The 139,859-nt window shown below is 40.9% G+C and overlaps 9 protein-coding genes across 20 annotated transcripts; 3 read left to right on the top strand and 6 right to left on the bottom strand.

The window, feature by feature from the left end:
- Positions 1 to 6,151: 6,151 nt before the first annotated feature.
- On the bottom strand, positions 6,152 to 24,419 carry LOC149751609 (UDP-glucuronate:xylan alpha-glucuronosyltransferase 1-like). Of its 2 annotated transcripts, none has more exons than XM_089926147.1 (4): positions 24,130 to 24,419; positions 8,898 to 9,147; positions 7,839 to 8,482; positions 6,152 to 7,383 (listed from the first exon to the last, which is right to left on the bottom strand). In XM_089926147.1, the coding sequence occupies exons 2-4, from the start codon at positions 8,984 to 8,986 to the stop codon at positions 6,437 to 6,439; spliced, it is 1,680 nt and encodes a 559-aa protein (XP_089782273.1). In that variant the 5' UTR covers positions 8,987 to 9,147; positions 24,130 to 24,419; the 3' UTR covers positions 6,152 to 6,436. The 2 variants fall into 2 exon arrangements, with proteins under 2 accessions (XP_089782273.1, XP_089782272.1); XM_089926146.1 differs by having other exon boundaries at positions 8,898 to 9,098.
- Positions 24,420 to 29,788: 5,369 nt separating this feature from the next.
- LOC149751608 (cell wall / vacuolar inhibitor of fructosidase 2-like) lies at positions 29,789 to 30,904 on the top strand. The gene has a single exon (XM_089926374.1). The coding sequence runs from the start codon at positions 29,952 to 29,954 to the stop codon at positions 30,474 to 30,476; it is 525 nt and encodes a 174-aa protein (XP_089782500.1). The 5' UTR covers positions 29,789 to 29,951; the 3' UTR covers positions 30,477 to 30,904.
- A 12,163-nt stretch (positions 30,905 to 43,067) lies between these two features.
- Positions 43,068 to 44,300, bottom strand: LOC103717184 (uncharacterized). The gene has a single exon (XM_008805473.6). It carries the CDS (start codon positions 44,221 to 44,223, stop codon positions 43,414 to 43,416), a length of 810 nt encoding a protein of 269 aa, XP_008803695.2. The 5' UTR covers positions 44,224 to 44,300; the 3' UTR covers positions 43,068 to 43,413.
- LOC149751607 (uncharacterized) lies at positions 44,268 to 49,837 on the top strand. Its single transcript, XM_089926218.1, has 2 exons — positions 44,268 to 44,291; positions 48,926 to 49,837. The coding sequence occupies exons 1-2, from the start codon at positions 44,268 to 44,270 to the stop codon at positions 49,835 to 49,837; spliced, it is 936 nt and encodes a 311-aa protein (XP_089782344.1).
- Positions 49,838 to 50,979: 1,142 nt separating this feature from the next.
- Positions 50,980 to 51,934, bottom strand: LOC103717183 (uncharacterized). The gene has a single exon (XM_008805470.4). The coding sequence runs from the start codon at positions 51,854 to 51,856 to the stop codon at positions 51,194 to 51,196; it is 663 nt and encodes a 220-aa protein (XP_008803692.2). The 5' UTR covers positions 51,857 to 51,934; the 3' UTR covers positions 50,980 to 51,193.
- An 11,898-nt stretch (positions 51,935 to 63,832) lies between these two features.
- Positions 63,833 to 81,825, top strand: LOC103717182 (putative pectinesterase/pectinesterase inhibitor 51). Its single transcript, XM_039128471.3, has 2 exons — positions 63,833 to 64,793; positions 80,706 to 81,825. Exons 1-2 carry the CDS (start codon positions 63,833 to 63,835, stop codon positions 81,413 to 81,415), a joined length of 1,671 nt encoding a protein of 556 aa, XP_038984399.2. The 3' UTR covers positions 81,416 to 81,825.
- Positions 81,826 to 88,591: 6,766 nt separating this feature from the next.
- Positions 88,592 to 111,237, bottom strand: LOC103717181 (UDP-glucuronate:xylan alpha-glucuronosyltransferase 1-like). Of its 11 annotated transcripts, none has more exons than XM_088706669.2 (7): positions 110,984 to 111,237; positions 110,758 to 110,866; positions 110,185 to 110,273; positions 104,506 to 104,609; positions 91,338 to 91,538; positions 90,279 to 90,922; positions 88,592 to 89,823 (listed from the first exon to the last, which is right to left on the bottom strand). In XM_088706669.2, the coding sequence occupies exons 4-7, from the start codon at positions 104,556 to 104,558 to the stop codon at positions 88,877 to 88,879; spliced, it is 1,845 nt and encodes a 614-aa protein (XP_088562795.2). In that variant the 5' UTR covers positions 104,559 to 104,609; positions 110,185 to 110,273; positions 110,758 to 110,866; positions 110,984 to 111,237; the 3' UTR covers positions 88,592 to 88,876. The 11 variants fall into 11 exon arrangements, with proteins under 11 accessions (XP_088562795.2, XP_088562796.2, XP_026664278.3 ...); XM_088706670.2 differs by lacking the exon at positions 110,984 to 111,237 and adding an exon at positions 110,428 to 110,482 and having other exon boundaries at positions 110,758 to 110,857; XM_026808477.4 differs by lacking the exon at positions 110,984 to 111,237 and having other exon boundaries at positions 91,338 to 91,587; positions 110,758 to 110,892.
- A 15,559-nt stretch (positions 111,238 to 126,796) lies between these two features.
- On the bottom strand, positions 126,797 to 128,765 carry LOC108511650 (uncharacterized). The gene is made up of 3 exons (XM_039128324.3): positions 128,409 to 128,765; positions 128,009 to 128,198; positions 126,797 to 127,625 (listed from the first exon to the last, which is right to left on the bottom strand). Exons 1-3 carry the CDS (start codon positions 128,544 to 128,546, stop codon positions 127,171 to 127,173), a joined length of 783 nt encoding a protein of 260 aa, XP_038984252.2. The 5' UTR covers positions 128,547 to 128,765; the 3' UTR covers positions 126,797 to 127,170.
- Positions 128,766 to 134,944: 6,179 nt separating this feature from the next.
- Positions 134,945 to 139,582, bottom strand: LOC103717169 (pentatricopeptide repeat-containing protein At3g13880-like). The gene is made up of 2 exons (XM_008805457.6): positions 137,704 to 139,582; positions 134,945 to 136,504 (listed from the first exon to the last, which is right to left on the bottom strand). The coding sequence occupies exons 1-2, from the start codon at positions 139,461 to 139,463 to the stop codon at positions 135,748 to 135,750; spliced, it is 2,517 nt and encodes an 838-aa protein (XP_008803679.3). The 5' UTR covers positions 139,464 to 139,582; the 3' UTR covers positions 134,945 to 135,747.
- Positions 139,583 to 139,859: the final 277 nt, after the last annotated feature.

The raw sequence follows: 139,859 nt of genomic DNA, 5'->3' as shown, positions 1-139,859 counted from the left end.
TTATTTGTTGGTGTTAACTATCACTTGCAATTCATTTTATTTCGTTGTGCACTAGTACGAGATGAGAGGATAGAATCATCGGTTTAGATCTTCCAAACTTTTTTAGAGGCAATGTTTGGCAAGCACGCAAAATGCATCTTAACCAATCAAGACCTGTCCATGAAAAAGGTAATTGAGCAAACATTCCCTAATATCATCCACCGATTTTGTAAGTGGAATGTCATAAAGAATATCAAGGAACTATTCTATTTAATACAAAGGATGAACTAAAGGATGATCTTCACCACTGCATCAATACTTCCATTTCTCTAGAGAAGTATGAGCATTCTATCAAAAAGTGCTACTTGGAGTCCAACACTTACCTTACATATTTAGTATATGAGACAAATGGTATCTGCATATTTTAGGCATATATTCTTCACTTCCATGTCTATAACATAATGTAGTAGAAGTATACGTCCGTTGTACAAAAATTTTGTTGACCATCATATGAATGCTTTCAAGTTTGTAACTTAATATGAGGTAGTCTTGGAAAGCTGATATGACTGAGAGGATGAGGAAAACTTCCACACAATGCATTCACAACCAACTTTATGGTCAAGTGCCAACTGAGAAGCATGCTCTCGAATTATATACTAGAAATATATCTAAGGTGTTCAGGGAGCTACTCAAAATGATACCATAATGCGTAACATCTGGAGGCCAAAGTTCCTCCATGTGGGATCTCCATGCCATTTGTGTGAATTACTTGAATGGATTTACTTGTAGTACAGCCGTGCTCTAGCGGCCAAGGACTGAAATGTTCCTCCAGGCTTGGAAGAAGGCACCACAAATTCCATCAAAAACTCCAATAGAAACCAAGAAATTATAGCAAAAGAAGATAAGCTAAAAGTATCCAAATGAATTGGAAAATTGAATTTTTGTAAGTTGTAACTGGCTTATCGAGTAGAAAAACTCTATTTCAATTAACAGTACGTAAGAAAACAACTTCTGTTCCCTATTGTCCCTCCCTACCTGTGAAAAACTCCACATTTCCTTCTTTGATTAACATCATCATTTAAAAGCATCAAGAATGGTGTACTTTAAAACATATAAAGATGGAATGGCCATTTTACCAAGAGAGTCTCTGCAATAGTGAGAGGGATACTTAGTTTTGACATACCTACCACATTAAGCGACATCCTGGTCCTCTCACCAATAGAACAGTCAAAGACCCAAGCTCTGAACTAGATATCAACTCGTTGCATTACTTTGATAATGACTCCAAAATGTTAAACCCATAGGATAATCCTATCAGTAAATTCTTTTCAGAGATAAATGAGATCTACTTCTGTATACAGTTATTGCATTTTATTTATTTGCCCCGTGAGTAACCTTAATTAACCTGATGATCAAGCTGAAACCATCTTCTCCTTTACGCCTACTCTGAAGATGCTCTGAAAGTGAAATCTTTAACATATGATATTTTTCCCATTGGATTTGGATTTATTTGTACATCCTTAGCATTCTCATCAATTTGTAATTTACAAAAATGCTATGAAGATATGTCAGATAAACACCAAGTTCTAAACACTTTCATGATGCAACTTTCTGGTATGAAACACATCCGGAACGGTTAGCTTCCCGGTAGTAGAAAGCAACTGAGAAGTAACACTGTAGAATCGGAAACTTAATAGAAAGTTCCTGACATGCATAGCTTACGATGTGATCTTAGTATGGCCCAAAACAAATCAGATCAGATACTGGAATATTCATATTTGTATCCAGATATAAATACGAATAAGGATATAAATTTAATATTAATTATGTTCATATTTTTCTATTCAAATATGCACATAAGTAAAATATTACTCTAATATAAATTAGATTTTGAATAGAATCCAATAATAAAGACTAACATAAATAACATTACCATAAAAGATGGGAATAATTGTAAGACTCGGACCTTTAAACAAAGTGGGCCTAGTCCATTTGACCGGCCCAATTGAATTTGGGCTGAAATAACAAGGAGAAAAAGAGGAAAGAAATTGGCAAGTGCTACGCACGAGGAGGACTCTCGATGGGAGCCTTCTTCCTCCCGATCTCACCGGAGGAAATCCGACTTTGAGTCGGATTCCGATCGCAGCCGCCTCTATTTAGAGGCTTCATGAGTCCTCCTTCTCCCTCCAAAGCCTCTACCAGAGCGATATCCCTTCTTTCTCTCTCGTTCTTCTTCTTCTTCCCGTCGAGCTCGCGGTTGCCATTATTGTGTTTGGCAGAAATCGAGACCACCGAACGCCGCTGGGGCCGAGGTATCACCCTAGCCTTCTTCCCCTTTCCTTGGCCTTCTTCCTCAAGCCGGAATCACGACCGCTGGCCGAGGAATCGGCCGGAAATCGGCCGAAAAAGAGATCCCCTGTTTGCCCTGTTTCCACTCTCCTTTCCTTTGGGTTTCGCCGCCGCCGGCCGCCGGGTTTTTCCGCCATCTAGGAGTGCTGAACATGTGGCTGTTGATGGGTAGAATCGGGCATGACCCAGGCCAAGATTGACATCCCTTGCTCTTTGTTTTCTTCCTCTCTTCTTCTCCCTTGGTTCGCCGGTCACCACATCGTCGCTACCATTATCGGAGACTGTTGTAGGCCGCGGTCCGCCGACTCTTCCATGGCTTGGTTTGAGAAAGAGAGGGAGAGAGAGAGTCTCCCCTATTTCGAGAAGGGGAAGAAGGCTTCTCTCTTCTCTCTCTACCCTCCTCTCTCTCTTGATTTCTCCCTATCTGAATTGTTTCTCTCTTATTTTTCTCCAGTGTTCTCATTGTATAACCGAGTTAACCCCGGCAAAAGCTTTTGATCTAGTGTCACTGGGACTACCCATTACGCTAGCCTGATTATTGTCGAATAGTGTCGGACTCTATCATCATGAATCTCTATTGTGTTATCAGTACCATGGACTGATTCTTGTTTCATGAGTTGACTAGCTTGATTGACTAGAGCGGACTGACTGTCAAACGTTGTTACCTAGTCGACCCTGTTCGTCTTGCACCCAACTGTTGTTAGCCACCATTGGACCCATAATTGATAACCTCTAATCTATTTCTTTGATTTAATATATGTTTCGTGATCAGATAAATTGGATTATATTGTACTGACTGATTCAAATAATTGGACATTGTTATCTAGTTAGCCTCGTGTTGTCCTATATGAATCTATTTTCATCGTCTAGCGCCGATTTGTCTGAAGCTATAGTCATCCGTGCATGAAGAACCCAAACGAGATCTTATACTCTAGTTTGTCTCTTTCTGTTAGTACTTTATCTCTCTAGCTCGATTCAGAGAGATCATTGGTTGTGAGGGCTGCTGGATAGTCCTAAATTACTATGTGTGGACCTTTTAGTGGACCAGTAGAGAGTTCTGGGTTATCGGATATCTCAGATAATTTTTAATATTGATTTGGTTTTGTAGGAGAACAATCTTTTAGACAAAAGGACATTGAGCAGGGTTCTACGCACTCGGTTCGTAGATCACAATAGTCTGTCTGGTTGTTAGAAAAAAGATAAGAATCCTTGTATACTGACCTGCATAATATAAATATTTTTGTACCTATATATGTATGATATGCTATGATCTAGATAAGTAAGAAGCAAGAATTATTTTTTGATGTCTTTGGTATTAAATCGTATTTTGATCGTGTTTGCTTGTGATGGATAGTATGATGGGTACATATATGAGCATAACTTACATTTGCATAATTGAACTAATGGATATGGTGCTCTGGACTAACCATATTATTATTGGTTGTCCCATCACGGACTGGAAATGTGACTATGGTTAGTCTAAAGCTGAAAATAGATAAAAAGGAATTGATGTATGGATGTGAATTGGATTGAATAAATAAGGACATTGGGCTTATCTTGTTATTATGGCAAGCCCAGTCACTAGCGAGAAATGTGGTACTTTTGCAGGCCCTATCATAGGCTGAAAATATGAAACTATAATTGGCAGGCCCTATCAGAGGATGGAAATGTGATGCTTTGGCAGGCCCAAAATCGATAAGATAATTGATTCGAATCAAGTTAAAAAAAGAAAAAGAAAAGCATTGAAATCATTAATGAAGCTTTATGAAATATCATATGCTATATCACTCTTAAGTGGCTGGATTTTTTTTTGATATTTGATATACATATTTTATACTGATTATTCGAGCATTATTGATAGCCGATTTGTAATTTCATGATGTGTACAACGATTTCTTATGATTTTTAAATTTATATTAATATTGAGTTGGTTTGGATGTATGAAAATTCTTATAGGGTTGTAAAGCTCACAACCCCTTCCTCTTTCTCTTTTTTAGAGTTGCAGGTTCTATAGTATATGGCTATGGTTGAAATTGCAGGTGGAGGGGATGATTAGATAGAGTATTACAGATTTTAGTTAGATGATCAAATTTTGTAATTGGATCAACTTTGTTGTCTGATATTAATTGAGATCATTGTTGATTACGGATATTAAGGTTGTATTATATTTTTAGGCCTAGGGAATATGTAGTCATGTCGCGTGTCGAACCCAGGTACTGGTTCGGGGCGTGACATAAATCTGCTACCCAAATTGCAACAATGCACTAGTAAATAGTCAAAGGTTTAAACCCCCAAGGGAATTGACCTGATCAATGATTTGCACCACCGATCCGATCAAGTTAGTATTAAATATTGAATTTAAAAATTATAAAATAAAATAAAATATAATATAAAGATATTAACAAAATTTCTATGTCAAATACCACTATTATTCTTTAATTGCAGTGTAAATAAAAATAATATTTTTTATATAATTAAAATAAAGGATTAGCTTGCGCCGAGCTCTCCTCTCTCTCTATATATAGACATTAATTATATAAATGATAGTATTTAAAGCCTTCTCACATTCCATGCTGTCATTATGGTAAAAGCTATGTATTAATTAAGTCAATGAGACAAAATAGTTAATACTAAAAATATAAACAAATAATTGTAGGATATAAAATAATGATTTTTAATCACTCTCCACATGGACACTAATATTAATAATGAGATTTAAATCTTTTCAATTATTAATAAGGTTAAAGCAATGTATTAATTAAATAGTAGGATAAGAGAGCTGTTATTGAAAATGTAAACAAATAATTGCTGCCAATAAAATAATGGTTTTTAATTTGTTATATAACTATTATAACGGTTACAATGGAATTTATATAACAGTTGAAATAAATTTATCCAGCATAAATAATTTATTTAATAAATATAGAAAAATAAAAAAATATATAAAATAAATATATCTTGAATTTTTTACAAAAATATATTTATTATCATATATAATAATTATATATTCATAATTTAATTTTATCTCAAACTCACACCAGTGGAAACATCTTTGATCTTGAAATTTAGTATAAGTTGTACTCTAGCCCGAACGCATGAATTTTATTGCATGACTTCAAGTAACAGTTATTGCAATCGCATAAAGGCACCATGACGTTTTTGATAAACCTACATAATGGTTTAAATATAATTTACTACACTGCTCTATCAGATTTTGAGAACAATTCAAAAAAATATAAACAAATTGTACTCACATATCTGCACAGGTTATATGCTAGTGAATTATCTATTTTCAAGAGAGTTTGTAAGAATAATTATACATAAATATAGAAATACATAGGTTATTGATATTTTAAATGTTTCTACTAACAAAACTATGAAATGAAGTATATCTATTTTTTATTTTTTATGAAAGGAAAAGGATCAATTTTTTTAAAAAAGAATTAATTATTAGAATATGAAATATCACAACATACATCAAATGAAAATATTTAATGATATGAATAAGGTTTCAATGAAAGTAATAAACCACCATTTAAGATTAGAAGTGACTACTTGGTTAAATACTTTGTCGCTCTAGTAGAAAGTCCCTGGTTCAATCCCAAAGATAAGGGTTGTTAGGCATGTTCAATCAGATATCAACATTTCCATCCTGATCTAATCCGAATCAGACGCAAAAGCAGTCACATTTCGATAATATCTGACCCATATTCTGTGAGAACTTAACATCTCTAGAGATAGAATTATTTGCTCCAGCAGAATTATGATTATAGCCAATGAACAAGCAATCTTGCCACGACAACTTGCAAACAATGGAGAAAGATTGCTGAAAGAATCAGTAAAGCATATGTATTATCAAGTGGAAAAAATCAAGCCATTGATAACAATGGAACAATATGAAACCTATGACTCCAGAAACAAGGCATGCGCATAAGACCAAACATTGCCACCTTTACACTTAGCAAGGGGAAAGATATGTATGAAGGGTGTCGTTAGGTGAAGCTCTAAAGACAGGTTGGGATCAGATGAATGCCATTTTTTCTACAAAACTAAAGAATGTGAAAAGCGAGAAAGAAAACAGAGAGCATGAGCGAAGAGAGGGTAGAGATTATAAACTAGATAGAATGCTCTCCCAAGAGCAGAACTCCTCAAAGCAGATCTTTAGTCTTGGATCACTTATATTCCGCTTCCAGTGTCCATCAGGATTGCTTGCCTTCTCAGCCTGCCTCCGATCCTGTTCCAAGACTGCTTTCCGCATAGAGCTAAGAAGACAGAAGGATTGCAGGTTCTCTGGCATCATGTCATGCACTTTCCACCACCTTGCATGCGCTACATCACTTGCAAACATCGGAAGTCCGACATAATTCCAGTTGCAATCATAGTCACGGAAGCATAGCCATGGTTTCAGCCCCAAGTAGTGAAGAACATAGATAACCGGTGGGTCGGCCCCAATCAACTGAGTCTTTTTAACTCTCATGCTCTTATCCCCCCAAAAGTACTTCAAGAAGTTCAGGTGCTTCGGCATACGGTGCCACCATGTAAATATCTCATTCAAGTAACCCTGGTCTCCACCATTATAGGATTCTATCTCATTGATGTGTTCCATTAACAACTGGAACGTGCAATTTGAAGGCTCGATGACCATCACGCCAGAGTTGAAGAGAGTTGCATTGTTTTCAGTGGCAGTTATTTCTGGCATCGTGAATAGGAAATCAATGTTTCTTAGGATGATCATGTCAGCATCAATGAATATAATCTTGTCGTAGTCTGTAAGCTGCCAGAGCCGGAACTTGCTGTAGTTCCATTCATTGTAGGCATCACGCTGGGCCTTTGGGTTGCGGATCCTTTGGATCGTTCTGACCTTCCACCCTGCAGCTTCAAGGCCACTTCGGTGATGGTTGCTTATTGTTTCATCAACTAGTATTACGAGGTCCCTTGTGGATCCTGTTAGACGTATGCTTTGAGCTGCAGTTATTGCACCACATACATATACATCTGCAGAGTGAAGTACTGTGGCATAGGCTTCTCGGAGTCCGGTCTTCGAGTATGGCTGTTCTGTGGGCACAACAAGCAGCTAGTGAATCATACTGTAAATTCAGCATGAAAGCAAAATATACAAATCTAGAAGGATAAAAATTATAAAAAAAAAGAAGCATGCGCAAATGAACATTACATGGGAAGTCATTTTCATATATTCAGAAAATTTTAAATTTTGATCGCTGAAATCCTTGTCCGGTGCAATAGTTAAAAGATATCAGAAGAAAAAAAAAAAGATCAACGCATATATATAACTTGCATCCTGACTAGGAAGGGAAAGACATATAATGATCGAGTCCTAATAACTTCCAAAGATCAATGAAATGAGACAATTCAAGAATTTGACATATATATACATATATAAAGGGATCAAAATCCAGGTCTCATCTTTCAAGATGGAAAACCAACGGTTCGTTTCCATTTTCACACAGAATCTGCAGAGCAGGAAGGCAAAAGAAGATAATCCAACTGACCTTTTGCTTTGAGCGGCACAGCAAGTTCACATGATCCAACCGGAAGCCGAAGCTTTTCCTTCAGTGTTTTTAAGTTAGGCCTATACAGCCAAACATTTTCTTCCCGTTTGACAAGGTCTTTGCAAGTGAAGAGATTTGGAATTGGGAAGCAATCAGTTACCAAAAGAACATGAACCCGATCCTGGCTTTCCACAGAAGCCGAAGCAAGTTTCGCTGCAGCGAGCTGCAAATGCAACCTTGCAACGTCTCTTGACCAGCTCCCTGACTTGTTACAAGGAAGCTTGACTGCAACAAGGTCAAACTGTGACCCTTGAGGAACTTCCGGTGCAGGAAGAGATGGACAAACAGGCACTTCAAATTCTTCTTCCTCATCAATCCATTCAGGGTAAAGAACCTCCCAAGTAAGATTGCTGTTGGCATAATCTAGATGTACAACAGAAGTGTTTTCCCATGGTAAAATATGCTGCCAGTAGCTGACCTCAGTAGTGTTGAAATTCAGTAAGCCGACTTTGAGATTTCCTCTCATGCCAGCCACTTGTTCTATAATTTTTGATATTTGTGACCAGTTGACATCCAAATGTGATACGTATCTGGAATCCAAAGTCACTCTGTCCCATATCCACCCAAGATCTAGAAGTCCAGGCCTGCATTCCCATCATACATCACTTAGGAATGAGATGCTTCTTCGCAAGTTCCACATAAATGTATTATTAAAACAAAATTAGCATTTTACAGTTGATTTCAGCACATAAGCATAGGTTTTTTACCCTCCTGATAGTATGACAGTATATACTTCCAAAATTGATTAAAGTTTGTTTATGATGTGTTTTCTCAAAAATTTTGTTACCATATGAACAATTCTTGTCCAGGTTTCAAAAACAGCCAAAACTGGCACCTGTACACAGTGTGTGGGGATGGGATGGGCTCCCGTACCATGGTGCCATTACTCGGTACCATAACAGTTTTTTGGAAAAACTGATACACCCTCCAGTGCCGGTTTTGCCATCTCCTAAACGTATCTAAACCATGTACAGTCTATTCGAGAAAAAGAAGACATACCGGGAAATAGACTGCAGGAGACGCTCATTATGCACTGCTGAAGAGTGCAGAAGTGTTAAGATTGTGCCACAAATAACCATAACCAACATAAGTTTCAAAGAATGAAACTTGCAGCTTGAACTCCTTTCTGAAATAAGGAAGTTGAACTTGTCTACTACTTTAAAAGCTCTGCTTCGTCGGGCTCTTTTGCTTGCATTATCACTGGCTCAAGAAGGCATCCGTAAATCAATTTAGTCATTCCAACATGCATCTACAAAGAATCAGATGTACTAAGGGAAGTGAAGGCAGGTGAAATCTGAGAAGCAGTAAAACTGCAGAACATGCAAATATAGCATTACCATGGATAGGATAAATCTTAGAACTATCTTCCACATCAGGCCAAACTGGTCAGAAACGAGATTTATAATCATGCATGCAGAATTAGCAAATGGCAGAATACTGGACTGTGCAATATAGAATTCTTAAGCAATACTCAAGCAAATGTTTGACTACCACATAACACGAGTTTTAAACACTCTTGTGGACTTCTTTTTAGGATATCAGATTTGTGCTAAATTTTTGTAAATTGTATTTTTGGGCCAACTCATGTTAATAATTAGTTTATTTTTATTTAAATTTTCATATACTATGTAATAGGGCTAATCTCATTACGGACATTTTTGGCTCACTGATGTCTATATAAGTCCACTTCCCTCCATTCTCCATCACCTATGAGACCACATTTGAATCTTGAACCTGCTCATTAGATACCACTTCAACCATCCGACTCTTTTGTAGGCCATCATTCTCCATTACCTATCTACCTCACAAATGACTGCACCTTGCATTCCACACCACCTTGCACAACTATGTCAACACCCTATCGATTATTCTAGGTCCATTGCTCCTAGACACTTCATGACATCTCCACAGCTTGTCCATTAATAACCACTGAAGCTCCATGTGTATGAACCAGCATTAGTATGTCAAATTGAAAGAAGCCCCATTTCTGTATGAAACTTGTCTTGTGAAGCTGTACTTGTTAAGCATGTCTCTAAATCTTTTATGTCAGAGAATTCTTTAATGAAATAGTGAAGCTATCCACTTTGCCTCAAGAGTTTGATTGTTCCTCTTCTATGTTGACCTTGTGTACTGTTGCTGGAAATTGGACCCGGGGGCTACCGCGAAGCCGGAGAAGGAGGAGCTTCGCTGCAGGGACGGTGGTCGGCGGCGCGCCGACTGGTGACGTCCTCCTGGAGGGGTGTAAGTCCTGCAAGAAGCCGGTGGCCGGGCTCCCCGGCGCCGGCCCTCCGATGCTTAAGTCAGAGGGGGCAGATATGTGGAGAGAGCAAGGAAGAGAGTATATGGAGAAGACAGCAGGAATATTTGGATAAGATGAAGAAGATGAAGAGGATGATATCCTCCATTGTGTCTGTGCTGTTTGCTTCTTTTCACCCGGTCCAGGAGGGTTCTGTCCGGGGGGCCCCCCTTCCCTTCTCCCAGGTTTCCTTTTATAGAAGGGGATTACGTTACCTGGGAGGTGGCAGGGGAATTTGTCTCTTTTCGTCATAATTGGGCACGATTTGGCCCATTGATGGCGTAGTGGAGAACGGGACCAAATCAGACCGGAACCAGGGAGTTGTCACGGTCGATCGGACCTGTTGGAGTGGTTGAACCGCCGGCCGTGATGGGCCTGGGGTCCGTGGATGGTAAGTGCATTTATTACCGAATGAACCGACGGTCAGGGAGAGCCATACGCTTTGATGGTTCAGTGATCCGGAGATCGTCTTGAGCCGTGTTCATTAAATGACTGAGTGCATTGGAGACTTGAGGGAGTCTCATGCATTAATGGCAGGTCGTGCCGAATACCTGCGGAGATCTTATGCCTTGATGGCTTGGAGATAGTGGCAGATTGTAGTAGAGTCGCGTGTATAGCCGCCGGACCTTTCGAGAAAGCTTGGCGGGGAGGAGTATTAGTTAAGGCATCGGCTCGGCAAGAGTGCCGAGCCGAGCTGGTCGCCCAGAGGGGCGCCCTGTGGCGGGGTTGCTTCTAGTACTTCTGGTCGACGCCCTTTGGGCGAGCACCTTCTAGCCGAGCGCCTCTATTTGGCGCTGTCTCTGGTCGGCGCTTCCTAGTTCGAGCGCTTCTCTGGTCGGCGTTCTTCTGGTCGGCTCTTTCTAGCCGAGCATCCCTACTTGGGACGTGTTGGTTGGTCCGAGCGCCTCTTGGCGCTCCGGTCGGCACTCTTGGGCCGAGCATCTTTTCTGGTTGGTGCTCTCTAGCCGAGCACCCCTCTGGTTGGTGCTCTCTGGTCGGCACTCTTTGGCCGAGCACCTTTCCGGTCGGCGCTTTTTGGCCGAGCGCCTCCGTGGTGGTATGACTTGGGATTTTTCCCCCAACACTACCCCCCGACTTCCGAGTTCCAGTTGGCTACCAGCTGGAGCGCGGGAAGTAGCTTCAGTTGGGCCGTACGAATTCCGAAAATTTTTAATTTATTGCGCATTTTGAATTATCGGAGGCTTCGAGGTGCCTTTAATAGGCGGCGTCTCTTCTTTCCCGAAAAGCCTCATTATTGGGGCACTTTTTGCGAAGCGTCCTCGCGTCGTGGGCTCATGATGGGGCCGCACGATCCGATGGGGCGCTTCGGCGTCCGAAGCGCTAGCCCTAATTAAATGCGTCGTTCTGTCTTTTGGACCGACACGCGTCGCCATCTAAACAGGATACAGCGTTTTTCTCGCTGATCCGGGCCGTTGGGGAGGTCTATTTAAACTCTCCCCTGGCCCTCTGTCCTCTTTCTATTGCCTTCTGCTTCTAGCTTTCTTCCTCTCAGCCTCTCTCAGTCCGAAGTTCTATTCTCCGGCGTTTTCCCCAGGTCGTCCTTCTTTTTTGATTTTTTTTCTTTTTTGCAATGGGTTCTCTTCCCAGTGAGGTCGAGTCCACCATGAGCATCCTAGAGGTCGAAATGACCGAAGAGTGGTTTTTTCCTCTTCAGGGGTTCCGTTTGGAGCCCGCCAGGCGAAGGGATCGGATAACCGATCCTCCGGTAGGCCGGATTGGAGTGCACCTGGAATCACTCTGGGCCGGCCTCCGATTTCCTCTTCACGGCTTCGTGAATGAGTTGCTGACGGTATGCCAGTTGGTTCCGGCGCAACTCACTCCGAATGCCTGGAGGACAGTGATGGGCTTCCTGTCACTGTGTTTACTGCAGGAGATTCCGACCTCTGTCAATGTTTTCCGGCGACTTTTTATCTTTAAGTCGAATCCGGGAGACGGGGAGTGGCTTTACATCGCCCTTCGGGCGGGTCGGCCACTCTTTCATGGTGCCCCCTCGTCCATTCATGGCTGGAAGGAGAAATTCTTCTTTCTTGGTTCTGCACAGTTCTGGGGGTTTGACCCCCGGTGGGGACCGGCTCAGCTCAAGTCCATCAACAAACCCCCCAGACTTTCTCCACGTGAGCAGGGGATCCTCGACGCCATCCGCAGCCTCGAGGACGGCATCTTACTGAACGGCCTCATATGAGGACGCTTTGGTGAACGTGGGCTTGAGCTCGGCACGTCCCCACGGTAAGGGTAGTTACAGTGTCTCTTTTTATTTCCTTACTGTTCTAATGTTCTAATCCTGTTCGCCTTTGCAGATATCGCAAAGATGGTGACGAAAAGCGAAGTCCTCTACGCCCGCTTCCAGAAGAGGGCAGCCGAGCTCTCGGGCGAGCCCACCGAGCCGAGGAAGAAACAGAAGGACTCGGCGACCCCAGCGCCCCCGGCGCCAGCAGTGACCGAGGCGGGTCCTTCTCGCCCCGCGCACTCCGAGGCGGGGCCTTCTCGCCCCGCGCACTCCGAGGCGGGGCCTTCTCGCCCCGCGCACCCCGGTGCTGGTCAGAGGGAGGGCACGGATTCCAGGGGCTCGGGCTCCCGGGGAGCTTCAGCAGTGCTCCCATGCCCGGTGCCCCTGGCACAAGTTCCTGGTCGGCAGGACGCTCCAGTTGCCGACCAGGGGAGGAGTCCTGCGGGTCCCGCGCCTGCGCACCCCGCCTCCGTCGTGCGGCAGTCAGATCGGCCGCTTGTCCGACCCCAGCCCCCTAGCTCCGAGCCGGGGAGCAGTCACGGAGCCTCGGGGTCGGCTCCGCCTAGGCCAGCCGATGCTGGCCTTCCGGGCCCATCGGGCTCGGAGGAGCGAGTGCCTCTGGCACTCAACTGGTCGGTGTTCGAGGGCGATTCAGCCCTCGAAAACCCTCGAGTGGCGCGCGAAGTTTTTCGGGTCGCGCTGCTCCCGGCCGACCGGGCCCTGATACAGTCCATGAGCTATAATGCTTTCATGGACTCTACCCGCTGCAGCGCCGTCCGGGTATGTAGAATTCATCTGTGTAATCTGTAAAATTTTTACTTGCAGCGCCTTATGTTTTTCTTTTCGTCCTTTTACAGCATTTGCACGAGACGGAGATGCTGATGCACATCACCCACGACTACCGGGAGCGGGCCCGGAGGTATCAGCGTGGGTATGACGAGGTCCAGGCGAGGTACCTGGCCGCCGAGGCGAGGTACCAGGCTTCCGAGGCCGAACGTCAGGTGCTCCAGGAAAAAGTAGGAGCATCCGAGGAAAGGGTTCGAGCTCTCACCGCCGAGTTCGACGAAGAAAAAGGCGCGCATACGTTGACGAGGTCCGAACTGCGCGCCGCGGAAGCTCGTCTGGCTGCCGCCGAGCTGGCGCTGGCCTCCCGTGAGCAGGAGGTGGAGAACGCCCGCCTTCGCCACTTAGAGCTCGAGCGGGGATTGAATAACCTCGAGCGGAAGGCCGCATATCATGAGGCTCGGGAGCTCGAGGCCCGGGAGCAAGCTCAGAACGCGGTGAGGCTCTTCCGCGAGTCGGAGGAGTTTCACGACCTCCTAGCAGAGGAGGGCGTGAATGGGCTAATCCAAGGCTTCCGGGATTTCCGCAACCAATTGCGGCGGCTCCTCCCGGATTTTGACGTGAACCTGCTTCAACCGGGAGCAGGGGTCGAGAGGGGTGATGCGGCCGAGGCGATCCCCGAGGTCACCAAGGTCGCCTCCGAGGTCGCTCCTGCTGCTGCCGAGGCCGCCGAAGAGTCCCCGACTGGTGAGCCAGCTACTCCTGGTGCTGCTGGAGCCGAAGTAGTCGAGCTCGAACCTTAATGTAATTTTTGTCATTTTGTAAAGTCGGGATGGCCCCCCATACTTGTAAGGGCCGAACCCGAATTTTTGTACTCGGCCTACGGGCTTTTTGAAATGAATATACTTTTTTGGAAACTCGTCTGTTAATAGTCCAAGTTTCTCTGCTCGGATCCATTTTAGGTTCCCAGGATATGGGCTCTAGGGCCTCAGCTTTACCCGCCACCGGGTTTGGTTTTAGGTTCGGCTTGCCGAGCTCCATTACTCGGTCCTTCGACCAGTGGTAAAGCAATGCTTGTGCTCAAAGGATTTGGGCTCGGAGAGTCCTTCCGAGCCTAGCCCAGATTTCGACCAAGCCCTAAAGCGGTCACTGGGACTTAACTTTTTAGCAAAGTTAGTAAACTTTGGGTCCGAGCCCCACATTGCCGGGGCGGGTCGGATTCTTTTCCAATGAACGGGTTGAATACTCGTCAGCTCGTGACGGGGATTCACCGGGCTTAGTATAATTGTGCTGGTGTCGTGAGTGTTTTCACGCCGAGGCGACTAAAACATTCTGCTCGGAGTCCACTCTTTGAGGACGTCGGCAGAGAAATCCAAAACATAATGTAGAAACATTAAATGAATGGGTACCTTGTACCGTGTGCGTCCTTGCGCCAAGGCGACTGAAGACGCTCCTCTGCTCGGGGTCTGTTCTTTGGGGACATCGGCAGAATCCAAGAATGGATAAGATAATGTAAAAATATTAAATAAATGGGTACCTTGTACCGTGTGCGTCCTTGCGCCGAGGCGACTGGAGACGCTCCTCTGCTCGGAGTCCGTTCTTTGGGGACGTCGGTAGAGAAATCCGAAAGCAGATAAGATAATGTAAAAATATTAAATAAATGTGTACCTTGTACCGTGTGCGTCCTTGCGCCGAGGCGACTGGAGACGCTCCTCTGCTCGGGGTCCGTTCTTTGGGGACGTCGGCAGAGAAATCCGAAAGCAGATAAGGTAATGTAAAAATATTAAATAAATGGGTAGTGTTGATGACGCCGGCGATGGGCCTGTTGGCATTTGAACCTTCAGGCTGTGCTGCTCCTTCGGCTGGCTTCTTTCCTTCACGCCGGCCTTGCACAAACCGATCGAGCACCCCTCGGCGAATGAGTGCTTCGATCTCATTTCGGAGCTGATAACAATCCTCGGTATCATGGCCGTGATCCCGGTGGAAACGGCAATACTTCCGGACATCATGCCGGATTCTGGTGTCTGGCTTCGGAGGTGGGAGCCGGATGCAATCCCGACTCTCAATCTCCATGAGGATTTCAGCCCGAGGAGCATTGAGGGGAGTATACTTTTCATACCTCCCTTCAGGTGCACGGGCCTGCAGTGGGAACCTCGGGCGGAGTGGTGACCACTGCTGTGGCGGTCCTCTCAACCGGGGTGGACTCTTCGGGCGGGGCAGATTCTTAGCTCGTCGCGGAGACGGGCTTCTGGGCCGGCCGCGCTCCTCGCGGCGTCTTTTCTTGGGGTTCTGCTCGGTCCCACCCCGCCTAACCGCCACGGCCTCTTCTGCCTTGGCATACTTCCGCGCCCGAGCGAACATTTCGGTGAGGTCCGTGGGGAAATTCTTCTCGATCGAGAAGAGGAATCTGTAGGACCGGGCTCCAGTCTTCAATGCCGACATGGCGATTGACTGGTCAAGCTCCCGGACCTCCCATGTTGCGGCGGTGAACCGGTCCAAGTACTCCTTGAAGGATTCTCCCTCCGTTTGTTTGATATCAAGGAGGGAGTCGGATGTCCGCCGCTGGGGCTGGCTGGCGGCAAAGTTGCCAGCAAATTGTCTGCCGAGCTGCTCAAAGGAAGAGACAGTACTCGGCTTCAGCCCGGTGAACCAAAGCCGGGCTGGTCCTCGGAGTGTCGCCGGGAAAGCTTTGCACATCATGGCCTCCGAGGCTCCTTGTAGGGCCATTAAGACCCGGTAACTCTCCAGGTGGTCAAGGGGATCAGCCTTGCCGTTGTAGGGCTCCACCTAGGGCATCTTGAACCGTAGTGGGACCGGTTCATCTTCGATCTCCGGGTAGAAGGGTGACTTCGTAGTGAACTCGAAGTCGTTATCACGTCCTGATTTTCTTCCGTGGAGTGCCTGGATTTGGCGCTCCAGCTTCTCGACCTTCTTGTCGAGTTCATCATTCTAGAGGATCGCTGCAGCGGTTCGTTCGAGCGCAGGTTGCCCTGGAACCGACTCAGCTTCTGAAGGTTGTGGCCAGCCTCCGTAGCCTCTGGCTGGGTGCTCTCTCCAGAGGGAGGCCTGGACTTGGAAGTCCTGACCTCGAAGGGAAAGTCCGCTTGCAGGAGGCTCCGGTTGGACTGGAGCCGGAGGAGGCGGTGCCGTTGGGATGCCCCTGGGTTGCAGGCTTTGGACAGCGGTGGCCAAGGCCTGCACCTGTTGCACCAGGGCATCGAATTGCTCCGGCCGAACTTGATGAACTGACTCAGCCGGAGGTGGTGAGTTCCGGACGGAATGCTCAGGACTGGGTGGAGGACGTCGAGAGGCGTTGGAAGCCCCTTTGCTTCTTAGCTTCATGGCAGCGAACTCGGTCCCTTCCTCTAGCGCCAACTGTTGCTGGAAATTGGACCCGGGGGCTACCGCGAAGCCGGGGAAGGAGGAGCTTCGCTGCAGGGACGGTGGTCGGCGGCGCGCCGACTGGTGACGTCCTCCTGGAGGGGTGTAAGTCCTGCAAGAAGCCGGTGGCCGGGCTCCCCGGCGCCGGCCCTCCGATGCTTAAGTCAGAGGGGGCAGATATGTGGAGAGAGCAAGGAAGAGAGTATATGGAGAAGACAGCAGGAATATTTGGATAAGATGAAGAAGATGAAGAGGATGATATCCTCCATTGTGTCTGTGCTGTTTGCTTCTTTTCACCCGGTCCAGGAGGGTTCTGTCCGGGGGGCCCCCCTTCCCTTCTCCCAGGTTTTCTTTTATAGAAGGGGATTACGTTACCTGGGAGGTGGCAGGAAAATTTGTCTCTTTTCGTCATAATTGGGCACGATTTGGCCCATTGATGGCGTAGTGGAGAACGGGACCAAATCAGACCGGAACCAGGGAGTTGTCACGGTCGATCGGACCTGTTGGAGTGGTTGAACCGCCGGCCGTGATGGGCCTGGGGTCCGTGGATGGTAAGTGCATTTATTACCGAATGAACCGACGGTCAGGGAGAGCCATACGCTTTGATGGTTCAGTGATCCGGAGATCGTCTTGAGCCGTGTTCATTAAATGACTGAGTGCATTGGAGACTTGAGGGAGTCTCATGCATTAATGGCAGGTCGTGCCGAATACCTGCGGAGATCTTATGCCTTGATGGCTTGGAGATAGTGGCAGGTTGTAGTAGAGTCGCGTGTATAGCCGCCGGACCTTTCGAGAAAGCTTGGCGGGGAGGAGTATTAGTTAAGGCATCGGCTCGGCAAGAGTGCCGAGCCGAGCTGGTCGCCCAGAGGGGCGCCCTGTGGCGGGGTTGCTTCTAGTACTTCTGGTCGACGCCCTTTGGGCGAGCACCTTCTAGCCGAGCGCCTCTATTTGGCGCTGTCTCTGGTCGGCGCTTCCTAGTTCGAGCGCTTCTCTGGTCGGCGTTCTTCTGGTCGGCTCTTTCTAGCCGAGCATCCCTACTTGGGACGTGTTGGTTGGTCCGAGCGCCTCTTGGCGCTCCGGTCGGCACTCTTGGGCCGAGCATCTTTTCGGATTGGCGCTCTCTAGCCGAGCACCCCTCTGGTTGGTGCTCTCTGGTCGGCACTCTTTGGCCGAGCACCTTTCCGGTCGGCGCTTTTTGGCCGAGCGCCTCCGTGGTCGTATGACTTGGAGTTTTTCCCCCAACATGTACCACTACTTCAGAAGGGGATACTTGGACTTTAGGGATCCGCCCTTCGCAACAAGAATTTTCCATAAAGGGTGCAAAATCTGTTTCAGAATCTTCTTCAAAACTCATTCCTGCACCCACTTTCTAAGCATTTCTTATTAAATTGTCTTCATGAGAGTCTCTTCCCTTACTCCCGCTACCTCACATGAAAGGCCATATCCTTGGTCAGCACAAGTTAATTACCCCTCTATCCTTCCATCTGAATTCAAGTACATCTCCTTTTAGGAGTCATCTTTGGCCTTTGTTGCAAATGACCTAACCATCTCATTCCCTTCCCAATTGGTTTTATCCAAGATTCGCCATACTGGTACCGGAGCCTGTACTGGTCGGCCGGGGCACAGTTCGGTACGCCCCATGCTATTCCGTGCCGAGCCCGTACTAACATAACAGAGAGATCAAGAGAGAGGGAGAACGGGAGAGAGGAAAAGAGACAGAGAGGGGGGGGGAGAGAGAAGAAGGGCCTTGGAGGCCGCCGGAGAGACCTAGAGGGCCGGAGGAAAGGCCCACCCTCCAGACCCCTATTTCGTTCAAAAAGAGGTCCGTCGGATCTCCTTTTATATTTTGAAAATTTTAAGTGAAGTCGGCAAAATTTTAAAATAAAAAAAAAGCCCCAACGAACACTGTTTTGAAACTCTGGCTCTCTACGTCCCTCCGATGGCCCTTCCTACCCCTCTCTTCCTCCCCCTCTCTCCCTTTTCCTCTCTTTCCTCCTCCCTCTCTTCCTCCTACCGATTTCTTGCTTTGAATGCTGGAACTATCTTGGTTCGCCGCCGGCATGGCTACATACGCCTCGAACCAAGCAGTTCGGGATGATTCCATATTTCTTGGTTTTATCCACTGCTAATACTGGTTGAAGCATTCATCTTTGAACCTTGAGATTGTTCGTTGTGCCATTCATCCACATCGACATCATGACTTTCATACAATGTAATGTTTTACATTCATATGCTGACCATAGTACATTGCAGATATTGTTACTAGCTTACCATAACAGCACAGTTTTCCTGTAGGACCTGGTTAATTAGTGGCATCTGAGTACTTAGAGGGAAAAAGTGTAGCATATTTACAGGTTTGGAATTTTTTTTAGAAAAACATGAGTTCAGAATGATGACACTGCTTCCTCGAATATCTTTTCTGGTTCACCATATCAAAAGTTTCGCAAAGTCAAGACACAAAAACTGCCATAAGGATATCCATGCAACTATACTGCACTACTTGGATATGCATACATCACTTTTTCGGTCCTAGACTCCTAGTTTAACTAACAGGTCCGCTACATAGGTTGAGATGAAGGGACTGGTGCAATCTGGCAGAGTGCCTGATTCAATCTTTTGCAACTTTTTATAGTTTATATATCCACTTTCAGTTGGAGTTCATTCATAGGTCCACAAACATGTATTGAATATGATCTGACAAGCATCCAGCTCGTGTATTATAGAAAGCCAGCTTAGTCCAAACTGTAATTTGAATCAACTAAATTCTCTTGTTTTCTAGCTGAAACAAGTGCTCCAGACTTGTCAATGCTCTCTCTCTCTCTCTCTCTCTCTCTCTCTCTCTCTCTCTCTCTCTCTCTTTCTGTGTGTGTGTGTGTGTACATATATACATACATGTGCATGCAAGCAAGCATACATGATATGCACCCTCTTATAACCTTCTGCCTCACAATTGTCTCACATAGTTACAAGGAGACCAGTCAATTTGCTGACTGGAGTAACTATAAGCAAAGCGTGGAATGAAGACCTAGTTATGAACTAGTTAGTCCATTGCTAGAGAGTGAAGGCTGATTTCCGGGGGCTGTCCATTGCCTTCATGTGGTTAACTGGGCCTTTTCTTTCCAAAAGAAAAACAAAGAGAAAAACTAGAGGAAGAAAAAGTAGATAAGACTCTACAATTTCTTTTTGCACTTCACAAAAAAAATATGTTTGGAATCATAGCACCCTCCTACCTAACTTTGTTTTAATTTAATGAAATGTCTGAATCTAACAAAACAACTTTATTGATCACATTCTAGAGCAGTTGGAGGAATTACTTTAGGATAAAGTTGGCTTCCAGCAAGAGAGAATCTGCACCTTAAAAAACAAAATCTATACTTCATTAAAGAAAACTACCAAAAATTTTGAAGGTAACAAGGTAGATCACCAAATGGCATCTTTGTCTAGAGTCCAATTAGCTCCAGACTAAAAATAATGGTTAGCAGCTTCTATATTTTTACTGTTTATTGACCATGAAAAACAATACAAGGAACTGTACAATATAAGCAGAACCTAGAATTTAGAACTGAGTAATTTCAAGCATCATGAGCTACTTGCTGGAATTTGGGTGCCTATAGGACAAGTTTATATTAGGCTTTTTCATTTCTTGTAATATAAATTGATTTTATTGTAAAGATTACAGAAGCCGGAAAAGGTATAACAACCCAAAACCTCACCCAAAAAGACTAGCCAAAAATATAATTTTGGTTCCTTGATTCTGTATAAGTACTCAAGATCTACTCAGCGAATAACAGATGTGGAACTAAACATACGCCCACATGGGTCCTCGCATACTCTCTCCATTTAAGTCTTGACGTCCTCGTCAAGCTAAAGGGTTCAGATGCATTCAAATCTAATCACAAGCACCACAATCGGCCCGTGGTCAGCCCCAATGGATCCGTGCTACAGTGTCTCCTAGTCTACATAGATTATGGGCTGGGTCCACTCTAATACTATTTGTAACAATCCAGAACCTTACCCACAAAGACTAGCCGAAAAGTATTATTTGGGTTCTTTGATCCTATTTAAGTATTCGAGATCTATCCAGCAAATAACCGATGTAGGACTAAACACATGCCCGCACGGGTCCTCACAAAAGGAGAAAAACAATCTGGTTCTTTTCCCTATTAAGGATGCCTCAAGCTTATGTTGAGGAGAGTGATGAGATTGCAAGTCCAATCTCTCAGTCATTTTCTGTTCATAAGTAACTTATGGGCTAATTTGTAGTTTTCTTTAGGTTTGGGTTCAAAAATTGAGCTCATAAAAATTATAATTAGCATGCTAGGTGGCTAGGCACATATAAATTAACTAGAAGAGGAGCAGGTGGTTGTAGAGGGTGGGATGTGTGATTTGGCCAATTGTGCCTTCTAACTGAGATTCCAAGAAGTGACACCCTGCAGATGAGCACATAGCCTTATAGATGATCATTTGTGCCAACCTTCTCCTGTCTTCTTTCTCTCTTGTAACAATGCTTTTTATACATTCTTCTGAATATTCTTCCATCCTAGTACTTTTAATTTTTTCTATAGCTCGAGCATTTGAAAGAGCCTTTGATGAACTTATCTCTTCAGGCAGAAAGAATTTGGTTATATTGTTTTCTGGTTTAAAGGATCACAGTGTATGATCTAGTAACATTGTATGATACCTTAAGTCCCCGTACTCAAGGTGGCTTTCTCAAGAGCAATGAGAAGGGTAATTTGAACAACAAATGCACCAAATTCAATTGTCTGAACTCTGACTAATAAAGCATCAAAAGCAATATAATCAAAAACCAAGCAGCAAGGTATACTTAAGCTCAACATACAAATTACTAACAAAAAAAGTATTAGGCTCTGCTTGGATGTGTTAATCTCAAAATGATGATTTTATCCATTTTCTGATTCCAAAAGTTAAAAATTGTGATTTTTAGTGGGCCTTTGGTTGTTCAAAAGAGGAGCTTCAGAGTTACAAGATGATAGGGAAATATCAAGAACGAGGAATTCATACTCCCAGCAGAAATTTACAAAGGAATTTGGTGAAATTTCATTGTGCAACCAAATACCAAGTTGGCCAAAATCATCTTTTTAATTTCGAAAAAAGTACCAGGAACTTCACACATTCTCTCTCCAGATTCTGGAGAGTAAAAGAACGAGGTGAATGGGCTATAGCTACAGGCTTCCCTATTCATCGAGGGTTTAAGCAAGTTCCTCCGAGGCGACGCTTCATCTAGCCTTGGACGCGTGTCTCTTGGGCGTTCGCCCCAAGATGGCCCATTCGGATCGTCGTCGAGACCCAGACGCCTATTAAATTCACGAACACCTCACCCATGATGACGCCGCTTCGGGAAGGACAGCAATGCCACACCCTTCATAAATATGAGACTTAGAAAATCTTCGTTTTTTCAATGAAAAGGCTCCTCGGCGATCTTCATCAAAGCGACCTTTCTAGAAAAACTACTTCCGCGGCCAGACTAGGATAGCTCAGCTTGGTTGCAGAAGTGGAAAAAAATGATACACCTCCAAACCAGCTACAACTCACCAGAAAGTTTGGCCAATTAAAACACACCACAACGCCAATATGTGGTAGATCGGGAGTGGCCATTGGGCGGGCCGAGCGCCATACCGCCGAGCTTGCATATCAGAAGCTCTCCATAGTTGTCCACATCTTAACCAGAGGACCTAGTAATCATCGAGATCCCACTGATGTGACAAGCAGGACGTCATCCGCACGTGAAGCATCGCCCAATGTTCAGATCGTACTCGAGCCAATCACTTCTGGTCGATCCATATGTGCTAATTCTTTGGTGATAGGTAGGCTCCTCCACCAGATATACATAAAACAGGGGGGCAGAGAAGGTAAGCAAGGAGAAGAATGCCCTAAAAGATTAAAAATAACATCTTCCTATTTTCTAATTACCACACTGACTTAGACATCAAAGGGTCCCCCACCGGATACATTACAGTTAGAGGACTTCTTTGGTCTATGTTGTTTTAGGTCGGAGGGTTGCCATCCGACAAGGACCTCGGCTGCAGCGACCGAGCGTCGCTCGCCTCCTCCAATTTCGACCAGAGCTGCCGACCATCGAGCTCTCCAGCATCGTCACGCTTCTCGCCGTGGTGCCTAGGGCCAATTAATTCTTAGCAACAACATTTCCTTTGCAATTTTCAAAAATCAATGGTGGCGATCAACAAGTTGTTATGTTATGAAAATTATCCCTTTTTGATTTGGACTCAAGATTTTATTTCTTCTTCATAAGTATCAGGTCCTAGAAGCTAAATTCTAGGGAGAGCTTGCACTTGTCCTTTAGGAACTTCAAGCATGCTTAGTCCATCAATTCACAGTCATTACATAGTTTCTCCATTTACGGGAACAATTATGCTCATCTGTCAAATTGCATTTGTTTCTCCATTTACAAGAACAATTATACTCATATGTAACATTGCATTTAAACAAAATATAACAACTAATTGCATGAGGATTGAGCGGATATATATTTAGTCACACATCGGCTATGCATTAGATAGATCTTAGGTACTTATATAAGACCAAAGAACCCAAAGAACACATTTTAACTAGCTTTTTTGAGTGACGTACTTGGTTCTGATAAATGGTATCAGAGCGAATCGGCCCCATAGCACATATAGACTAGAAAATACTGCAACATGGACCCATTTAGGTTGAACATGGGCTAATCATTGTGTTTGTGATTGGATTTGAATGGGTTTAGACCATTAATTTGGTGAGGATACTAGGGCTTAAACATGGACCGAGGGGGATGAGGAAGTGGGAGGAGTGAGGACCCAGACGAGTGAATATTTAGTCCCCCATCAGCTATGCTCTAGACAGATTTTGAGTACTTATGCAGTACCATAAGTATTTATACAGAATAAAGGAATTCATATAACATCTTGACTAAGAAATCCAAATAATACCTTCTAGCTAGTCTTTTTGGAAAAAATCTTGAGTTATGTCAATCTGATAACAAACTAAGTTGTGAAGAGCTCTTTGACCAATCAAATTACACACCACAAGCAGAACTGATCTGGAAACCATCTTCTGCTAGTCTTTATAGGTTCATTTTGAAAGTGGTTCCGAAATAAATTTATATATCATGTTGTGTAATCTAATGAGTTTTTGTACTTACTGATGAAATTATGGTGATCTTTTGCGAGGGTGAGGCCAATCTTAATTACATGTATTTGTTGAAAAGTTGTTGTTAGTTCCCAGTATGTCAGATTGGACATTTGGCTAATAGATCTGAAAAAATCAGGATCAGAGGACATTTCTAATTCCAATTGAAGCAACAGCTTGATCTATGTCCCGTGGGCAGAATACAGAATGAAAGATCACCAATCAATTTTAGGTTCTTGAAGAAGAAAAGAAAAGGTCGATTCCTTGATTATTTCTAAATTTAGATGTCTTCTTAATCTCTGAACAAGATTTGTCAAAGATCATGCTAGTAGTAGGAAAGATCCCAGAGAGATATAGAGAATGAGCGAGGAACCTACCTCGTCGGTGGTCATCCGAGGCGACCGTCAGCTTGGATGGTCGGAGGCGGAGCCGGTCGGCGATGTTGCTGGAGGAACGATGGTCGGTGGGTTTCATGCCGGCGGAAGCGAGGAGGGCTAGCGAATGGCGGAGGAGGAAGAGGTCGGCGGCGATATCGCCGTCGCCGGCCGGCGGAGGTCAGCTTCCGGGGAGTCGGAGGACGAGGCAAAAGAGGAGAGAGGCTTAGGGCTTCACTCGATCTCCATTGGGAGGGAGAGCGTTTAATGCGAGATCGATGACGACGTGCCACGTGGGTTACAAGCCTGAGTTGGTCCCTTATTTAATAATTTATTTTTTTTGGAAAAAACATTAGATGATTTTCTATTTTACCGTATCTGGAAAAAAAATCCAAAAATTAAATACTCGGAGTTATCAGACCTGTGATAAAAAAAAAAAACTAATATATATATATATATATATATATATATATATATATATATATATATATATATATATATATATATGCGGCATTCTTTTTCTTTCTCGTCAAGTTTCTTCATCTTTTTTTTTTTGCTAAAAAAAAGAGGAAGGGGGAGGAAGGAACAAGCCCACCCCCGCGTAGCAGCACCCACTGGGCCCCCACCCCGCTAGGAGAATGTTCGATGTAGACAGAAATGACCGTATGTTGGGCATCCGGGCCGGTTTTACTCATACCCTCCCCACCCATGGGCCGGCTCGGTTACCCTTCTGGGCTCCGGTACAAATACCACGTGTGAGTACGTCACACCTGGCACTACCGAGGTTACCAACAGAGCGATACGCCCTTCCATACCCCATGTCCGAGCAGGGAGCATCCGGTCTCTACAATTTAATCGACGCCCGTGCGTTTCGAACTTGGAACCACTTGGTTGGAAGTAAGATCACGCTCCCATTGAGCTACCACCTCGGTAGCCTTTATCCATTTTTTTATCAAACCATCTCTTTCATTTGTGACATCTTTTTTTGTCTAGATTTTTTTTCTTATTCTTCAAATTCCTCTCCTTTTTTTAGAATCTTTACACCTAAGAGTTCATAAAATCTTTAAAAAAATATTAATGGGGGGAGAAATGGATCATCCAACCCATAACAAAAGAGCCACCTAATTTCGGCCCAACAGATACCAACGTCGACCAGACGTATCCTCGGTTCGCCCTAGAATCAGCCCGACCTCGGACTTCACCAAAAGCTCCTCCAACTTCGGATATTCGCCGACGTGCCTCGGCTAAGTTTGGGGCGCCCTCCTTATTTGCCAACGCGCCCCCAACCGAGCTTGGGGCGCCCTCTCCAATTACACGCCCCGACCCCTGAGTTTGGGGCACCTCGCCGGGCACACCTCGGTACTTGTCAAGCCAACCTCGCCAAATGCATGATACGACCTCTCAGCAAGTTCGACCTTACCGATGGCAGCACCCATGTGCGTGCCCATGCCCTCCTACGTGGCCGTACATCGCGACGCCACTACGCCACACTTTTCTTGCTGGCCCTCGGCAGTTCAAGGACAACACCATGCTACTCCGGCCATACCCTGCTACGACTGTCAACGCCTCACCGTTCCCAGGAACGGACTCCACCGCGCGCCACAAGCAAGCTCTGGCTGCGCGCCACTCTCCCTCATGATGGGAACGGGCCATGCCTCCGCTACTTGAGTATCCCTACCGGGACTATAAAAACTCCCGACAGGTAATATTGAAGGAACTTTTGGCTGAACCTACTAAAATCCACTCTAACTTGATCGTCGGAGGGTCCTCATCGGAAACACCGATAAGGCTTTATGCAGGAACCCCCAATCTGTCGCAGGAGGTGGCTCCCCTCGTCGTCCTCTGTACTCCGGCAGCTCCTTCAATTCCTCCGGTGTGGTCACCCTCAGGCCAGTTTGAACCACAACAAGTATATATATAATTTCTTATTCTCTTCCTTCCAATTCTTTTTTCTTTTCTAGAATCTTTGCATATAAAAATTCATTAAATCAAATGAATAATATATATATATATAATTTCTTATTCTCCTTTTTCAAATTCTACTCTTTTTTTACGATCTTTGCATTTAAGAATTCATAATATTTAAAGAATAATACTTTTTCAAATTCTACTCTTTTTTTTACGATCCTTGCATTTAAGAAATCATAATATTTAAAGAATAATATATATATATATATATATATATAATTTTCCATGTTAGACAAACCTAAGAAACTGTGCATTATGTATTGGTATTGATGGATACTATGTTCTTAAAACTATGTATTAATTTAATCTAGAGGTGTGTATTGGTTTGTCAGATGACTAATTTGTTTGGTGTATATCACTTGGTCATGTATTGTGTACTAGTAAAAAGTATATTTTAAAAATTAATTATCAATTTATCTAGAGATGTGTATTATATCACTACTGGATATGTATCAAAGAAGTTTGTAGTATATATCAGAAAGTCGATGAATATATATCATCTGACCATGTAATGTGTATTAGTGAACATAATGTTTTAGAAATTATGTATCAATTTGCTTAGAGGTGTGCATTGACTTGCTAACTTATCTGCTAAGTATGTATCACCTAGCAATATACTATGTATTGGTGAACAACATGTTCTAAAAACTATGTATCGATTTACTTAGAGGTGTATATTAGCTTGCTAGATAACTAATTTGCTTATAGTGTATTACCTGGTCATGTAGTATATACCGATAAAAAATATATTCTAGAATGAGAAAGAAAGAAGATGTTGTGTGCGATTTTCCTTTTTTTATTATTTTCTTAATCATGGGATTGGCATTTCTATTGGTAGGAGTTTCTAACTTTTAAATTTCTTCTTTAAAATGGGCTCTAAGGGAAACATGGAAAAATAGAAAGTCTACCCCATATTTTCTTCTTTGGTGCATGCCTTATATGATTTGTTTTCAATTTTTCATGTAGTTGATACATAATAGGTAATATCAAGGTCAGGCTTAATGTGCAAAACAATTTTTCTCTCTTTTTTTTTTTGGGATGGATCACATATATCTAGTATGAATACATCCCATAAATCAGAAAATAAAACATTATGAAACTGTAAAAGTAAATTAGAAGAATATATCCAAAACATGCCACTAGAGTGACCTGTAACATATGAAGCTATCCAATCTATCATGCTATTTGTTTTCTGATAGACATGCCTAGCATCGAAAAGAAACACGCTGACTAACTAATCTCCATATACCCATCAAAGGGGGTTGACTGTCTACTTGCTAAGCCTATTTTAATACTCACTTAATCACAGTGGAGAAATCACCTTCAAGGTAAATGTGACTTGCTCTCTGGACTACCCTTGCAAACTTGAGATCCTCCCATGTTTCTCTCAGTTCTGCACTAGGAACAGTGATTTTAAATAATTGAGATTCTCCTGCAACAACAAACTTAGAGTCTAGCCCTCTAATCACTTTGAGAAAACTTTAGATCCTCCCATGTTTCTTTTTCTCTCTGAACGGATCATAACCAAAACAACTAAAATTTACAAAATGCTCACAAGCAAACTAGAGCGCTTCCCAAAGTCCCACATGCAATCACAGTTTAGAATCTGAAAGCAAAGAAAAATAAGAAGAACAGTGAGCTGGCCAGCCGAGTAAGTGATGAAACATTTCAAAATGGGTCAGTGTGCGCTAACACAACAAATCAAATGCATATCATTAACTAGGCAAAATCTTATACTTATCAAATATCAGAGAATAACAACTCCTTTTCTTTTCAAAAGCATACTTTTCATGAAATGATACTAATTCTAACATTTAGCTATGGCCACATGACTTAGTAGCATGGGTCGGATAACAGATATCTAATTAGATAATAGATAACAGATCCTCAAATAACCACTATTTCCAAAACTAGTTTTTTATATTGCAAGTTGATAGGACCAGTGTATTATCTCCATTGGCGGGCCAAATCAGATCATAGTCATTCTAAACATATAATTGTAAAAGTAATTTTCACATGATACCTTCAAAATTCATTTTCAACATGTCATGTGTTTAGAATAACTTTTTTTCAGAATATAAAATCCATTTTTAGTTCTTATATCATCTTTCGAGATAAAAAGTAACATGATTGGCTATCTAAATCAGACAAATGCAGAAATCATTAAACTACTTCATCAAGCAATATACGCTTTAATTTGCCAAAATTTTTGAGAAATCATACTGTAAAGAGTTAAGCAATATACGCTATAATTTACTTATGCTCTACTATCAAGAACCTCCTCATTTTAGGGCACTTATTATTTCTGTTTTTATCTCTAAGGCATCCTTGGATGCATTCTATCCAACGGTCACACAACGAGGAGGCTATTGCAGGCAATCTATGCTGCAAACAATATGGTAATATGCAGAACTCATATGGCCATTACTACAGTCGATCTATGCTGCCAGAGAATAGGCACATTCCACTGCAACTGACTTGTGATCGTCGTGCCTTTTTGTGACCTTCGTTTAGCCGGTAGAATAGGATCAGAGTAGGGCTCAAATTCAGGTTTGCTCTAATACCAAGAACCTCCTCATTTTGGGGCACTTATTATATATATATATATATATATATATATATATATATATATATATATATATTTATTTATGAGGCATCCTTGGATGCATCGGATCCAACAATCACGTTACGAGAAGGCTACTGTAGTCTGCAGGCAATTTATGCTACAACCGACATGGGGATGCATGGAACTCATGTGGCCATTCCTATAGGCCATCTTTGCTGCCAGGTAACAATTACAGGAAAATAAGTTTTTTCCGACATTTTTTATAGCCTTTGCCGACGCTTATAAGCGTCGGTAAAAAGACCGTCGACGCTAATGAAAGCGTCGCAAAAGCGTCGGTATAGCTTTACCGACGCCAAGTAAAGCGTCGGCGTATGGTGTTTTTCCGACGCAAACATGCATCGTCATAAACTAGAACTTGGGCATGGCGGATAGTGTCAGGATTTTTTCCAATGGTTATAGCTTTAACAGACGCCTTCACTACAATCGACCTGTGGCCATGGGTAAACTGGACACATGTCGCTCACAGGCCTTCTTTGGATTGCCCTTTGATGCCCTTCCTTGAACCTTCACCTCCTACTTGGTTCAAGATTAACATAGAAGGATCTATGTTCCCAAGTGGTTGGTTCATTGGCGGGATAGCGAAGGTGATTGTAGTATATTAGGAGACCTGAAGAATTTCAATAACATTTCTATTCATGATCTATCTGGGTCATATCATGTAAGGTTGCGAGTTGTATATATATGTGGCCTTTATGGTTGTTCTGAAATAAAAAAAAAACGTTGACATTTCCGATGATTATATAGGCTGCTTTTGCATGCCTAACAATGTGTGATTTCAAAATTTTAGTATTAAAATAATGATTATTATAATAATGGTTAAACTTTAATAATACTATAACAAACAATAAAAAGTGTAATTTTAAAATTGATATTATTTAATAATATTTTATAACCTCGGCCCATTTAACAAGATACTCTGAATTTCGAGTAAAATTCCCCTTTCATCCACTTTACTACTGAGGTCCAACCGTGCCAGACATCGGCAGCACGTGACCCGTCTTGACCCTTCCAACGAGAGACAAAAATGGACCCACTGCGGGGCCCGTTCACGTGTTAGCGAAGGACAATGAGCCCAAAAAAGTTTGAACTCACACGCACAGTCTCATAAACAATCAAAACCACCATAGAAATATTCCGCACCATTCCACGGTCCACCACAGCCTCCAAACCAAACCCATCCCCCATCACCTCGCCACCCTCTCTCTCCCTCTCTCTTCTCTCTCCGAACTCCATGGCTTCCACTCTTCCTCACCTCCTCCTGCTCCTCTCTCTCCTCGCGCTCTCCCTCTCCACCCGAACCCCCACCCTCATCCAAAAGACGTGCAGCACCACAACCTACTACGACTTCTGCGTCTCTTCTCTCCAGTCCGACCCTGAGAGCCCCAAGGCCGACGTCAGGGGCCTCTCCACCATCGCCATCCACCTCGCTATCTCCAATGCCACCAACACCTCCTCCTACACCACCACCCTCGCCCGTTCCGCCGCCGACCCCTCGCTCCGGGCCGTCCTCCGGGAGTGCGCCGCCAAGTACAGCAACGCCGGCGAGGCGCTGCAATGGTCGCTCGACGCCTTGTCGACCGAGTCCTACGACTATGCCTTTGTCCACGTGAGCGCCGCCGCCGAGTATCCCAACGTCTGCCGTGTCTTGTTCCGGCAGTACCCCCGGCTGCCGTACCCGGTAGAGATGGCAAGGAGGGAGGAGGTGTTGGAGCACTTGTGCACCATAGCTTTGGAAATTATATCGCTTCTTGGCTGATATAGAAACATATATAAGTGCTCTAACTGGGCCTCATACATGGGTTTTCCTTCCTTGTATGGTCTATGGATTGGGTGGTCCTTTCAGCTTTTGTGGCTAGCCTCTTCGGCTTGTAAAGATAGGGTAGCCTTTGTCTTTCTCGGTTTAGAGGTTTCTATGCTTTAGAGAGGTTTGATGTCTTGGATGCTTAATGTCTACATGTTGGAGAAGTGCATTCTGTTCCTAAATGGCTCTAGGATGGCTTATTTGCTATGTTTGATTAACTAGTAATGAAATGCATGGTAGATGGAGTATGAAGAAGCTAGACTGTGGTTGCTGAAATATCCGAGCAGATAAATGTCTGAAATTAGGGAAACGTGGGAGTCCTTGAGGTGATTGCCCTTGTTTTTGGAAAATGGCTTCTTAATTTTTATTAATTGGCTCTCTCTCTCTCTCTCTCTCTCTCTATATATATATATATATATATATATTAAATTCATTAAGAATTTTGATATTAAATATGTTTGTGGAATTATTCCTCCTACAAAATCCCTTGCAGATCTTTCCTGCAAAATTTATCATCATACAGGTGGCTGGAATTTGTTTTAGTGAATCATGAACAGAACGTATGTGGCTGGAGAAGTATGTAGTCTAATTCCTTGAGATAACACATTGGCCATGCAATCAAGTTTTAATGCATGATTTAAGATATTCACTAGGGATGGGATATTGCGAGAGGGGGGGACGGCTCAAATTGGTGAGGGGAATCATGCATGTCATCTGGGGTACTACTTTTAAGGATTTCTTCCAGCTTGCTAGACCAACCCTTGCTTTTATTATTATTATTATTATTTTGGAAATCTTAACACTAAACATTGTAAATTTAAAAATTAACCATGAGTTAAAACATAAATTTGAGTATTTAATATTAAAAATAATTTCAAGAAAGGTAAAAGATTGATTAAGAGATTGGATTGATATCTGTATTATATTCGTGGGTGTTGATATATATTGATATAGTGATATGTATTTCCAGCTAAGATAAAAATTAACCTTGACATATATGATCACTGATGTGATTTTCTTTGAGAAATCAAATAAAATACTTAGAATGAATTATGTTCGAGGACTATACTTAAGGAAATGAGCTTCAACAATCCTCGAAAAATGGAAACAAATTGTTATATCAACCTACTACACCACTTCTGATTGATAAATATATTAATTTTCCCTATAAATATATTTATTTTTCTCCTTAATGTCCATTGACCATGTCATGTCCCCTGTTTTGAATTGCAAGGATTGGGTGGACAAACACCTAAGATAGTATATTTTTTATTAGCTGCATCAAGAAAATTTTTCTTGACCTAACATATCAAAATTAGCCATAATATGCTTTGGTTTGTAAAGCATTGTAATGGCCTTTAGTCTATGTCATTAATAAGTCTCTCTTAGTTTCTAAATAAAACTACCGAGGCTACGTTGAGGATATATTTGGTGGTTAGAGAATCCATGAAGAAGAGAGTATATTATTTTTCTTCAAGAATCTAAAAATAAATTCTTCACAATTATTAAAATAAATAAATAATTTTTTTAGAATAATAAATTTTCAGACATTTTCTTGTCACCAAGCACATTGTTGCCTTGATATCAGTCTAGTCCCCCCCCCCCCCCAGCCCCCTCTTTTTTCCCCTAAAAAGCCATCATAAGAAATTCACATGCATCACACGTGCAGTTCCATGTACTGCACTGGTCTCGGTAGCAGTATTTTCATCTCAGTCCTCGGTTTCCCGCCTTTAAATAACCAACGCCGCGCCGTATATTTCTCTTCCCAATTCCCAACCCTGTTTCTTTAGGGTTCTTCGACGGAGAGAAGAGATTGGGGGAAAGAAAGAGAGAGAAACCTTAGGAAATCCAGTGGAAGATGAGAGGAGGGACGGTTCGTATCAACTGGCACGACACCCAGCCTGTCCTAACCCTAGATGTCCACCCCACAACTCGTCTTCTCGCCACCGGCGGGGCCAATCACGACATCAAGGTACAAATCTCTTCCTCCTCCTTGCTCTGACTTTACTCTGCTCTCGAAAAGATGGGATTTTGATCGATTCCAACAAATGCGCTTCACTAATCGTGCAACAATTGAGGTAATTGGGTGATTAGATGGATTTTATAGGTTCATTTTCCCTAATTGTTCACTGCCGGAGGTGTCACACCCCGAACCCGGGGCCCGGGGCGCGAGCAGACGCCGTGCACCTGTAGGGCGGACTCCGCAGGCACGCAAGGCAGATGAATCAGATCCCACATCAATAGCTAAACAAAGATAAATTCCAACTTTCCATTCAAATGTCCATATATACATAAGTCAAAAGAAAAAGTCAATATCTACTAGCTAACTACATCATGATCACTCCACCCCGTAATCCCCATAGTCACATATCATCACCTGTAAAAAATGTAAATAGTAGGAGTGAGCTAACAACTCAGTAGGCGACATCATGCAATAAAGTCATCATATAACATGTCATAATGCATATAAAAGTAGCTAAAACATAAATCCAAAAATCCACACAATAATCTGTAAACCCAATCCGAGACTCAAAATAACTCAACCGCATGACTACGGCCACATCACCCAGTGGCATGGTTACACCGAAGTGCCAATACAACTCTCCGAAGAGCCGCTCCACTGAGCCAACGCACCACTGTGCCGCACCCCCTGGTGCCAAACTCACGCTCCACCGAGCCGCTCCGAAGAGCAAAACGCACTCCTGTGCCGCCACTATTCTATCACCGGTAGTCGCGGTGTCGGAACTAGTTCCTCAGTACAAGTCGACAGGGCCAACGTATCATCCCATTGGCGGGGCCTAGACTATAGTCACGCGGATTTTAAAAATCAATAAATCAACTTTCTATATCAAAGTCATAATCATACTCCCAACAGTAAAGCACATAACAATTTATGAAATTAAATATTTAATTCTAAATCTAACAATAATGCCAATAATAAATCAATAAATCAACATATGCAAGATACATGTTAAAATTCTACTTTAAAGCAATAAGTCACCTACCTGGGTTCGCTTAAAAATTCCTGCCACAGATATCACGAACCCCTGGTTAAACATAAATATTAATTATTTAATTAATTTAGAAACATAATTTAAACTAATTCCAACCCCTTAAATTTCTAAGTTCAAAGATCCAAGAATGGGTCCCCAAAATCAAGCATAGACCCTAAGAATAAATAGACTAAATCCCAAAAATCAGAATCCTTTAACCCAAAACCAATTGTGGCCCAACACAGATTAAGCCCAACTGAACCAAACCAGATTACAGGTTCAGATCAGATCTCGGGTCCAAACCAACCCAGCCCACAGATCCAATCAGGCCCAACTCAGCCCAAAAACAGTTTCCTAGCCCAACCCAAACCAGGTCTGATCAGACCATAACAAAACCTATTCATGAAATAGGTGGAACCGGTTTACAATATAACCCGGTTCAAGATCTGGTTCCCAAATAAAGCACGGATTTCAAAGCGAGGAAAAACACCCAGGCCGAATAAAGAAGAAGAAGAAGAAGAAGAAGAAGACAAGAAGAAAGAAGGAAGAGAAGAAGAAGAAGAAGAAGAAGAAGAAGAAGAAGAGGGAAAGGAAGAAGGGGGGGTGGCCGGTGGTTCCGGTCGGCCCTCGGTGGTCGACCGTGGCCCTCGGCGGCGGCGCTCGGCCAGCCGCCGTCGGCCATCCCACCTTCACGGGCGGCGGAAGAGAAGAAGAAGAAGAGGAGAAGGAGAGGAAGAAAAAGAGGAAAGAGAGGGAGCTCGGGCTGAGAAGCCCGGCCCCCCGTTCGCCCATCTCCGGCCGAACCCGTTTCGGCCGGATTGACCCCGGCCGGCCACTGTCGGCCGGCCGAAATTCACCAAGAACTTCCCCCGAAACAGGGGAAGTGAAACCGACTGATTCCCATCATTTTTCTCCCTTAAATCTATATAAAAAAAAAATCTATTTAGTCTTGCTCACCTCCAGTCGTCGACGAGTGGTTCCCCGGCGGCGATGGCGGCTCCGGCAGCGGCGGCGGCTCCGGCGGCGGCAGCGGCTCTCAAGGAAGGGGAAAGAGGAGGAATGGGGCTCTCAGAGAAGAGAAAGAGAGGGAGAGAGAGAGAGATAGAGAGGGAGAGGGAAGAGGGGAAGAGGGAAGAGGGAAGAGGGGGGGGGGTGGTGTGCGGAGATCCCGCTGGCCGTTCGGCCGGCGGGTTCATCGTGGGAAGACCACGATGAATAGACTGAAGTCGGCATCCAATGCCGACTTCAGTCCATTGGGCCCAAGAACGGGCCCAATTTCTGGTCTTTACACTCTAACCAACTAAAAAAAAATTTCGTCCTCGAAATTAAAACATACCTCAATCCGAGAACAAGGCAGAAAACTTCTCTCTCATCTCCTCCTCCAGCTCCCAAGTAGCTTCTCTCTCACTGTGATTGCTCCACTGCACCTTTACATAAGGAATCGTGCGCCTCCTCAAAATTTGGTCCTTCCTATCCACTATACGGATAGGCTGCTCAACATAAGAAAGATCTGCGCGGAGCTGCAAAGGTGCCACTTCAATCACATGACTGGGATCAGCAATGTACCTCCTCAACATAGAGACATGAAAAACAGAATGGACCCCCGATAAGGCAGGTGGAAGTGCCAGCTTATAAGCAACAGCTCCAACTCTCTCGAGAATCTCGAATGGTCCCACATATCTCGGGCTGAGCTTACCCCGAACTCCAAATCGCATTACCCCTTTAGAAGGGGACACTCTGAGAAAAACATGATCTCCGATTTGGAATTTCAGATCCCGCCTCCTGATATCAGCATAACTCTTCTGTCTGCTCTGAGCTGCCCGAAGTCGTTCTCTGATCAGCTGAACCTTCTCCACTGTCTGCTGAATAATCTCTGGACCCAGAATTTTCCTCTCCCCCACATCATCCCAACAAATAAGAGATCCATAGAATCAACAACATTCTCCTGAAACTAACTCAAGTATTTCATCATAATGCCTTTTAGATCAAATATTAATGATCTTAACCAGTTTCAAAATAAGTCAAACCACCACACTTCCGCTGCACACTCTGATTTAATTCATTTAATTCTCTAAAGTCACAAAATAATTTCTGACTAAAGTATCACTTTGCATTGATACTAAGAAACTCCAAATTTCAAATTTCCAAGTAGAACTAGAGCAAAACCTCTAGATCTTTTTGTCCTCAATTTATATAGAGTATAGTTATCATAACTAACCCCCAATCCTTTAGTCAAGTTTAAGGTCACTACGTGATCTCCACAACCTTCTTAGAATCCAAAAAAATATCTAAGTTTAATTTAAAGGGGGTAATTCTTGTATTCCCTTAGCAATTTAATTAGAAAATCTACATTGATTTTCCTTCCAACAGAATTTACTTCAAATTCAATAGGTTAGATCTGTTGAGCCAATACCACTATGAGTAGGAATTAACTCTATCGATCTCCAGATCTTTCTTCACCAAGATTCTTAACATCCATCAACAATGCTATATATGATAATTCATGTAAGCATCTCATGACCGAAGTCTCTACTCAATATGACATCTATTAGTGGCTTCATCAACAATGACAAAAGATTCTTGCTCAAATCTTAAATCTAGGCTCGAGTTTTAGATTAACACATCCAATAATCTCCAACAATTATAAGAAAATTCAGGAGCCCAATCCAAACATGCAAATTCAAATAATTAGAATTCTCCCATCAATATGCATACTCTATGGCCTCAAAATAATCAAATACATCCATAGGAAATAGACCTATTTGCAATATCCAACATGCCAACACCAGATATAATCCACATACATTTTCAACTTCGAAGAACGTTCCTTTCAATATTATGAAATCTCCTTAGCTTACTCCAATACTAAATCAACGTACAAATCCCACTCTAATAATTAGCAGCAAAACCAAAAGTATGATCACATTAAAATCCCCATCAAATTTGAACTTTCAAATCATTTAAATAATATCTAAACATGGTATACTCGATATGCCATTGTTGACCTATACTTATCTTAGGTCAAACCTCTCTTATTATGATCAAAGACAATTTATACTTTCCTTCCGTATGCATCGAAAACCAAACCGATGCATACATTTTATCACAATGCCCAGTGATCTTACAGCTTAAACACTGAATTTAATTGTCATGTCCTAAGTGGTCATAACCTTAAGCTATGATATATTTCTGTCACGATCCCTAGTGATCTTAAACATATGCTCAGATTCCAACTGGTCACATTTTCCAATAATCTTAAACCTCAAACTTTAGTGCCACTAAGGCCACAGTCCCTAGTGGTCTTAAACCTTAGATTATAATATCATTCTTGTTACAATCTCAAGTGATTATAACCCAAATCTCTGATAGTTTTTCTATCATAATTCTCCACTGATACTCGCCTGAACATAAACCCTAGGATACCTTAACCTTAAGCTCTGATACCAATAAATCTGTCACACCCCGAACCCGGGGCCCGGGGCGCGAGCAGACGCCGCGCACCTGTAGGGCGGACCCCGCAGGCACGCAAGGCAGATGAATCAGATTCCATATCAATAGCTAAACAAAGATAAATTCCAACTTTCAATTCAAATGTCCATATATACATAAGTCAAAAGAAAAAGTCAATATCTACTAGCTAACTACATCATGATCACTCCACCCCGTAATCCCCATAGTCACATATCATCACCTGTAAAAAATGTAAATAGTAGGAGTGAGCTAACAGCTCAGTAGGCGACATCATGCAATAAAGTCATCATATAACATGTCATAATGCATATAAAAGTAGCTAAACACATAAATCCAAAAATCCACACAATAATCTGTAAACCCAATCCGAGACTCAAAATAACTCAACCGCATGACTACGGCCACATCACCCAGTGGCATGGTTACACCGAAGTGCCAATACAACTCTCCGAAGAGCCGCTCCACTGAGCCAACGCACCACTGTGCCGCACCCCCTGGTGCCAAACTCACGCTCCACCGAGCCGCTCCGAAGAGCAAAACGCACCCCTGTGCCGCCACTATTCTATCACCGGTAGTCGTGGTGTCGGAACTAGTTCCTCAATACAAGTCGACAGGGCCAACGTATCATCCCATTGGCGGGGCCTAGACTATAGTCACGCGGATTTTAAAAATCAATAAATCAACTTTCTATATCAAAGTCATAATCATACTCCCAACAGTAAAGCACATAACAATTTATGAAATTAAATATTTAATTCTAAATCTAACAATAATGCCAATAATAAATCAATAAATCAACATATGCAAGATACATGTTAAAATTCTACTTTAAAGCAATAAGTCACCTACCTGGGTTCGCTTAAAAATTCCTGCCACAGATATCACGAACCCCTGGTTAAACATAAATATTAATTATTTAATTAATTTAGAAACATAATTTAAACTAATTCCAACCCCTTAAATTCCTAAGTTCAAAGATCTAAGAATGGGTCCCCAAAATCAAGCATAGACCCTAAGAATAAATAGACTAAATCCCAAAAATCAGAATCCTTTAACCCAAAACTAATTGTGGCCCAACACAGATTAGGCCCAACTGAACCAAACCAGATTACAGGTCCAGATCAGATCTCGGGCCCAAACCAACCCAGCCCACAGATCCAATCAGGCCCAACTCAGCCCAAAAACAGTTTTCTAGCCCAACCCAAACCAGGTCTGATCAGACCATAACAAAACCCATTCATGAAATAGGTGGAACCGGTTTACAATATAACCCGGTTCAAGATCTGGTTCCCAAATAAAGCACGGATTTCAAAGCGAGGAAAAACACCCAGGCCGAATAAAGAAGAAGAAGAAGAAGAAGAGAAGAAGAAAGAAGGAAGAGAAGAAGAAGAAGAAGAAGAAGAAGAAGAGGGAAAGGAAGAAGGGGGGGGTGGCCGGTGGTTCCGGTCGGCCCTCGGTGGTCGACCGTGGCCCTCGGCGGCGGCGCTCGGCCAGCCGCCGTCGGCCATCCCACCTTCACGGGCGGCGGAAGAGAAGAAGAAGAAGAGGAGAAGGAGAGGAAGAAAAAGAGGAAAGAGAGGGAGCTCGGGCTGAGAAGCCCGGCCCCCCGTTCGCCCATCTCCGGCCGAACCCGTTTCGGCCGGATTGACCCCGGCCGGCCACTGTCGGCCGGCCGAAATTCACCAAGAACTTCCCCCGAAACAGGGGAAGTGAAACCGACTGATTCCCATCATTTTTCTCCCTTAAATCTATATAAAAAAAAAATCTATTTAGTCTTGCTCACCTCCAGTCGTCGACGAGTGGTTCCCCGGCGGCGATGGCGGCTCCGGCAGCGGCGGCGGCTCCGGCGGCGGCAGCGGCTCTCAAGGAAGGGGAAAGAGGAGGAATGGGGCTCTCAGAGAAGAGAAAGAGAGGGAGAGAGAGAGAGAGATAGAGAGGGAGAGGGAAGAGGGGAAGAGGGAAGAGGGAAGAGGGGGGGGGGGGGGTGGTGTGCGGAGATCCCGCTGGCCGTTCGGCCGGCGGGTTCATCGTGGGAAGACCACGATGAATAGACTGAAGTCGGCATCCATTGCCGACTTCAGTTCATTGGGCCCAAGAACGGGCCCAATTTCTGGTCTTTACAGGAGGCTACATTGGTTGTTTTCTCCCCCAACTTGGTTGGTCACGTGAAATGATGAAAAACCGAAAACATATGGTTATTTTTTTTAAAAAAATATTAGGCTCAACCTGCCACTGTTTCACCAGGAGTGATTCATTTAATCTACAATTTCGTAGTGTTTGGAATGGTGAAATATTTACAAGTAAATATATCAGTGCGAAGAGCTGGTGCAAAATGGTAGTGAAAGTTTAATAACTAAAAGTTTTAACTAGCGATTTGATCCTAGAAGACTGTTTGACTCGTTGAAACTACTGCATGTATTATGATGAATTAAATTGAATTGTAGCGATGAGACCAGGACTATATTTAAAGTATAACCTTTTTATCTTTGTAAAGATCCAGCAATCCTGTAATACTTATTCTCGATTCTCTTAAATTGTGAAATATAAAAGCTCCCAACTTTAACGTTGAACCAGAAAAGATGCCACCATGTTCATCAGGTTAAGGGCATAGTTACGAACTGTTTTGTACTGAGAGAGTTATGGCGACTTTTTTTTGTATGCCCAGTTTATCAAGATCTCTCTCTATGTGGCTACTTGTGGAGAACTTTTTGATTCATAATCTCCTTGTGATTGTTTTGATCCTCAAGTAAATATAATAAAAAACAAATATGAGTCATTAAAAAAAATGACACCCAAATGTGAGCTTCCATTTTAAGGGAAAACCTTGTTTTAAATGATAGTTTCTACCCCAAAAAGTAACAATGTAGCTTGGGACTTGCCTTTCCCTTTTACGGTTCCTTTTATGTTTTCTGATATTTCAGTTTATAGTTCGTTCATATTTATATTGGTGAAAGAAAGGCTGCTTACTCTTGCTAAAATATTGCCATCATTTTTTTTTTAAATCTTTGATCAACACATTGTTATTTGTCCTATTGACCTTTTAATGGATGTGTTCATATTTTATCTGCAGCTTTGGGTTGTAACCTCAGATGAATCACAAAAGAAACTTCCAGCAGTTTCCTATCAAAACAGCCTTTCTTATCATAGTTCTGCTGTAAATGTTTTGCGGTTCTCTCTTTCTGGTGAGAAATTCCTGCTTGGCCTGCCTGATAGAATTCAAAATCTGGTTAACAACATTATTATAGAGAATGAAGTTTGAAGCCAGAATGCTTAATATATATGTATGGAATTGTTTTTGTTAGTCAATCCTTTTCTGCAGTCTGCACAACTTTTGCATTTTCTTCTCAAAAAAGTAGTTTCCTTTTCTTTGGTTTAACAGATTCTGTGTACAATTTTATGCTTAGACCAAATAAATGCATATTATTGCAGTGGATGTATCTGCTCATGTGAGCCAACTTCAGAAAAAAATTGATGCACAAATATAGATCATGGTGTGTAATTATTGTATATGCTATGTTAAATTGTGTTGCAAAATTCTGATAGTTCTTATCATGTCTCCTTGTTCCATCACTATTGCTTCTCCCATTATTCAGTTACCTTTGCATAACAATGAAGATTGGCACATGAAAGGTTTAATAATTGTTATATGTGCGGTCTAGTTGTTCAATTGTATTTATAGCGCTCTAGAAGACCATATATACTTATCTGATTAAAAAGGGAATGTGTAGCACTAGAGAAATCAACGGGCTAGGTCAAGCCAAGGCCTTGGCATGGCGTTAAACCCCATTCTTGAGCCAGCCTGGCTCAAAACTGGACTGAGGATACCAGACTGCCAGACTGCCCGAGTCCGTGCATTTTATTGGGCTAGAATGGACTCAAATTGCGCCAATAGGATTTTACAGCTTAAGTAAATCTTTGTGTGGAAATATTTTATGTGCTATAGTTAATTGTGTTGCAAAGTTCTGATGCTTGTTATCATGTCTTCTTGTTTCATCACAATTGCTTCTCCCATTATCCAGTTATCTTTGCATAATAATGAAGATGGGAATATGAAGGGTTTAATCATTGTGTCAATCTACCAAGATTTTTGATATGCATGGTCTGGTTGTTCAATTGTATTTATAGCACTCTAGAAGGCAATATGTACATATTCCATAAAAGGAGAATGTAAGCCAGGGCCTCATTTTGATGCAATGTTAAACCCCATTCTTGAGGCCAGCCTGTTTTTTTTTTTTTTTTTAATATAGTAAAAACGGTAAATTATATAGCTCTAAAGTGAGTACATCCTGCCAAAGAAAGTAAAGAGTACAAAGAGGATGGAATATCTCCTATAGATGTCTAAAGGAAGGCCAGCCTAGTTCAAAAACTGGACTAAGGGTGCCAGACCAATCGTGCCGGAATCTGTGCATTTTATTTGGCTAGCATGGGCTCAAATTGGGGCCAGCTGGATTTTACAGCCTGACACTTAAGTCCAGGCCTGAATTTTCTTTGTTCATTCCTGTAAGCCACTTTGGCTGGCTTGGCCCATGGATACCTAGTAAACAGATGTAAAAATTTACCATGCTAAGCAGTACAGTAATCCCAAAAGTTTTGCCAAATCCTAAAATTTTTCTAGTTCTTAATGTTAATATATTCATCTAATACTAGTGGCATGTGCATGTAACAGTACATATAATTTTTAAAACATTCATGAATTATGCATGATCTATCCATGAAATATTTGAGGACATGAATTGTTGCTGTCACCCATATTTTAATCTAGCCACAATACATGCATCCAATTGACATGCTATGATCCAAACAGCAGCAAGTATCTGTAATGCACAGGAGGAAGCAGGACGAGATGGTTGTAACTTCATGGTTTCAAGATATTTTGAGGATTATATATATCAAAAAAATAGTTGTGCATCCAGTATCTCATTGCTACATTATTTTTTTAATTTCTCTCTCTAAAAAAAAATGGATAAGTGTGCTAAGTTCAGGCAAGTACATAACAATCCAAGACCTTATCCAAAAAACTAGCCAAAAAGTATTATTTGGATTTTTTGGCCTTATATGCGTATTCAAGATATACTCAATATATAGTTGACGTGGGACTAAATACATGCCCTCATGGATGTTTATATACTATCTCTATTTAAATTCTAGCATCCTCACTAGGCTAAGGGTCAAATCCAATAACAAATATTATAAATCTAATTACAAATTAATACCACGATCAACACATTGTCGGCTCAAATAAGTGCGTGCTGCAGTCTTCTAGTCCACATGACTATGTTTTAAGTCCACTATGATACTTTTGTAATAACCTAGGACTTTATCTAAAAAAGTTAGTTTTAAGATATTATTTGGGTTTCTTTGCTATGTACAAGTACCCAAGATCTACATAGTATAGAGTTAATATAGGATTACACAAATGCTTGCACGAATCCTTACAAAATGCATTTAGTAAAAAAGGTACATTCGTGAAAATATCTAGTGACAGTTGTACAGTTTGCTGTTCGGTTTGCACAATGGTTTTGTTTAGATATACGCCATTTAATTTCACTGCAAGTTCTTCGAAGCTATTAGATACCTGATCATACCACCATAGAATGTTTCCATTACGCATAGACGGTAGATACAAAAATTTCAGATATATTGTAGTTGTTGTGGGATCAACATAACTCCAATTCATGATGCATGGAATTTGTCAGGCATACAAAAGGGCTATCTTAAGTCCTTTTATGGTTTGTCTTTGGGGTTGATGATACCTATCAAAGACCAAAATGATACATGGAAAGTTACCTTTTTGCCTCCTCAGTCCTCTGCGCTCTAATTCTTCAATTTGTTTACATGCATGACTCGGCACAGATGAGGTGGTCTCCAGTCTAAAATGTACTTAGCCAGAAGTATTGAAATTTTGTATCTCATATATTCTGTTTCTCCAAATAATTAATCATATATATATATACCTCTTCTGAAAAACATCTTCCCTAACATTAAAATTGCAGTTACACTATCTTAGGCAGTCATTTGTTATGCCACTCCATTCAACAAGAAGTCCCAAGATCAATATTTATTTGTATGTGCTGGATCTGGATTAAAAAAAAAAAGGAGCATCAATTAAATAACAATATATAATCCTAACATAGTCCACTTGGACGGCCTTGGGATGAAAACTTTGTAATAATGCAGTCATTGGTGATTCAGACTTCAGAGCAAGAGCACGTTAAACACTTGGGTACATTAAATCAAATCCTTTGCAGTAGAATGCAACTACAAAGGCATCTTATTTTAATTAAGTGAAGAAATTAGAAGAACACTCCACAAACACTCTCCATGCACTTCTTTTTCTTGATGAGTACTCCATGCACGTATTTGAACAGCCGATCCTTGTTACAGCAACGTATCGTCCCTCGGCAAGCAGTAGCAACCATGTATCCCTGCTAGCCCTTGTGCTCAAGAAGGTGGTGGTGCTTGGAGCCAATAGGAACTGCAGCATCTCCATCGCTTGTTTGAGGTGGCTGCAACCCTAGCTTGGTGCCCGAGGCTTCTTCGACCAATTCGTTCTTCTTCATCACTTCCTGAACTTTTATATCTTCGTCGACCGACATGGCCACCACTTGTTGGCCATGGGGGCCTGGGATGATGGTTTCGTGGACGTGGATGTTGTCCTCGACGTTCACAACTTCTGTCTCTTGAGCCATCTCCTTCTTCTTCTTCTTGAGGGAACAGCAGAGGGCTGCTACGAGGAATGCGAGGAAGAGCATGCTGCCGAGAGAGGCGAACACAATGATGATGACGGTGTGGTGGGGGATTGGTGAGGGAGGCGGCGGTGGAGCGACGTGTGGTGGTGGTGGCGGTGGGATAAGTGGTGGCGAAATTGGTGGTGGCAAGGGGCGAGGAGGCGGAGAAGCTGGCGTTGTTGGAGGTGGAGCCATCTTTCGTGGCGGTGGCGGTGCGAGCTTCGAAGGTGAGGGTGGCGGCGGAGTGCGGGGAGGTGGTAGTGATGGTGCAGGTGGAGGCGGGGCGCGGCGAGGTGGCGGTGACGGTGTGGGTGGTGGCATCTTGGGTGCAGGCGGGGAGCGGCGAGGTGGTGGGGATGATGGTGCGGGTGGAGGCACCTTTGGAGGAGGCGGGGAGGAGCGGTGAGGATGGAATGAAGGTGGTGTGGGTCGAGCCACTACCTTCGGAGGGAGTGGTGGGGGGAAGAATGGTGGAAAGCCAAAGCTCTGGGGAGAGGGGATGTTAGACATTGTGTTTCGAAGGGATTCAGCTGCTGAAGACAGGAGTTGGAGGGATGGAGAAGATGGGAACAGAGTGGGTATTTGTAGTGCAGGGATGGGATGGTGACTGTGTTAGGTTGCAAATGACTTGGCTCCCATGCTAAGGCTTTTAGAGGGTTACCTCCAAACAATGTGTTGCTTGGAATGAGGACTTTCTTGTTTGGTCCAGCAATTTTAGCAGCCTTGGAGTAGAGTTGACTTGGAGCTGGAGCATGCCCCTCTACTTAGAATCATCGAATTTTATTTCTTTAAAAAAAAAACACAAGGTCAATATGGGGATTTGCATGGGATTCCACCTAAACTCTCGATTGCCTGATCTGCAGGGATGAGTTGTAGGGCTTTGGAATGCCTACTCCTCCCCTTTGTCAGAAGAAAAAAAAAAAGCTTTTGTCAAAAAAAAAAGGGAAGAAAAAGTAGAATAAGTAGATGAGTTGTTGATTGCTAAAGAGCCGCGATGTCTGCATGCATAGGAAGAGAGAGTTCAGATTGTTTTGAGATCTATACAAAGCATAATCCAATAATTGATGCTGCATAAAAAAAAAATATTCATTCTTTCGTGCCAAGGATACGCACCTAAACCCATAAATGGGGTGAGATAGGGTCGGGTCTGGCCCTAGTCTGACCTAAACCTGGCTTAAATTAGATTTATTCTAAAATTTAGATTCAAATCCAACCCATCACTCAGTAGGGTTCAATTGGGTTTCATCTATTTTCACCTTATATCTGGTTCATGACTAAGTTTAAGACACTACACATAAACTTTTAGGCTAATTTCTATCATACTGAATTCAGCCCATTTGGGTTTCATTGGGTCAAGTGCAATTTTATGATATGATTGGGATCGGGTCTTAATTTGAGATTTATGCCGAACTCATGGCTCTTAAATTTTAATGTTTTTTAGGTCTAATTTGCATTTCTAGTAGGTTGATCCAAGTATGCCTGACTCTAGCATGGCAGACAAAATGTTAAAATCTCTTAAAATCTTAGTAGGCTTCGGCTCAAGTCACCCAACAACTTGTTGCTGTCTGTTTCATTATAATCAAATCTTTGAGGGTTTCGTTGATGATCTTTGAGTTAAAGATATATATTTTTCAAAGTTAAAACTTAAGGAATCAGAAAATAATTTATGCATGAATTAAAAAAAGTAATTTTATTGGCCAATGTAATTTTTTTTATTTCATTGAAATATATATATATATATATTCCTTTGCTTTCTTTTTTTTTTTCTTCTTTTTTCTTTCTTTTTCTTCTTATTTATCTTTTCTTTTTCTTTTCTTTTTTCTTCTCTTCTTTCCTTCTTCTTTTTTCTCCTTTATTCTCCTCTCGCGAGGCCGGCGGCGCCGAAAGGAGCCAGGCCATGGCGGCCGCGGGAGGAGGTCCGAGAGAAGGCCGGAAGGTGGCCAGCAGCGGCCGGCCAGCGACGCTTGCGACAGCCGCGCTTCTTCTCCTTTCTCTCTTCCCGTTAGGCCGGCGGCGTCGGAAGGGGCGAGGCTAGTGGCGTTGGAAGAGGGCCAGGCCGTGGCCGGCAGCGACCGCGGCTAGCCAGCGGTGCTTGTGGCAGCCGCGCTTTCCCTCCTTTCTTCTCCTCTCGTGAGGTTGGTGGCGCATGCGGTAGCCACGGCTGGCCGGTGGCGCATGCGAAATCCGCGGCTAGACAGCAGTGCCTGCGGCAGCCGTGCTTCCCCTCCTTTCTTCTCCTACCGTGAGGCCAGCGATGCCTGCGGCAACTGCGGCGGCCACGGAAGAGGGCCCAGGAGGGGGCTGGGCCATGGCTAGCTAGTGGCGCCTGCGGCAGCCGCGGCGAAAGCGACCCGGCCTCCCTTCTTCTTCTCTTCTTCTTTTCTTTTCATTTTCTCTTTAATTCCTTTATCTGTGACTCAAGGGAGAACTTCTCTCGTCGAAGTGCTCGAGAGAGGGCCAGGCCATGGCCAACATTGACCGTGGCTGGCCAGCGACGCTTGCGACAGCCACGGCAGCTGCAGCCTGGCCGTTGCGACGGACCCTCTTTTTCTTCCTCTTTTTTTGTGAGAATGAGGGGATTAGCACCTCCTCATTGTAGGAGCAGAGGCATTTTCGGTATTTTATTTAAAATAAAATGTTCTCAAGGATTAGAAAATAAATTTAGTGAAGTTGTTGGATCGAAGATTTAAGTTATGATCAACGGGGACTTTTTGTTATACGACGGTCTTATGGAGGATGGAAAATTAATTATCCGTATAAAAAATTATTTTGAATGGATTTTAGAAAGCCATGCAGCGAAACTCATTTTTCTATATACGAAGGAAACAACCGGGAAACTTCGCACGGTGGTATAGGTTGGGTATCCAGTATTCGGTATGTTTAAATTCACGAGGCCATGCACGTGGGATGGGAAAGGGCTTGCCACCAATTTTGTTAACCATTGGACGTGACTTACGCCACCTCTGCTTCCCCTTCTTTTAACTCTTAGAACTTTAAACTTTCATTTCAAGAGACAGGAGTCAGATCCGAGGAGACTAAACAGAGCTCAACCAGATTTATTGCATGATTGGCTGCGGCTGTGATGAAATCAATGCCCTCTGTTTTGTTTCTATATGTCATTTCATGTGATCATCACCGCCCATATTGGCACGTTCCATTATTAAATGGACCTTGTTGTCAATGCCCGACAAGCATATATATATATATATATATATATATATATTATGTTTCTTTCTAAGTTATAAAAAAATTGCATGCCTAAATCTTCTTAAAGAAAAGAAAAAAAAGGAGAATGCTTCCTGTAACAATTCTTTATTGCTTTTATGGTAATAGTTTCATTCTTTTGACAAAATTAAACAAATGCGTTATTCTCAATTTCCTGTGTCAGCTGATGATATATTGACATCTTTGGTCATAATATAGATGTTGAGATTCACTTCATCTAAGAGGTTCTTTAAGCCTTCAAGTCATTATAGAAAATAAAAACATCTAGACATTTTTGGAAGACCGGCTTATATCACTTTTTTCATAGATCTTTGTATATTACGTCTATTTAAGCCTTAGAATTCTCGTTAGGCTAAAGATCAAAATTTATTCAAATCCAAGCATAAGTGCTACAAATCCAATGTAGACCAGTGTATCAGTGTTCCCTAGTTCATGTAGGCTGTGAGCCGGATTCACTCTGATATCATTTGTATCAATCCAGAATCTCAATAAAAAAAGCTAGCCAGAAGATATTATTTGAGTTTCTTAGTTCCGTATAAGCATCTAAAATCTCTTCGGCAAATAGCCGATGTGGAATTAAATAAACTTCCGCATCACATAGAAACCTATACATACACACTTAACCATCCACGCGTATCTCTTGGGAAGAGTGGTTTGAAATGAAGAAAATAATAGAACAATTTAAGACTTTGAGGCACGTAAATCGCTATCTTTAAGGTGATATTTTCTCCTACTCAAATAAGTTTGCTAACGGGTTCAAGGCAAATCACCCCTAGGATACAACAAAGCCTTATGGAATTATGTAGATAGTAATTCTGAAGAAATTCCCAAAAACTCTTTAGGAATCTATTTAGAAGCTAAAAGGAAGAATAAAGGTTTGAAGATGGAAGGAAAGGGAGAAGATTGTTGATTCTGGTCATAAAGCTCTATATTTATAGAGTCCGAATAGATGCAAAGACACATTTCTGTAGTTACGTGATTTTTCAGTCCGTAGATACGTGACTCTTCAATCTATAAATACACGATTCTTCAGTTTAAACTGACGTCTAATACCAATGGTTGTCCCATAATAAAGAACTAGTGCAAAAGCATCTTTCTATATAAGTTACAAGACTTCAATTTAAAATTAAAGTCTATTCTATAGAGATACGAAGTTTCTTTGGAAAAATAACCGTAAACATTCGTTGGCCCCTTCCTCTCTCTTTTTATTCCTGAGAGGAGACCGTACACATCTGTTGTCCCTTTCTCTCTTTTTTCTTCCTTTCCTTTTTTTTAATTAAATATTACAATCCATCCAACAGTATCTACTAACGGCTAGCTCTTTGATGGATAAATAACTTATAACACTCATACATACCTGCATCGTAGACATGAAGATGCAACTTTATGTGTGGATAATGACTTAAAAGTTGTATGTAAATGGCTGCTTGGGTCATAGTTTAATGATGGAAAAAAGTTAAAAAGATGAGAATTGATCTTTTATCCATACATGACACATTACAGGCTTCCTGACATGCATGCAAATTTTATAGACTATATAGATAGTATTTATATAGTAATGTATTTAGGTTGCTTCTTAGTAGAGAGATTTTTAGGACTGAACAAAGTAAAAGACATCTCATGCTCTGATGTGGTGCTTCACACATAAATTTAGATCTAAATACTACATAATTGGTAAATCTATGTACATAATTGCTTCATATATGTATCACAACAGTAAAATTAGAAAAAGCCGACCCTTTTTTGCCGATGCTAGGGAAAAGCGTCGGCAAAATACTCTCCCGTGCCAAATTTTGTGACGCTTTTGGAGAGCGTGGAGGCTATTGAAGAATAAACGACGCTTAAAAGCGTCGTTTATTGTACTCTAGTGGGACGACGCTTATAAGCGTCGTCTAAGCGGTCGACCCCGACGCTAAATAGCGTCGTCAAAGGCTCAAAACCTCTCCCCTTCCATCCCCTGCCTTCTGATTATTGCGTGTCCAACGAGCCCCACCTCCCCCTTCGTCCTTTCCGTCTACAATATCTTCTCCGAGAAGCTATAGTCCACAGAGAGAAAGAGAGAGAGAGAGAGAGAGAGAGAGAGAGAGAGAGAGAATGGAGCTCCAAGGACCCTCCGAGCTCCGAGCTCGCAGAACCCAACCATGGCGAACACCACCTCGACCCTCCCCTCTCCCCCCTGCGCTTCCCCTCGGACGATGTCGACAGCTTCTGCTCCACTCCCTACGTCAGCGCCCCCTCCAGCCCCGGCCGCGGCGGCGTCGCCGGTGGTTACTTCTTTAGCGCCCCCACCAGCCCCATGCACTTCATCCTCTCCTCCGCCGGCGGCGGCGGAGGCCGCTTCCCTTCCGACTCCCCCGACGCCTCCGTCGCCGGCTCCTTCGAGTTCGAATTCTCCGCCCGATTCCCCTCTGCTGCCGCCTTCGCCACCGGATCCATGACCTCCGCCGACGAGCTCTTCCTTAACGGCCAGATCCGCCCCATGAAACTCTGCTCCCACCTCCAGCGGCCCCAGGTCCTCGCCCTCCTCCTCGATCTCAACGAAGAAGAAGACGACGACGATGAATCCGAGCGTCACCCGCCGGAAATGGCCGCGAGGGGGCAGGATCTAAAGCTCCGGAGCCGATCGATTCGCCGGAGGGCCAGATCCCATTCCCCGCTTCGGAACGCGCCAATCCAAATCCAAGTCCAAACCTCCGCCGCCGATTCCTCCTCCCTCCGCCTCGGCCGCCGCTGCTGCCGACTCCTCTTCCTCCGCCAATCCTCCGCCTGCCGCCGCGATCTCGGGGGCGGAGAAGGCGAAATCGAAGGATCCATCGCCACTGGTCGGCCGGTCTTCAAAGAGAACGGTGGCGAAGCCGAAGCCGGTGAACTGGGTGGGAGGCTTCCCAGCAAGCGTTAATTTTTTTTTTTTTTTAAAAATGCCATTGCCGACGCTTTTAAGCGTCGGAGGCTTATAAAAGGAACGACGCTTAAAAGCGTCGGCATAGACCGACAACGCTTTTTTGACGCGTCGGGTTAAATCCGATCCACGCCCACCTGCCCGACGTCTGACCCACGCTTTGCGATGCGTGGGCAGGAAATTAGCCGACGCTTAAAAGCGTCGGGAGAGACCAAAAAAAGCGTCGGGAGATACCCTTTCTTTTGTAGTGTATGTATGTATGTATGTATGTATGTACATATATATGTGTATACACACATATATGTATATATGTACGTACGCATATGTACTGTGGAGGTGTGTGTGTATTCACCTATGAATATGAAAAGAAAATGAAGAATACACTCTTCCTTCTTGGATATACATTACATACATACATTCATACATACATACATGAGATTATCCTATATGTATATCGGTATGCATTCACAGATATAACGTAATTAACATTGTATGAAACATAATTAATATTGCACGAAGATAAGAAGCAAATGCTCAAATATCAATAAAAGCTGCTAGCTGGAGAAAGGTAAATCTGTGAATTATGAGTTCCTGACCCAGCTTTTGGTATGATCCTTCCATTAGCGGAACATCAGTCTGTATTTTCATTTACATCTCCATGCCTGCATTCATGCACGCATGCATAGACATACATAACATGCAACCCATATAAACATATTTCTACATGCATACGCAACGTAAGATCTTTATTTTTAAGAAATAAAGCAAAGTTTGTGCATAAAATACTAAGGCAGCTTGATATATTGAATTGTGTAAATTGCTTCTCTGGGGAAAATTTCATCTTGGAACAAGCGGGTGTTTGTTTGTGTGCGCATGCTCACCATCATCATTTCAATGGTTGGCTACATCGATGGTTTCTTTTGTTTTCTTTCCCGGGGAAGAACTCTCCTCAACAAACTTCCAACATAGACTTCATTACTTGTGAAAAAAAATCATTCACGCCGTATTTTATACGCTCATAAGAATCGAAACAATCATACATAGACATGATCCACGGTAACAGTTATCATCATTCGATGGCCACCTAGTCAACCAAATTGTAACCGGCTGGTTTCACATGTCCACAAAAAATTAACACACCCCCTAAATAGGAAGACAAAAGAAAAGAAAATTTGATGATCAAATAGCATCTTCATATACACTTTCTATCTACCACTACATCCAACACATTATTTCTCATATCAATCTCTACTATATAGGATAGCTACACCCCATAAACAAGCATAACATAGAATTTTCCACTACACTTTGCTTGAAGCCACCATTAGTCCATGAATGCTAATTATCTCTACGATCTCAGTTCATCCGGTGGCCGCTGGGACCATCGAAACCAAACCCTAATTCAGGAGGAGCTCCCATGGTGGAGGAGGAAGATGAGGCATGAGGGTTCCACCTCACAGGCCAGTCCATGGAGCTGGCTGGATGGCCGGCGATAACTTGTGCGATATGTGGTGGTGGGGAGCTGGATTGGAGCTCGTGCACCTGCCTCTTGAGGAACTTGACGTACCGTATCGCCTCATCGAGCATCGATGCAGTGTCCATCTTTGTGCCCCCCGGGACCAGCCGCTGGAGGATCCTGATCCTCTCGCTGATCCTCTCCCTCCGGTGGCGGGCGGCGATGCTCTGCGGGTCGTCGCTGATCCGTACATTCCGTCGCTGGGGCTTCTTGATCGTCGAGGGGTCGATGTCCACCGGCTGCATGGATGCGATCTTGTACATCATCTCCTTCATTGCTCCCAACCTTTCCTCTTCATCCTCCTCATGCTCTCCTCCTTCCACGTTGCTTTGGACTTCCATTTGGGCTGCTGCAGGTAAGCTTGGAGAAGGGACATGAGCCTGAAATGGATCGATGGGATGGATCAATTCCAAGGGAGCATGATCAAACAGGAGATGGTTCCCCATAGTCCTCTCAAGATCCCAAGAGCTGCTGGTGCTAGCGTTGTTGGTCATATTATCCATAGCTATGTAGGTGGTGGGGGCTTCGTACAAGGCAAAAATAAAGATAGGAGGGAGGAGAGTAGAGAGAGATATAGGTGGGGGGAGAGGGCACTCGTTCCACGAATCCTTACAAAGGGGACTACTTAAATAAACCAAAAGAGAACAAAGTTATTACACTGAAGATAAGGTTAGGGGATGAATCCAAAACCTACTTTACCGCAAGGAGCAAACTGCAGTTTCCTGCAAACCTCCTCAAGAAAACCCGCATTATCATCTCTTCCGTCAATCCCTGTGGTACAAATTTGAAGCATGCACCAACTTTGGGATGGTTTCATACGTGGCCCATCACTCCAAAAATATATATATATTTTTTGGTACATCGGCTATTCACACATAACGGATGTGAGTGTAGCCCATAAAATCAGAAAGAAGCAGAAAATACAAAAATAACAGTACATAATTGTGTCCCTCCCAGACGATATCTCTGGAGTGTTGGGTCGCATAAAAAGCTACCAAATTTGCAGCACTATTGGCCTCCCTGTATATAGTAGAAATCCGAAATACAGTGCATTCATCTAAAAGACGGCGAATGTCGTGGATCAACCGCATCTCTCCGACAGACCGCCTGAGATTCTGAATCTCCTGATCCCTCTGGAAATACTCTTTGGGTTGGAAAGATGGAGTTGCCTAGTGCGCTTCCAAATATACTGTATTTTGATCATTTTGAATGTCATTTTAATAATAAAAAAGGGTTAGGAATTGGGACTTGGGAAGGATGGTAAAAGAGAGGCTTTAATATTATTGCACCGAGACATTGACAGCGGGTGTGGGACGTTATATATATTTTCGGTTTACTGAATTGGGTATGGTGATGGCATTAAAAAAACGATGTGGTAGGGAAAGACTGGGAAGGAAGGTTACAGCTGTTCTCCTCGTGAGGGATTGCAGGCTTTCACACATCCCTAGAGCTCAAAGCTCTCTCCCACCCTCTTTCTTGTGGGTGCATGACGAAGGCTAGCATTGAATTCCTAGGGTTGCCACTTTAACCATCGAACTCCTCCGGCCTCAAAGTCCACGAGGAATCGTTCGAGCTAGGTGGAGCCCCTTTGGATGAAAGGTAATGACTTTATCACGACTTTAGGCAATGCGTGCCTCTTCGTAAAGTTATTTGGTGGGTGGATAGGAGGATTTATATAGTTTTTTCAATGTTTGGATTGCTCAAGTCACGTCTCATTATACCATCAAATTGCTTGCGTACGTGCATCCAAATTAAAACTAACTACTTTTTAAGGGAAAAGATTGCATCAAAACCTAATTGTGAGCTGCGCTGTGAATCGAGTATAAAATCTATCCTCAACTACAATACTAGTCTTAAATTGCATCGAAATTTAATTGTGAGACATGTTGTGAATCGAGAATAGAATCTATTCTCAACTACATTACTACTCTTATACTCTCTCTCACACACAAACGTTTATAATTCAATCTTTTTAATATATTGCCAATGTCATTTCAAAACAAAAATTGCTTGAGGCCTTTAGCAATAAAAAATTATCAAGTGAGAATCTAGGAAACAATTCCAGTTTTTATGCATCACATCCCATCATCTCACAATGGAGAATACCTACAAAACTGTACCAGATAACAATGAATCAGATTTATAATAGGGTGCAAAAAGACAAAAGTTCCCGAGGGGATAAAGATGAATTTTTCCCCCTCTTCGTTTTAGTGTGACATCATCGACGTGGAAGAATCTTTGAAAATAAGAAGCCATCATAAGATTGGGTCACATGCTCATATATTAGATTATCGAAATTTCAAAACTTAAAGCTGTCAAATTAAGTAGCGTCCATGAGAAAAGAAGAAAATCCTGGAAAAGAAATGTGACATCGTTGTTAGGACTATTACCGGAGATCATTGCACATGAAAGATCTTTATGATTAATTATATTGTAAGTTATGATGCGAGCAAGAGACTTGTCAAGTATTCCAATATCATGAGAATAATGTAACTTTTCATGCACAAGCTTGTCTGATCAGTTGAGAGGGCTAGTTTTCCATTCATACTAATTAGAAATGAGGTTACATAACCAATTGAATGTACTTTCTCAACTCCAATCAGGCAATCACAGCCTAAGTTATGCATACAAATGCTTTCACGCTATTGGATTAGTACATCTCTGAATCAGTAATTATTGATGTAATTAGAGGGGTTTTCTTCATCAAATAACACTGCAAACTAAGCTATTTCAGTATCAGATGTCTGTCAAATGACAACTTCTAGAACATTATTTTTTAATAGACTTGGCAGAATTTGGCCTTTTCTAAAGTGTATGCATGTGTTCTCTTTAGGGGGAAAAAATGCTAAGAGTTTTTTTTTTTCCTCTGTGCTGTTTTCATTATTTAGAAGAGCTCCGTGCTATTGATAGCTTACTACTGCTCATTGAAATCAGATAGCGGGCTTTAGAGGTAGGTCATGCAAATATATAAATTTAATTGTAATTTAAAAGGTCTAAATTTTAACACCTGATGCTACTAATTAGCTGAGCGCATCCATGTCCTCTAAATATGACAATCTTGCAAGATCGATAGAGTCAATCTCTGAATTTTAGCATATCGAGAGAGAGAGAGAGAGAGAGAGAGAGAGAGAGAGAGAGAGAGAGAGAGAGAGAGAGAGTTTGTCAAATATAAGATGAGCTTGTTGAATTATACGAAATTTTAGTATATTACATTTTGGTGTGGTAGGTGAATCCTAAAAGTCATATGAAATAAATAAATATATGGAGTCATTTTCTAAGTCGTGTGAGGAAGTCAAAAAGTCATTTCCATATTGGTTCTTAGTGAAAGGTGCCATAACTTCATATTTTTATTAAAAAAGCAGTCTAGAAAAATTATTATGTCAATATATATATATATATATAAGGATATGATATAAATTCTATGCATTGGGGCCATATTTTGGGTGAAGTTCGTGAATGTCTCTTGAAGTTCTAGGCAGTTTTTCACATGGTGACTCTTAAAGTCTTGTATTGTGTCCCTTAGTGATGAACTTATGTAAAGATATTTGAAGGGTCATATTGTATCTATATAAACCCTTTCTACTCAACCATTTTAGGCGCTACCAAAAATTGAATGGAAAAATATTAGTGTGTTTCTCCATCATCCTACCTTACTCTCTACCTCAATACGACTAGTGTCCTATTTCACTTCTGTTGCCACCAACAGAGATTATGAAGTGTGACTAACTATGTATGCCCTAGTAGAGAGTGGAGAACCCTTTAAAACAAGCTATCATCGTCCCAAAGAAGTTATTTTCTCTCCTCGACCGAGAAGACGATTTGATCTCTGTGAACCTCACTAGACCTTACCAAGCTTCTGTCTCTCTCTCTCACTCGCTCGCTCGCTCGATCGCTCACGTGCATGTGCTCGGTTGCTCGACTATTACACATTCACTTGCTCTTACACTGATACAAAAGCACCCTTACACCGAAGCTATAAACTTACAAAGGCATCAAGGATCCCACTAACTTCAATGGAATCCACATGATTAGGGACTGGCTAAAGATTTCTGCATCTGAAGCATGGTTGATTCCCACATATCAGTTAATTATTCCTAGCACTCACGAGCACACTTTATAGAACGCTAGGATTCAGTGAAAGAAATGTGTAGGCTTGCGTAGCTTTCTCTAATCCCTCGACTTTACCAGGACCTTTCCTTGTTAAGGAAGGACGAGTTCCAAGATGGAGTAAATCAAATCTCACCACATTCACTCGCATCACGAGAGGAAAAAGATGCAAACAAAGGTGGTCTTTGATCGTGACCCGGGAGAGAAAAATAGACCAAGGGCACTGAATTGAATGCTCTTCTCGAGTGCCCAAAAGAAATGGTATGAGATGGTAGCTTTCAAGTTTACCAAATGGAAGAAGGAAAAGGGGAGGCAGGCCAAGTTTTCCTGTGATAGGTTTGGCAGTGGCTTTTAGATAACTCCCACATGACAAGAGCAATGCACCCAAAGAGGGAAGAGATGGATTTAATGCAGACACAATCGGCACGTTGATTATTGAAAAATTTTAAAATAGAAAAAAAAATCGAAAGATGTCTGATAAGAGTTGAGCTAGGGACTCAATGGACGTACATGTCTTCCTGAGTTACTTAAGTAATGAGCTTGCCTGCGATTGGACATGGTGGCTGAGTCTTGAGCACGGAGCCTATCATACTTAAAGCGCCTGCATGTTGGGAGAAGATCGACTGCATTATTCGTTCCAAAACCCGTATACGAATGTTACTTCCACCATGTTAAAACTACATGCGAGTAAAATATTACCTGCATGCAACATGTGTGGTTCGTGTATATTCGTGCATGCACACGTGTGTGCATGTGTATCTACGTACGTATATGTGTGTGTATATGTTGTGACTGATCTCAATGACATCGAAGAAGAACAAAGAGATTCGAAAAAATTGAGAGAAAAAGAAAAATTGCATAAACGGATACTGATATTCCTAGATTTCTTAGATTCAGATTGGGATATCCATATAACAAGTTACACTACTAACGTGGTTACCCGGATCAACGGATCCACCTAGTTCGAAGTTCTTCTATTTTTTGAAGACGAATCAATCTCGGTATCCCTTCTCTTTGTTTCGTCCTTTTTCGAGAATATACGTGGCCATCTAGAGTTCCAACTTCCTCTCCAATTCCTCCTTACTGCCTGGCGATTGGCAACCAGCGATGGCTGTGAGACAAGCACCATAGTTCCCATCGATTAGCAGCCATGATATTGGCAATTGATTTGGGAAGAAGGGTTCAATCTAAAAAAAGTTCTTGATCTCCCTGGCTCCAACACCATATCAAGTGTCAATTCTACTACACGCCTAACTTTCCCTCTAGAAGGAACCTCAAAGCCACCGATCTCAGTAAGTCTTATCCTCTTTTCTTCACCCCACTACAATCTTCTCTATATTTTGCTATCGTCTTAATCTGCTGATATATCTCCCCTTTCCATTCAAATATTGTCTCTGGAAAGGTTATGCAGCCCGAATCTATGAAGATTGGCGATTATTTGGCCAGATCTCTAACCCTCAACCTAACCCTAATACCATTCAAGCTAAATAAGCAGTTTTATGCTCAGATTCGTAACATAAATAGAAATATTTTTTTCTATTGTGATTTGGATACTTGAGTTCTGGTTCTTCGTTTTCTTCGTTTCAATCAATTATAATTTAAATCCTTGCTGTTTTTTATTGGATTTTATGGATTTGAAAATAATATTTTGTTCTCCTTATAATAATTGTGTTGTTGTGATGAAGTCACAATATACGAGCTCTAGTGAGGAAGTAAATATATATTTATTACTTTTTTGAATGATTATTATTTAAGAATATTCATGTTGTCTTAATTGACCTTTTTACTTTATTATTTTTATATTTAGGTACTTCTATTACTAGTATGGATGAGTATGTATGCATTCATATTAACTAAGGAGAGAGAGTGCTTGTGATCATTTGGATTCTCAATATATGGTATCTATTATCTCATTTTCCCAATAAATCAGACTTTTATTATCTATTTCTTGCTTTCAATAGAGTTTTAGATTATGATTATCATCTCTTTCTTGCATTAGTACTTGCTAAAATTGAAATTTTCATTAAATCTATTCTTTATGAATATGTCATTATAGCTTTTGTTTTTTCATTAATTTTACCTTCTTGCTTTTAAGCAATTTTTCATTGATTATAATTTCTTGCTTCAATTAATGCTTATTAAAATTATATTTTTTTATTGAATCTATTCTTTATGATCAAGCCATAGTTGGTTATTTCCATCATTAAATTTTGGTCAAAATATGATTATTATCCAAAATAGTGTCTAATTTATATCCTTATTCAGGTAAAAAAATATAGATATTCTTAATATCTAATTTGGATCCATATCTATTTAGAACAAATATGAATATTAATTTTGATATCCATTTAATATCTATATCCATATTTATATCAAGTGAAAAATATTGATACAAATATGGATACGCCAATATTTGATTTGTATTTGATCCGTTTTCAGTCCTATCCAGGTGCCTTGACTTATAAGAACTTCCACCACTATCATATTACCATTCAAAGAAGATAGATTTAGATAAAAATAGTGGTGCAGCTTGGGCTATAATAGTAAAAATCTAAGTTAACACTATTTTTAAGATAGAAATCAACTGAAACGTAAGCTAAGATAAAATAAAATTCAGTATTAAGTTGGATATTAAAGCATCTTGCTACAAATTAATACAATTCTATTTATTTATACTAAAATATAAAAATTGCTGATTCTGATGGTTGCTACCTATGTTTGGCACCCACTCTTAGCGGTTTTGATAACTGACACCCGTTATCCTTCAAGAACTTCACATTCGTCAGCATGATTGCTCCACACTATCATATCAATAATCTTATCTTGTCAACCTTGGCTTATCCAACATGGCTTATATTGGTTGCTTCTCTTTACTTCAGCCTGTAATACAGTCTTTTGCACTTAAAAAATATCTTGGAAACCAATCTATTCACCTCGGTCTATTCCTTCTACCGGCCATTTGGGAAATGCATATGTTTTGGTTCAAAACCTTGGAAGTCTTATCTGAATCTTATTCAAGGCTGCCACAATTATAGTGATCCTTGGATGTAAAGATATGGGATAAACAATGTGCCCGACATCCTATTAGTTGTCGGTCTAGCGGATAATGGTATGTACTGAATACTATATCTGTTGCCATAAGTAAGCATTCAAGAGTCATCCTCTTTCTTTAAGGATTGTCTACATAGCTTAACGAAATAGCTCACTCAAATTAGGCCACTTCCCAAAGCACCATAATCAATTAGATTCCTTTTAGACATGATGTTGTGCGGTGCCAAAACATTTTTAAAGAGCCTAAGGGGTTCATCTTCCATTGTTGCTTCTAGTAATTCTTGTTTCCTTTGCCTTTCTTAAGCTCGTTCATCCTCTACAACAAAATAAGCCAAGATCAAGTCTCCCTTCATGCTCTTTCCCAAGATAATCGAGAAGAATTAGAATACTCTAGGGTTCTACAATTGGTAGACCCTCAAGTACTGATCTAAAAAGCTTTTGGCCTTTGTTTGTTAGGTCCTATCTTATGGTCTTCAATATCTCAATCTATTTCTTCTATTTTTCTGTGCCACCCAAAGAAAACCTTCCTTGTGAAAGGCTAGAATTAAAACCTCAATCTGAAAAAATCCCAATTACCATTCGCTATGGCCTCTCCAATATGATCTTTAAAACTGATAGGTTGACTATCTCTCCTAGCTAAAATCATCTGTTTCGTAGAAGAACGGCCTCTCTAACATATCTTAACCTTTTTCAGTTGCTATTCTAAGTGCCTAATATGTCCCCAAAAGTGACTGAAGCTATGAGACTTCTATGAAGAGACTTTTTAGTACCCAAAGATCTCCACATTGGCTCAATTATTGATAGATTGGTCAACAGTAAATGCTCTACTGAGCACTGCTCTCTCAGCTTTTTTGCTCTCCAGTTCGTCTAATCGAAAGCATCCCTTGTCTATCCCTTTATTCTCTAAATGCCACATTTGTTGATCGGCTCTTCATTTTTGAGATGTATCAACTTGAGTTAGTAGATTTCTTATATGAACAACTATATCTGGACTGTCACTATCCCCTTTAACCTTCGGCCTAACATGATCGAAGATTGTTTAGATTGATGGGATGCTCACATAAGCAACATTCAGTATAAGCATGCCACCACTAGTCTAGCCTGCATTGACATTATCTTTCTCGATTCAACACCTGACATGGCCTTCGGTTCACAACCGACTGATAGTAAGTTCCTGACACCTAAAAGCAAGACTTCAGCTCTAATTAAGGCCAAAGGTATATATAGCCATTTAATCGAGTTGAGTAGCATGGATCTAGATGCCTTGACCTTCGAGGACTTCCACCACCATCATACCATCATTGGAAGAAGATGGATTTGGATAATAATAGATGTGTTTGTAGGCTACGATATTAGAAATCTAAGTTAATACTACTTCTAAGGTAAAAATTTATTATAAATTAAGCTAAAATAAAATAATATTCATTGATAAGTTAGATGTCAAAGAGTCTTTTTATAAAATACAGTTTTAATAAAATATAATAACTGTCCTCCACTCTAAGAGGTTCTCGTAACTGATACCAATTATCCTTCCACTACTCCACATTCGTCAACATAATTTCTCTACACTAACTATATGACTGATAATCATATCTTGTCAGTTTTGGCTTTTGACATGGCTTATATTGGTTGTTACTCTTTACTTCAGCCTATAACATGGTCTTCTATACTTTGAAATATCTTGGAGATTGATTCATTCATCTTGGTCTATTTCTTCTACCGGTCATTTGGGCAAATATATATGCTTGGGCTCAAAATCTTGGGGGCCCTATGTAATTTTACTTCAAGGCTATCACATGTACAATGATCCTTGGATGTGAAGATGTGATGTAAATACGTGCTTTGCTAAGAAGTAAAGCAAGATCCCCATAGAATACGGAAGGAAGGCCAGATCTCTTTCAATGCGGAATATCCTTTGAGTTGTGGCAGAAGATGTGTGGTAGAAGCATAGGGCTCAAGAGGAATCCAAAACGGGTACCCTCCTCTACCGAGGCCAACAAGGCTGCTTCAATAAGTGGGCAACAATTGGTCAGCAAATTTCGGACTGTCATTACGAGATTTTTCTTTTACAAGTCCCGAGAGATGATGATATGATATCGCCCGATGAGATATATGGTGCATTATTTACACCACATCTTAACAACCTAACTAGCGGCCGTGAGCAAGCACCATGCGGACAAGATTAGGAGTCAAAGCAGATGGAATCATGTGACCTTCGCTAGATTTAATAAAATTCGGTTGCAATTAATGAAAAATCTCATTAAGTGTAGAAGCATAGACCAATGAAGTAGAATTCAGCTATGATATTAATAAGCAGATTGAAAGACCACGACTTGAACATGATCAACCCAGATGTATGGGTATGAGTCATAGGTCAAAAATTGGTGGATCGTAATGTGGTTGTAGTTGTACTATATGTGGGATCATAGGAGCAAACCTTCAAAACTGTTGAGGATCGTGGTGACGTGGTAGTTACAAAGATCAAAGGTTGTTTTATAGTTATTGTATTATGTAAAAATGAGTAGATTTGTACTCTATAAAAGACCTTTTGGCATCCAATATATTAATGAATTCTATTTTATACTAGTTTATTTTATCTTGTACTTTAGTTACCAGTACAACTCTTCTTTAAAAGTAGTGTTAATTTAGATTTCTTCTATCACAATCCAGGCTATGACCTATCCCAATCTATTTTTCTTGAACGGTAGTGTGATGGTGACAAGAATTCTTGAAGGTCAAAGTATCTAGACCTACACTACTCTCATATCCTTCTTTTAGTTATCCTCTTTCCGTCTGCTTTAACATCAATAGCATGTATACCCGCGCACGTATCTATATATTAGTCTTGCTATTGACTTGTTAAACAAGCTTTCTAGTATACCCATCCTTAGGCAGCGAGGAAAATCTTGTGACAACACAAAGTCAAGGCTCGGGATCTATACAAACTCTTTTTGGTCTGGTGATTCTTCAACTAGGGATGTGGCCTAGGTATGGAGAACCTGGAAATATCTCAGAGCTGGCTTGTTCCTATAGAAGGTGCATGGCATGGCATTGTCTCCCTATTGCAGTTTGTTGTTTCGCAAATATGTGCAGATCTCCCTTTTTTGTGACAGTTGTCCGAGTGTTGATGAGATCGGGTCATGTTCTTCTTGAATGCTCGAGAGTAGCACAAGTATGGAGATTGGCATCTATCCCTAATGCAGCATCATCTCCTATCATACTGCGGGCCGCATTTCTGCAACGTCTCAAGTGAAGTAGGTGATGCGAAAAAGGTATCTATTCTAATGATGCGACTCTAGTTTGCTGTGTCATGTTCCATATTTGGATGGCCAATATTACTCATATTTTTTCAGAGCACCAACCAAAGCCCAAAAGTGATACTTAAGGCATCTATCCAAGCAGTTGAATTCATCCACTCCAGCACCACTGAGGGATCCATGACAGCTAAAAAAACTAGGACTGTGATTCAGTCCACTTAGGATCCTCCTAACTTCCCCAAGATCAACTTAGATGGTAATATTGTGGATGGTAGTGTGCTTTGTAGTTAGAAAGTCCCAACTCTATCCTTGGTCGCAGCCTATGATTCTTATCTGTATGACATCTCTTTTCCACTGGCAGAGCCAAGAAAGGCATGGGAAGGTCATGTCTAGGCCGCCACCATTTTGAGGGTGACAACATTCTACCGGAAGGAGAACAAAGGGCTATCATTATTTGGATAAGTGTGTGTTCATCCTCTTCTCTGACATCTAGAGAGACGATACATTGCTAATAGTGCCACGGACTGGGTGGCCTTTTGGGCAACTAATCATATTAGCTTCATCTTTTGGAACTCCTATTCATCCACTCACATATAGTTTTGTGATCTTCTGTACCTGAACTCTAGTGGTTATATAATTCCAGGATCGGGTAATGATAAGCACCTAAACGAAAGAAAGAAGAAAGCTTATCTTCATTCTTCAGCAGAAGCAGAGCTACATAGTAGCTAACAACACTCTTCCTGCATTTCCTGAAAATGAGAAATGTACCCCTCCAGCAGTTCTCATTCTCAACGTCTTTATTACACGTGAATCTCACCCCTCATCCCCCATTCTCTACCCTCTCTTTTGTCTCTATTCTCTCTCTAATGTTAGTATCGCTATTACGGGAATCTAACACCGGGATCTTTTTTTTTTTTTGGCAGCCATTTTACGCCTGATTCTTTATCCATTAGCATTTTTATTTTTTGCTGAAACGAATGATTCAGACAGTTTTAATATGGATATATCCAATAAAATCAAAAAACAATAAGCACCATAGCGCTTTAGACAACTCTCTCTTCTCAATCCGTAGGACACCTTCGGAGTGACTAGCCATATACGAGACCATCTAGACTGCAGCCTCTTTGGCTTCTCTAAACACATGCTTGGGTTGGAAGTTCACGCCGTCACTGATCATAGCTCGAATTTCCCGAAGCAAGGGGCGCCATGTTAGCATTTAATTTAAGTCTTGAAATCTTTGCGCACACTTAAATATATTGCATATACTATACTAGTTCTTGCATATTGCTATATTTTTCCGACATATAATTATGTTATCTCTATACATACATATGTATTATGCACAATTATTTGTACAGATCGGGCGGCATGGTCAAGGACAAAAAGTCGTCTCTCAAAGCACAACTCTCAAAGCAATTTAATCTTACTTGTACATATTTCAAAGCGATTAGTAGACGATCAATTGGATTCGTGCGGAGGTGCAGGCTTCGTTGTCAGGGGCCTGGACTCCACGGTGATTGTGGCTGGGGGTTGCCACTTGTTTGATAGCTCGGTGCCAGAGGCAGAGTTGAGAGCGGCCTGGTTGGATTTGTGTTATGTTCGGTGTGTCTTGCAGTGGAGAGACGTCATCCTAGAGGGTGACTCTGCAACGGTTATTAAGTGGATCCTGCAGGCTTTTAGGGAGGTCGGCGATTACCATCCACTGGAGAGAGATATTCGGACCATGGTTTCTGACGGACTGGTGCTTCAGGTGAAGCATGTGTTTAGAGAGGCCAACAGGGCAGCAGATTGGGTAGCTTCTTTTGTTGCTAGCTACTCAGGGGACCATCTATGGGAGAGTGAGGTGGAGTTATCTACTGCTCTCCATAATATATTATTTTTTTATTTTTTTTTGGCTATATTTATGCACGTTATCTATGGTACTTCCGTTTTCAGCTACCTTGTCCCTTCGGTCCCCTACTGATGGCCTCCTGTCATGTACCCAAAAAAAAAGGCCTATTATTAAGCCGAAACCCTCTCCATTTGCCTCCCTACTTTCCCTCCCCTCCTCCCCCTCCCCCTCCCATGGCCTCCCTCATCTCCCTTCTGCTTCTCCTCCTCTCCACCGCCCCCACCGATGGCGGCGTCCACCACAACGATCACCACGGCCACCGCTCTTCCCTCTCCAACCATACAACCTCCGACGCGCCCTCTTCTCAGATCCGCCAGGCGTGCAAGGCCACCCGCTTCCCGGAAGCCTGCGAGTCCACCCTCTCCCATTCCCCGTTCCTCCCCCCCAACCCCTCCCCCTTCGACCTCATCCTCGCCGCCGCCAACGCTTCCGCCGCCGGCATCCAGACCGCCCGCTCCATGCTCCAGTCCATCCTCAACGCCTCCGAAAATGCCTCTGACCACAACCGCACCAAGGCCGCCACCAGCTGCCTCGAGTTCCTCTCCTACTCCGACCGCCGCCTCTCCGCTGCCTTCTTCCGCGCCTTCCCCACCGGCGCCCTCGCCGACGCCCGCGCCTGGGCCAGCGCCGCCCTTCTCTACCAGTACGAATGCTGGTCCGGCCTCAAGTACCTCAACGGAACCACCCAGGTTGCGGACGCCATGGCCTTCCTCCCCAACCAGAGCAGCAACGCCGTTGGTATGCTAGCCGCCCTCCAGCGCTACGGCGCCGACACCGCCCTCTGGGGCCCGCCCCAGACAGAGCGCGACGGCTACTGGGCCGACCACGAGGGATCGTTCTCCTTCTCCGCCGCCGCCAGCGCCGGGACGAAGGACCCGAGCCCGGATTTCATGGTGTGCAAGGACGGGGGCTGCGGCTACCTCACGGTCCAGGCGGCGGTCGACCACGCGCCGGTAGGATCGGCGGGACGGTTCGTGATTTATATTAAGGCCGGGGTCTACGAGGAGACGATTCGGGTGCCGTACGAGAAGACCAATTTGGAATTCGTCGGGGATGGGATGGGCAAAACCATTATTACGGGATCTCTCAACGTCGGCATGCTCGGTGTCAGCACCTACAACACGGCGACTGTCGGTAAGTAATTAGTTACAACCTTTAATAACTAAAATCAAACATTACACCTTAGATTTTAAACCAATATTAACTTCCAAATTTACATCAAAGAAAATAAGAATCTAATTTTATTATCTATTAAATACAATCAATAGGTTCAAAGCATCTAAATCTAAATATAAATACCAAATTCATAATTCCCAAAATTGAAAAAATTACTAAGCTACAAATTCATAATCAACCTTACTAGTATGAACTCCAAGTTTGGATCATCTTTTATCCCTATTGACCCTATTCGCCTAAAAAAACAAAAATAGAGGTAAGTAAATTTTACGTTACCTTATCGGATCAAGTATAATTTTTTTCTCAATATCAATACTTCATTTAGAAAAAAATAGCAGATATTAAAAAAATAAAGTATTTTATAGTACTGTATATTAAAATAAATTATAAAACAAATAATGCATGAACAAATCATCCATATTTCATAAACATAGTTCCAAATTAATTTTGTAAAAAAAATACATAAATCATTCTTCTGCTATTTAATCAAATTATAGTTTAAAATATTGCTTACAGATATTCATACTACGATTACTTTATATCCATGATAGAATTTATGTTTGTAATCGACATAGATTCATATTTCATATGCCAACTTTATATCCGTCGGTAGAGCCTATGTTCGTTTGGATTCTAGCTCCGGATGTCTATTTTTTCAATTATAGAAATCATGCATAGTTATCCGAGAGCTTTTAGAAAACATATATTTTTATTCTTAAAAAATATACATAAATAGATAAAAACACTAAATGGCATAATCAGATTCATATTTCATAATAAAATTATTTTTATCAGAATATTAATGAAACTATTTTTCATAAAATATGATTTTTATAACATATGCTGATTCATAATTTTAAGAAAACATGACATCTTTGTTTGCAATATCACATGCATAAAAAATATGATAATTTAAAAAATAATAAGGAGTGTAAGATCTACTTGCCTCTACTGTCTTAGATCATCAAACTTCACTAGGCAAATCTCCTAAACCTATTTAAAAACATTAAAAGCAAGATTAATTTTTATTCGACGATTTTAATCGAATTAAAATAATAAAAAAAGGAGATGGTTGGTCGGATGACAATGTTCAGCGGCTCTGAGCAGGTCAGGTCTAAGCAACTCAGTCAATAATTTATAGGGTATGGACTCGATCAGAGCTAAGGTCATTCGACAGGGTTCATGATTAGTAGGTTTCAGGGATACTTAACAAGGTCGAGGTGATCGGTCCAGCAAGCAGTCCAGGCATCAGGACAATTTATGGCACTTTCTAGGGTTCAACTTGGGTCTATAGAACAAGTAGATGGGAAACCCTTAGGGCTCGTTTGGTTCGTGGGAAAAGGAGGGAAAGTGTGGTCAACGGAAAAGTAATGAGATGTCTCTTGTTTGGTTGGAGTTTTCAAAGGAGAGAGATGGAAAAGTTGTATTTCCGTGAAAATATAATTCCCACATTTCATGGAAAAGTCTTTCCCATGAGAAACATGGAAAAGTTACTTTTCCATGAGGCGTGAATCACTCCATTTTTATTTTTTCCCAAAAAGGCCCTTCAGCATTAAAGAAGCATTAAAGAGGCATTAAAGACCTAATTTTTATTAAGGGCATAATAGAAATTATATATAACTTTCTCAGAAAAGTGGATGGCCAACCAAACATAAGCACTTTGAAAATTTGTCACTTTTCCATCGTCAACCAAACATGCTAAAAGTACTTTCCTAGGCATCCTCTTCCTAGGAATTTGTTTCCCAGGAATCATATTCCTAGGAGGAAAAATGCTTCCCGCGAACCAAACGAGCCCTTAGATCCATGGGTTCCATTTAGAGAGAGAAATAGGGAGATGAAAGAGAAAGAAGAGAGAATATAAGAGAGAGAAAGAGAGCCTTCACTTCTTATCTTCATCTTTTGTTGCCCAAGGTGACAAGCCAAGAGGGGGGGGGGGGGGGGTGAATTGGTTTCTTTTAATTTTAACTATCTTACTTATGTTAATTGATGAGTTAGTGAAATAAACAACTCACAATACAAACAACAAGAAGTATAGTGGTTCGGTGCTCTCCTTAGCACCTACGTCCACTCCCCAAGCGACCCCTTGGGAATTCACTATAATCCCGCGGATTACAGTTGGATTGTTTTTCGGGCTCACAATCCAAAAACCTTTACACTTTGGTTTTCCGGGTTCACCAAAAATCTATGTTGGTTTTACGGGCTCACCAACGAACCTTTGTTGGTTTTACGGGCTCACCAACGAACCTTTGTTGGTTTTACGGGCTCACCAACGAACCTTTACAATTAGTTTTCCGGGTTCACCAATCAACCTATTCCGTTGGTTTTGCGGGCTAACCAACCAACCTTTACAAGTAGTTTAATAAACAAAGGAAGAAGATTTAAACTCCTAGATGAGCAAATATAACAATATAATCTACAAAGAAGAGTTTAGAGAATATTTATCGCTTGATGTGACTTCTCTCTTCTTTGTCAAGGATGCTTCACTCTTCAAGGGTGGATGGAGCTCTTGATGACTCTTTGAATCTGCTCAACCATTTTCTTTTGATTCTTGAATGAAGCACTTGGATGAAGCTTGTCTTGCTAGGGTTCTCTCTTGAATGCACTTGATGTATTTTCCAAAGCTTGCTTCCTCTGATGAATACTCCCTCTTAAATACTTCTCCAACCTCCAAATAGTCCTTCCTGACCGTTGGATTGAAGAAACTAGCCGTTTATAGCCGTTGGGAGTCCAAAAAGCACTTCTGCACAACTAGCCGTTATGCTTCTGCCCGTGCTTGGGTCGGCTCAACCTGTCCTTGGGTCGACCCAACTTTCACTTGGGTCGACTCAAACATTCCTTGGGTCGACCCTCTCAGAGTCCACAGAAACTTGAAATTCAGCCTTCCTTCACTTGGGTCGACCCAACCTTTCTTTGGGTCGACTCAAGGTTTAGTTGGGTCGACTCAACTTCTTCTTGGGTCGACCCTAACAGGATTTCCAGAGAACCTTTTCTGTCTTCTGTTCTGTCTTGCCTTTGGGTCGACCCTCTCAGGGTTTGGGTCGACTCAAGCTTGGGTCGACTCAACTATATCTTGGGTCGACCCTCTCAGTAAATCCAGAGAACCATTTTCTGTCTTCTGTTTGAGGATCTTGATGTTTGGGTCGACTCATGCTTTCCTTGGGTCGACCCAACTCACTGTTCATTTGTGCCATATTTGCAGAGGTATGCCAAATATTTTCTTGATGTGCCGGGGTCGACCCAATTTATCCTTTGGGTCGACTCAATCCACTCTTTGCTGCATCTCAAGGTTAGATTCATTCAAATGAACAATGAGATGTATCTATATCAATTAATACAAAATATACTGAGAGTAATAAACTTATAAATGAAGTATCGATTTAACTTATAACATACTCTAGATAATTGCTTGTTAATCATCAAAATAGCACTATCATCCTCAATCTCCCCCTTTTTGATGATTACAAAATAAAGAGTATGAGCCTATTGATACTTATCTTAAAATCAGTTTTTGAAAGGGCTTAACTTGCTGAATTTCAGCTTTTCATATATAAGAGTGAAGTCTCCCCCTATATCATTCAAATGTTGCCAGTTTGACTTTTTGAATTGTTCCCCCTTTCATTTATAATTCATCAAAGATGAAACTCCAAAAATTTGAGATAAAACATGAGTTTCAGATTATATATCGAGGTGTGAAAGGTGCGTGCCAAATTCTGAAATTTGATAGAAATTTTTGACTTGATCATTTTCATTGTTGCAAATTGCTCCCCCTTGGATGTATATGCTTTCCTATATGATTTTCAATTTGTTTTACAAGTTATTTCGGTATTTCTCCTTCTTTCTTTACTTCTCCTCTTATCACTCTATCTATCTTTACTTCTCCCCCTATTACTCTTTCTTTACTTCTCCCCCTTTTTGTTATCATCAAATAGATGCATGGGAAAAGACACAATAAATAACAAACATTCAGACTTCATTGATCAAAATAGGAACATTTTAGTACATTCATGCCCAAAAACAAAAACAAATACAATGTTCCTTAATCAAAGTTTAAAGATACATGATAAATACAAAATACATATGAGAACTAGATACATATCCTAGGCTCTAAACAAGATCTTGAGACTCTCCCGGATCGCTTGGCTACGGCTCTCTTGGGTCCCATTTCTCCAAGATCTTGAAGTAATCTACTGTTTGGAGATGATTGGAGAAGATTTGAGAGTGGGAAATAGGGTTTTCGGAAGAGGACAAAGGGTAAACAGTGCCCTAGAAGCTCACGGGTCCCCCTTTTAACAGTAGGGTCCCGACGTTGGGTCGACTCAACGTTGGGTCGACCCTATTCTGGGTTGGGTCGACCCAAGTTCAGAAATTTTTCCTTTCTCTTCCTTTTCGCTTCAAATAATTTTTCTTGCTTCCAATCCTTACAAATTCTTTCTGGGACAATGATACATGAGTAAGGAATCTATAGATTACAAGTTTGACTCATGTTTCATGGGTTTTTAGAAATGGGAGGAATGTATCATGAGACTGCTTGCTCCCTTTTATATCTCTTCAATAAAAAAAAAAATCACATATGCCTAATTTCCTCCTTAGCGTGCAGAATCTATCTTCACTCAAGGGTTTTGTGAATATGTCAGCTAATTGTTTTTCAGTACATATATGCTCAATACATATGTTTCCATTTTGCACATGATCCCTAATAAAATAATATCTTATTTCTATGTGTTTGGCTTTAGAAATGAGACATTTAAGATGTGAGCCAAAAGAGATCTCTAACTGTAGATTCCAAAGATATTTTTCAAATCAAGTGTAGATGGAATCTATCAAGAATAATATTCAAAGAAGGCACGAATGAAAATTCAACACCTTTATATATATATATATATATTAAGTATATAGCAAGATGAGAGCAATCTAATTAATTTTCAGAGTATAGTATAAGAGCAAATAAAGATCAAACCTTATATACTCGAAAAACATAAGATTATGTTGAATCCTTATGTTGAATCCTTAATTCTTAATGACTTCAAAGTTCTTTCATGATATAAAAGTATTGGGGCATAGATACCAAAACATGAATTTATGCAGTGTAGGATACATAAAATTCAAGGCTTTGAAAGTTCTTTTAGAGCTCTCTTAAAGACTTTCTTTTACTCCTTTAAAGATCATAGCATCAAAATCAATTAAAATGAATTGGCTCAGGATTGAAACACTAAAGTGCAAGCCAATAAGAGCTCATTAGTAGATTCCAAAGTAAATTTCCAATACTAAGACAAATGGAATCCTTTTCACTTAGTTTTCAAAACAAGTGATTTACCAATTAAGTACAGATGAAAATCCAACTTTCAAAAGATATTCAATGAAGCACAAAGTTTAATACCACTTTACATTTAGTATTCTTTCTCTCATCTTTAGTTGTGAATTTACACGATTAAGTTCTATATGATCTCTCCCTCTGAAATTTTCTTTCTCCCCCTTAATTAATCATTCCATTTGAGAGTTTTAGAATTTGAAGATAATGTTCAATAAAATTGTCAATCTCGAAAATATATTTTCTATAAGTTTCAGCTTATTTTCATAAGACTCAAGGTTTGAGATAAGACAACCTTTATAGAACTCATCTCAAGGTATAAACTTATTATATAATTAAAGCAAGTCTTGCAATATGAGGAGGTTCATCAAAATCAATCCATAAAATTCAAGGTATGCATCAAATTAAAGTAACTTTAGGATAAGATACTGAATATCTAAAGCTCCCCCTCAAAAGATGCATTCTTCTTTAATCATTCTTATCTTTTGTTGAATTTCAGATTTTAATGATAAACGTGAATAAAACTGAAACTTTATGATATCAAGAATGTAGAGTGATCTAGAATTATTCAAAATTTATAGCAATCACTCTTTTTAATCTTTTAAGAACAAGTTATGCTTCCTCTTAATCTTTAAGAAAATGTACTGAAATACTAATCAGAAACTGATTCATTTGAAGCTCAAATTCTTTCAAAAGTATTTACATTTTCTTTCTTTTAAGAATCATTTGAGTGAGCTGAAATATTTCTAGACTTAAGATCATTCACTCTTTTAATAATATATATATACATATATATTTTGATGGAAGTCTTTAATAATGTAGGAGAGAAAAAAAATATAGATGATCATTGAAGTATATATATTTATAGAACTCAATTTCTTAATCAAAGTTTTTCAGCAATGTATATATGAAGCACAATAAATCTTTTCAATATCAAAATAAAATTATATATTTAAAAATATTTGTTTGCAATCAAGATCATCGAAAGACACATCATTTAGACCAATATTAGTACACTTTGAAGATAAGAAATGATATGTTTCAGATGCGTATCGGGGCAAGCAATCAAGGCATCAGAATTATTCTATTTTTCTTAAGCTGTAGTTTTATCTAGAAATTCATATTGAGTTTAAGCTTTTATACAAAATCAGATTCTGAATTTCATAAAGATTCTCAAGGAGGCTTTCAAAGTTGTAATTTGAGATATGTATCTTCACATTGTAGCTCATCTTAAATCATTACGATTGAAAATACATATTTCAAACATATAAGAGCATATTCAGAATATTTGTATTTATGTTGAGTTTTGGTATGAATTAGAACATTATATACCAAAGTTAGGCAAGTTGAAGGATAAAACAAAATCAATTCATTTTGCCTAAATAGAGATATCCTTCTCTTCTCCTTTTTACAAATTTATTCAACTTTCAGATTTTAAAGATGATTGTGAACGACAAATCTTAAATTTCTTTTCAATAATACCAAACAAAAATTTTATGTAGTATTTCAAACATTCAATCAAATTGTCCAAGCATGGAGCATTACAAAATATTGAGAACCCATAATTCAAGACATCATGCCATATGCAAAATATATTATGTGTTAAGTCATGCATTAAAGTATTAAGAGCAAGCATGTCAATGATCAAAATCAATTCTTTTCAAATAAACTCCCCCTATTTAAATATAATCTTGCACTGATTTCATCCTTAAAGTGTGTTTTCAAGTGATTAAAAATTTGACTTGATTTTTCTTATATACTTTCATTTACTTTGTTTTTCATTTTTACTTTCTTATGCTCTATACTCTATTTGCTCCCTATCCGGTGGAATTGGAAGGGGCACGAGGTACTACCACTAGCCTCCCTCTTGTGCCGTCCCTAATATACCCTACACCGAATAGTTAGGTCAAATAGTGCCGGGTACTACCACTAGCCTCCCCATTGGCACCATCCCTATGATGAGCAATATAGAAATGTTAAAATGTTCACTTCAAACTTTTTCTGTAATTAATTACGGATTTTATCTCTTCCAAAAGGAATGTTCATATTAGTCTCACAAATGTGCCAAATATATTATGCTTGTTTTGCTTTTCCTAAAGATTGGAGTATTTGCCTTTACTTAGATTTTACTTTCCTTGAATAATTGTTCATTTTCTTTTCTTTATCTTTTTTTTTATTATTTCAAGTAATTACATGAAAGAGCAGAATAAAAAAAAAAATTAATCTAATATGCTGCATATAAATATATATCATGCAAACAGCATTTTCATTATGCCCAATGATTCATAGCTTATCACAAGTTATTTCGAATTAGAGGTTTGAGGCATAAGCTTGTGTATTTCATGGTTATGCATTATATAGGAAATGGTAAACTTCAATTTAATCACACCATGAAACAATTATTACTAGCATGAGAATGAAGCATGGTATCAAGATGATCAGCAATTAAAGGTTTAATCATGCTACCATATAATTTCAAACTATTGATTTTACTCAACTAACTCACAAGAGAAGAGTTTAGATTACCAGTGCATTTAGCATTCTTCAAGCCAAATACCTTTTAGATTCTTCACACCCTTGGCTGAAGAAAATCTCTCCTTTTTTTTGTTTGCAAGGGAATGTTTATTGTATCTTTCATCGATGCGTCCTTCAAGTTGAAATTTCTTGCTCATAAATTCTGTATCATTAGCAAAATCTTTTTCTTTTCTTGAAGGCAATTCATTAGGTTCTCTAGGATACAAAAATATTCATACAACATATTTCTTAACTAGATGACTCAACATGAGACATGACAATAATTGAATTTGAGTCACTTTACTCAAGAGATTGCCTAAGTATAAACAAGCATAAGTCACTTGAACTAAAGAGATAACTTCATTAAGTAAAATGGTTCAAGGACAAGCATGTGAGGCAATAAAAAGATTCATTAAAGTTAAATCAAATTTTTTTTGTATTTTTAGAATCAATTTAACTTAGATTCTATTTTCATAAGATAATTATCAATAAAATATACAAGTTGAATTTTAATCAGATTATCTTAAGTAGTTGTTTCCATCAGAATTCTGATTATGATTTAGCTTTCAACACAGATACTCTTGTTTCAGGAAGACAAGCAATCTTCTTTTAGAAAAAAATAAGAAATATTTTTGACTTATGAGAGATAGCTCAAGAAAATTAATATTCATGCTTTAACAGATTTTTATGCTCAGATTAAACATGATGAGTTAAAATTACTCAGTGAAATTTGAGATCATTTTAGAAAAAGATATTAATCATGGATACAATGATTATGCTCGATGAAATATTTTAATGATCAGATTTATTGATTTTGAATTTTAGAATAGTCTTGAGCATTACTTGTAAGAAGGAAGACGATTTGTTATTATAGAAACTTTTAAGTAAGTTTCTTATTATGATCATAACACATTAATCATTTATGATTGAACCAATTTGAAATGATTATGATTTAACCTATGATGCATATATGAGACTTATAAAGCAAATCATAATACATTTCAGATAATCATATAAGGAATGAATGGTATAATAACATGATGAATTACATTCATACCTTCACGAAGGATAACCTAAGATTTCATAAGTATTATGCTCAATAAAGTTTTAGCATGAAATCAGCATCAACCATTTATATTAGAGAAGAAATTTAGATTTTGAAAAACTTAAAGGAGAAGGTTATACATATTCATTCATTGTTTTCTTATTATCATGCAAGCACTAGAAAAATTTTATGCTAAGATCGTTGAGATAAAAATTCAACATATGAGGCATTTAAGAACTTTGATGCAGAGAGTATCGTGATTTCATAAAAAGATAATTTTGATACACGATGTAGAATGTTAAACCTTATACTAGATTTAATGAATAAATTGAGACTTATCTTTAATTATGTGTCAACGCACCCATTTGTATGAAAGTTTCATTTGTTCCATGGGTAGCTTGGCACACTTATATCTACACCCTCATATTTTCATTTTGGGTACCCAAGCTTGCTTGGGTCCTTGAGGGTTAGTGCATATGGTTCCTTTTGGAACCCAAATCTGTTTAAACGTAATAACTTTACCATTTGATTTATTCGTATTAGAACCATAGGTAAAGTTTTTATGCCCAATCTTTTTATGTTTGAAATAAGTTATCTTATTTAATGGTTTGCTTGGCGAATTGATAACCTTTTTCTTTAGGGGTTTATTGTTGAGCAAAGAAATCCAGCCAAGTCTTGATTTATCAAAAACAGCATGTTGACTTTCAAACATCGTTTTAATCTTTCTGAACTTACAGTGAATTTGTTAATAAAAGATTTCAATTGGTTAACTTCTTCACTTAAGTTTTGATTTTCTTTAATTAAATTCTGATTTTTCTGAATCAATTCTTCTGAATTTAATCTTAAGCGTTCATTCTCAGAATTTAATTTGTCTTTCATTTCAGTAGTAGAATTTCTTTCCTCTGACATTTTCAGATGTAGCTTTTTATTCTTTAAACTAAGCTTCTTATTCTTTAAATTAAGCTTCTTGTATTCTAAGTATAAATCAGAAAATGCATCATGAAGTTCATCAAATATAAAATCAGATTGAGCTTCAGTATGTACTTGATTTTTGAATGAGAAATCACTTTGTATTCGAGTACATACCTCATCTTCATGTGCCACAAAGCATAGATTTTCAATTTCAATTTGCTGCTCTTCTTCTTCGGAGCTAGTTTCAAATTCACTAGAAATGTTAGTGCATTCATATTTAAATTCAAGCATACTCCATATTTCCTTAGCAGTCATGCAAAAAGATATGTTATTAAGTTCACTATCATCCAATGCACAATATAGAATATTCATGGCTTTTGCATTTTGCTGAGCCATTTTCTTATCATGATTAGCATTTGTATGTAGCCCATTGACTATGATACTCCATAAATCGTAGTCATGTGCTTGAATGAAAATGCGCATGCGTGCTTTCCAATGTGTGTAGTTTATACCATTAAATAGTGGAGGTCTATCAATTAATTGTCCCTCACTCATAGAACATCCCACTTGGATTGTCATGATCTTTAACTCTTGATTGTGAGATCAATGAGTACTATTGGAGCACCTTGCTCTGATACCACTTGTTGCCCAAGGTGACAAGCCAAGAGGGGAGGGGGTGAATTGGTTTCTTTTAATTTTAACTATCTTACTTATGTTAATTGATGAGTTAGTGAAATAAACAACTCACAATACAAACAACAAGAAGTATAGTGGTTCGGTGCTCTCCTTAGCACCTACGTCCACTCCCCAAGCGACCCCTTGGGAATTCACTATAACCCCGCGGATTACAGTTGGATTGTTTTCCGGGCTCACAATCCAAAAACCTTTACACTTTGGTTTTCCGGGTTCACCAAAAACCTATGTTGGTTTTACGGGCTCACCAACGAACCTTTGTTGGTTTTACGGGCTCACCAACGAACCTTTGTTGGTTTTACGGGCTCACCAACGAACCTTTACAATTGGTTTTTTGGGTTTACCAATCAACCTATTCCGTTGGTTTTGCGGGCTAACCAACCAACCTTTACAAGTAGTTTAATAAACAAAGGAAGAAGATTTAAACTCCTAGATGAGCAAATATAACAATATAATCTACAAAGAAGAGTTTAGAGAATATTTATCGCTTGATGTGACTTCTCTCTTCTTTGTCAAGGATGCTTCACTCTTCAAGGGTGGATGGAGCTCTTGATGACTCTTTGAATCTGCTCAACCACTTTCTTTTGATTCTTGAATGAAGCACTTGGATGAAGCTTGCCTTGCTAGGGTTCTCTCTTGAATGCACTTGATGTATTTTCCAAAGCTTGCTTCCTCTGATGAATACTCCCTCTTAAATACTTCTCCAACCTCCAAATAGTCCTTCCTGACCGTTGGATTGAAGAAACTAGCCGTTTATAGCCGTTGGGAGTCCAAAAAGCACTTCTGCACAACTAGCCGTTATGCTTCTGCCCGTGCTTGGGTCGGCTCAACCTGTCCTTGGGTCGACCCAACTTTCACTTGGGTCGACTCAAACATTCCTTGGGTCGACCCTCTCAGAGTCCACAGAAACTTGAAATTCAGCCTTCCTTCACTTGGGTCGACCCAACCTTTCTTTGGGTCGACTCAAGGTTTAGTTGGGTCGACTCAACTTCTTCTTGGGTCGACCCTAACAAGGTTTCCAGAGAACCTTTTCTGTCTTCTGTTCTGTCTTGCCTTTGGGTCGACCCTCTCAGGGTTTGGGTCGACTCAAGCTTGGGTCGACTCAACTATATCTTGGGTCGACCCTCTCAGTAAATCCAGAGAACCATTTTCTGTCTTCTGTTTGAGGATCTTGATGTTTGGGTCGACTCGTGCTTTCCTTGGGTCGACCCAACTCACTGTTCATTAATGCCATATTTGCAGAGGTGTGCCAAATGTTTTCTTGATGTGCCGGGGTCGACCCAATTTATCCTTTGGGTCGACTCAATCCACACTTTGCTGCATCTCAAGGTTAGATTCATTCAAATGAACAATGAGATGTATCTATATCAATTAATACAAAATATACTGAGAGTAATAAACTTATAAATGAAGTATCGATTTAACTTATAACATACTCTAGATAATTGCTTGTTAATCATCAAAATAACACTATCATCCTCATCTTTCTTAGCAAAATAGAGGAGGAAAGGAGGCAGGCTGATGGCTGCAGTGTCGCAATCCGGCGAGATAGCAGCAGGCGGCGGTGGCGATCGGTAGGGGCGGCTGGTGGCGGTGGCCGACCAGTCGGATTCAACCCCAAAAAAATAGGGTCGAGCAGGGTTCTGTGATCCAATCAATACCAAGTACCAGTCGGCTTGCTGGCGGCTGGAGCTCCAGCATTTGGTTAGGGATAACAATTGAAAGCCTCGACGATGAATGCCAGTGGAGGCAGTGGTTGGAAAAAGGAGAAGAATGTCCGGCCAATTTCTCGGCCAACAGCCATGATTTTAAGACATGGGAAGAAGAACAAAGAAAGGAGAAGAAGATCACAGTGTTACCTCAGCTTTGGAAGTGTTGGCGACCCCTATTTTTGGCGAGCACAATGACTGGCCACCGTGAACACAATAGAGAAAAAGGAAGAAGAAGAGGGAAAGAAAGGATAGAGCTTGAGGTGGAGGGCTAAGGGGGTGGGGAGGTGGTTATATAGAGAAGGCAAGCTTTCCTTGGCTCTCGGAAGTCCACTCCCACAAGGACTCGGATGGAGAACTGTTTTATATATTTTTTTTAATGTGAGCTTGGGCTGGGCCAAGCTCGGGTCAGGCCGGTCAAACGAACCGGGCCTTTACCGGGCCCTCACACACACAATATCGAATTGGTTATGCGGCAGGTTCATATACACGGTTCGCACGTGCCCGAATCAAGGATTAAAGCATCGGAAGATTGCGAGTAGTGGCCTCTAGATCCAAAACTGGTCCATCAAGCAATTATAAAATCAAAAAAAATTCTTTTTACAAATTTTTTTCCTAATATGGATAAATTATTGGGGAAATTACATTTCCATCCCTCTAAAGATTCCACTGTAACAAAAATTCCTTGTTAATTAAATCTAAAACATCCGATCCAGAGACTTTCCAAACTGTAATTCCCGGTCCCTGAGCCCCTTTTATTTTAAAATAAGATACCGAGAATGCCCCTTCCCTCATGATCTCCCATCCTCCTGAAGAAGAAGAATTTCAGAGACTTTCCAAACTGTAATCTTCCAGCCGCGGCCGCCGCCGACCGCGGCCCGCCCCCTCCCGTGGCCGCCGCCGGCCTCGGCTCGCCTCCTCCTGAGCCCCCTCGCGCGGCCGCGCCGCTGGAAATGCCTCCTTCCCCGCCCCCACGGTGGGAAGGTGCCGAAGAAGAGGAAGAAGGGCGCCCTCCCGCGTCCTGCGGCTGTCGCCGGCCGCGGCCCGCCCTCCTCCAGCGTCCGCCGCGGCCCAGCCCCTTTCCGGCGTCGCCGGCCTCGTAGGAGGAGAGGAGTTCTCCGCTGGCTAGCCGCGGCTGCCACAGGCGCCGCGGCTGACGGTGGCCAGCCGCCGCCAACAGTGTCCCGGCCCCCTCCTGCAACCGCCACGGCCCGGCCCCCTTCCGGTGCCACCGGCTTGTGGCAGCCGCGGCTGACGGTGGCCAGCCGCCGCCAACAGTGTCCCGGCCCCCTCCTGCAGCTGCCACGGCCCGGCCCCTTTCCGGTGCCACCGGCTCGCGGGAGGAGAAGAAAGAAGAAGAAGGGAAGAAGAGAAGAAAAAAAAAGAAAAAGAAAAGAAAAGGTTTGAACTGGGGTCGACTCGCCTTGCACTGGGGTCGACTCCTGCTCTGCTGGGGTCGACTCGCGAGAATCTTGGGTCGACTCGCCCACTTCTACAACAATTTTCTAAGAACATTTAACTGTGTGCACAGTCCTGTTAACTGTGTTCGCAGACAACTTAACTGTGTGTCGCCGGCTCGCGGGAGGAGAAGAAAGAAGAAAGAAGAAGAAGAGAAGAAGAGAAGGAAAAAAAAAGAAAAAAAAAGAAAAAAAAAAAGAAAAAAAGAAAAAAATAAAAATAAAGTTAAATAAGCTTGGAACACAGTTAAATAAGTTTGGAACACAGTTAAATAAGCTTGGAACACAGTTAAATCATCCCGGAACACACTTATTCTACCCGGGAACACAGTTATTTCGACTGTGCACACAGTTATTTATTTCGGAACATAATTATTTTGTCTGCGAACACAGTAAATAGAACTATGCACACAGTTATGTATTATTAGAAAATTGTTGTAGACTCATGCTGAGCTGGGGTCTACCCTTGAAGAGCTGGGGTCGACCCCTGAAGAGCTGGAGTCGACCCCTGAAATCAGGCAGAAAAATAGCTCTCTGGAAAGCCTAAGAGAGTCGACTCCAGGTGAGCAGAGGTCGACTCGTGCTGTTAAGGGGTCAACTCCAAGTGAGCAGGGGTCGACCCCAGGTCTGTGAGCACAGTTAACTTATCTGTGAACATAGGTAACTTGTCTGTGAATACAGTTAAGTTGTCTGTGAACACAGTTAACTTATCTGTAAATACAGTTAAGTTGTCTGTGAACACAGTTAAGTTGTCTAGGAACACAGTTGTCTAGGAACATAGTTAAGTTGTTTGGGAACACAGTTAACTTATCTAGGAACACAGTTGTCTAGGAACACAGCATAGTTAACTCGTCTAGGAACACAGTTAACTCGTCTAGGAATAAAGTTAACTTGTCTAGGAACATAGTTGTCTAGGAGCACAGTTAAGTTATCTGTGAACACAATTAAGTTGTCTAGGAATACAGTTAAGTTGTCTAGGAATACAGTTGTCTAGAAACACAGTTAACTTGTCTATGAACACGGTTAACTTATCTAGAAACACAGTTAAGTTGTCTGTGAAAACAATTAACTTGTTTAGGAACACAGTTAAGTTGTTTGGAAACACAGTTAACTTGTTTAAGAACATAGTTAACTTGTCTCGGAACACAGTTAAGTACTTGTCTAGGAATACAGTTATCTAGGAACACAGTTAAGTTGTCTGTGAACACAGTTAACTTGTCAGAAACACAGTTGTCTAGGAACACAGTTAAGTTGTTTGGGAACACAGTTAACTTGTCTAGGAACACAGTTAACTTGTTTAGGAAAACATTTGTCTAGGAATACAGTTAAGTTGTCTGTGAACACAGTTAACTTGTCTAGGAACACAGTTGTCCAGAAACAGTTAACTTGTCTAGAAACACAGTTAACTTGTCTAGGAAAGCCTGAGAGAGTCGACTCCAGGTGAACAGGGGTCGACTCGTGCTGTTAAGGGGTCGACTCCAGGTGAGCAGGGGTCGACCCCAGATCTGTGAACACAATTAAGTTGTCTGTGAACACAGTTAACTTATCTGTGAACACAGTTGACTTGTCTAGGAACACAGTTAACTTTATTTTTATTTTTATTTTTATTTTATTTTATTTTCTCATTTTTCTTTCCTTTTCTTTTTTTCTTTTCTTTTTTTCTTCTCTTCTTCCCTTCTCCTTCTTTCTTCTTCCTTCTCCTCTCGCGAGGCCGGCAGCTAAGGAAGGGGGCTGGACGGTGGTGGCCGCAAGAGGGGGCCACCGGAGGGGGGCCGAGTCGCAGCCGGCGGCGCCTGCGACTGGCCAGCGGCTCCTCTTCTTCGGCACCTCCCCACCGTGGGGGCGGAGGCATTCCCGGCGGCACGGAAGGGGACAGCGGGCGCAGGAGGGGGCATGCCGTGGCCGGCGGCAGGCGTGGGAGGGGGCTCGAGAGGAGGCGGGTCGTGGCCGGTGGCTGCCTTTTTCTTCTCCTTCTTCGGTGAGAATGGGAGAGGCGGGGGCATTTTCATCCCATAAAGCAATGTTGAAATATATATTAAACAACCGGTCAACAGGGATTTAATGTTAAAGTTCGGTCAATAAATGGACCACTAAGCAAGTTCCCCTAAATTATTAATGTAACTCTATATATATTAGTGCTAGATTCGGTTTCAATACTTAGCAATACGTGCTCCGAAGGGAGTTTCCGTATAACCAAACCACATTACATATATTTTTTGCTGCCCGGCGCAGGTGTCAGTGGCGACGGATTCCGAGCCCGGAACCTGACCATCGCCAACACCGCGGGCCCGGACGCCCACCAGGCCGTGGCCTTCCGCTCCGACAGCGACCTCTCCATCCTCGACACCGTCGAACTCCTCGGCCACCAGGACACCCTCTACGCCCACTCCCTCCGCCAGCTCTACCGCAACTGCCGCATCTCCGGCACAGTCGACTTCGTCTTCGGCAACTCCGCCGCCGTCTTCGAGAGCTGCCTCCTCCTCTTCCTCCCCCGCCAGCTCAACCCAGAGCACGGCGAGTCCAGCACTCTCTCCGCCCACGGCCGCACCGACCCCGTCCAATCCACCGGCTTCGTCTTCCGCCGCTGCGTCGTCAACGGCAGCGACGAGTACGTCGCGCTGTACCGCCGGAATCCCGCCGTCCACCGGGCCTACCTCGGGCGGCCGTGGAAGGAGTACTCGAGGACCGTGTTCGTCGAGACCTACATGGAGGCCATTGTAAGGGCGGAAGGGTGGCTGCCGTGGGACGGTGACTTCGCGCTCAACACGCTGTTCTACGGCGAGTTCGGGAGCTCGGGGCCTGGGGCGAACATGTCGGCGAGGGTGCCGTGGAGCAGCCAGATACCGGCGGAGCATTTATGTACCTACTCGCTGGACAATTTTATCCAGGGGAATGAGTGGGTGTGCTCCAATCAAACAGTAGGAGAAGTTAGCAGGCGATAACTTCGAATTGATGCATGGTGAATCGTCTTTATATTGTCGACAAAAGAATAACAAATATGCTGGGCTCGCCATTTTTCTGCATGTTTTAGTGCCATGCATGTACGTAAATATTATATAGAGAGGGGAGAGAGTCCACGTTCCATTCAACCGCATCCGGTGGCAAATTCGGTCACCTCCGGGACCGTCCCATCTGCACAAATCTCGGCACATACACTTTCCACCATATACCCTTTTAGCCGCGGTAATCACTAGGCAAGAATGCACATGTTGCAAAGAAGGGACATGTAAGCCTAGGATCGAGTATTTGATGGAGAAGGCCATGCAGAACTTACAACTCCATGCAAGGATACCTAGAGCATCCATATTGGATACAAAGCAAAAATGCATATTAGAAAAAAATGAGGTTGGCAAATGAGAGATAAGAGCGGCCCAATGCATTTGGAAGCCAAAGGCTAACTCACTAAGAAGGATATTTTTTCTTTCTATTTTCTTTGGGGCCTTCCTGGACTGCGATGGGTCTGCTTTGGGCCGGGGCCTTAACGACCGTCTCAGTCGCCTAAAGATTGAGCCGGCCTTTATGAAAGAACATAATATTTATTGATATTCATAGTTATGAGTTCATTTATAGCCTATCTAAAACTTGCTTCCTCCAATCACACAAAAAAAATTACCGCAGAAGACAAAAAATTCATAGAAACTTTACATGAGCAAAATATTTCTACTCGACAAGTTATAGATGCTATATCACAACTGCATGGAGGTATATTCACTAGGAAGGATCTAAGCAACTTTAGATTCAACCTTCAAAAACAATTATTCAATATTGACGTTCAGACAAGAGTGCATCTTTTTCGATGTTTACAAGCCAAGAATCTAACCTTTTTATGCCATCCAATTAGATGCCAACAATAGTGCGTCAAATATTTTTTGAATTAATAGGAGGTCCAGAATGGCTTATCAATACTTCCGTATATGGTCACTTTCGATACCACGTACATGTCCAACAAATATAGAATGCCTTTGCATTATTTGTTGGTGTTAACTATCACTTGCAATTCATTTTATTTCGTTGTGCACTAGTACGAGATGAGAGGATAGAATCATCGGTTTAGATCTTCCAAACTTTTTTAGAGGCAATGTTTGGCAAGCACGCAAAATGCATCTTAACCAATCAAGACCTGTCCATGAAAAAGGTAATTGAGCAAACATTCCCTAATATCATCCACCGATTTTGTAAGTGGAATGTCATAAAGAATATCAAGGAACTATTCTATTTAATACAAAGGATGAACTAAAGGATGATCTTCACCACTGCATCAATACTTCCATTTCTCTAGAGAAGTATGAGCATTCTATCAAAAAGTGCTACTTGGAGTCCAACACTTACCTTACATATTTAGTATATGAGACAAATGGTATCTGCATATTTTAGGCATATATTCTTCACTTCCATGTCTATAACATAATGTAGTAGAAGTATACGTCCGTTGTACAAAAATTTTGTTGACCATCATATGAATGCTTTCAAGTTTGTAACTTAATATGAGGTAGTCTTGGAAAGCTGATATGACTGAGAGGATGAGGAAAACTTCCACACAATGCATTCACAACCAACTTTATGGTCAAGTGCCAACTGAGAAGCATGCTCTCGAATTATATACTAGAAATATATCTAAGGTGTTCAGGGAGCTACTCAAAATGATACCATAATGCGTAACATCTGGAGGCCAAAGTTCCTCCATGTGGGATCTCCATGCCATTTGTGTGAATTACTTGAATGGATTTACTTGTAGTACAGCCGTGCTCTAGCGGCCAAGGACTGAAATGTTCCTCCAGGCTTGGAAGAAGGCACCACAAATTCCATCAAAAACTCCAATAGAAACCAAGAAATTATAGCAAAAGAAGATAAGCTAAAAGTATCCAAATGAATTGGAAAATTGAATTTTTGTAAGTTGTAACTGGCTTATCGAGTAGAAAAACTCTATTTCAATTAACAGTACGTAAGAAAACAACTTCTGTTCCCTATTGTCCCTCCCTACCTGTGAAAAACTCCACATTTCCTTCTTTGATTAACATCATCATTTAAAAGCATCAAGAATGGTGTACTTTAAAACATATAAAGATGGAATGGCCATTTTACCAAGAGAGTCTCTGCAATAGTGAGAGGGATACTTAGTTTTGACATACCTACCACATTAAGCGACATCCTGGTCCTCTCACCAATAGAACAGTCAAAGACCCAAGCTCTGAACTAGATATCAACTCGTTGCATTACTTTGATAATGACTCCAAAATGTTAAACCCATAGGATAATCCTATCAGTAAATTCTTTTCAGAGATAAATGAGATCTACTTCTGTATACAGTTATTGCATTTTATTTATTTGCCCCGTGAGTAACCTTAATTAACCTGATGATCAAGCTGAAACCATCTTCTCCTTTACGCCTACTCTGAAGATGCTCTGAAAGTGAAATCTTTAACATATGATATTTTTCCCATTGGATTTGGATTTATTTGTACATCCTTAGCATTCTCATCAATTTGTAATTTACAAAAATGCTATGAAGATATGTCAGATAAACACCAAGTTCTAAACACTTTCATGATGCAACTTTCTGGTATGAAACACATCCGGAACGGTTAGCTTCCCGGTAGTAGAAAGCAACTGAGAAGTAACACTGTAGAATCGGAAACTTAATAGAAAGTTCCTGACATGCATAGCTTACGATGTGATCTTAGTATGGCCCAAAACAAATCAGATCAGATACTGGAATATTCATATTTGTATCCAGATATAAATACGAATAAGGATATAAATTTAATATTAATTATGTTCATATTTTTCTATTCAAATATGCACATAAGTAAAATATTACTCTAATATAAATTAGATTTTGAATAGAATCCAATAATAAAGACTAACATAAATAACATTACCATAAAAGATGGGAATAATTGTAAGACTCGGACCTTTAAACAAAGTGGGCCTAGTCCATTTGACCGGCCCAATTGAATTTGGGCTGAAATAACAAGGAGAAAAAGAGGAAAGAAATTGGCAAGTGCTACGCACGAGGAGGACTCTCGATGGGAGCCTTCTTCCTCCCGATCTCACCGGAGGAAATCCGACTTTGAGTCGGATTCCGATCGCAGCCGCCTCTATTTAGAGGCTTCATGAGTCCTCCTTCTCCCTCCAAAGCCTCTACCAGAGCGATATCCCTTCTTTCTCTCTCGTTCTTCTTCTTCTTCCCGTCGAGCTCGCGGTTGCCATTATTGTGTTTGGCAGAAATCGAGACCACCGAACGCCGCTGGGGCCGAGGTATCACCCTAGCCTTCTTCCCCTTTCCTTGGCCTTCTTCCTCAAGCCGGAATCACGACCGCTGGCCGAGGAATCGGCCGGAAATCGGCCGAAAAAGAGATCCCCTGTTTGCCCTGTTTCCACTCTCCTTTCCTTTGGGTTTCGCCGCCGCCGGCCGCCGGGTTTTTCCGCCATCTAGGAGTGCTGAACATGTGGCTGTTGATGGGTAGAATCGGGCATGACCCAGGCCAAGATTGACATCCCTTGCTCTTTGTTTTCTTCCTCTCTTCTTCTCCCTTGGTTCGCCGGTCACCACATCGTCGCTACCATTATCGGAGACTGTTGTAGGCCGCGGTCCGCCGACTCTTCCATGGCTTGGTTTGAGAAAGAGAGGGAGAGAGAGAGTCTCCCCTATTTCGAGAAGGGGAAGAAGGCTTCTCTCTTCTCTCTCTACCCTCCTCTCTCTCTTGATTTCTCCCTATCTGAATTGTTTCTCTCTTATTTTTCTCCAGTGTTCTCATTGTATAACCGAGTTAACCCCGGCAAAAGCTTTTGATCTAGTGTCACTGGGACTACCCATTACGCTAGCCTGATTATTGTCGAATAGTGTCGGACTCTATCATCATGAATCTCTATTGTGTTATCAGTACCATGGACTGATTCTTGTTTCATGAGTTGACTAGCTTGATTGACTAGAGCGGACTGACTGTCAAACGTTGTTACCTAGTCGACCCTGTTCGTCTTGCACCCAACTGTTGTTAGCCACCATTGGACCCATAATTGATAACCTCTAATCTATTTCTTTGATTTAATATATGTTTCGTGATCAGATAAATTGGATTATATTGTACTGACTGATTCAAATAATTGGACATTGTTATCTAGTTAGCCTCGTGTTGTCCTATATGAATCTATTTTCATCGTCTAGCGCCGATTTGTCTGAAGCTATAGTCATCCGTGCATGAAGAACCCAAACGAGATCTTATACTCTAGTTTGTCTCTTTCTGTTAGTACTTTATCTCTCTAGCTCGATTCAGAGAGATCATTGGTTGTGAGGGCTGCTGGATAGTCCTAAATTACTATGTGTGGACCTTTTAGTGGACCAGTAGAGAGTTCTGGGTTATCGGATATCTCAGATAATTTTTAATATTGATTTGGTTTTGTAGGAGAACAATCTTTTAGACAAAAGGACATTGAGCAGGGTTCTACGCACTCGGTTCGTAGATCACAATAGTCTGTCTGGTTGTTAGAAAAAAGATAAGAATCCTTGTATACTGACCTGCATAATATAAATATTTTTGTACCTATATATGTATGATATGCTATGATCTAGATAAGTAAGAAGCAAGAATTATTTTTTGATGTCTTTGGTATTAAATCGTATTTTGATCGTGTTTGCTTGTGATGGATAGTATGATGGGTACATATATGAGCATAACTTACATTTGCATAATTGAACTAATGGATATGGTGCTCTGGACTAACCATATTATTATTGGTTGTCCCATCACGGACTGGAAATGTGACTATGGTTAGTCTAAAGCTGAAAATAGATAAAAAGGAATTGATGTATGGATGTGAATTGGATTGAATAAATAAGGACATTGGGCTTATCTTGTTATTATGGCAAGCCCAGTCACTAGCGAGAAATGTGGTACTTTTGCAGGCCCTATCATAGGCTGAAAATATGAAACTATAATTGGCAGGCCCTATCAGAGGATGGAAATGTGATGCTTTGGCAGGCCCAAAATCGATAAGATAATTGATTCGAATCAAGTTAAAAAAAGAAAAAGAAAAGCATTGAAATCATTAATGAAGCTTTATGAAATATCATATGCTATATCACTCTTAAGTGGCTGGATTTTTTTTTGATATTTGATATACATATTTTATACTGATTATTCGAGCATTATTGATAGCCGATTTGTAATTTCATGATGTGTACAACGATTTCTTATGATTTTTAAATTTATATTAATATTGAGTTGGTTTGGATGTATGAAAATTCTTATAGGGTTGTAAAGCTCACAACCCCTTCCTCTTTCTCTTTTTTAGAGTTGCAGGTTCTATAGTATATGGCTATGGTTGAAATTGCAGGTGGAGGGGATGATTAGATAGAGTATTACAGATTTTAGTTAGATGATCAAATTTTGTAATTGGATCAACTTTGTTGTCTGATATTAATTGAGATCATTGTTGATTACGGATATTAAGGTTGTATTATATTTTTAGGCCTAGGGAATATGTAGTCATGTCGCGTGTCGAACCCAGGTACTGGTTCGGGGCGTGACATAAATCTGCTACCCAAATTGCAACAATGCACTAGTAAATAGTCAAAGGTTTAAACCCCCAAGGGAATTGACCTGATCAATGATTTGCACCACCGATCCGATCAAGTTAGTATTAAATATTGAATTTAAAAATTATAAAATAAAATAAAATATAATATAAAGATATTAACAAAATTTCTATGTCAAATACCACTATTATTCTTTAATTGCAGTGTAAATAAAAATAATATTTTTTATATAATTAAAATAAAGGATTAGCTTGCGCCGAGCTCTCCTCTCTCTCTATATATAGACATTAATTATATAAATGATAGTATTTAAAGCCTTCTCACATTCCATGCTGTCATTATGGTAAAAGCTATGTATTAATTAAGTCAATGAGACAAAATAGTTAATACTAAAAATATAAACAAATAATTGTAGGATATAAAATAATGATTTTTAATCACTCTCCACATGGACACTAATATTAATAATGAGATTTAAATCTTTTCAATTATTAATAAGGTTAAAGCAATGTATTAATTAAATAGTAGGATAAGAGAGCTGTTATTGAAAATGTAAACAAATAATTGCTGCCAATAAAATAATGGTTTTTAATTTGTTATATAACTATTATAACGGTTACAATGGAATTTATATAACAGTTGAAATAAATTTATCCAGCATAAATAATTTATTTAATAAATATAGAAAAATAAAAAAATATATAAAATAAATATATCTTGAATTTTTTACAAAAATATATTTATTATCATATATAATAATTATATATTCATAATTTAATTTTATCTCAAACTCACACCAGTGGAAACATCTTTGATCTTGAAATTTAGTATAAGTTGTACTCTAGCCCGAACGCATGAATTTTATTGCATGACTTCAAGTAACAGTTATTGCAATCGCATAAAGGCACCATGACGTTTTTGATAAACCTACATAATGGTTTAAATATAATTTACTACACTGCTCTATCAGATTTTGAGAACAATTCAAAAAAATATAAACAAATTGTACTCACATATCTGCACAGGTTATATGCTAGTGAATTATCTATTTTCAAGAGAGTTTGTAAGAATAATTATACATAAATATAGAAATACATAGGTTATTGATATTTTAAATGTTTCTACTAACAAAACTATGAAATGAAGTATATCTATTTTTTATTTTTTATGAAAGGAAAAGGATCAATTTTTTTAAAAAAGAATTAATTATTAGAATATGAAATATCACAACATACATCAAATGAAAATATTTAATGATATGAATAAGGTTTCAATGAAAGTAATAAACCACCATTTAAGATTAGAAGTGACTACTTGGTTAAATACTTTGTCGCTCTAGTAGAAAGTCCCTGGTTCAATCCCAAAGATAAGGGTTGTTAGGCATGTTCAATCAGATATCAACATTTCCATCCTGATCTAATCCGAATCAGACGCAAAAGCAGTCACATTTCGATAATATCTGACCCATATTCTGTGAGAACTTAACATCTCTAGAGATAGAATTATTTGCTCCAGCAGAATTATGATTATAGCCAATGAACAAGCAATCTTGCCACGACAACTTGCAAACAATGGAGAAAGATTGCTGAAAGAATCAGTAAAGCATATGTATTATCAAGTGGAAAAAATCAAGCCATTGATAACAATGGAACAATATGAAACCTATGACTCCAGAAACAAGGCATGCGCATAAGACCAAACATTGCCACCTTTACACTTAGCAAGGGGAAAGATATGTATGAAGGGTGTCGTTAGGTGAAGCTCTAAAGACAGGTTGGGATCAGATGAATGCCATTTTTTCTACAAAACTAAAGAATGTGAAAAGCGAGAAAGAAAACAGAGAGCATGAGCGAAGAGAGGGTAGAGATTATAAACTAGATAGAATGCTCTCCCAAGAGCAGAACTCCTCAAAGCAGATCTTTAGTCTTGGATCACTTATATTCCGCTTCCAGTGTCCATCAGGATTGCTTGCCTTCTCAGCCTGCCTCCGATCCTGTTCCAAGACTGCTTTCCGCATAGAGCTAAGAAGACAGAAGGATTGCAGGTTCTCTGGCATCATGTCATGCACTTTCCACCACCTTGCATGCGCTACATCACTTGCAAACATCGGAAGTCCGACATAATTCCAGTTGCAATCATAGTCACGGAAGCATAGCCATGGTTTCAGCCCCAAGTAGTGAAGAACATAGATAACCGGTGGGTCGGCCCCAATCAACTGAGTCTTTTTAACTCTCATGCTCTTATCCCCCCAAAAGTACTTCAAGAAGTTCAGGTGCTTCGGCATACGGTGCCACCATGTAAATATCTCATTCAAGTAACCCTGGTCTCCACCATTATAGGATTCTATCTCATTGATGTGTTCCATTAACAACTGGAACGTGCAATTTGAAGGCTCGATGACCATCACGCCAGAGTTGAAGAGAGTTGCATTGTTTTCAGTGGCAGTTATTTCTGGCATCGTGAATAGGAAATCAATGTTTCTTAGGATGATCATGTCAGCATCAATGAATATAATCTTGTCGTAGTCTGTAAGCTGCCAGAGCCGGAACTTGCTGTAGTTCCATTCATTGTAGGCATCACGCTGGGCCTTTGGGTTGCGGATCCTTTGGATCGTTCTGACCTTCCACCCTGCAGCTTCAAGGCCACTTCGGTGATGGTTGCTTATTGTTTCATCAACTAGTATTACGAGGTCCCTTGTGGATCCTGTTAGACGTATGCTTTGAGCTGCAGTTATTGCACCACATACATATACATCTGCAGAGTGAAGTACTGTGGCATAGGCTTCTCGGAGTCCGGTCTTCGAGTATGGCTGTTCTGTGGGCACAACAAGCAGCTAGTGAATCATACTGTAAATTCAGCATGAAAGCAAAATATACAAATCTAGAAGGATAAAAATTATAAAAAAAAAGAAGCATGCGCAAATGAACATTACATGGGAAGTCATTTTCATATATTCAGAAAATTTTAAATTTTGATCGCTGAAATCCTTGTCCGGTGCAATAGTTAAAAGATATCAGAAGAAAAAAAAAAAGATCAACGCATATATATAACTTGCATCCTGACTAGGAAGGGAAAGACATATAATGATCGAGTCCTAATAACTTCCAAAGATCAATGAAATGAGACAATTCAAGAATTTGACATATATATACATATATAAAGGGATCAAAATCCAGGTCTCATCTTTCAAGATGGAAAACCAACGGTTCGTTTCCATTTTCACACAGAATCTGCAGAGCAGGAAGGCAAAAGAAGATAATCCAACTGACCTTTTGCTTTGAGCGGCACAGCAAGTTCACATGATCCAACCGGAAGCCGAAGCTTTTCCTTCAGTGTTTTTAAGTTAGGCCTATACAGCCAAACATTTTCTTCCCGTTTGACAAGGTCTTTGCAAGTGAAGAGATTTGGAATTGGGAAGCAATCAGTTACCAAAAGAACATGAACCCGATCCTGGCTTTCCACAGAAGCCGAAGCAAGTTTCGCTGCAGCGAGCTGCAAATGCAACCTTGCAACGTCTCTTGACCAGCTCCCTGACTTGTTACAAGGAAGCTTGACTGCAACAAGGTCAAACTGTGACCCTTGAGGAACTTCCGGTGCAGGAAGAGATGGACAAACAGGCACTTCAAATTCTTCTTCCTCATCAATCCATTCAGGGTAAAGAACCTCCCAAGTAAGATTGCTGTTGGCATAATCTAGATGTACAACAGAAGTGTTTTCCCATGGTAAAATATGCTGCCAGTAGCTGACCTCAGTAGTGTTGAAATTCAGTAAGCCGACTTTGAGATTTCCTCTCATGCCAGCCACTTGTTCTATAATTTTTGATATTTGTGACCAGTTGACATCCAAATGTGATACGTATCTGGAATCCAAAGTCACTCTGTCCCATATCCACCCAAGATCTAGAAGTCCAGGCCTGCATTCCCATCATACATCACTTAGGAATGAGATGCTTCTTCGCAAGTTCCACATAAATGTATTATTAAAACAAAATTAGCATTTTACAGTTGATTTCAGCACATAAGCATAGGTTTTTTACCCTCCTGATAGTATGACAGTATATACTTCCAAAATTGATTAAAGTTTGTTTATGATGTGTTTTCTCAAAAATTTTGTTACCATATGAACAATTCTTGTCCAGGTTTCAAAAACAGCCAAAACTGGCACCTGTACACAGTGTGTGGGGATGGGATGGGCTCCCGTACCATGGTGCCATTACTCGGTACCATAACAGTTTTTTGGAAAAACTGATACACCCTCCAGTGCCGGTTTTGCCATCTCCTAAACGTATCTAAACCATGTACAGTCTATTCGAGAAAAAGAAGACATACCGGGAAATAGACTGCAGGAGACGCTCATTATGCACTGCTGAAGAGTGCAGAAGTGTTAAGATTGTGCCACAAATAACCATAACCAACATAAGTTTCAAAGAATGAAACTTGCAGCTTGAACTCCTTTCTGAAATAAGGAAGTTGAACTTGTCTACTACTTTAAAAGCTCTGCTTCGTCGGGCTCTTTTGCTTGCATTATCACTGGCTCAAGAAGGCATCCGTAAATCAATTTAGTCATTCCAACATGCATCTACAAAGAATCAGATGTACTAAGGGAAGTGAAGGCAGGTGAAATCTGAGAAGCAGTAAAACTGCAGAACATGCAAATATAGCATTACCATGGATAGGATAAATCTTAGAACTATCTTCCACATCAGGCCAAACTGGTCAGAAACGAGATTTATAATCATGCATGCAGAATTAGCAAATGGCAGAATACTGGACTGTGCAATATAGAATTCTTAAGCAATACTCAAGCAAATGTTTGACTACCACATAACACGAGTTTTAAACACTCTTGTGGACTTCTTTTTAGGATATCAGATTTGTGCTAAATTTTTGTAAATTGTATTTTTGGGCCAACTCATGTTAATAATTAGTTTATTTTTATTTAAATTTTCATATACTATGTAATAGGGCTAATCTCATTACGGACATTTTTGGCTCACTGATGTCTATATAAGTCCACTTCCCTCCATTCTCCATCACCTATGAGACCACATTTGAATCTTGAACCTGCTCATTAGATACCACTTCAACCATCCGACTCTTTTGTAGGCCATCATTCTCCATTACCTATCTACCTCACAAATGACTGCACCTTGCATTCCACACCACCTTGCACAACTATGTCAACACCCTATCGATTATTCTAGGTCCATTGCTCCTAGACACTTCATGACATCTCCACAGCTTGTCCATTAATAACCACTGAAGCTCCATGTGTATGAACCAGCATTAGTATGTCAAATTGAAAGAAGCCCCATTTCTGTATGAAACTTGTCTTGTGAAGCTGTACTTGTTAAGCATGTCTCTAAATCTTTTATGTCAGAGAATTCTTTAATGAAATAGTGAAGCTATCCACTTTGCCTCAAGAGTTTGATTGTTCCTCTTCTATGTTGACCTTGTGTACTGTTGCTGGAAATTGGACCCGGGGGCTACCGCGAAGCCGGAGAAGGAGGAGCTTCGCTGCAGGGACGGTGGTCGGCGGCACGCCGACTGGTGACGTCCTCCTGGAGGGGTGTAAGTCCTGCAAGAAGCCGGTGGCCGGGCTCCCCGGCGCCGGCCCTCCGATGCTTAAGTCAGAGGGGGCAGATATGTGGAGAGAGCAAGGAAGAGAGTATATGGAGAAGACAGCAGGAATATTTGGATAAGATGAAGAAGATGAAGAGGATGATATCCTCCATTGTGTCTGTGCTGTTTGCTTCTTTTCACCCGGTCCAGGAGGGTTCTGTCCGGGGGGCCCCCCTTCCCTTCTCCCAGGTTTCCTTTTATAGAAGGGGATTACGTTACCTGGGAGGTGGCAGGGGAATTTGTCTCTTTTCGTCATAATTGGGCACGATTTGGCCCATTGATGGCGTAGTGGAGAACGGGACCAAATCAGACCGGAACCAGGGAGTTGTCACGGTCGATCGGACCTGTTGGAGTGGTTGAACCGCCGGCCGTGATGGGCCTGGGGTCCGTGGATGGTAAGTGCATTTATTACCGAATGAACCGACGGTCAGGGAGAGCCATACGCTTTGATGGTTCAGTGATCCGGAGATCGTCTTGAGCCGTGTTCATTAAATGACTGAGTGCATTAGAGACTTGAGGGAGTCTCATGCATTAATGGCAGGTCGTGCCGAATACCTGCGGAGATCTTATGCCTTGATGGCTTGGAGATAGTGGCAGATTGTAGTAGAGTCGCGTGTATAGCCGCCGGACCTTTCGAGAAAGCTTGGCGGGGAGGAGTATTAGTTAAGGCATCGGCTCGGCAAGAGTGCCGAGCCGAGCTGGTCGCCCAGAGGGGCGCCCTGTGGCGGGGTTGCTTCTAGTACTTCTGGTCGACGCCCTTTGGGCGAGCACCTTCTAGCCGAGCGCCTCTATTTGGCGCTGTCTCTGGTCGGCGCTTCCTAGTTCGAGCGCTTCTCTGGTCGGCGTTCTTCTGGTCGGCTCTTTCTAGCCGAGCATCCCTACTTGGGACGTGTTGGTTGGTCCGAGCGCCTCTTGGCGCTCCGGTCGGCACTCTTGGGCCGAGCATCTTTTCTGGTTGGTGCTCTCTAGCCGAGCACCCCTCTGGTTGGTGCTCTCTGGTCGGCACTCTTTGGCCGAGCACCTTTCCGGTCGGCGCTTTTTGGCCGAGCGCCTCCGTGGTGGTATGACTTGGGATTTTTCCCCCAACACTACCCCCCGACTTCCGAGTTCCAGTTGGCTACCAGCTGGAGCGCGGGAAGTAGCTTCAGTTGGGCCGTACGAATTCCGAAAATTTTTAATTTATTGCGCATTTTGAATTATCGGAGGCTTCGAGGTGCCTTTAATAGGCGGCGTCTCTTCTTTCCCGAAAAGCCTCATTATTGGGGCACTTTTTGCGAAGCGTCCTCGCGTCGTGGGCTCATGATGGGGCCGCACGATCCGATGGGGCGCTTCGGCGTCCGAAGCGCTAGCCCTAATTAAATGCGTCGTTCTGTCTTTTGGACCGACACGCGTCGCCATCTAAACAGGATACAGCGTTTTTCTCGCTGATCCGGGCCGTTGGGGAGGTCTATTTAAACTCTCCCCTGGCCCTCTGTCCTCTTTCTATTGCCTTCTGCTTCTAGCTTTCTTCCTCTCAGCCTCTCTCAGTCCGAAGTTCTATTCTCCGGCGTTTTCCCCAGGTCGTCCTTCTTTTTTGATTTTTTTTCTTTTTTGCAATGGGTTCTCTTCCCAGTGAGGTCGAGTCCACCATGAGCATCCTAGAGGTCGAAATGACCGAAGAGTGGTTTTTTCCTCTTCAGGGGTTCCGTTTGGAGCCCGCCAGGCGAAGGGATCGGATAACCGATCCTCCGGTAGGCCGGATTGGAGTGCACCTGGAATCACTCTGGGCCGGCCTCCGATTTCCTCTTCACGGCTTCGTGAATGAGTTGCTGACGGTATGCCAGTTGGTTCCGGCGCAACTCACTCCGAATGCCTGGAGGACAGTGATGGGCTTCCTGTCACTGTGTTTACTGCAGGAGATTCCGACCTCTGTCAATGTTTTCCGGCGACTTTTTATCTTTAAGTCGAATCCGGGAGACGGGGAGTGGCTTTACATCGCCCTTCGGGCGGGTCGGCCACTCTTTCATGGTGCCCCCTCGTCCATTCATGGCTGGAAGGAGAAATTCTTCTTTCTTGGTTCTGCACAGTTCTGGGGGTTTGACCCCCGGTGGGGACCGGCTCAGCTCAAGTCCATCAACAAACCCCCCAGACTTTCTCCACGTGAGCAGGGGATCCTCGACGCCATCCGCAGCCTCGAGGACGGCATCTTACTGAACGGCCTCATATGAGGACGCTTTGGTGAACGTGGGCTTGAGCTCGGCACGTCCCCACGGTAAGGGTAGTTACAGTGTCTCTTTTTATTTCCTTACTGTTCTAATGTTCTAATCCTGTTCGCCTTTGCAGATATCGCAAAGATGGTGACGAAAAGCGAAGTCCTCTACGCCCGCTTCCAGAAGAGGGCAGCCGAGCTCTCGGGCGAGCCCACCGAGCCGAGGAAGAAACAGAAGGACTCGGCGACCCCAGCGCCCCCGGCGCCAGCAGTGACCGAGGCGGGTCCTTCTCGCCCCGCGCACTCCGAGGCGGGGCCTTCTCGCCCCGCGCACTCCGAGGCGGGGCCTTCTCGCCCCGCGCACCCCGGTGCTGGTCAGAGGGAGGGCACGGATTCCAGGGGCTCGGGCTCCCGGGGAGCTTCAGCAGTGCTCCCATGCCCGGTGCCCCTGGCACAAGTTCCTGGTCGGCAGGACGCTCCAGTTGCCGACCAGGGGAGGAGTCCTGCGGGTCCCGCGCCTGCGCACCCCGCCTCCGTCGTGCGGCAGTCAGATCGGCCGCTTGTCCGACCCCAGCCCCCTAGCTCCGAGCCGGGGAGCAGTCACGGAGCCTCGGGGTCGGCTCCGCCTAGGCCAGCCGATGCTGGCCTTCCGGGCCCATCGGGCTCGGAGGAGCGAGTGCCTCTGGCACTCAACTGGTCGGTGTTCGAGGGCGATTCAGCCCTCGAAAACCCTCGAGTGGCGCGCGAAGTTTTTCGGGTCGCGCTGCTCCCGGCCGACCGGGCCCTGATACAGTCCATGAGCTATAATGCTTTCATGGACTCTACCCGCTGCAGCGCCGTCCGGGTATGTAGAATTCATCTGTGTAATCTGTAAAATTTTTACTTGCAGCGCCTTATGTTTTTCTTTTCGTCTCTTTTACAGCATTTGCACGAGACGGAGATGCTGATGCACATCACCCACGACTACCGGGAGCGGGCCCGGAGGTATCAGCGTGGGTATGACGAGGTCCAGGCGAGGTACCTGGCCGCCGAGGCGAGGTACCAGGCTTCCGAGGCCGAACGTCAGGTGCTCCAGGAAAAAGTAGGAGCATCCGAGGAAAGGGTTCGAGCTCTCACCGCCGAGTTCGACGAAGAAAAAGGCGCGCATACGTTGACGAGGTCCGAACTGCGCGCCGCGGAAGCTCGTCTGGCTGCCGCCGAGCTGGCGCTGGCCTCCCGTGAGCAGGAGGTGGAGAACGCCCGCCTTCGCCACTTAGAGCTCGAGCGGGGATTGAATAACCTCGAGCGGAAGGCCGCATATCATGAGGCTCGGGAGCTCGAGGCCCGGGAGCAAGCTCAGAACGCGGTGAGGCTCTTCCGCGAGTCGGAGGAGTTTCACGACCTCCTAGCAGAGGAGGGCGTGAATGGGCTAATCCAAGGCTTCCGGGATTTCCGCAACCAATTGCGGCGGCTCCTCCCGGATTTTGACGTGAACCTGCTTCAACCGGGAGCAGGGGTCGAGAGGGGTGATGCGGCCGAGGCGATCCCCGAGGTCACCAAGGTCGCCTCCGAGGTCGCTCCTGCTGCTGCCGAGGCCGCCGAAGAGTCCCCGACTGGTGAGCCAGCTACTCCTGGTGCTGCTGGAGCCGAAGTAGTCGAGCTCGAACCTTAATGTAATTTTTGTCATTTTGTAAAGTCGGGATGGCCCCCCATACTTGTAAGGGCCGAACCCGAATTTTTGTACTCGGCCTACGGGCTTTTTGAAATGAATATACTTTTTTGGAAACTCGTCTGTTAATAGTCCAAGTTTCTCTGCTCGGATCCATTTTAGGTTCCCAGGATATGGGCTCTAGGGCCTCAGCTTTACCCGCCACCGGGTTTGGTTTTAGGTTCGGCTTGCCGAGCTCCATTACTCGGTCCTTCGACCAGTGGTAAAGCAATGCTTGTGCTCAAAGGATTTGGGCTCGGAGAGTCCTTCCGAGCCTAGCCCAGATTTCGACCAAGCCCTAAAGCGGTCACTGGGACTTAACTTTTTAGCAAAGTTAGTAAACTTTGGGTCCGAGCCCCACATTGCCGGGGCGGGTCGGATTCTTTTCCAATGAACGGGTTGAATACTCGTCAGCTCGTGACGGGGATTCACCGGGCTTAGTATAATTGTGCTGGTGTCGTGAGTGTTTTCACGCCGAGGCGACTAAAACATTCTGCTCGGAGTCCACTCTTTGAGGACGTCGGCAGAGAAATCCAAAACATAATGTAGAAACATTAAATGAATGGGTACCTTGTACCGTGTGCGTCCTTGCGCCAAGGCGACTGAAGACGCTCCTCTGCTCGGGGTCTGTTCTTTGGGGACATCGGCAGAATCCAAGAATGGATAAGATAATGTAAAAATATTAAATAAATGGGTACCTTGTACCGTGTGCGTCCTTGCGCCGAGGCGACTGGAGACGCTCCTCTGCTCGGAGTCCGTTCTTTGGGGACGTCGGTAGAGAAATCCGAAAGCAGATAAGATAATGTAAAAATATTAAATAAATGTGTACCTTGTACCGTGTGCGTCCTTGCGCCGAGGCGACTGGAGACGCTCCTCTGCTCGGGGTCCGTTCTTTGGGGACGTCGGCAGAGAAATCCGAAAGCAGATAAGGTAATGTAAAAATATTAAATAAATGGGTAGTGTTGATGACGCCGGCGATGGGCCTGTTGGCATTTGAACCTTCAGGCTGTGCTGCTCCTTCGGCTGGCTTCTTTCCTTCACGCCGGCCTTGCACAAACCGATCGAGCACCCCTCGGCGAATGAGTGCTTCGATCTCATTTCGGAGCTGATAACAATCCTCGGTATCATGGCCGTGATCCCGGTGGAAACGGCAATACTTCCGGACATCATGCCGGATTCTGGTGTCTGGCTTCGGAGGTGGGAGCCGGATGCAATCCCGACTCTCAATCTCCATGAGGATTTCAGCCCGAGGAGCATTGAGGGGAGTATACTTTTCATACCTCCCTTCAGGTGCACGGGCCTGCAGTGGGAACCTCGGGCGGAGTGGTGACCACTGCTGTGGCGGTCCTCTCAACCGGGGTGGACTCTTCGGGCGGGGCAGATTCTTAGCTCGTCGCGGAGACGGGCTTCTGGGCCGGCCGCGCTCCTCGCGGCGTCTTTTCTTGGGGTTCTGCTCGGTCCCACCCCGCCTAACCGCCACGGCCTCTTCTGCCTTGGCATACTTCCGCGCCCGAGCGAACATTTCGGTGAGGTCCGTGGGGAAATTCTTCTCGATCGAGAAGAGGAATCTGTAGGACCGGGCTCCAGTCTTCAATGCCGACATGGCGATTGACTGGTCAAGCTCCCGGACCTCCCATGTTGCGGCGGTGAACCGGTCCAAGTACTCCTTGAAGGATTCTCCCTCCGTTTGTTTGATATCAAGGAGGGAGTCGGATGTCCGCCGCTGGGGCTGGCTGGCGGCAAAGTTGCCAGCAAATTGTCTGCCGAGCTGCTCAAAGGAAGAGACAGTACTCGGCTTCAGCCCGGTGAACCAAAGCCGGGCTGGTCCTCGGAGTGTCGCCGGGAAAGCTTTGCACATCATGGCCTCCGAGGCTCCTTGTAGGGCCATTAAGACCCGGTAACTCTCCAGGTGGTCAAGGGGATCAGCCTTGCCGTTGTAGGGCTCCACCTAGGGCATCTTGAACCGTAGTGGGACCGGTTCATCTTCGATCTCCGGGTAGAAGGGTGACTTCGTAGTGAACTCGAAGTCGTTATCACGTCCTGATTTTCTTCCGTGGAGTGCCTGGATTTGGCGCTCCAGCTTCTCGACCTTCTTGTCGAGTTCATCATTCTAGAGGATCGCTGCAGCGGTTCGTTCGAGCGCAGGTTGCCCTGGAACCGACTCAGCTTCTGAAGGTTGTGGCCAGCCTCCGTAGCCTCTGGCTGGGTGCTCTCTCCAGAGGGAGGCCTGGACTTGGAAGTCCTGACCTCGAAGGGAAAGTCCGCTTGCAGGAGGCTCCGGTTGGACTGGAGCCGGAGGAGGCGGTGCCGTTGGGATGCCCCTGGGTTGCAGGCTTTGGACAGCGGTGGCCAAGGCCTGCACCTGTTGCACCAGGGCATCGAATTGCTCCGGCCGAACTTGATGAACTGACTCAGCCGGAGGTGGTGAGTTCCGGACGGAATGCTCAGGACTGGGTGGAGGACGTCGAGAGGCGTTGGAAGCCCCTTTGCTTCTTAGCTTCATGGCAGCGAACTCGGTCCCTTCCTCTAGCGCCAACTGTTGCTGGAAATTGGACCCGGGGGCTACCGCGAAGCCGGGGAAGGAGGAGCTTCGCTGCAGGGACGGTGGTCGGCGGCGCGCCGACTGGTGACGTCCTCCTGGAGGGGTGTAAGTCCTGCAAGAAGCCGGTGGCCGGGCTCCCCGGCGCCGGCCCTCCGATGCTTAAGTCAGAGGGGGCAGATATGTGGAGAGAGCAAGGAAGAGAGTATATGGAGAAGACAGCAGGAATATTTGGATAAGATGAAGAAGATGAAGAGGATGATATCCTCCATTGTGTCTGTGCTGTTTGCTTCTTTTCACCCGGTCCAGGAGGGTTCTGTCCGGGGGGCCCCCCTTCCCTTCTCCCAGGTTTTCTTTTATAGAAGGGGATTACGTTACCTGGGAGGTGGCAGGAAAATTTGTCTCTTTTCGTCATAATTGGGCACGATTTGGCCCATTGATGGCGTAGTGGAGAACGGGACCAAATCAGACCGGAACCAGGGAGTTGTCACGGTCGATCGGACCTGTTGGAGTGGTTGAACCGCCGGCCGTGATGGGCCTGGGGTCCGTGGATGGTAAGTGCATTTATTACCGAATGAACCGACGGTCAGGGAGAGCCATACGCTTTGATGGTTCAGTGATCCGGAGATCGTCTTGAGCCGTGTTCATTAAATGACTGAGTGCATTGGAGACTTGAGGGAGTCTCATGCATTAATGGCAGGTCGTGCCGAATACCTGCGGAGATCTTATGCCTTGATGGCTTGGAGATAGTGGCAGGTTGTAGTAGAGTCGCGTGTATAGCCGCCGGACCTTTCGAGAAAGCTTGGCGGGGAGGAGTATTAGTTAAGGCATCGGCTCGGCAAGAGTGCCGAGCCGAGCTGGTCGCCCAGAGGGGCGCCCTGTGGCGGGGTTGCTTCTAGTACTTCTGGTCGACGCCCTTTGGGCGAGCACCTTCTAGCCGAGCGCCTCTATTTGGCGCTGTCTCTGGTCGGCGCTTCCTAGTTCGAGCGCTTCTCTGGTCGGCGTTCTTCTGGTCGGCTCTTTCTAGCCGAGCATCCCTACTTGGGACGTGTTGGTTGGTCCGAGCGCCTCTTGGCGCTCCGGTCGGCACTCTTGGGCCGAGCATCTTTTCGGATTGGCGCTCTCTAGCCGAGCACCCCTCTGGTTGGTGCTCTCTGGTCGGCACTCTTTGGCCGAGCACCTTTCCGGTCGGCGCTTTTTGGCCGAGCGCCTCCGTGGTCGTATGACTTGGAGTTTTTCCCCCAACATGTACCACTACTTCAGAAGGGGATACTTGGACTTTAGGGATCCGCCCTTCGCAACAAGAATTTTCCATAAAGGGTGCAAAATCTGTTTCAGAATCTTCTTCAAAACTCATTCCTGCACCCACTTTCTAAGCATTTCTTATTAAATTGTCTTCATGAGAGTCTCTTCCCTTACTCCCGCTACCTCACATGAAAGGCCATATCCTTGGTCAGCACAAGTTAATTACCCCTCTATCCTTCCATCTGAATTCAAGTACATCTCCTTTTAGGAGTCATCTTTGGCCTTTGTTGCAAATGACCTAACCATCTCATTCCCTTCCCAATTGGTTTTATCCAAGATTCGCCATACTGGTACCGGAGCCTGTACTGGTCGGCCGGGGCACAGTTCGGTACGCCCCATGCTATTCCGTGCCGAGCCCGTACTAACATAACAGAGAGATCAAGAGAGAGGGAGAACGGGAGAGAGGAAAAGAGACAGAGAGGGGGGGGGGGGAGAGAAGAAGGGCCTTGGAGGCCGCCGGAGAGACCTAGAGGGCCGGAGGAAAGGCCCACCCTCCAGACCCCTATTTCGTTCAAAAAGAGGTCCGTCGGATCTCCTTTTATATTTTGAAAATTTTAAGTGAAGTCGGCAAAATTTTAAAATAAAAAAAAAGCCCCAACGAACACTGTTTTGAAACTCTGGCTCTCTACGTCCCTCCGATGGCCCTTCCTACCCCTCTCTTCCTCCCCCTCTCTCCCTTTTCCTCTCTTTCCTCCTCCCTCTCTTCCTCCTACCGATTTCTTGCTTTGAATGCTGGAACTATCTTGGTTCGCCGCCGGCATGGCTACATACGCCTCGAACCAAGCAGTTCGGGATGATTCCATATTTCTTGGTTTTATCCACTGCTAATACTGGTTGAAGCATTCATCTTTGAACCTTGAGATTGTTCGTTGTGCCATTCATCCACATCGACATCATGACTTTCATACAATGTAATGTTTTACATTCATATGCTGACCATAGTACATTGCAGATATTGTTACTAGCTTACCATAACAGCACAGTTTTCCTGTAGGACCTGGTTAATTAGTGGCATCTGAGTACTTAGAGGGAAAAAGTGTAGCATATTTACAGGTTTGGAATTTTTTTTAGAAAAACATGAGTTCAGAATGATGACACTGCTTCCTCGAATATCTTTTCTGGTTCACCATATCAAAAGTTTCGCAAAGTCAAGACACAAAAACTGCCATAAGGATATCCATGCAACTATACTGCACTACTTGGATATGCATACATCACTTTTTCGGTCCTAGACTCCTAGTTTAACTAACAGGTCCGCTACATAGGTTGAGATGAAGGGACTGGTGCAATCTGGCAGAGTGCCTGATTCAATCTTTTGCAACTTTTTATAGTTTATATATCCACTTTCAGTTGGAGTTCATTCATAGGTCCACAAACATGTATTGAATATGATCTGACAAGCATCCAGCTCGTGTATTATAGAAAGCCAGCTTAGTCCAAACTGTAATTTGAATCAACTAAATTCTCTTGTTTTCTAGCTGAAACAAGTGCTCCAGACTTGTCAATGCTCTCTCTCTCTCTCTCTCTCTCTCTCTCTCTCTCTCTCTCTCTCTCTTTCTGTGTGTGTGTGTGTGTACATATATACATACATGTGCATGCAAGCAAGCATACATGATATGCACCCTCTTATAACCTTCTGCCTCACAATTGTCTCACATAGTTACAAGGAGACCAGTCAATTTGCTGACTGGAGTAACTATAAGCAAAGCGTGGAATGAAGACCTAGTTATGAACTAGTTAGTCCATTGCTAGAGAGTGAAGGCTGATTTCCGGGGGCTGTCCATTGCCTTCATGTGGTTAACTGGGCCTTTTCTTTCCAAAAGAAAAACAAAGAGAAAAACTAGAGGAAGAAAAAGTAGATAAGACTCTACAATTTCTTTTTGCACTTCACAAAAAAAATATGTTTGGAATCATAGCACCCTCCTACCTAACTTTGTTTTAATTTAATGAAATGTCTGAATCTAACAAAACAACTTTATTGATCACATTCTAGAGCAGTTGGAGGAATTACTTTAGGATAAAGTTGGCTTCCAGCAAGAGAGAATCTGCACCTTAAAAAACAAAATCTATACTTCATTAAAGAAAACTACCAAAAATTTTGAAGGTAACAAGGTAGATCACCAAATGGCATCTTTGTCTAGAGTCCAATTAGCTCCAGACTAAAAATAATGGTTAGCAGCTTCTATATTTTTACTGTTTATTGACCATGAAAAACAATACAAGGAACTGTACAATATAAGCAGAACCTAGAATTTAGAACTGAGTAATTTCAAGCATCATGAGCTACTTGCTGGAATTTGGGTGCCTATAGGACAAGTTTATATTAGGCTTTTTCATTTCTTGTAATATAAATTGATTTTATTGTAAAGATTACAGAAGCCGGAAAAGGTATAACAACCCAAAACCTCACCCAAAAAGACTAGCCAAAAATATAATTTTGGTTCCTTGATTCTGTATAAGTACTCAAGATCTACTCAGCGAATAACAGATGTGGAACTAAACATACGCCCACATGGGTCCTCGCATACTCTCTCCATTTAAGTCTTGACGTCCTCGTCAAGCTAAAGGGTTCAGATGCATTCAAATCTAATCACAAGCACCACAATCGGCCCGTGGTCAGCCCCAATGGATCCGTGCTACAGTGTCTCCTAGTCTACATAGATTATGGGCTGGGTCCACTCTAATACTATTTGTAACAATCCAGAACCTTACCCACAAAGACTAGCCGAAAAGTATTATTTGGGTTCTTTGATCCTATTTAAGTATTCGAGATCTATCCAGCAAATAACCGATGTAGGACTAAACACATGCCCGCACGGGTCCTCACAAAAGGAGAAAAACAATCTGGTTCTTTTCCCTATTAAGGATGCCTCAAGCTTATGTTGAGGAGAGTGATGAGATTGCAAGTCCAATCTCTCAGTCATTTTCTGTTCATAAGTAACTTATGGGCTAATTTGTAGTTTTCTTTAGGTTTGGGTTCAAAAATTGAGCTCATAAAAATTATAATTAGCATGCTAGGTGGCTAGGCACATATAAATTAACTAGAAGAGGAGCAGGTGGTTGTAGAGGGTGGGATGTGTGATTTGGCCAATTGTGCCTTCTAACTGAGATTCCAAGAAGTGACACCCTGCAGATGAGCACATAGCCTTATAGATGATCATTTGTGCCAACCTTCTCCTGTCTTCTTTCTCTCTTGTAACAATGCTTTTTATACATTCTTCTGAATATTCTTCCATCCTAGTACTTTTAATTTTTTCTATAGCTCGAGCATTTGAAAGAGCCTTTGATGAACTTATCTCTTCAGGCAGAAAGAATTTGGTTATATTGTTTTCTGGTTTAAAGGATCACAGTGTATGATCTAGTAACATTGTATGATACCTTAAGTCCCCGTACTCAAGGTGGCTTTCTCAAGAGCAATGAGAAGGGTAATTTGAACAACAAATGCACCAAATTCAATTGTCTGAACTCTGACTAATAAAGCATCAAAAGCAATATAATCAAAAACCAAGCAGCAAGGTATACTTAAGCTCAACATACAAATTACTAACAAAAAAAGTATTAGGCTCTGCTTGGATGTGTTAATCTCAAAATGATGATTTTATCCATTTTCTGATTCCAAAAGTTAAAAATTGTGATTTTTAGTGGGCCTTTGGTTGTTCAAAAGAGGAGCTTCAGAGTTACAAGATGATAGGGAAATATCAAGAACGAGGAATTCATACTCCCAGCAGAAATTTACAAAGGAATTTGGTGAAATTTCATTGTGCAACCAAATACCAAGTTGGCCAAAATCATCTTTTTAATTTCGAAAAAAGTACCAGAGTATCATGGTTTTTGTGCTAGCAACTGTCATGGCATCTAAAAATGATAGCAATTCCATGCCTAGAAAAAGAATTTTAACATGGACTTTACATCAATCCATAAAAAGGTTCTTCCTTTCCTGAGATTCAGAAGGGTTATGTTGAATAATACCAGAAATAATGAAAATATTGGAAATAATTGAGCAAAAGGGAAAAAAAAGATGGAACTAAATATCAGTGCAGACCAGTAAGAAGAAAGAAACAATAACTAAATGTAGTGGCTTCAACACCAGAAGAATGACAGGGCAGCTACAAACAGAGAAGAGGCAGCAAAATAAGCAGGGAACCAAGAAACTCACTTAGTTTCAACCGACATGTGCAGGGCTTCCAAGTTTCCAGGTGACGCATCCATAAACCTCCTCTTACTGATCAGGCCGCAGCAGGGAAAGTCCTCATATGATCACTGATCCGCACAAAAATACATGCTCAAGTGAGAATGTACACAGCCATAGACAAATAATTGGCAGATCAAACAAAGATTCCATGTACCCAGACTGATGCCTACAACGATCACTGTCACGCTCTGAATCGAGCACGTAACAGATGTCGCATGCCTGCAAGGCGAACCACACAAACATGCAAGGCTATCTGAACAATAAATCTAAGCATTGCATAATAATTTTAAACCAATAACAGGATAACCTTGATCCTTGAGAATTTAGATCTACTAGATGCTCCAAACCATCTAGTGCACTCTCCCTCAGTTCCACAGCCAATCATAGCTTAGAATTTGAAAATAGAGAAAAAGAAGAAGAAGAAGCTACACTAGCCCAGTAAACAACATAATACCTCAAAGTGGGTTAGAGCATGCTATAAGATAACAAATCAAACACAATAACATATCATTGGCTAGGCTAAATTTCAAATTTCAGAGAATATTACTCATTTTTCTTTTCGAAAGTATACTTTTTACGAATAATACTAAATCTAATATTTGGTTATTTTCACATAATCCAATAGCATGGGTTACATAATATACGGACAGTTACCAATCCACCGCAATCAGCTCCTCCGCGAATGGCAACTGCAGCGAGATTCAAGCATTTCCTTGGCTGATTTATTGTTTATCTTATATAAAAGATGTGCTGTTACAAAGTTGTTATAGCGCAGCATTATTCTAGAAACTACATTCCTTAGAAGATCTACTGTTATAGCGGCAACTGTAACGAGATTCAAACATTTCCTTAGTTGGCTTATTCTTTACTTTATATAAAAGATATGCTGTCACAAAGTTGTTATAGCGTAGCACTATTCTAGGAATTACATTCCTTATATAGAAGATCTGCTATTATAGCTTAGCTTAATTTTAGGATGCACCAACCTGTATTCTTTGTATATATACATTATGTACATCAATAAAAATGTGTGCGAGCCTTTCTTAAACCAGCAGTTTACTTTTCTACAGATAACAAATATTAAAGAACAAATAATGGTGCCCAAATACTATTATTCTAATCGCCAGTGGTGCAGTATCGAAACTAGTTTCCCATATTACAAATCGATAATGCCAATATACAATTCTCAGTGGCCGAACTAGATCAGATCATAGTCATACTAAATATATAGATATAAAAATATTTTCACAAATTATCCAGTCAAAATTTTCAAACCATTACTCAAAATTGATCATATGTTCAAAATATTTTATTTACGAAAATATCAAAATATATATTTTATTCTTATATTATTTTTAAAGATAAAACATAACATGCTTCACTATTTAATCAAACAGAAGCAAAAATCATAAAAACTATTTTATCAAATGATATAAACTATAATTTTCCACGATCTCTTAGAAAACACACCTCTCAGAAAAAATCTAGATAATCTAATCATCTCACTGGAGCTTTTCAAGACTTAATAATCCAAAATCGCACACATATTGAATCAGCGCACATTAATATCTAAAATCCTGATTTCCAAACCAGCTACCATTATAACAGAGGAACCGGCCGCTAACCTTGCTCCTTTCCCTGTCATAGGATAGAAGAGAGGAGGCGACATGGTGAAACCCTCCTGGGACTTAGCTTAGAGATAGGAGAGAGAGTGAGGCATGAAAAATGGAAGGCATAGCTTCCCTTCGCCTACTAACACACGCACACACAGAGAGTGGTGGGAGAGAAATAGGAAGAATTAAAAAAGATGAGAGACGGTGGAAGAGGGAACGGTACCCTCTCACTGTTATACACAAACACGGAGGAGAAGGGAGGCTAGAGGCGAGAGAGAGAGAGAGAGAGAGATGAAGAGAAGGAAGGAAGAGATGGTGGAGAAGAAGGAAGAGAACATGAGGAGGAGGAAAAGAGCATGCTAGGGGCAGAGGACATGACTGTAGGGCGGGGAGAATCTCGTTCGCGTGCTTCAGCAAGGAACAGGGGAGAGAGAGCATGGCACGGGAAGCGGTGGAGGAGACAGGCGAGAGAGGCGTGGTGCGTTAAGCGAGAAGGAAATGGGGTAGGGGCTGCTCCCTTTTTAACGGAGCAAACGCTCGCTCCCCTTCGTTCTAATTCGCAAGCATGCGTAGAGAGAAACAGGGGCATGTCTCTCCTGCTTCCCGATTTGGAAAGGACCAAGGTACCACCCGCTGTAGAGGGGGCCATCCTAGCTCCCTTAAAAATTTCATCCTCCAAAATTTACGAATCTAAACTTACGGAACTTCGAGGACACTTATTATTGTCGTCTCATCATGGAGCTCTCAGATAGTTTATCTCTCGGAGCGTTTATTTTGTAAATCAGGTTCTAAACCTTACCATTCTTTAACTCACTGTGCTTTTGCTGTGGAACTCTGATTTCGTTGAACATAAAACAAATATCACAATAAATATTCAGACAAAATAACATAAAGTTATCAACAAGATATAGCCAACAAAGATATTTCATGGCCCAATTTCTAACCAACTCTCAACCTTTGCGTTGAATCCTTGACGATCCTTAGTCAAAACATAGTCTTGACTAAACTTAAGCCCTGAGAAAACTAAATCTATAATAACCTCCATTGATGGGGCTAGATCAGATCATAGCGATACTGAATATATAAATATAAAATTATTTTCACAAATATTCAGCCAAATTTTCTAAATCCGTCATGTCCAAAATAACTTATTATGAGAATATCAAAATATATATTTTATTCTTATATTGTTTTCAAAGATTGAACATAATATGCTTAACGATTTAATCAAATAGAAGCAGAAATTATAAAAAACTCTTTTATCAAATGATATAAACTATAATTTTTCAAAAACTCTTAGAAAACACAGATATCAAAATCCAAATAATCTGACTGAAGCTCCTTGGGACCTAATAATCTAAATCACATACATGTATTGAATCGGTGGTACGCAAATGCTTTAACATAATTTCTAAAAATTCTTGAAAAATTTCAAAATCCTGATTTTTAAACCTATCATTGTAATAGAGGAGACGGCCACTAACCTACCTTGCTCTATTTCTTGTCATAGGACGGAAGAGAGGAGGCGACACAGTGAAACCCTTCTACGGCTTAGCTCAGAGATAGGAGAGAACTGAAAGACGGAGAGAGAGTGAGGCGTGGACAAGAGAGGACAGCTGCCTTTCGCCTGCTAACGCGCACACACGCATAGGTGGCTGGAAGAGAAATAGGAAGAAGAGAGATGAGAGATGGTGGAAGAGGGCACAGTGCCCTCTCACCGATTCCCCCCACACACACAGGGAGGGGAAGGGAGACTAGAAGCGAGAGAGAGAGATTAAGAGGAGGAAGGAAAAGACGATGGAGGAGAAGGAGGAGAACGGGAGGTGATAAAGAGCATGCTAGTGGTGGAGGAAAGGACTGTAGAGTAAGGAGGAGCACTGACGTGTGCTTGAGGAAGGCACTGGCGAGAACGAGCGTCGCACAGAAAGCAGTGCAGGAGACGGGCGAGAGAGGCATGGTGCATACGTGAGGAGGAAACGAGGTAAGCACTGGTCTTCTTTTTTTAATAGCGCACGCCCCCTCCCCTTCGTTCTAATCCACAAGTTGCGCGATAGAGAGAAACAAGCGCAGGCGCCCCCGTTTCCCGCTTTGGGTAGGAATGGGCCAATGCCCCTTGGAGGAATGGGGCAAGAAATTATTAAAGAATATCAGAGAAGATTTTATCGGAGAGATTTTCGGCCGATATACCATATTAGGGACTATTAGACAACATCAGAAAATATCGGAGGTCCAAACGAGGGTGCGCATCAGTGATCTTCTTACATGGACTAGTAGGGAGCCAGAAAGGCAGATTGACAGAGGATGGATCTGGAGGATGAGGGTGCATCCCCGGGTGACGCTCTTTTTTTAGAAGGTGGCTTGGGGCTGCCTACCTACCAGAAATATGCTTGCTTGATGGGAGATGCGGATGAGCTCGTTGTGTGAGATATATCTGGAGGTTGAGAAGATCATCAGTCACGTACTTCTTCGGTGCTCTACAGTCGTGCAGATATGGAGATGTTCACCTGTGCCAGTCCATTCGATGTGAGAGTCGGTGGAGGATATGCTTCGGTATCTGAGAGAATCCCTCTGGAGACCGAGTACTGCAGAGATGGGGACCGTGGCTGCTTACTTGGCCTATCATATCTGGTTGGACAGGAACAACCGTCTGTTTGAGGGCAGGAGATCGTCCCCACGGGTTGTAATGGACAAAGCCATGCGGCGTGCAGCGGAGGTTACTAGTTTGGGGCACCTGCTCCGTTGTCTCAGCGTCCAAGTTTATCTACTTCTCTTGAGTACCCTCACCCCCTGGTTATCTTAAGGTGAATTTCGATGGAGGCATGGCGGGGGATGGCGCCTCTGGGGGAGTGGGTTTTGTGATCAGGGACCATAGGGGCAGATTCATAGCAGCTGGAAGGCGGAGCACACCTAGTCTGACCACAGTGGGAGTGGAACTCCGGGCAGCATGGGAGACGGGTATTGGGGGTTAATAGCTTATTTTTTGAGGGCGATTCCTCCACGGTGATTGACTAGATTAGGGGAGCGGATAGGTACGAGGATGTCCATCCATTGATACGAGATACCCGCACATTGCTAAGGGAGTTGACCTCCCTCCGGATAGCTCATGTGTATCGAGAGGCGAATAGTGCAGCAGACTGGGTCGCCTCTTATGCCGTCTGATACTCCGGAGAGGTCATTTGGACAAGCTAAGCTAATATTCCACACCCTCTGTACTGTTTACTTTCACCTGATTTGGCAGATTGTACTCACGCTCGAGCTATATGAATGAAAAGCTATTTAGACCAAAAAAAAAAAAAATCAGAGAACCTCACTGCCAACATGTTTGAGATTTTTGCTCCATTGGTATTGGGTTTCTCAAGAGAAACAAGAGGCGTAATTTGAACAACAAATGCACCAAATTCAATTGTCTGAACTCTGAACTAATAAAGCATCAAAAGCAATATAATCACAAACTAAGCAGCAAGGTGTAATTGAGCTCAACTTACGCATAATATATTAAAAAAAAAAGTATTAGGCTCTGCTTGGATGTGTTAAATCTCAAAATGATGATGTAATCCATTTTCTTATCCCAAAAGTTGAAAATTGGTGATTTTTAATGGGCCTTTGGCAACATCAAGAACTAGCAATTCCTCCTCAAAGTAGAAATTTGCAAAGGAAGTTGGTGAAATTTCATCTTGCAACCAAACACCAAGTTGGCTATTCCAAAAAAAAAATAATCAGAGTATCATTATTTCTGCGGCAGCAACTGACCTAGCATCTAAATATGAGCTAGAAGAAGAATTTTAACCTGTCCTTCACATAAATCCGTAAAAAGGTTCTCCCTTTCCCAAAGATTCAGAAGAATTATGCTGAACAATACCAGATATAGCAGAAATATCGGAAACAATTGAGAAAAAGGAAAAGAAAACGGATGGAACTAAATCTCAGTGCAGAGCAGTAAGAAGAACGAAACAATAGACAGCAAAAGAACGACAGGGCAACCACAAACAGAGAAGAGGCGGCAGAAGAAGTACAGAACCGAGAAACTCACTTAGTTCCAGCCGTCCGGTGCCGGGCTTCCAAGTTACCAACCCCTACGTCTTCTCTCGCCGATCAGGCCGCAGCAGGGGATGTCCTCATCTGATCTCCAATCCACACAAGAATCCATGCTCATGTGAGAATACACACAGCCATAGACAAATAATTCACAGATCAAATAAAGATCCTATTACTAATTTAAAGAAGAGAACTGCTCGGTTGAAACAAGAATCCGCAAGAAATAATAAGAGTTTACCGCAGATACAGATTACACCGGAAAACCACGTCAAAGTGCAAGACATAGACATGGGCTGAGATCAATGGAGAAATGGTCAACAAAATCTGGTTAAAAAAATAGAAGAAGAAGAAGAAAACATCACCAATTTAAAGATTAAAAAACCTAGAAAAATCCCCCAAAAACATTAAGAAACCTCAGAACAGTTAATGCTAGTAGAAAGGAAGCAAAACTTGCACGGCAGAAGGAATCCAAACAGCCCGGAAAACCCACAGAAATCAATGCAAAAACCGATTTTGAGAAGAAAGACAGAAGAAGAGGTCGATGAAGAGAGAAATGGTGAATTTTTACCCAAGTGGTGGATTTGGTTCTTAGGATCGCTACCCGTCTTTGTTAGAAACTGAGAAGGTGGAATGTTTATATCAGCGGAATTGGAGCCGAGTACCGGGTTGGAGGGAAACTGTGGCGAGGAAAAGAAAAGGTGGAAAGTAATTAATAAAGTCATAATATCCGATGATTAAGGATATAGGAGAAAGGTTAAATATATGAATTTTAAAAACAATGAGGCTAAGTCTACATTAAATGCCACCAAATCACAGGTCGCTCCTTGGTGTTTCTAATTAAGTGGGAGGAGGGGGAATAATGATCTGGTGTTTGGATTTGGATCCGAGAAGAAGTCATATGGGGCGGGCGGCTGACCGGGTCTTCTGCTATCAACGGAGTGTCACTTCATAATTAAAAAAATAAAAAAGATTGCAGATGCCATTTTTCTTCCTCGTCGTCTCATTCTTTTTCTTCCTCGTCAAATTTCTCTACCGAATATTTTTTGTCATCAAACCATCTCTCACATCTGTAAGATATTTTTTTCTCCTTACCAAGTCTCTTTCTCCTCCTCCAAATTACCTTTTCTTTTTTCCAAAATCTTTTCACTTAAGAATTAATAAAATTTAAAGAATAATATGTATATAATTTCTTATGCTAGACAAAGTTAGAAAGTACTGGCACAGATAAATATTATATTTTAAAAATTATGCATCAACTTATCTAGAGATGTGTATTGGATTGGCTTGCTAGATGATTTAATTTGCTCGATGTGCATTACCTGGGCAAGTAGTGTGTACTGGTGAAAAACATGTTTTGAAAATTATGTATCGATTTATTTGGAGATGTATATTGGATCAATGCTGGGTGTGTATCAAAGAAATTTGTAATACATATCAAAAAGTCAACGAGTGTGTATCACCCGACCTTGTTGTGTATATTCCTACCATATAGTATATATCACCTGACCATGTAGTGTGTACTAGTGAACATGATGTTATAGAGACTGTGTATCAATTTGCTTAGATATGTATATTCGGTTGTTAGATAACTAATTTGCTAGCTATGTATCATATAACCATGTACTATATATTGGTGAACACCATATTTTAGAAACTATATACCGATTTACCTAGAGGCATGTATTGGCTTGCTAGATGACTAATTTGCTCGGTGTGTATCATCTGGTCATATAGTATATACCGATAGAAAGCATGTTTTGAAAATGAGAAAGAAAGAAGATGCCACATGTTTTTTTTTTTTTTTTTTGTAATCACATGATCGTTGACTCCTTTGGTAAGAGAAGTTTCTGGCTTTTGGGCTTCTACTTTGAGATGGGCACTAGAGAAACATGGCAAAATAGGAAGCATGCCTCATAATTCATTCTTTGGCGCTCGCCCCATATGATTTTTGTTCTTACAAGTCCCACTCACCATGAATAAAGATCATATAGGTGGGCATTATAAAATATCATATGGGGCGGGATTTCTATTTAGCCATGTTTCTTCTAGTGCTAATCTTAAAGAAGAAACCCAAATGTCAAATAGGGATATAACTCCTCCTACTGATAGAGTCCGTTAATCCCTTAACTTAAAAAAAATAAAAAATAAAAAATTGCATGCGCTAAGGGAGATCGTCTACGAAGAGAGACTATCTGCATCCTTTTTTTTCTACGTCATATCTTTCAATCTATTCTCTTTCTTATCAAGCCATCTATCCCATCCTTGAAGTCTTTCTTCTCCTTCTGAGTCCCTTTTTTCCCTTCCAAATCTCTCTCTTTTTTCTAGGATCTATACACCTAAGAGTTAATAAAATATAAGAAATATTATATACATAATTTTTTATATTAAAAAATTTTAGAAACTGTGTATCAGTACTGATGAACATTATATTCTAAAAATTATGTATCGATTTACCTAAATGTATGTATTGAATTACTGTCGGGTATATATCAAATAAGCTTATAGTAAATATTAAAAAATTAACGAGCATGCATCACCATCCATGTAGTGTGTAATGGTGAACATGATATTTTGAAAACTGTGTTTCAATTTGCTTGGAGGTATATAATAGATTACTACATAACTAATTTGCTAAATGTATAACACCTAGTCGTATACTATATGCTAGTGAATATTATATTTTAGATATTGTGTATCGATTTACCAGATATGCGTATTGGCTTCCTAAGGGACTAATTTACTTTGTATATTACTTGGTCAAATAGTATGTACCAGTAAAAAATATATTTTAGAAACAAGAAAGAAAGAGGTTGCTACGTGTGCATTTCTTTCTTTTTTTAGCTTGTTTTTTTTTTTAATCACGGGACTAACAACTCCTTTTGTAGAAAGAGTATAATTTTTAGATTTCTACTAGAGAAAACGCAGTAAAATAGAAACCTGTTCCATATATTTTTCTCTTACACTTGCCCCATATCATTTTTGTTTGCTCACCTTAGTGTTAAAAGAAATGACTGGAGGTCCCGGCCTATTATCTGAAACTTTTTCTTCATGGTTGGCATGCCATAAGTGGCGAGGAGAAGAGGTTGGTGCACTGCAACATCTGAGTCTGCATCAATCTATTCTGCCCCATGGAATGCCAGCTACAAAACAAAGAAGAAAAACTGATAGCCTGGTTGCCCACGACACTGCTCATGTTTTAAGCGTTTTGTTGTGGCCGCTAGAATATTAACTGTCCTGTCCGATTAATAGAGTATCTCATGAATGCCTATTAAATGTTGGAAGGCTCCATTTGTCTGATGTGGACCTCAAAGAGCCCTTGTGCCGTTAGAGAGAGTTTCTTTCGCAGAAAAAGGAGGGAGGAAAGTGTGGTCAACGGGAAAGTAATGAAATGCCTCTTGTTTGGTTGGAGTTTTCAAAGGAGAGAGATAGAAAAGTTGTATTCCCATGGGAATATGATTCCCACATTTCATGGGAAAGTCTTTCCCATGAGAAACATGGGAAAGTTACTTTCCCATGAGGTGGGAATCACTCTTTTTTTATTTTTTCCCAAAAAGACCCTTCAGCATTAAAAAAGCATTAAAGAGGCATTAAAAATCTATTTTTTATTAAGGGCATAATAGGAATTATACATAACTTTCCTAGGAAAGTGGATGGTCAACCAAACATAAACACTTTGGAAATTTGTCACTTTCCCATGGTTAACCAAACATGCCAAAAGTACTTTGGAAATATGATTCTCAGGAATCATATTCCTAGGAGGAAAAATACTTCCCGCGAACCAAACGAGCCCTTAGAGAAAGTTTCTTGCAGCGAAATTATAGCACACTATCAATAAGCTAACATGTTTGAAAAATTAAATTTCTATAATTTTATTATTGCTTTACGATGATTATTGTTACTCATAATATATCATAAAAGAAGAATAATAACTAAAAATTTGCAACATTATTTGATTGCAATAGTTGTTCACCAAATATGGCTATGACTTGGCATGCATGACACATGTAACAAATTTCCTCGTGTCTTAATTTCTATGACATGTTTGAGGTTAGTTTTTGATCGATGATTATATACAAACATATACATAAATATAAACATACATACACATAAATACGTACATATACATACCCACATACATTATAAAGTGAGAATGGTTGCTAAATGTAAAATTTGTATTGGATGTGGATTTGGTGTATTGAATGAAAATGGTAATGGAATAGCTATCTGTCCTGTAGATATTGAAATACTAACATCTATATAAACAAATTTATGCACATGATTAAATGGTAAATAGAGAGAAAAACTCCCTAAAGTGATGATAAAAATATTACAATATCACCTAAACTGATGCATATGACAATCATAAGACCTGTAAATTGCTTGGTTTCTAGCAACATCTAAGAACACAAAATTTGTTATTTATAAGGTTATTGTTATGTTTTTTAACATAGCCCAAATATTGTAATGTAACTATAGCAACGTCTATGAGGCTGTTAAACTTCGTAATAGAATAGTAAAGTGACATCTAAAATTATCATTAAACCTAGAGATTAAAAAGGTTCATTTCATAGCTATAGTTGAATACAGTTGAATAGCAAAGTTTATGGCGGACCATGCAATAGCTTATGACGGACTATATATGCAATAGCTTATGACCGACACCGGCATTTGTCAGAAATATCAAGATCAAAACAATGCTGCTTCTTGTGACATTTATGATACATGTTGGTAGATGTCTATTAACATTTATTTATGACATTTTTTAAGATTTTTTTTTTTGTGATGCTTTCCAAAATGCCACATCATGCCTTGTTTGTTATATATCAATGAGAAAAATCATAATATGTGCATATTCAACCATTCTATTATTTGGAAGCTACATGCATCTAACGTAAATAGGTGGGCCAAGTTCGTTCTCATGCTGCCTGGCTTGGGATCCTATGACCATGTCTAACATTGATTGCCATTGGAAAGTCCAGAACTCCAGATTAATTAATCATGGCTTGTCTGCACCTCCATGCAAGCATGGATTCCTCGTTTTGGCTGATAATAATTGTTGCTTTTGCCTCCATCAGCTGGAGTTACATTTGTACTGACTGTAAGTGATTTGTTAATGGAAATATATGGAGGGATGTGCTTGCTTGTGGAAATTAAACAGAACCCAAGTACACAAGAAGTTGGAGAATAAAGACGGCTCCTAAAGGAGTGAATGATTCTTTATGTGATCTTTTGGTTGGACGGGGAACAGGTCGATCTCTTTGAGCTTCCCCCACCCTACAACCATTATGTTTTCTATTCGGGTTTGACTAGCTTTCATCTCACCTACTATGCTTGTGGTCTCATGTAATTATATACAAATGCGTTTTATGAATGCTTTGCACTTGACCTCAGCTTTGCATTGCCAACTTAATTTCTAGCTTTAGATCCCATTGTACGTCGGCTGAACTCCCTTGTTTCAATTTAAGTTGGACCGTGGATTCATCCCTGTCCGAGCAAAGATAGACTTTATATTAGCTTTGACCATCATTTCCTTTTAAATGTCCAGAGGCTTTAAACTTTTTTGAACCCATTTGGTTCATAGAAAGAATTCTTCCTCACTAGAATATTTTTTTCTAAAAAGCTGATGTCTGAGTATATAATACTCGAGAAATTGATTTTTGTATTTTTGGTCGACGATAGAAAATAACGTATTTTAGAGTAGCTTATGTTTGGTTGAGCATCTACTTTACTGAAAAAGTTGCATGAAGAACATATTATACTTTTAATAAAGAGAAAAATCTTATCTTATTCTATCTAAACTTAAGAGTATTTTAGGAAAAAAAATATTCTAATTTTCAGCCAGTGGAAATTAAACTTTTTCATGCCTCACATGGGTTTTTCTTTTTTATGAAATATGAAAATTTTTATTTTCATAGAAAAATTACTTTTCTATTTTTTTCTTTTGAAAACTCAAACAAAACATGAGGCATCTCTCCATTTTCCCATTAACTCTGCTCCCTTCCTTCCCCCTCCTCTTTTCCCGAAATCCAAATGAGTCCTTTATGTCAAAAGGCTACATGCTAAAAACTGCAAATCAAGCTAGAAGATGCACAAGAGGGATTGAGATCTACAACTATATATATATATATATATATATATATATATATATATATATATATATATATATATATATATATATATATATATATGACATGTGGAGCCATGTTTATCAGAATTAATTGTGTGGCAAATGGATTCTAAATCAATCATTATCCTAGAACTTGTCAGAAAAGTCAATAAGAGTTGTTAACCCAAAAAAAAAGACAATAAGAGGGGAAAAAACTAAATAAATCATAGAAAACTATGTTCATTAGCAAAGGCTTGTAAGCTATTAGGAGGGTGCCTTTGCACTCGATTCATTATTTTCAACAAATGAAGTGTTCACTCCGTAATTGAAATTACACAGTCATTCAAAGTGAGCGGATTTGTTGAAAACAAATTATATCAGCTAAGAGTTTGTACCTACCTATCTGACGTTAAAAACATTTTCCTAATTAACATGTCCTTATCGAACAATTTTACAATATTATACGACCTAATCTGCCATGTCTTAATATCTTGGATCATATATGGTTCTTTGATTGCTACTTGTACCTGTCTTCTCACCAAACAGTTCTTGCCAAACTTCATTGTAGAAGTCTCCATCCCATCTAACTTCGGATTATATTCAAAATCACCTGATGAATTCGACATTGGAAATAAATTTAGATTTATAACATCCGTAAACTTTGATATAAATTTTTCGTAAACAAAGATAGCATCTGTAAACTTTGATATATATTTTTCGCGAACAAAGATAAGGCATATTGACAAGAAAATTAAAGAATTACGTAAAGGTCCTCAGCATTTGTTTTAGCGCAAATAAACCTCCTAAACATTAAATTTCATTTGAAACTACATTACACACAAATATCTTAATTTATTACAATTTTAATATGCAAAGCCTTCTTTCTTTCCAAAAAAAAGAATTTTATTTACTAGACATTTACTTCTTATGTTTATGCCTATATTCTAGGACTGTCAACTGTTTATTTTCACTTGCATTAAACATTTATTGATAGGCAAAGGACGTCTACCTAAGGATGGCAATCGGTCAGATCGAATTAAATGCGAATCAAGTTAGATGTTGATAGGATCAAAAATTTATTAACCTTAATTTAATTTATTTATTAAATAGATCAAAATTTTATATTTAGATATAATCTATCTGTTTATATAATCCAATCCAATCTTTATAACTCTTTTATTAAACAAATCAAACAAAATTAATTAAATTAAATAGATTAGGTGAATTTTTAACAAATTAAATAAATTTAAATAAATTAAATAAATTAAGTAGGTTTTAAATAGATTAAATATATTTTAAACAAGTTAAATAGATGAGATTATAATTCGATTTAATTATTAAGCAGGTTAAAATGGGGCAAATGTTTAGTTCTAAATCCAATATATTGAATAAATAGATTTAGGTCGGCTAATATGATCCCTATTTATGTCACATCTAAATTTATTTAAAGTAGGTCAATCACTGACCGTGTCATAAATTGTCGTCCGTATTGATTCCTAAACCACATATAGAAATTAGTATTAACTCTTGTGCCAGATTATATCACATTATATTCAAATGATAGGGTGCTCGGTGATATCAGATTTGTCAGTTACAATCCAATGCGCTTTTCTTTCTTTCTTCTTTTTTTTTTTCTATTTTTTTTTTTGCTAAAACAGATATTTCATACAATTCGAATACGAATATACCCAGACGAATCTGCAAACAAAATATCCCGAAATGCACCGGACAAGTCAATGCGCTTTAACTAATCCTAGATACTCTTGCAATGAGGTAAAGAGCGAGCACTTCCAACAATATTTTGGATTCGTTTGGTTCGTAGGATGCTTTTTTTTCTTTCTAAAAATATAATTTTTAAAATATAAATTTTAAAAAAAATGATATCTGAAAAAATATTTTGGACATATTTGGTTGACAATAAAAAAGTGACAGATTTTCAGAGTGCTTATGTTTGGTTGACCATCCAATTTTCTAAAAAAGTTATGTATAATTCGTATTATATCCTTAATAAAAATTAGGTTTTTAATGTCTTTTTAATGCTGAAGAATTTTTTTGGAAAAAAATAAAAATAAAGTGATTTTCGCGTACGGAAAAAGTAACTTTTTCATATTTCTCATGAGAAAAATTTTTTCATGCAACGTGAAAATTATATTTTTATAGAAATATAACTTTTTCGTCTCTCTCTTTTGAAAACTCTAACCAAATAAGAGCCATTTCATTATTTTTTCATTGACCACATATTCTTTTCTATTTTTTTTTTTTTTTTCCACGAGCCAAACGAGCCTTAGCTTGCAACAAGGACGTGCTCTCCAACCAAGCCATGGCTTGTGGCATCCCAAGATTCCCGCATGCGAAGAAGGTGAGGTGGGACTATTTTGGACTGCATCTAGATGTTGGAATCCTTGCACCAACTCTGTAACGTCTTCTCTAGCCAAGCCTAAAAGCACCAAGGATATCTTTGTCTCCAGTTGTTGCAGGTAGAAAATAATGCGAATTTGGGAATCTCTCCTGTGCCAAAGTCTCCTGGAATCAGATAAGAGTATTTGAATCAGAAGAAGCTGATATAGGAGGAAAGGGATAGGTGGTAGAAGAAACATGGGGGCTCAACAAGATTAGGCATTTATATTGAAAGCAAGGCAAATGCATCACCCCAAAAATGTTGACGAACTCGAAAGTTGGACCCTTGTTTCAACACCATTTCAGACTATGCTATGTTCAAAAACTATGTGCTGTGATCTCCTAATTAAACTGAATATATGCAACCTTTATTTTCGAAGTAAAATAACATGAACCTAAGGATAGTATTAGAAATATACTCCGAAAACGTATGCATATATCAAAATGTCCTTTTTTTAATTAAAAAAAAGAATTTTTAGTCAGATTTTAGTACCATAAGGTTTCCATAGCATACGTTTCGTCAAAAAATCCGTGTCATGATACTAGAGTTTTAATGCTCTGAAAATATGTATCTCAGTAGTTTATCTTTGTTTGCACTTTTTATGGATTAAAATAAATGCATTTTCGTTATATAGCCATATTTCCTTCATTATAGATAATAAAAATAATAATTAATCTCGAGGCACATTAGCTTACTCTCTGGTTATTCAATATTTAACAAAGGAGAAGTCTTAATTCAGCATTTCTGCACTAGATTCCCCATGGCAACTGGCCTTCTGCGATTCATCCGTCTCTCAAGATTTGTCACAAAATCAATGCTCTACTCATCCTGTACGTGTCTCTGGGTGCTCGTGGATTGCAAATGGATGACCATAGACCCCAGATTTGTCTGATACTTACAAGATAACACACGTACTTTTAGATGTATCTACACACACACACCCACATATACACACACATACACACACACACGCACGCATGTGCGTGTGCGGGGTGGGGGGGGTGGTGTGCATGTGCTCGCATAGGTGTGGGCGTGCGTGAGCAAGTAGATTCAATCACCCACTTTTTTGGAGGTATATGGACACGTAGTTTGAGTGTCAATTCTTTGTTTCTGCAGATAAGCTTGAAAGTTCTTGGAGAACTATTATTCTCAACTTTTCTGCCTCTGCCGGCTCTAGAACAAACTCTTGATCTAGCTCCGTTCCTCTCCAACCTTTTCTTCTATCCTTAGAAGTAGAACAAGTAATAAGCTCGATCTGGATAAAAAATATAAAAAAAAGGGCAAGTGGATCACTTGAACACGATGCGTATTGGATGTTATGCCAAATTCCAAATCATAATTCTAGTCCCAGTATCCAGTCATAGTTGATAACGACCGTGTTATATACTTATATTTCATCAGGTTGAGTATGATTTTGGTTAACTTGGTCATAAATCATTTTTTAAAAAATTTTAGAAAATAGTTTATGGTTCAAAATTTTTTATTCTAGTCCAAAATTTTAGTATTCATGGACCCTTAATCATCTAATGCAAATGAAACCTCAAGTAAATGGATCTTGCTGTGGGTCTGTAACCAATTTGAGGTTGAACCCATCTGCACACCTGACATAAACCTAGTTAACCACCAATCATGGAATTAAATATTCTCCCGGCCGCTGCCTCTGCTCCTGAAAACCTTGGATCTAACTAATAAAAGAAGTATGCCATCCCTAACTAGTTTCCTTGCCAACAGAACTTCCCTAGTGCTGTTAGATGACATGCAGCAGCTTCATCTGAAATCACATTATTTTCTCTTTAATTTCATTGTCATGATTTTGTAACAACCCAGGACCTCATCCAAAATGGCTAGCCGGAAAGTATTATTTGGATTCCTTGATCCTGTATAAGTACCCAAGATCTACCCAGCGAATAACCGATATGGGACTAAACACACGTTTGCACGAGCCCTCACATACTCCCCCTGTTCAAGCCCTGACAGGCTAAGGGTTCAAATCTATTCAAATCTAATCACAAATACCATGATTGGCCTATAATCAGCCCCAATGGATCCGTGCTGCAGTGTCCCCTATTCCACATAGGTTATGGGCCGGGTCCGCTCTGATACCATTTGTAACAACCCAGAACCTCACCCAAAATGGCTAGCCGGAAGATATTATTTAGGTTTCTTGATCCTGTAGAAGTACCCAAGATCTACCCAGCGAATAACCGATGTGGGACTAAACACACGTCTGCACGGGTTCTCACACATGATTGAAGGAATTTGTTAGTATGGCATATATATTGATGTAATATATCAACTTATTAGCATCAGAGCAAATTACACTAATGGTGGGTAGTATTTGAGGTTTGCCTTAAGAAATCAAATAAGGCATGCAGTAATTATAATGGCTAGCTGAACATCTGTTTTAATATGCTAAAGATATTGATCTTGCACTAGGTCTCAAAAATGTACCAATGTTGTACTTCTCGGCTGGCCCATCATGCAAGGGCTTCAGCTAACTCATCAAATTGGGTTGGATGTAGCAAAGAATTAAACCAGCTTAATTTGCAAAGAATTATAGAAGCCTAGTTGGGTAAATGCCATCTGAATAATGCCATTACACTGCATATACTAGTAGTTATCACTTGCTACACATGTGCTTTGTTCATGGAAATATCATTAATCATGGAACTGAAAAAGAAAAAGTGAAATAATAAATTCGAGCTTCATCTTTAAATATTACATGAAACATTGAAAGTCGAAAATGATCTTACACCCTGATACTTTCATATATATACACACATACATATATATATACACACACACATATATAGACACACACACAATTAACAAATACAGTTAGTGATTAATTGGAAAAAATTATATAGCTATTGTCAACTTGTAATTGTCATAAATAATGGCATTAACAGCTATTAGTTGGCCTTTTCATTTTTCTTTTATCTACAAAAAAAAATCTTATTTAAATTTCTACAACCATTCAACTAGTAATATCCCATTACATAATAGCAACAAAATTAAGCAATAACATTATTTTATTTTTAACATCTTTTTTATATATTCCATTATAATGGCTAAAAGTGGTTATGATAATAATTATTTTATTTAGAAAAACATTTTTACACAAAACAAAAAAAATATTGGAATGGTACGAGAACATGTGTTTGCTTGCCGTCCATAAAACTTTAGAAGAACAAGCTTTATGAAAAACAACTTTCTCCTTGTCCTTTTATAAAACTAAGTTACATAAAAACCATATTTCTTGGTTACCTGTTATAATAAAACTGACAAATATTCAAAGCATAAATAGCAATTCCGTACATTAATCAGTGAGGGCTGTTTAGTTCTCTAGTTTTGGTAGAACATTTTCACACAAAGCATAAAATATTTGTGTCATATCAAACCATGTGTTTGCTTGCCTTCCATAAAACTTGTAAACGAACTCATTAGTACGAACAATTCCCACCTTGTTTTTTTTTTATAAATTAATTTACATAAAAACCATATTTTATGGTTAAAAACATGGTATTGAAATGGTGAAGTTGGCCCAAAGTCCGGTTACAAAGACTGGGTTTAGCCCATTCTTAGGGCAAGTTGCCATGAGTTAAAGAAGGGCCATCGAGCAAGAGTAATGCTCCCACTGCTATTTAAACTAAGAAACCACTAAATCTAGGAACATTTATTTGGAGGGAGCTTTTTTTCTAAAAAAAATTATGATGATGTCAAACCCCTGACTCGAAATCGCGAGCTGAGAGTCACGGCATACTCATAGAAAACTTCTTCCACAAGTATGCAAGAAATCTCTTCGTGATATTATAAATTAATTTATTCTGCAGCTTGTGGAAATCATGTAATGAGCTAGACAGCCTAGTAAACAATGAACACTTTAACTAGATTAATCAGATAATAAATTAAATATTAATAATATGCTAAAATTAAGCATGCAAAGTACATCAATACAAAACTAAACCTATATACTATCTAGTTATTTTAAAATCCTTCATTTATAAATTAATTTGTTTCAAAAATATCAAATTCATTTCGATAGCCATAAACTATGTCCACATTTATACCCTATGGCTGGGCCAAAATATAAGCTCATCAAAGTGCCAACGTATAACTCCACTAGCAGGGTATCAATATGCCAACTTATAACTCCTACTGGTAGAGTGTTGACGCCGTCCGACGTCCTAGATTAAGACCCTTCACCAGAGCCAATCCAAAAGTCATTGGGAGACATCCTTACTGAATCCAACAGTCCTAGAGAGAGAGTAGAGAGAAAAAGTCCAAGTAGAGAGAGAAACAAGAGAGAAGGGATGGAGAAGAGAGAAAAAAGAGAGAGAAAGCAAGCTTCTCTCTCTAACCAAGGAGAGGAAGGAAGAGGGTGGTTGCGTAGTGCTCAGGGTTAGGAGACCCACGATTGGCCAATAGGCAGCTGGCGGCGGCCGGTAGCGCCAAACTCATCAAAAAAAATAAGGGTTTCAACCCCTTAAACCATGGATCTAATGCATCCCGGTGGCTGAAACTCTGGCCACAGCTTCCAGTCACCATGAAGGACTGGAGGTAGACCTCGGCGACGAGCACTGATGGCAGGAACAATTGGAATTGAGAAGAAATAGGGGTCGGTCGATCAGAACAGGAAAAATAGGGCATCACCCTTCTCTGCCAAAAGTCTGGTGATCATCGGCCGGAATCGAGCTTCAAAAGGTCATATTAGAGGGAGAGAAGAGTTATCCAAATATTTTCAGGTTTTTACGTAGCTTTCGGTGGCATTTGGCCGCGGTGACGGTGCGGACACAATCGATGATTGCGGAAGAAATCGAAGAAGACTCCAGCGACTAATCTCCGATTGGGATCAGTTCTCTAGTAGAGGTGAAAGGAAGGATCGGGAGGATTCCGTTTGACGAACTCAAGCGGAAGAAGACTCCCATCAGGAGTCCTCTTCCCTCCTCGCACGTGCATCAATTTTTCTTTTGTTGGGCCAACTCCTTTGGGACAAATGCTCCAGGCCAGATACTAAGTATCACAGATGATGAGAATTATTTAAACGGAATCAATTACATGTTCTTCAAGCGTACATAGATTTTGTTCTGGGCATCAGAACCATAAAACAATCTGATCATTGGACTCCAAGTTCCGCTTAGCCTTCTTTATAGCCAAGTTGGTGAAACCTTTAACTAGTTGGCACTTGTTCGGCTTATAAAAGAAATACAGCCCAACTTGAAGGATCGGGTTGTACCATTCGTGCCAACCTAGTTAAAGAAAGATTCCCTTTCCTTCCAGCAAATCCACCTTCGGATCGCACAATGGCTACTTTGAGATCCATACAGGTGGCGAATAAAAAAAATAAAATGCTTTGAGATCTATGCAGGATGTGATCCAACGGTCGATGATGTGAAAAAAAAGATCAATTATTCTTCCGAGCTAAAGATGCTACCCGAACCCGAACCCTAACTTGAAACTGGCCATTAACATGGGCCACAAGTTTCAAACTCGATAACCTGGCTCCATGGCCTGCCTATGACACACATCCATGCTGTGCATAATATTTCATGGTTGTAACAAGCATTACTCGTACAATGACAAGCCAAATATAGATAGCATTTCTTTTTTTCAGGGAGAATGGAAGGGAAACCCATCTGCATTATAACTATCTAGGTTCAAATTCTTAGAGATGTACCATCAAGACTCAAATTAGAACCTTTCGTTGCTAAATATTGATAGAATTTGACCACACCTGTGAACATTGATGTACCTGAATGTTGCAACATTTCCTCAACAAAAGTAAAAAAAGGCTGGCTCGTGGGCCAACATTTACAATGATAAAGCCGAGTCATCAGGGCCTTCAGGTCATCATTGTTCAATTCCCTCATCCCAAGCCCAGCCCATAAGTATTTGCATGTTAATCTGGGCCAAGCTCAAGGACTAATGCAGATGTGGTCAAATGGATAAGTTGTTGCTCATCCCGGCCTGCCAACATGCATTCCCCAATAGGAAAAAAAATGATGCTGAGCCACTGTTTAATCACACAATATTTCATCACATTCAGATTAATTAACTAGATGGAGATAAACACGACAGTCGACAACCTTAGTTCTAATACCTTATTAATCAACCACTTGGCAAGAAAAAAAATATTCTACACTTAATAGAACACTCTTTTGCATTATCGAATGCGTTGGAAAAATTGAATAATGGAAGCCTTGGATGTATAAAATTGAAAAACAAAAACTTTTGATGGATAATGGAACCATGAAGTAGCCAAGGAGTAAAAGAAATAAAAGGCTTGCCTCAAAATGGTTAAATAACAAACTTCAATATTGTCAATGCATGTACATGTACATGTATATGTATATGTATATGTATATTTAGCAACACAAACTTTTTGTAGCTAAATAGACAAATTCTTGTAGTAAATGCACAGAGAGAAGGAGGGTGGGGGGGGTACCAAAGTAAACTCTCCTTTTTCAAGAGCTTCTTGGTTTCCTAAATGATAATGCATCTTGTTCTTTTGAAAGAAAAAATAGTGAAATAGTTGCACTATACCATCCAGAAACAGAATCCAAAATTGCTGGTTACTAAGCAGGTTGTTACTATTGCTACCACTAAGCCCTAATTCATGATGGTGCATCTTGTTTAGAATAAAAGTAGCACTCAGTAGGTTTAAAGTAAAAATAATTAATACTCTTAAAATATGCTAAATGTTTCTATCTTTTGGTCATAATTTTAAGAAAAAGGAAAAACTTGAAAAGTAAAAGAACAGTTCTATCTCCCATAAAGAAAAATAGCTAATTCTGATCAGGAAAAAAAGAAAATAGCTTATATGATTGCATTAGAAGTTGTAGGATGCCAACTGAATCTTGTGTTGATACAAGAAGTGTTAGATCCCACTTTCGTTCCAGTTTTGGTCTACACATCCAACCATCTTTTTTTTCTCAAAAAATAGAAGATAATAAAAAAATAAATAAGATTACCGGTTCAACTTTTATGATGTAGCTATCTTGGTGTGTGATCTAAGTAAACAAATTCATCATGCTCCCGCCATTAATCTAAACGTTAAAAGAGAGATACCGCCTTGTTACTCAAAAGTTATTATAGAAAATAATTACAAATTTATGTGGTACACTACATAGAACTTTATCCGTAAAATGGTGCGAATCCAAACTTGTGATGATATGGATCTTCTATGTTATACTGTTTGCACCACAAAATATTGTGCAGCACTCGATGGCTACTATCAAGAGATAAATGGCCATCAAATCTTATTGTGTCATACATAGCACATCTTACTTGATGCCAACTCAGAGGATTCTACATCAACCTTAGGGTACCTCATCCACTACATATAATTCCAATTTCTTTTCATGGCTTGTGGCAATTGTGGGTGATGGCATGTGGCAATTATGCGGGTGAAATCCTGCTCTTAAATGAATAAACCTATCTTGATCTATCTTGCACTTCACAGGAACATTTCCCCTCTCTCGCCTTAAAACTCTCATTATATAGTAATGGAGCCAAAATTTAGTAAACATTGTTTAAATTATAGATAAATTTGAGAAGAAATTTTGAATCAGATGGCCCAAAAACATCCATCAGAAACTCCCTTTTGCACAATACAAATTGTCTGCTGGGCACACATACCTGCTCCCTTGGGTAGAATCCAGTGTCTCAAGTGAAGGTTGCATTTCTTAATTTCTTCTTCCTCATTAAGATGTGACTTGAGCATTCTACATGTATCTAGGACTGAAAATAGATAAGATAGATATATTTAATCCATATCTATATTTATTCGATGAGTATAATATAAATATCGATGTTAAATAAATAGTAATCTATGTTTGTTCTAAATAGATTGTGGATACAACTCAGATTGTTTGCAAAATCTTGCACACACACTATTATTTTGAAGAAAAGATAAAGGATAACACTCTACTGCTTATTCCTCCCCCCTCTTTCTCTCACACACTCTCTCTCTCTTCTCTAATTACTTATTATTTGTTGTTAGTTCTAGAGCCAAAAGTTGCAAGCAGTGTATCAAACTAGCACCATGCTTTGATCTTCCCTTCCTTCCCTCACTCTTCTGAGGCTCTCTTCTGATCTTTCAACTTTGGGTGCAATAGTTGCAGTGCACAAAATTCATGTCAACAAAAGGTGCTTCCAATGGACTCAAAAATCCTAAGAAATCCATGGAGGAAAAGATGCTCCTATGAAATGAAACCAAAGATGACATTCTGAAACTTACAGTGGGTAGCAATCCACCCATCACCATTAACTCTCTCTCTCTCTCTCTCTCTCTCTCTCTCTCTCTCTCTCTCTCTCTCTCTTTCTTTTTCATATAGATCAGCAAAGAAACTAGATAGATATGCCCCTCTTTGACAAGTACCTCAATGCAAAAAAGAATTTAACACAAAAGTCCATGTCATGACAAAACCAAGACTCTGAGGCTCCTCACCAAATGTCACTACTTAATGACAACAAAGTCAGCAACAATTGATACTAAGGTCAGAGAACTGGCTTGACAAGCCAGACCCTTGTGTCCCTTTAGGCCTGCTGCCCCTATCTTTGGCTTGGGAGGAGAGAGTCCTTGCTGTCTGGGCCAAGTCCTTGGTGGATAAGATGTTGGGGTAGGGGATGGAGGAGGCTTTGTGGCAGCATGAGAACCATTTGGACTGCATGTAGCTTGACTTCCTCCATGGAGGGATGTGGAGGCCCCTTTCTTTCAGAGACTGCTGTGCAGCTGAGCATAGGAGGGAGACCACCCTCTTAAGCTTCTCTTCTTTTCCAACAAAGATCTGGGGGAGGATGTTGGAGAGTTTGGTGTAGGCTGATGTTGGTCTGGCCAGTTCAAACTGGGATCTGAAATCTATGTCTACTATTAGCCTGCATGAGGCACCATTTTCCTCTGCCATCACAATATCTATATACTCATAATCCCCTGCTCCAAAAATAAGAAGTAAAAAAAAATAAATCAGGAGCTGAGCTTTTTGATTAAGTATTTATTAAGGCTGGCCTTGATTGCATAAAACCATAGGGAATTTGGATGGTAGTGTACAAGGAAAAGGCTTCATGAAATTCAAAATTGTTGTTATTTGTGAAGATATTGAAAGTAGCGCTTCAAAGAGTCATGAACATGAAATCTTCCATCAAAAAAAAGGATTTTAGGAATGAAAGGATAAATTTGAAAACTTTTAGCTCGAAAATTTGCAATTTTAAAAAAAGGATAGGTTTAAAGATAGCATAATTAAATCATAAATCAACAGGAGTAATTACTTCTAAGATGGGGGGGGGGGGGGGGATATTAAGGGAAAGGAGCAACACCTCCAGGACACTCCAAGGTTGTAACCCAAGAAGATCTACATAGGGAAGCCTGATAACCATCCATCCTCAATTTCATCATTAGCCTCTTCTTTACACAGCTCTTCTTCCTTTCTTCTCCCATCTCTCTCACATACTTCAAGGCCTTCTCAAAAACCTCCATCTCAGCATCGGTAGCACTCCTAATCATCCCCTTCAACCCACAAAACAAAAGAAGTAAGAGGAAAAAACCACAACAAAAGAAGCAAATCATTCGCTTGGATGCATGTAAGTATATGTGTTGCTGATAGAAAACCAGTGCATGAGCAAACTTAGTTTCTCATAGAGAGAGAGCAGACATATGAACAAGATTGATTAAAGGCTCCAGAGATGTTGAAGTTAAAAGGCTCCATACTAAACAAACCTTCAGAAGGAGGTATGTGTGGTGGTGGAGAGAAATGGCCTGCGAGGAGGATGGAATGGAGGTGGGCATGGATGATGTATCTGATTCAATGAAGTCATGAACCATTTGGACCAGCATCTCTTCTTCTGAGACACCCATTCTCTTCCCCTCTTTCTCCCTCTCCCTTCTCTCCTTAACTCTCAGACTCGCGGGGGCACCAAAGAAAGAGAGAGCTTAGGCAGTCAAATGGATAGCAATATATATAAATAAATGGTGCTTAATTGCTGTTGCGAGAAAATTCCAAAGGTGATGACAAGTAATGTCGACAGAGTGAAGACGGGTTGGAAAAAAGGGCAGAGAGAGAGCCAACGAGTATGGTGGACTGACGACGCGATTTATGGACAGATACAATGGGATGTGAAGCTTAGAGGAGCCAACCGTTCCTATATGAGCTCTTTGTCCCATGAGATCAGCATACAATTTTAGATAAATATTAGCAAACAAAGGCTACAAAACCACAGTGGGTTTGTTTGTACGATTCTACTACTTTCACTTAAATCTCACTCAAACATGTGATGACATATGGAAAAAAAAATTACTTTTTTATTTGTTACATTTCTTTTATAATCCAAATTTGAGTTTAATTTAAAATTTTCTAAGAGATAATGTGCAAACATCTTGCTAGTAGTATCGAGTCATGCACAATCTCACCTATTATAGTATGTATAATATTGAATATCATAACTATCACATATTGCATGCACAATCTTGATATGATATTACAACTGCCATATATTGCATATACAATCTTGGTATGATATCGTAGCCGTAATAAATTATTAATTAAATGGTTATTAATGGAATTAAATAAATGCAAATGGTCGGATTCGTAGAGAGTTTTTAGATTGATGTTGAGCTCTTTTTTTTTTTTTAATGAGAGAGTGGTGGAAACGCTACCGTTGGGCCATGTTGTCCGAAAGCCCAATGCTTCTCCATACACCTCTTTGCTTACAAAAGCAAAGAAACAAAGTAACCTATAGCCCTTGTGGCACTTCTTAGGGAAGGAGGAATGAGAAAAATAGACCTTAACATTAACTCGCAGTTAATTAAAGTGAATTCTTTTGAGCTTTCCTGTTTGTCCTTCCTAGTCCACAGTCGGAGTACATGTCTATTGGTTGCCAATTAATATTATTCATCATAGAATGAATTTAATTGTTTTGGACTATCTTTCCACTTGGAAGTCCGTCCTCCATTTACATGCCTATGGCTTAGCAATTAATGTACCTCACTAAGGAGTAAGGAGTTGCCCTCGCCAGTGTCCCTGTAGAGCAGAGATGGGTCATTTTGGCTGTTTGGATATATCTATAATTTAAATGGCCCACCCAAATCTCTAATTGATTTTCTTGTTATTGTTCACTTCAATTCTATGTGCTAGAAACCTCAAGTGGAAGAGGTATTAACATTAAACAAAAGGGTAAGCATAAAAAATGACCATAGAGTGACCAAAATGACATCAGCCAATTACTAGTGGGTGGGCCACCCAATTGTTGTCCTCTTATCATCAGCCATGCAAGAGATCACATCATCCGAGTTTCATCCTTACTGATTAGGGTTGAAACCAGATCATCAGATGCCAGTATATCCATATCTATATTTATTTAATTTGATAAATACAAATACTGATGCATATTAGTTGGATGTAAAAATTTATATTTTTTCAAAAGTTTATGAGTATTATATAAAATTAAATAAGATTATAAATAAAATCAGGTACTTGCATGCAGATTAGGTTGTTGTCTGTTTGTATCCATATTTGATTTTTCTTTGACGGATATGGATACAAATACGAATATTAATTAGATGCTCAAATTTCTATCTATACCTGAATAGATTTAAATATGAAAATAGATCTGGATGGATATTCTCTGATGCACTTTCATCGCTATTAATTTGTGAGCCTAACATCCTCTATTTTTCATGTCTATAGTCTCGTGAGCCAGCGGGCAGTTAAGAAGATGAACAGGGTACCCCAAACCAACTACTGTTGGTGGTGCTCGTCTAGGTCCAGGAGTAGAACAGTAGGTTTGCTCTAGATTTTACTTTTAAAGTATGCAGCAATGTGTTGAGCCACTCTTCTTAAGCATCATATCAAAAATGTTATTACTCTTGTTTGCATGCATGGGAGAAGTTTAAAAGATTGTATTCATGTAACATTCATTATCTTTGAGGTAGGATTCGTGTTCATCATCTGGTTCTAATGTTGTGGTTGATTTGAGTTTTCAATAATAACTTATCCTCGGTGGGGGATGATGACATTGTGGCAAAAGGGCCTATCTCTTATAGGATAACATATTTTAACAAAGACTGCTTCAAACTGGATTAAAATTACATATTGTAGGAATTGAAAGTATTAGTTTCTTTTACGTCAAGGAAATGTGGCTTAGTTGCTGACTGATATATTGGAATCTAGCTCAACTCTTCTGAAAGTTGATGCATTTGTTCTCCTAAATCGAACCTCCTAATACATGAATTCCATTAATCTTAAGCTCGAAAATAGTGATTTTACGGTTTTTTGGCTTCAAAACCTGTAAATCTAGTCTTCCAATACTTTAGCCACATACATCACAGGGCCTTTTTCTTTAGGGATGAGAAGTAAGAACATCACAATGGTATTATATTATAGTCAAATATCAGTAATTGACATTAGGTTTCAAAGATCAGCGACATTTTTTTCCATTGACCATGTACCAGTGTCTCCTTATCATTTTTTTTTTTTTTGGTTTTTTGAAGTGCAATGAAGTGAAAAAACATTTCCCCCTATATTTTTGATGATAATGATTATTTTTGTACCGAGTATGTACAAAAGGAGATAAAATAAAATTACAATATCATGTTTAAAAAGATAACATCAGAGGCGAGAGAGTGGATATGAGCATCTTGTGGCTATTCAGCCAATTGACTGGACAGAGGTTTTGCCAAAACTTAAAGAGTATGGAGCATTTTACATAGCACCGCATGAATAGATGAGTTTCTTTTGAGGAAGATATGAAAGTTTCTTTCATGCCAAATCTGCTAACAAAATGCAATCATCAGCTAATCCTAAGCTCTTCTGAATGTTCTGATTGAGGGTTGGATTTTCTTAATTCTCCATGATGACCAAAGAGACTAAAGGCTAGTTTGCCATCCTCTAGATTTTGAGACAATACTAAATACTTTTTGTGAAGAGATATTTGAGATATAGATGGGTTTTATTCTCTGTTCATGCTCTACATAATGGGCATCTTGTGCTTACTGCCCAACGCTTCCTTGCTAATACTTTTTCTATATGTAATTTATTTTTTTTAAATTCAACCACATTAAGACTTTAGCCTTTTCAGGTATGATGTCTCCATTATTGATTAACTTGTAATAGGATTTTACTGTATAGACTCCACATAGGCAAGAGAAGATGCATCATAGCCTGTGTGCGCGCATGCGTGCGTGTGTTGTGTGCATGCGTGCACATGCATGTGCATGGGTGTGCGTGTGTGCGCGTGTAACAGAAAGGACCCTATATCTTTATATTCCACTTTCGATGTCGACAATTCCATTGAGAAACTATTGTTACATTCCTCTTTATTTCTCTTTGATAAAGATTCTCAAATAAAGAAGCAAAAGGAGCCGGTCCAATCCATGTGTCCTCCCAAAACCGATTTTTCTTTTTTTACCAGCCTATGAATGGATTAGCGGTGCATTCGAGTCGAATGCCAGTGAAATCAGTATCTTGCATTCTAAACTGAGTCTTTGTTTATTTAAACTTACACCGCTTAAAGATTCATGGTAACATGTGACAATGGTGCATGAAGAGAGAATGTGATGCAGTTGCAAGTCATGTAATATCTGGACACAGTGAAATGAACCAGTAAGGATAATTTCCGTGTAAGAAGATTGGAGAGTTTTACGTAGAGTGGCACTCTCTTCTCATCAAACAACAATCTAATACTACTACTTCAGGACACTGGCCGTTTTCTATTGTAAAGAACTTTGTAACGAAGGTGTGGACATTCTTGCTGGCTTCAAAAGAGCGGTTTGAATCTTGCTAATAGAGTAGATATTGGATTGCTCAAATGAGTCGAGCGGCAAATTCTTCATTAGGGTATGTTTGGATAATTCCTACAGGCCGCCCATTTAAGCATAATCATGTATCAATCAAATATCGCCCAATCCAAATCTTTGTGAGAAGAAACATAAAAAAACTCCATAGGTTAACAGGCACAAAGGCTAGAATTGGGGCTGAGTTTGGGCAAACTCTTAGAAAATATAAGCTAGATAGGAGAACAGGCCTGATTTCTATAGGATTTTCAATCCAATCTTGTAGGAATATCCAAACAAGCCCTAACAATCTTCTCATATATTGACATAAAGTGAATGTTCCCATCCAGCCAATGGAGCATATGCCTAATGCTTTTGGGTGCTATGTAATGGAAATGCTTGTGATTGAAGGAGTGGATGCCCACTTTACTTCTTCCCTCAAAAGATCGAATCTAATCCTGTGGTATGCATAACTACATATAATGGATTGTCTCGCTTATGTCCCGATTCAAGAAGGAAACAAGAAAAAGAAGACTTGAGCATATCTAGCATGTTGGGCATTTAAATTAAACCAAGGATTGAAGTCTTAACAAGACGAGAGCCATCCCGGCCATTCTGTCCCATTCTAGTAAGATTGTAGTGTGTGGGACAAGTACTTGACCCTAAAATGCACTTCCATCCCCCATCATAATGGTCCTGTTTCATCCCTGTTGGGTCATGAATTGATGCGACCGTCCTAGTCGGGACATGCCCTCAGCTCTTTTTTTTTAATGATGTTTCGGCTCATTGATTGCCAGGAGAAAGAAGAAGGAATAGTCGATTCAACCTTACTTTCGTTGACATCGTTGCCGAAACAGAGGGGGCTTAGTTCGTAGGGCTCCTTTTTCTCCTTCAATTTTTTTCCCTCGATAAGCATAAGGCTTAGCCAATCATAGGGCTCAACCGAACTAATAATTATGTGCTCACTTTTTTTACTTCCCAATAAGCATAAGGCTTAACCAAATACACAGCTCTCAAAGTGCTCAAAACATCATCATTCATTCATTACATAGATCTCACAGCGAGCAGTTGATGAACCAATGGTCAAAACTGGAAAGATGCACCCTTATCCTAGTGGATTTACCCAGAGAGAGAAAGAGAGAAAGAGAGAAAGTTAATTTCCTCGCAACTCTCTCCCCTTCCTTTTTCACGTTCCCCTCTTCTCTGTCTCTCTTCAATTATCATGCCTACCTCTTACTTCTTTTGAGAGTTGATTTTATTTCAATGGATGTGATTGAGTTATTATTATTATATTATATTATACTATACTACAATAATATATTACACTATAACAATATTATGCTATGTAATAATATATTATTTTATTATATTATATATATTATATTATATTACATTATGATAATATTATTACTATGCAATAATATTACATTGTAATGATGTATTCATATATTATATTATCATATCTTATCATATTATATTATTATACTATATTATTTATAAAATTATATTACATATTTCATTATATTACAATATATTACACTATAATAATATTATGCTATATAGTAATATTTTAATATATAAAAATATATAATATTACCTTATATTATGCTATACTATATCATAACCTTTATTGTTATTTTGTCATACCAAAAGCACTTCTCAATTTGGTTACCAAACGCAAATTTAAATTCCACAGTGCCTTAAAAATAAAGCTACCAAATAACAAATAGATGTTTGTAAAAGCACACTACTAACAACAATGCTAAATATATAGGGCCTAATTACTTGGCCTTGCATGACAATGGCTGCATGAGAAGACTCAAAAAAAGAAAAGGAATTGAGTGAGGAAATCTGTGGAACTGAAGGAGCTAAGAACTGCATTATACTGATCTATTAGCAATACAGAAGAACATGTTTCTGCTGGATTATGTTACCATAATTCCTAGCTGCTGGGCATTGACAACCGGTTGCAACTGAATTGGTTCCTATTACATCACAACCCCTTGACTGATTCCCACTATCACGAAACGTATCACATGGATACATTATCAGGCATTCAAACAAGTCCTTATTACAATACTCATAAATCCTCATTAGCATTGCAATGGTAAAAATTTAGGTTGTGAGTCCTTAGAAGCTCAACTCGTTCATAGATAAAGATAAAAAACCCAATCTTCTATGGTTGTCATTAGATTAACGGAATGCGGTAACTGCATCCCAAAGCAACAGTTAAGGGTTACTGTTTTAGAGGGATGTATACCAAGCATAAGGCTTTGCTTCTAAAGATCCTGGAATGAATGGATTATGGTATAAAATCAAGACAAAAGAAAATTAAAAAAAAAAACTGCATGATGTTATGGTAAATTAACAATGAGATCAGTTTAACAGCCATGATAAGAGAATAATTCAAATAACAGGATGGTGAAGTCACAACAAGATCAGTTCAAGTTCCTCCATCCAATTCTTCAATCTGAGCTGCCTGCATGTGGTAGGTGGGAATTTTACTAATTTACTGAACATTAGCCAGCTGACAGAACTCTACAATTTACAAGAAAATATACTCCAGCTTATTGCAACGTTTACTCTCAACTCAAGCTTAAAAATCCTGTGTCCTAAAATAAAACTGGTCGCAGTCATGCAATAATGAATGTTTATCTACATAAATAAACATAAAGAACAAACCTTATTTCTTTAATCGAAGTCAATGAAATCCTTTTCCAATTGGTTATTAAATCCCCGATCCCAATTTTGTTGTGATGTCTTCTTTCAACTCCCTCTTTAACCTTCAACTTGTATCCAGGAAGCCCTCGCCGGGGCTGTCAAGAAAGGTGTTCAAGTCTTTTCTTGTCATTTCGATACTAGTCTTCCTTCACCTCCCTCTGTGACCCTCAACCTGTACTCAGGCCCTCCTTATGGCAAGCTGTTGACTGTCATCAGTGCCATCTAAGAACCCAAATTTTCAGAACATCAAGCAAATATGGAAAACATATTTATGTTTCATAGCACTTTGATGTTGCTTTTGTTTCTTAAAAGATTGGTCCTCTTTAATTGCACTTCAGTAATGATCACAAATGCTGATGAACTTGACAATTCGGCTTCCTCATGAACAAGCAGCACATTGTGGCTCCTGTAAGATATGTTAGCTCTATAAAATTATATGTTGCTACCAAGATGAGAGTAATCTCTTATCACTCATGTGAGGTAAGAATGCTTCCTCACATCATCGAACAGTCAAAAATATGGAGTTGTATTTCTGAAGAATGCTAATAACTCAGCTCGCCGCTAAAATTTACCAGTAGTTCCCACAGGAACACGAACCCCAACTGAAATGATGAAACCGGACTGGATCTCTAAGGACAATCTCCCTCCTTTCACTTTCTGATATTAACTTCAATGTAGTGTGGCAATCCTCGCAGACCCTTTGGTTCTTCATTACTCGTACTGGAATAGAATCTGGCAAACAGCACATCCCCAATGCCACAGCCAACAATTCACCATGGCTATTCATTAAACGATCTTTCCACTTCTCACTTTTATACTCTAGCTCCAAAATCTTAACACCAGCATACCTCATCCTCTGTTTTATATTAAACAACATTACTTCTAATTTTGCATAAATTGCATTTATTTGGGGGTGGGAGTTATTGCCGGCCACAAAAGAATGAACTGACGCTCCAATCTCGATCCAACTCATGCCAATTTCCTTATTTACCCCTCTTTCTCTCATCAAACCTCTTGTTCTCATTGCCAAAGAAACTTTCCCAGCATCTAGGTACATGTTGTAAAGAAGCATATATGATGTAGCAGAAAAGGGCTCCAGCACCATTAACTTTTCTCCTGCACGTATACCTCTTTCAATGTCCCCATGGAATTGACAAGCACGCAACAGGGCATGCCAGATACTTGGGTCATTATCAAAGCCAGAGCTTGATATGAAATTCTCTGCATCGACCAGCCTCCCAGCCCGACCAAGGAGGTCAACCAAGCATGTACAGTGCTTCACATTTGGAGCTAAGCCATAATCTGTCCTCATTCTTTCAAAATACCTGCAGATAAAGAGACAGATTAGAAAATGTTTCTGAAAGCTACATGCTAACTGCTCGTCTCACTGGTGTAACCTTGACTGGCCTAAAACTCTGTATGCTGCAACTCGGGGATCACTAGCTAATAACAAAAACTATGTCAAAGGGAAATCTCCAACAATAATTTCGCAATATGTTCATGCAAGAAATACTTGAACTTAATTAAATCACTTCAGCATCATCATTTCTTTTACTTATGTGGTTCTCTAAGATCAACACTCCACCTTTTTCATCCAGGTATTGGACCAGCATTGGCAGTGTTACTTTGAGTCTCACCATACCACAAAAATACGGCATTGCTATAGTGAATTTTTACCTTCTTGTCACCCAATGAATCAAAACCTCAAGCAACAAGGCTTATCTCATCTGTATGGGTTTGAGTTTATGGATAGACATATTATGCATCAAAATTAGAGAGCATTTTACAACCGTTTCTCATCTGCACATCAACCTCCAGTGAGTTGATACTGATAGCCAGGCCAAGGCAACATGGAATAGGAGATTGTCGTACCATGCAATATCCGAGTAGATCAGCTGGTGGGTAGAGAGCCTATTTTAGTGGTTACATAAATTAAAGCTATGTTAAACCTACCATGAAGCTACTATTTGAGTTTACCTTAGGTTTGAAAAGAGTTTAGACAAAAAGTTAAGAATATAAGGTTTGATATGAGGTATTGCACTCATTTTTGAGGTACACTGCCTTTTGTTGTCTTTCTGAATTGGCCTGACTGGTTTAAGAGGGAAGAGAAATGTTTACTGAATTCCTTACTTGAACGCATCTCTTATTTTTCTCATTTCTTTTCACCTTGACTACATCATGAATTTTCAAAGGAATTTGAGTCCAACATATTCCTGTAACAATCTTAGTGACTACTTAAGATTAAATCATAAGCATTAACCCACAAGCATTATTGCTGGTACTACATAGGTTTCATGAACCAAGTTATGATCTACAAAGTTTGAGAATGTTTTACAATTGACACTTGGAACAATGTCAACTTCCTACAAAATGGTGACGAATTCTTAACTTTGGAACTTTGGGCAAGCAGGTGGCCTAGCATTAAAACTAGGAGGAGGATTTGTAATAGGAAGACCAACTGACTAGTTAGCATGTCCTATAAAATTTCAAAGTTCAGTAACTTATCAGAAAGAGGAGTTAGTACCTGAATCCTTCATCCACCAGTCCACCATGGCTACAAGCAGTTAGAACAGCAAGGAAGGTGACGTCATTTGGTGTGACCATGCATTCCATCATTTTCTCAAAGAGCCCTATAGCATCGGTTGCACAACCAAGTAGCGCATGGCTTGAGATTATTGTAGACCAAGACACAACATCAAGGCTCCCAATGTTCTGAGATGTCCTGATAGCAGCATTGATATCTCCCAACTCAGAATACATGTTTATCTGTGAATTGCCACAAACAGTGAACTGATCAAGTCCTGCTTTCATGGCGAAACCTTGTATCTGCTCACCAATCCTCAAAATACCCAAATTTGAGCAAGCCCTCATGATAGTTGATATAGCGAACTGATCAGGCTTTATTCCAAGGCCCAGCAATTCATTAAACAAACTCAATGCCCTTTCAAAATGCTTATTCAGAACACATGCTGAGATCATGGATGTCCAAGTGAAAATATCTTTCTTAGAAGTAGCATGAAAACATCTGAAGCTATCTTCAATCTGACCCATGTTTGAGTACAGGGTGATCAATGAACTTCCAGCAAACTCATCATCCTGAAGATCATTTGTAATGATATGTGCATGGATTTGCTTCCCACATTTGAATGCTTTAATTAAGTTACAGGCTTCAAGCACGCTGCTGAATGTAAACTTTGAGGGTCTCATTCGCCTCCTTAGCATTTCAGAGAATAGTCTTAAAGCATCAAATCTGACTGCATTGCATTGTTTGGTCCCCAATCGAGAGAATCCAGCAATCAAGGCATTGAATAGCACCACACTTGGATTTGGTATGCATTCAAAGACCTTAATTGCTTCTTCCAATCCACCATTCTTCGCATACACGTCAAGCATTGCACTACCTACAAAAATATCCAAGTCTAATCCAACTTTAACTACACACCCATGCAACATCTTTTGAACTTCCTCAGAATCATTAAAACCTGAGCAAGCCTTGAGGATACTTCCAAGAGCAAAGCTATTCAGCTTCACTCCTGACCGATGCATCCAAACAAGAATATTCGTGGCCACCTCTGGCCATCCGACCCGGACATAAGCAGAGAGTAATGAATTCCATGAAACCTCATCTAATTCCTCTGCATGATCAAACACCAACCTGACATCATCTATTCTACCACATTTTGAGTACATGTCAATGAGCAAATCAGTCAAGAATGCCCGACTAGCCAACCCGCTCACCACCACTAACCCATGAACTATCCTCCCCTTCTGGGCATCCCCGTGATCACCACAGGCACTGAGGGCACTTGCATAACTGATTCGGTCAAGCTTGATTTTTGCCTTTCTACCCTTAGCAAACTCATCCAAGGCTTTATCGACATAGGCAACTTCAGAATATCCCGCCATGAGCGAATTCCATGTAACGACGTCTCTAACGAGCATTTTATCGAACAGTTGGTTAGCGGTGGAAAGATCACCACGCTTACAATACATATTACGGAGATTGTTGTACAAGATTAGGCCGGGCCTGTAGGAAGTTCTTATCATGTGAGAGTAAACCAGTCTTCCTCGGATCAAAGACTGGGTTTTGGCGGAGAATTGGAGGAGGTCTTTATAGGTTGAAGGCTCCAAGGAGAGAAAAATTAAACTGTGGCTGGCGGGGAGAGGAGAGAGAGAGAGGGGCTTTGGGTTTGAAACTGGGTAGTGGTCGTGAAGCCATTGGGTGTTCGAATTCGAAGGAAATTGACGCGCAGTGAGCACGCGGTCTGGTGCCTGGGAGAGCATCGGTTGGTGTTTGGGTTTGGATCGAAATTTAATATAGTTTTAGATTACGGTTGTAATTTATAATAAAAATGGGGACAAGGATTTAGGCTTAGGTTCGGGTCCAAGTTAATCCGGATCCAACCTTGACCAGAGCGAGTCTTTTGCCCACCATTTGTTCCATTACTTTGTGGGTCCGGTCAGGTCACAGTTAGTGTTGGTTTCAAGCAAATTTAAGGTACTAGATGAACTAAATTTTGTCGGATTGTATTAAGTCTATTTGGGTCTGATAGGGTTAGAACCAACTTCCGGAGATCATTAATAATATATAGGGAAATAAGATGGTTTGGGATTGGAAGATCATAAGATAGTTTGAGAGAATGTAAGATGGTACTTGAAATCAGCATCGAATCAATATAT

This window comes from Phoenix dactylifera, chromosome 11 (assembly GCF_051530095.1).
Source record: "Phoenix dactylifera cultivar Ajwa chromosome 11, Ajwa_hap1_PhDact_Kaust_v1.1, whole genome shotgun sequence".
Classification (NCBI taxonomy): domain Eukaryota; kingdom Viridiplantae; phylum Streptophyta; class Magnoliopsida; order Arecales; family Arecaceae; genus Phoenix; species Phoenix dactylifera.
The sequence above is the reverse complement of the archived record's forward strand: the minus strand, read 5'-3'. Positions and strand labels throughout refer to the sequence as shown.

Bases quoted from the DNA above. Each gene is read 5' to 3' on its own strand.
- LOC103717169 (XM_008805457.6), bottom strand. From the start codon at position 139,463: ATGCTCTCCCAGGCACCAGACCGCGTGCTCACTGCGCGTCAATTTCCT. The intron at 136,505-137,703 runs GTACTAACTCCT...CTTTATCTGCAG, and splicing joins CTGGTGGATGAAGGATTCAG to GTATTTTGAAAGAATGAGGA.
- LOC103717181 (XM_088706669.2), bottom strand. From the start codon at position 104,558: ATGGATGCGTCACCTGGAAACTTGGAAGCCCTGCACATGTCGGTTGAA. The intron at 91,539-104,505 runs GTGAGTTTCTTG...TTCTTGAGCCAG, and splicing joins CACATGTCGGTTGAAACTAA to TGATAATGCAAGCAAAAGAG. The intron at 89,824-90,278 runs GTCAGTTGGATT...TTGTGCCCACAG, and splicing joins TGTGCCGCTCAAAGCAAAAG to AACAGCCATACTCGAAGACC.
- LOC103717183 (XM_008805470.4), bottom strand. From the start codon at position 51,856: ATGGATAATATGACCAACAACGCTAGCACCAGCAGCTCTTGGGATCTT.
- LOC149751608 (XM_089926374.1), top strand. From the start codon at position 29,952: ATGGCTTCCACTCTTCCTCACCTCCTCCTGCTCCTCTCTCTCCTCGCG.
- LOC149751609 (XM_089926147.1), bottom strand. From the start codon at position 8,986: ATGTTGGTTATGGTTATTTGTGGCACAATCTTAACACTTCTGCACTCT. The intron at 8,483-8,897 runs GTATGTCTTCTT...ATGGGAATGCAG, and splicing joins CTCCTGCAGTCTATTTCCCG to GCCTGGACTTCTAGATCTTG. The intron at 7,384-7,838 runs GTCAGTTGGATT...TTGTGCCCACAG, and splicing joins TGTGCCGCTCAAAGCAAAAG to AACAGCCATACTCGAAGACC.
- LOC103717184 (XM_008805473.6), bottom strand. From the start codon at position 44,223: ATGTCTAACATCCCCTCTCCCCAGAGCTTTGGCTTTCCACCATTCTTC.
- LOC149751607 (XM_089926218.1), top strand. From the start codon at position 44,268: ATGGAGAAGATGGGAACAGAGTGG. The intron at 44,292-48,925 runs GTATTTGTAGTG...GTGTCCAACGAG, and splicing joins AGAAGATGGGAACAGAGTGG to CCCCACCTCCCCCTTCGTCC.
- LOC108511650 (XM_039128324.3), bottom strand. From the start codon at position 128,546: ATGGGTGTCTCAGAAGAAGAGATGCTGGTCCAAATGGTTCATGACTTC. The intron at 128,199-128,408 runs GTTTGTTTAGTA...TGTGGGTTGAAG, and splicing joins ACACATACCTCCTTCTGAAG to GGGATGATTAGGAGTGCTAC. The intron at 127,626-128,008 runs GTGTTGCTCCTT...TTTTTGGAGCAG, and splicing joins AACCTTGGAGTGTCCTGGAG to GGGATTATGAGTATATAGAT.
- LOC103717182 (XM_039128471.3), top strand. From the start codon at position 63,833: ATGGCCTCCCTCATCTCCCTTCTGCTTCTCCTCCTCTCCACCGCCCCC. The intron at 64,794-80,705 runs GTAAGTAATTAG...TGCCCGGCGCAG, and splicing joins CTACAACACGGCGACTGTCG to GTGTCAGTGGCGACGGATTC.